At 41.2% G+C, this 144,179-nt stretch overlaps 3 protein-coding genes across 5 annotated transcripts in view; 1 reads left to right on the top strand and 2 right to left on the bottom strand.

Moving 5' to 3' along the window:
• LOC127574376 (glucagon family neuropeptides-like) overlaps positions 1-1,297 on the bottom strand; it is a 4,427-nt gene extending 3,130 nt beyond the window's left edge. Inside the window, 2 exon segments of the mRNA XM_052023348.1 lie at positions 847-954; positions 1,187-1,297. Coding sequence (XP_051879308.1) covers positions 847-947 — 101 coding nt within the window. The 5' untranslated portion in view covers positions 948-954; positions 1,187-1,297.
• Positions 1,298-32,469: 31,172 nt separating this feature from the next.
• Positions 32,470-85,237, top strand: yes1 (YES proto-oncogene 1, Src family tyrosine kinase). 2 transcript variants are annotated; one of them, XM_052023079.1, is made up of 12 exons: positions 32,470-32,793; positions 55,595-55,868; positions 63,559-63,675; positions 64,985-65,083; positions 67,315-67,418; positions 70,373-70,522; positions 71,140-71,295; positions 74,635-74,814; positions 78,104-78,180; positions 78,835-78,988; positions 80,540-80,671; positions 83,566-85,237. In XM_052023079.1, exons 2-12 carry the CDS (start codon positions 55,603-55,605, stop codon positions 83,772-83,774), a joined length of 1,644 nt encoding a protein of 547 aa, XP_051879039.1. In that variant the 5' UTR covers positions 32,470-32,793; positions 55,595-55,602; the 3' UTR covers positions 83,775-85,237. The 2 variants fall into 2 exon arrangements, with proteins under 2 accessions (XP_051879039.1, XP_051879038.1); XM_052023078.1 differs by lacking the exons at positions 32,470-32,793; positions 55,595-55,868 and adding an exon at positions 59,709-59,745 and having other exon boundaries at positions 63,576-63,675.
• Positions 85,238-96,004: 10,767 nt separating this feature from the next.
• Positions 96,005-114,697, bottom strand: tyms (thymidylate synthetase). Of its 2 annotated transcripts, XR_007956890.1 has the most exons (8): positions 114,325-114,697; positions 111,208-111,281; positions 106,656-106,830; positions 106,410-106,511; positions 105,327-105,502; positions 103,330-103,401; positions 98,563-99,645; positions 96,005-98,450 (listed from the first exon to the last, which is right to left on the bottom strand). XR_007956890.1 is itself a non-coding variant. In XM_052023080.1 (7 exons), the coding sequence occupies exons 1-7, from the start codon at positions 114,458-114,460 to the stop codon at positions 99,508-99,510; spliced, it is 873 nt and encodes a 290-aa protein (XP_051879040.1). In that variant the 5' UTR covers positions 114,461-114,697; the 3' UTR covers positions 96,005-99,507. The 2 variants fall into 2 exon arrangements, 1 of the variants encoding a protein (XP_051879040.1); XM_052023080.1 differs by having other exon boundaries at positions 96,005-99,645.
• Positions 114,698-144,179: the final 29,482 nt, after the last annotated feature.

Here is a 144,179-nt window from a genome sequence, read left to right on the forward strand (position 1 = left end):
CGACTTCCTGTGCCGCCCTGTCAACCCACAGCGATATGTACTATCTCACATACCAACTACACAATTCCCTCTCTTCCATCTGATTCATGGAAATGAAAGGTCGCCAAGCCTGTTATTGACATTCATTCCTAAACAAACAAGCCTTGACATACCACCTTCGATAGTATCCGAGAACCGATCCCTTGAAGGGGTCTATCTATGGCTCGAATTATCCTCTATCACGACACAGAGATGAATTAACACCTGGTTTAAAATTTGCTGAACGGAGAAGAACAGAAAATAAAAACTACCAGCACAAGGAGTCCTCCAGCATATTTGTTAAGGGATAATAAGAAGCAAGCTGCGGTACCTTATATGTCTCTGCCTCAGTCTGCCTTTCAACATCTTCCCTTCGGTCGTTCCAGTTCCTATTTAACTTGTTCAGGTTTCCGGCTCCAGTCTCTTTCTGTTTTAATTACACATTTACCTTCTCGCGCGTGTCCGTAACACTGCCTTAAATCTCACTGCCTTTGTAATTAAATCCCTCTCCCTCTCTCTCTCTCTCTCTCTCCCTCTCTCTGCTCTTCGCCCATATCTCATCCCTCCCTGTCTCCCACGCTGCGAATCAAGACTGGGAGATAAGAATCAAGAAGCATCGCCGGAGCGGGGCGCCCGGGATCGCTCGCTGTCAACAAGTATGAGTCTCCACATGGAAGGATGATCTACCGACTGAAAACAGTGACTTCAAAAAGAGAATAAAGACAAAGAATGGGGATAAGAGAAACTGTCAACAAGGTAAAGGTCCAAATCAGTAAAGTACGCGCAGGAAAAGTGAACTTCACTAAATAACTAAGACAGAGTTCCTACCTAAGTCCTGGGTAATCCATTCCGGTCGGTGAACAGTAGACATTGCAATGCATTATGATCCCATACACAACCATGAATGCTATCGTCGCTTTGTTGGACATTCTTAATCTGCGAAGTGAATATCAAAAGTTTAAAACCAAAAGCAAAATTCATATTTAACTGCCTCAATAGAGAAATACACTCGGTTTGATGAGCACCTTGCCTTGATATTGGAGAAAGAAGTTATAAAATTATATATTGCATTTTTTTCAAAAAAAACAAATCCTCTTTCTATTTCCTATCTTAAGAGAGAAGCGCCCAGCAGTTAGGTTGCTGGCTAACTTTGCTGGCTCTCACATACCTATTGCAGTTTGGTTGAGTGTTGTACACGATCTGGTCCAGGTTTACTTCTGAATCTGATAAAATCTTCCTCACGGCAACTCACTGAAGCGACGCTGAGATTCTGATGCCGTTCAACTTGCCACCGTTCAGCACTACTATATATATGCAATTATCAGAAATCTTCGCAAACAATGTTTGAAATACACATAGCAACAGATGTCTTTGTAAACATTTGTCTACATCTTATCTTTTTTATGAACTATTGTTTGTTGTACACTTGCACTCGGATTTTTATCATGAATCAGACTGCTTCCCTTTTCAGAGTCGGTGCAAGTCACGTTAAGACCATGTATCACGAATAGACGTCATCAGCTTGCGATATTCCTCCCGGAATATAACACTCTTTCTCATCGTTTATCTGACCAAAGTCATAACCCACTCATAAACATGGAAAATTAAAAATTCCACTGCGCTGGTTTTGGTGCCAGTACTTCAAGGCGTTTTCAGGATTATTAAGCAGAGAAAAACAACAGCTCAAATGTGCCATAATAATAAAATTAATAAGTAGTACAGGGCAATTCATTATTAGGGGGAAAAAACGTAGAATAGGTGTAAAGTGAAATTTGTTGAGAAGCATTTTGAAACTATGACTTGAGACATTGATCTATATTGATCAACTCTATTAGCGGAATGATCGCGCTGTCCACGGTGACAAAGCTGAAAACAAGGGAATCATCATGAGACAAAATCAATGGAGGAAAAAAAAGGCAAGCAACGTCAACATAGTTTGATGTTAAGTCCCAAAGTGCCTGAGAATCCAAAACACCTCACCGTTTCCCTTACAGCAAGTCTCGAGTTTATTTTAATATACCTATTTTTTTATATATTGTATGAGGTCGCATTTCGGTGCAACCCAAAAGTAAAATGTGTCACTAAGTTGTCTTTCAATGTTTAATATTATTAAAAGAACCTTTGGTTCAAATGTAACAAAACTTATATCTTTGTCCTCGATTGGTTAATGGTGTTAATCTTCAAATCCAAAACAGTTTACTTTTTAACCATTGCAATATATTCCAAAAAAGTTAATTTGTTAAGTGCCGTGTAATGGCACGGCGACTACTACTAAATATTACTAAATATTAATTGAATATTTGCATATTATTGAGTACATTAGCCAGCACTAATAACCCAAATCCTAGAACCTCACTTCCACGGGATATAAAACGGTTGAATACCAATGAAAATGAGTGAGGTACATAAAGAAAGCACCAGGACCCTCCATACCAATTGCTTCTCACCGAGGGCATATCAAGAGAAATCAGCTTGAAAGATCTTATTCTTTCATGCCGGTCTCTCACACAGAGTACGTTGCAGGAGAGTCCTCTGAAGACGGTTTCTTGCATCTATACCATTTGCTTCTCAACCATGGGTAGCATTAATTTAGGAAACCAGTAAACCAAGTTAAAATTAAAAGTGGTTTGACCTTAACATTTAAACAACATGACGCGGTGACATCTTTGCATCGGCAAAAGTCAAATGCCTCTGAACGTTAAAACTTGGCCCCAAAGGATATTTGTACAGATTTTCTCAAGTTCGCAAATCAAAGTGTAATTTAAAGTATGTTAAATTATCTAATTGTTAACAGATACACATGTATGTGTGTCCCTTGCATGAAATATAGAATGTAAAAACGTGGTGGGTGATTATAACCATCAGAATCGTTTGCATTTTAAAAATGTAAAACGTTAAGCACGTGTTCTTGTTTTCGATCCATAAAATGCGACCAGACACGATTAACCACAAAATGCACAGCTGAATTTTCATAAATCCTTTCGCACATTTACTGTACGCTGTCAGCGTCCTGAGGGGCCACGGATGATCATTTAGCATTTCCTGTCACATCCCTAAAGCAATTATGATGTGATTAGTTTTAAATTTGCTGTGGCATTCCCACCCCCACGTCTTGAGAGCCTAAAAACTCAAAAGACGGGATCAGAGCTCCCCCGTGTGTTCAAAGAAGAATTCCGTGAACTAGCTCGTGTTCTCACTGGATGCGGTCATAATTACGGTATGGATTAGTCCCTCTTCCTGAAAAAAATACACAAAGCGTAATCCTTTCCGATAAGGATTTTTTTTTTACTGACAATACAATAACGAATTAATTCCCTGTGCCCCAACACTGCAGCAGAATCACTTTTGTGATCTCATTGACCCTTTTCTGTTGGGTAATTTGAGGGATGATGGGGCAGAGGGGGTGCGGGTGTACAGACGATCTTTATTTTGCCAGTATTAAGTGTAAGGCCCATTCTCTTATATGTTGTAGCGAAGAAGTCGACAGTAACTTGGAGCTTGGCCTCCAAGTGGATCCAAATGGTGGTTGCACAGTTTCCCATAAACCCTCCACTCAGCAGGTTTCTTGGAGGTGAGATGCAATATGGTGCTTCTAGGTGGACAGCATCCACTCTGCAATTTGAGGAGTAACTCTTCAGCCACAGGTAGGAGGTAGCTGAAGAAGTTCTAGGCATATCTTTTCCTGTGACAGACAACTAAGAGAGGTAATATGGGCAGGATTTTCAACAGTGGTCATCTCCAAGGGAAAAGCAGGAAGCACACCTACATGGTCTTTTCTAGGGCTCTAAAGCCTTTAGCTCTGTCAATTGAGCATGCTGGCTTGAGGTACAGCTAGTTCTGTAGCATGTGTCTTTATCACTATAACCAGATGCTGGTGGGCCATAGCCTTTGCTAAGTCCAGTGCATACAAGCATTTCTTGTTCTCATATAGATATAATCGAATTGGCTGAAGAAATCAGGTTGGATCATACACTCAGCACTGCTTGCTGAAGATAATTACAAATACTTTGTTGTTGTATTTCGTATTCATGCCTGTTTCCACTTTTACTAGGCTCACTGGTGATACTCATTTTTGGTACACCAGGTTCTTAACATGCCCTTCTATACTTTCCATTGAGTTAAGGTTGATCAGCAGCTACAATGATGGATACACCAGGTCACAAAGGTTACAGATTATGGTAGAATACACTAATGTTGCTGCTGATGCCCCACAATACCTCAAAAATGCCTGGTTTTGAGGCACAGAGCTGTTCTGTATCCATCTCATTTAACACAGTGGAAGCGCCACAAAATGTGATGGAGGGTGTCCTCATTTCTAAGACAGGACTCAGTCCCTTCAAGAATTATGCAGTGGTAACTCCTATTTTTACTGCCTTGGACAGATGCATCTACAATTTATTGACTGGTGAGGATGAGGTCAAGTGTTGATCCTCTCCAACACTGCCAATGGTGTGATTAGCATGATCACAAATTAACACTTTAATTTTTTAATGTGACCGTTGTGGGCGCTACAGGAAATATGAATGTATACAAAGGAGAGGTGGGAGAAGATGAGGAGAGAGAGAGAGACAGGTGGGAGTGAGGAAATTGTTTTCCTCTTATTTTCCTTGCACTTTATGAAGGTGATTGTTTTCCCTATTCCATTGTTTATTCACATAACATGTCCAAAATATGACAGATTTTGCTTTAGGTGGCAGTCTCAAGGGAACAACTAGGCTTTATTTGTCCAAGAACTGAATGATTTGTTTCCTTTGCTGTCCATGGGATTTTGAACAATCTTCTCTAGCACAACTTTTCAAATGAGTCAGTCCTCTGTCTCATGCTCTTGAATTCAAATTTAATGGGAATATGACGTTCCTGAGAAAACCTGTGTCTTTACTACTCTTATTTTAAATGTCATGGTAACACCTTTAAATTTCATGGTGAAGAGACATGAATTAATGATTCAGTAACATGGACTTAAATCTGTAGGTCAGTACTTCCTCCTTAAAAGATATTAGTGAACCAGTTGGTTTATTATGACCGTCAGCTTCATGGTCACTTTTACCAATCCTTGGAGGATAAAATTAGCCTTGAATGACAGCCTAAAATGGGCAATAATGAATTAGCCATTCATTTTAAACCTGCTTTATTTTATTTTTCATTGGCTTCTTAGCATTGTGCTGGCAATTTGTTATCACCCAATTTATAATGCTAACCTAAAGCAATTAAAAGCACAATACAAAAACAAGATATTTCCCTCTTAGTGGTATTTCATTCATGATGGCTGTATTCATAATATGCCTGAAGCTGGCTATATTTCACGAAACATTTTCTGGCCCTTGTATTTCGCAGAATATAAACAGATGCTGCAGCAGAGCTCTGGACCAAAGCATCACAGTCAGTATTGAAAATAGGAAGCAAAAGCAGGAGATGCCAGAAAAAAACTGAACAGGATGGGCAGAAATTCTAAAGAGAGGTCAAAAAATGTATAATGTTCCAAATGTGATCTTGACAAAGTTATTTTATGATTATCAAGGGAAGAAGAGGCTTCTCATAAGCTTTCTAATAGATATGGCCATGGAATACAGAATAATGAAGGATGTAGGAAGGTCTTCGACTATGGTTGTAGTCAAGGTGTGACTGGATCCTTTATTGGAAGTAGGAATTACTTTTGATTTCTGGTTGATGCCATAATAAATATATTTATCATGCTGCTGTAAGTGCGGCTGGTGGACTCACTCAGATGAATCACACACTGCAGCACAATTTTGGACACTGGGGAGAAATTAAACATTACCAAGCTCATGTGTAGACAATGGTTGTCTTGTAGCGATGGGCTATGCACTGAGCTAGAAATAACGACATGCAGTCGGTAGGTTGCACTCGAGACTGGTTTATTATGAACTTCGCCGCACTGGCTTTTAAACGGTTAAGTTCCCGCCCTCTCTGGGCGGCGATGACGTCAGAGGTGTGCCACCAGGACCTCTTCCCACGTGTGGGCTTTCTCCCCTCGCTGGTGGAGAAGAAGGCCCAGCGCCATTTTGTGGCTGGCCTCTCTGCCGACACACGCGCCGTTTTCGGAGCCAGTTCGCCTGCGTGGAAGGTGGGTCGCCACATAACCCCCACCCAGAACTGGCGATACACCCCCCAAAGTCCACAGACTGGATCAGTCACTGTTTGGGTGGTCTGCCTCTGTGCCACAGGGCCTGAACCTCAACCGGCTGCGCCAAGTCCACATGGGCCGGTTTGAGCTGGTCCACCTTGAAAACCTCCTCTTTCCCCCCAGTGTTTAGAACGTACATGGACCTGTTGTTCCTGAGCACCTTGAACGGCCCCTCGTACGGCCGCTGTAGTGGTGTCCGGTGTGCGTCCCTCCGTACAAATACAGGCCGGCCATGAGAGCCAACTTCAAGTGACGGTGGAAACGTTCCACTAGTCCATTCGACTGTGGGTGGTAGGCAGTTGTGTGGTGTAACCGTGCTCCCAGCAGGCTGGCCACAGCCGACCACAGGCTGGAGGTGAACTGGGTGCCTCTGTCGGAGGTAATGTGGGCCGGTACCCCGAAACGTGCTACCCAGGTTGCCATCAGCGCTCGGGCGCGGGAATCGGCGGTGGTGTCAGTGAGCGGGGCCGCCTCCGGCCATCTCATGAACCAGTCCACCATAGTTAGGGGGTACCGCGCTTCCCTCAACATGGCAGGGGCCCCACGATATCCACATGAATGTGGTTGAACCTCCAGTGGGTGGGTTCGAACTGCTTCAGCGGGGCTTTGGTGTGCCACTGCACCTTGGCCGCTTGACACTGCGTGCACATTTTGGTCCATTCACTGACCTGTTTGCAAAGGCCGTGCCACACGAACCTGCTGGAGACCATCCAGACAGTTGTCCTGATAGATGGGTGCGCCAAGCCGTGTATGGAGTCGAAAACTCGCCGCCGCCAGGCTGCCGGGACTACGGGACAAGGTTGGCCAGTAGTCATGTCGCACAGGAGGGTCGTCCCACCTGGGCCTACCAGGAAGTCTTGCAACTGCAAACCCGAGACTGCAGTCCTGTAGCTGGGCAACTCGTCGTCTGCCTGCTGTGCCTCCGCCAGTGCTACATAGTCCACCCACTGGGACAGGGCCTGGATAGCTGGCCTGGAGAGTGCGTCTGCCACGACGTTGTCCTTTCCCGAGGCATGCTGGATGTCCGTCGTGTACTCGGAGATGTAGGACAGATGTCGCTGCTGGTGAGCCGACCAGGGTTCGGGCACCTTCATGAACGTGAAGGTCAACGGTTTGTGGTCCGTGAACGCGGTGAAAGGCCTGCCCTCTAAGAAGAACCTGAAATGTCGGATTGCTAGATATAGCACCAACAGGTCCCAGTCAAAAATGCTGTACTTGAGTTCGGGTTGCCGCAGGTGCCTGCTGAAGAACGCCAGTGGTTGCCAGCGCCCCTCGATGAGTTGCTCCAGCACCCCGTCGACTGCCGTGTTGGATGCGTCCACTGTGAGGGCGGTTGGAACGTCCGTTCTGGGGTGCACCAGCAACGCGGCATCTGCCAAGACTTCCTTGGCTTGAACGAAAGCGGCCGCGGCCTCTTCGTCCCAAGTAATGTCCTTGCCTTTACCCGACATCAGGGTGAACAAAGGGCGCATGACACGGGCTGCCGAGGGGAGGAAACGGCGGTAGAAGTTGACCATACCCACGAACTCCTGCAAGCCTTTGACTGTGTTGGGCCGGGCAAAGTGGCAGATCGCGTCTACCTTGGCAGGCAGGGGTGTTGCCCCGTCTTTGGTAATCCTGTGGCCCAGGAGTCCGAACTGGCATTTGGCTGGGTTGATTGTGAGGCCAAATCACTCAGGCGGGAGCAGAGCTGACAGAGGTGGGACAGATGCTCCTGACGATTTCTGCTGGCTATGAGGATGTCGTCCAAATAGATGAACGTGAAGTCCAGGTCGCGTCCCACCGCATCCATTAGCCGCTGGAACGTCTGTGTGGCATTCGTCAGGCCGAACGACATTCGGAGGAACTTGAACAGGCCGAACGGGGTAATGAGTGCTGTCTTGAGGATGTCTTCAGGGTGTACCGGGATTTGATGGTATCCCCGGACGAGGTCCACTTTGGAAAAGACGCTTGCCCCGTGCAGGTTTGCTGCAAAGTCATATATGTGCGGCACGGGGTAACAGTCTGGGGTTGTAGCCTCATTCAGTCGACAGTAGTCGCCGCATGGTCTCCAGCCCCCAGCTGCTTTGGGCACCATGTGCAGGGGGAAGGCCCATGGACTGTCCAACCTCCGTACGATCCCCAATTCCTCCATCCTCTTGAACTCCTCCTTTGCCAGGTGGAGCTTGTCCGGGGGAAGCCGTTGTGTGCAGGCGTGGAGTGGTGGTCCCTTGGTCGGAATGTGGTGCTGTATTCCGTGTCTGGGGATGGCTGCCGTGAACTGCGGTGCCAGAACCGATAGGAAGTCCGCCAGGATTCTGGTGAATTCATTGTCCAACAGTGTGATGGAGTCCAGGTGTAGGGCCGGCAACTTGGCTTCGCCCAAGGAGAACATCTGGAAAGTCTTGGCATGGACCAGCCTTTTCCCGTGCAAGTCGACCAGTAGGCTGCGAGCTCGCAAGAAGTCCGCCCCCAGGAGTATTGGGCCACGGCGGCCAGTGTGAAGTCCCACGTGAACTGGCTGATGCCAAGCTGCAACTGTACTGTGCGGATGCCGTAGGTTTGTATCATGCTACCGTTTGCGGCCCTCAGGGTGGGTCCCAGCTCCCTTTTGCGGGTGTCATACCCCATTGGGGGTAAGACGCTGATTTCTGCACCGATGTCAACCAAGAAGCGGCGTCCTGACTGTTTGTCCCAGACATACAAGAGGCTGTCCTGGTGACCAGCCGCTGTAGCCATTTGCGGTGGCTGGCCTTGGCATTTCTCGGGAACTCGCAGGGCGGGCGACACCAGCGGGCTTCTGTGCCCCACTGCTGGTGGTAGAAACACCACTGTGCATTGGCCTCCTCTCTCCTGCCTCTGGGTTGTGTGTGCTCCATTACCAGGCCTGGTCTGTCCTGCTGTTGGGCACATGGCTTGGTAATCTGTCTGACGGACGCCCTGCTTTTCTTCTTGGCTTTCCACAGCACATCTGCCCGGGCCACCACCTTCCGGGGGTCACTGAAATTTGCGTCGGCCAGTAGCAGGTGTATGTCCTCGGGAAGTTGCTCTAGGAATGCCTGCTCGAACATGAGGCAGGGCTTGTGTCCGTCAGCCAGGGCCAGCGTCTCGTTCATTAATGTTGACGGTAGCCTGTCTCCCAAACCGTCGAGGTGCAGCAAGCGGGAACCTTGCTCCTGCCGTGAGAGGCCAAAGGTCCTTATGAGCAGCGCTTTGAATGCTGCATATTTGCCTTCCTCCAGGGGCGACTGTATGAAATCCTCAACCTGGGCGGCTGTATCCTGGTCAAGGGAGCTCACCACGTAATAGTAACGCGTGGAATCAGAAGATATCTGCCGAATCTGGAACTGGGCCTCTGCTTGGTCAAACCACAAGTATGGTCGCAGCGTCCAGAAGGGTGGCAGTTTTAGCAAAACTGTGTGAACGGACGAAGAGTCGATCATCTTCGGTCCAAATCCTGTTTGGACCGTCGGGGTCACCAATGTAGCAATGGGCTACGCACTGAGCTAGAAATAATGACACGCAGTCGGTAGGTTGCACTCGAGACTGGTTTATTACGAACCTCGCCACGCTGGCTTTTAAACAGTTAAGTTTCTGCCTTCTCCGGGCAGCGATGACGTCAGAAGTGTGCCACCAGAACCTCTTCCCGCGTGCGGGCTTTCTCCCCTCGCTGGTGGAGAAGAAGGCCCAGCGCCATTTTGTGGCTGGCCCCTCTGCCGACGCACGCGCCATTTTCGGAGCCTGTTCGCCTGCGCGGAAGGTGGATCGCCACAGTCTCCTCCTGTCCGCCTTTGTACATTTCACTCAGACTTGTAATTTCTTCAAGTGGGTGCTTCAGAACTGGTACTTGGAGGAGAGAAAGTGGGTAGACGTGTGGAGAACTTAGAAAACTCTGAGGCAGAAGAGATTTGTCCCATTGTTACTGTGGTCTTCCTGGCCCAGCTTAAACAATAGAGTTTAGCAAGGGTACACTTGGAGCATAATGATTGCCGTACTTTCACTACAACCTAAAGCATTCTTAGAATGCTGATTGAAATCAAGTGATAGAGTTTGTACATAAACTTAGCAGTTTCTGCAAAACCCAATGGGACCTTTGGAAGCCATTCTTCTCAGAGTGCAACAAGTCACTGAGAATGAACAGGGTGCAGGCAGATCGTGCTAGAAGTGGGTAAAGGAGGAATTGGAGAATGGTCCCCAGCAGGAGGCCATATCATCTAAGGAACAATTACAGGAACAATTCTATTAAGTTCCCCTCAGCGAGGAACAATTCATGAAGTGCCAGTGATTCATTTATAAAGTATAATTTTAAAGAAAAGTTTTGTACGTTTCCTGATGCAGGGTCTCAACCCAAAACATTGACAATTCCTTCCCTCCCCACAGATGCTGCTTGACCTGTTGAGTTTCCCTTGATGTTTTGGACTACTTGATATCACTTTACTTCTAAGTAACATTCACAATACATGTAGCATTTCACTTCCTTTTCTTACTGGACCCATAGGATCTTCTTCTATGTAAAGCTAAGTCACCATGGTGTTGCAACTGCTGGTATTGCTGGTGATCCCCTCATTTAATAAGGTTGTTAATGACATACATTTGAGTTCAAAAGTTGCTCCAAATAGAGAACTGCATACAAAATTCTGGTTTTATTGTAATGTAAGGAAGGAAATGGTTTGCAATATTCTAGTTGTGGCATAAATACTGTTTCTCACATTTCAAGTACAATCATCTTGCTCTTACACTCTATGCCCCTGCCAGTAAAGGCAAATGTTGCATATGTCTTCTTTACCACCTCATCTATTTGCTATGCACTCCATAAATACCTGCAGATATGTACTTCTATTCCCTTCCACTTCTCAGTATCGTACTACATATTGTGCATTCCCTTTTCTTAAATGACCTCTCCTAATGCATCATCTGACACCAAGACTGAATTCTATTTGCCATGCTCTGCCCACCTAAGTAGTCCATTTATGTCTTCCTGCAGAATTCAGCTATCTTCTCAAGAGAATAGCAGTGAGTTCTGTGAAAGCTGCAAAACTACAAGCAGGCTTTCAATCACTAAAACATCCATTAACCAATATATTTTGCATCCTACCACTGAGCCAATTCAGATCCAATTTATCACATTGTCTTAGATCCTGTGTGAATTTACTTTTCTGACCAATATGCCATGTGATACCTCGTCAAAAGTCTTGCTAAAATTCTCATGGGCTCCATTAAACATACTGTTCTTATTGACCCACTTGCTATTTTATCAAAATTCAATTAACCTTCCTTTAACAAATCCATCCTAACTGTTATTGATTAATCCATATCCTTCTAAAAGACAGTTCATATTGTCCCTCACAGTTGTTTCCATTAATTTGCCCATCACCAAAGTTAGGCTAGTCTTTGACTACTCATTCTATTCCATCTTAAATACGAGTATCATCTTTGCAGTCTTTCATCTTCTGGTAGTCAGAGAAGATTGCTTCTTTTAAGATGCTGGAATCCATGCAGAGTGATTCAATTTCCTCTCCTTTTATGTTTATTTCACCAAATATTTTACACTACTCCTACTCAACTGCAATGTCCATATTGTCTCCTTTTCTTGTGAATACAGGGACAGAATATTTCTTGAGAACCATATCCACGTCATCGCTCTCCACCCACAGAAAACTGTTTTGCTCTCCAATAGGTTCTGTTCATTCCATTTTTTTAACTATTTATACTTCTATAAAACATTTTTAGCTCTTCCATTTTACTCGCCACAGCTGATGTCGTCAGTGGCTTTTGAAGGCAGTTTCTCTTGAGTCAGCTAATCACAAAGATTTGAGAGAGCAAAATGCTCAAGAGGCTAGAGTTATGAAATAGTTCCCTTGTATTTTTATGAAAGGTGTCTTGATGACCTTATTTGCCTCTCCTTAGATGCTTTTCAATCTGCTATGCTTTGACAGCATTTTCAGCTTTTAAGTGATGAGAATTACCATATTGTCAAAGTCAACTCATTAGTGCATCACCAAGTGGCAGACTAACCGGGATGCCATCTTTCAGATGAGACATTAAACTGCCCCATCTGCCCTATCAAGCAGCAGTAGGGTAGTGTCTGATTATAAAGAAGGATTACTAATCTAGATATGAGGATAATTCTACCCCTAACTAAGGAGTCCAGAACCAAGGATCCAGAACCAAGAATCAAGGGCAGGCATGGTAGTGTAGTGGTTAGCGTAATGCTATTACAGCCCAGCAACCTGGGTTCAATTCCGCTGCTGCCTGTAAGGAGTTTGTACATTCTCCCTGTGTCTGCGTGGGTTTCCTCCAGGTGCTCTGGTTTCCTCCCACATTCCAAAGACATATAGGTTAGGAAGTTGTGGGCATGCTATATTGGCGCCAGAAGCATGGCGAGACTTGCAGGCTGCCCCCAGAACACTCTACGCAAAAGATGCATTTCACTGTGTGTCTGAATGTACATGTGACTAATAAAGAATTCTTATCTTATTACCAAACTAAGAATAGACCTGAAATGAGAAGATATTTCTTCATACAGAGAGTCATAAGTCTTTGGAATTTTCTACCCTGGAAGGTTGTGGAAGCTGAGTTGCTGATTAATTTCAAGACAAAGATCAATAGCTTTCTGGATATTAAAGGAATCAAGAAATCATGAAGATCAGGCAGGAAAATGGTGTTTGAGGTATAAGATGAGTCATTATCTTACTGAATGGTGGTGCAGGTTCAAGGGCCAAATGACCCACCTTTGCTTCTATTTCTTTTCATGTTCTTTCTAATATCTGCACCAACAACCCTAACCATTGCTGATATTGCTGATGACAATGCTAATATAGCTTGTATGACTTCTACTTTTCTTCTGAAATATTTACTAACTCCAATAGTGGAAATAAAAACATGATGAGGTTGTGTCATATGAATGAATGGATGCTGCATTGGAAAATGCCCTGCAGAAATAGATCAAGGTTTCTTTACAAACTGCAAGTTATTGTTTTTGTTAAGAACAGTTTACTGGAAAATTGCCAAGTACTGCAGATGCTGGAAATCAGAAATAAAACAAAGTAATAGTATAAAAAATGTCACGTATTTTGATAAGGAGATAAAAATGAGGGAGGCACATGTGTTCACAAATGCAGAGGGAGCATCAGTGCAATGAACATAAAACATAGAACATTACAGCACAGTATAGGCCCTTCAGCCCACAATGTTGTGCCAACATTTTATCCTGCTCTCAGATCTATCTAACCCTTCCCTCCCACATGGCCCCCCATTTCTCTATCATTCATGTGTCTGGATGATGTAGCAGTGATGTTGCAGATCAACTAAATGACGTAATACACAAACAAAAGATGTGCAAATCATTAAGCAAGTGTGGGACCTTTGAGAGAAGATGGTAACGCTAAAAGTAATAAAGCTAATGTTAATAAAGTGCTAAAAGCATGCTTGTATTTAAATAACATCTGCCTGGTAGCTCATTGGTTTATCCACAGAATAGGCTGATCATACAGAGCAGCAAGGTCCTCATATCTGATGTAATGTTAGCTGAGCATAGCTAAGGGGAAGAATAATATCTTGCTGCAACCAATTATGCAGGGGAGTGAAGGTAGCTAAGGTTTTGCTAACCAACACCACTTTGGAATTCTGCACATGTGGAGATGAAGTGAAACAGAAATTGACTGGGCTTGAAATTCTACTATAGTCATAGATTTCAGTGATGCAGACTGCTAGGACATACCTGTAGACAATATGCACTCAGAAATGTACCATTTTATCATCCTCTTTTGCTTTGCATCTTTGTCATTTAACCTGGCCTCTGGCCCATTACAGAGCTCCTGTTATTCTTCTGCTTTCCCTTCTCCCTATGCATTTCAAGGTCTGTTTATCTCTTGCTTTTCCCAATTTTATTGCAAGGACATTGACTTAAAGTATTCCTTTTCTCTTTTCAGACCCTGACTGGCCTGCTGAATATTTACAATATCTTCCATTTTTATTTCAGACTTACGGCATATGCAATATTTTGTTTTCATCTCAATAGCATGCACCATGTAAACTGGCACTGTCCCACCAGCTCAGAACAGATTGGTCAATCTAAACCTGGATGAAAACTTTCCTCAAACTACCATGGTGCTCATTTATCTATTTAATATTAGGTGTTGAGTAAGCTCATAACATAAATTCCACAATTCACTTGGTGGCCTTTTGGAGTTTCAGTATCAAAATGGTGGGTATGATGGACAGATTTGGTTATTTGCTTTTTCCATATCTGAATATATTTCCTGGAAAGTAAAACAAGCTATGTTACCAGATATTACATTATGCTAGATCCCTTATGGTTTATTCAGAGCTTACCCACTATGTTATTGGAGAAAAGTGAGTTAGTTCCTAATATTGGAGCTTAGATTTTAGATTCCACTGGCAATGCTCTTCAGAGCTAATAATCTTATTGCATTCATGCTTGGGAAATGTATGCTGGTCTGTGTGCTCTCTGTTGTCAGGGGTCTTTACACCTTATATTTGCTCCATCAACTGTGAATATTTATAAATGATTGTGAGACAGCTCACAAAAATGCATTAGTTTTAACCAGGAACTATCTTAGTCGTTACTTCCTCATTCTTAATGCCAGACGTATATAAGAATTACCCAAAATTACAAAGCCTTCTTTGACTTAAATACATATAAACAGGTACATTGTTGTTTCTCCTCAGATGCTGCCTCACCTGTTGATTATTTCCAGAACTTTCGTTTGCCTCTAATGCCTGCTACTTTCTGTTTTGATTTCAGATTTCTGGCATCCAGTGTTGTGCTTTTAAAATGCATAGCAGGCTTTGCATTCATGTGAACACAGATGATTGACACAGGCTGGATCTGATTCGAAATTTATAGTAAGCTGCTGAACTAAATTACAATACACAATGCAGAGTGGAATATAGCACAATAGCTCTTAAAGAGCCACAGCTGCCTATAAATTGATACTAAGCATTTGAAGAAGTATGGGCGTACAATTATTTTTTCAATGGGCCAAAATTTGCTGCCAAAACTAACAGGAAATCCAAACCTGGTCAACTTTATTTATACACAATTGCTACAGCAAGATCAAACTGGAGCAAATGTGCAATCAAAAACAGAAATCCAAATGCTGCTGTGGTCTAGGATATGCTGCTTCTTCATTAATTTTCCAGAAGTAGAAGCTGTCTACCTCACTATTAACTGGTAAGAAATAGCTATATTTGTGCAGTAGATACAAAATAAACTCAAAACAGCAGATTAACCCTTGTCCATTTCAGTCTGACTGACAGTTGACCACATCGGCACTGAAAAATCACAAGTGCAAGTGCTGAGCTTCATTCCCCTCCCAGCTGCATAATATCACGACTTGGAAGCAGCACCATTTCCTCGTCAGTGCTGGGTCGAAATCCTTCAATTCCTTCTCAGTAGCACTGTGGGGGTACCTTCACCGGAACAACAGCAACAGTTCAAGAAGGTTGCTCACTACCACCTTCTCAAGGCCAGTCACCAATGGGGCAATGAATGTTGACCTTGCTTGCAATGCCCAAATGTTAAAAATGCCTAAATTATAGAGAAAGTCCCAAATGCAGTGGAGCAGAAGACTGTGCAAGGAGGAGCAAAGAAAAATAAAAATGGAGTAGGTGTAAGGGATTAATTATAAAGGGGATAAGTGGTATCTTGTACGGCCATTATTGAGGGTCCCAAAGAGTATTTTGCCTGTCTGGTGCAAGGATAAGAAATATATTGATGCTGCTGGGAATAAATTGGAAATGGAGAGGGAAGCTAACTGTTATAATCCATATCCAGACATGGGGGTGTCCTGCTGAGTAAGTGTCAGGAATTAGGTGCTAAATTAATAAAAACAGGACCTCAAAAATGATAATCCTGAGATTATGAACCAAACCAAAAGCCAATTAAAATAATAGATTAGGAAAATGAGTGCATGACTGTTGTGGTGAGACATTTTATGTCAGTGATATAAGGATACTACTGGTGAAAGGAATCTGAAAATAATTAGAGTGGTGACAGCAAACACAACAAAATAAGAAATATATTCATTGATTCCAGAAAGACAGCACCACAATAAAAAGGAAGCAATGGACCTCTTATTCAAATAAATATTTCACATACTAAATCAAAGAGTGGAAGACACAAGTTGAGAATTAGAGGATCAAACAGAGTTTAGAAAGAATGGCATAGTGTCAGTCACTGATACTTGCCTTCAATCTGCTCATGATTGGATATTAAGTATTCTAGGTCTTTAGAGAGAATTGTCAAACTGCAATTGAGGAAGAGTGACATCTACTGTTTAAGGACATCACTACAACACTAGTAAGAGAGGATCTAGATGAAAGAATGAAATTATTTACTCACCATGGTTACAATTGTAGTAAGGTGTACCTGCAGACCTCACGTTAGCAAAGTAGTGGTAGAATGTAGTAAAACTAAGATTAATAGTCCAGAAGGGGGCCATTTGGCCCATCATGTCCCTGCCAGGTGATTAAAAAAAGATTTATTGAAGTTACACCCACATCCTAGCTCCCAGCCCATAGCCTTATTGGTTACATCATTTAAAGTGCTCATCATGTCTCTTTTTAAATGCTTTGAGGTTATCTGTTTTCAACACCCTTTTAGGCAGCGAATTCCAGGCTCCCACTATATACTGAGTGAAAAAAAAATCCTTCCTCAATTCACCTATAATTCTTCTGTCAATTATCTTAAATCTATTCCCTTGTTATTGACCTCTCTGCTAAAGGAGCCATAGCAAAAGCAAAGCTGTTCTAAAGGAAGATTTTATTTTTATCACGTCTTTGGAAGAGCAGAATAGCACAAGTCATAAAATTAGAAAATTTCTTTGGTGCACTCAAGAAAGTTTTCTGAAGCAATATGTTCCAAACAAGCAAGACATATTAGATACTAGGTTTAGATATCAGTATTCAGCTGGATTCAATTTATAACATAATATTCAGGAACCATTTATCCAACAGTGTATTCACGATTTCTTGAAAAGGGGATGTAGGACTGGAAATCGCATTACTGCATATTAATGGTGTTAAACAATATTAGGTCACCCTAATGCTGTTCAAGAGAGTCACAGAAAGAGCAAGGGCTTCATCAGCAGGTTCTCAGAAAGCATTGTTGGGTTCCCCAGTGTAATGCTGTGCCAAAACTGTCTTTGTTTCAGTTTGGCATTCCCTATTAATGTTGCAAATTCTCACACATACACTGTATAAGCATTTAACCCAGCACGTGCTATCTTTGCAGTCAACTCTTGATGGGGCAAGCTACAATACAAGCAACACTCCTCCAGCTTCAGGGAAGCATTCCTATGGATGCTGCATTGATGGGTACAGTTTGGGACAGTGCCCCAGAGAGACAGAGGGGCCTGGATGTTGGAGAACTGTGCTCACAAAAGAGATGTTCTTTATGAAAGGAAGCTACGGAGATCTTGCAGGGATATAAACAGGTGCTCTTAGAAGGAGTTGAGTGCAGTCTTTAGATGCCAGACATAGGGGAAGCCTGCAAGACAAGCGAATGCCTTTCTCCATTCTCCCTGTTAATTAAGTACAGAGTGTGTTTGACATTTCAGCAAACTGTGAAATCTAACAGAGAGCAGCCTGCAATGATCCTTTATTAAGGAAACTGAGAATGACTGTGACATTTACTTCCAAGAAGAAAGCAGTCAGACAGTTGAAGGTATTTGGGGGGTTCATACTGGGGAAAATATACCGAGGCAAATGAAAATCCTGCCAAGACATCAATGGATGAATTTCCTGACTAGCACAAGGACACCTAGAAATGCAAGAAAACTTGATCATTTCTGGATTAGATTGATTCTTAACTGTGCAACACTTTTTGTTTGAGGTTGGGCAAATGAACTTTTAGGCCATAAAAGATCGTGCCGCAACTATATTTAATGGAATGAGACAAAGACTGATTACAGCAAATTGTTCAAAACTGGGAAACAAAAACATAGTTTAAGACATAACCAGTATATAGCCCTAAGTGAGAAAGACATTTATTTGGTAAAATAGAGCTACAAAAGAGGAAGCAATGTTCCACTAAAAGATTAATATTTTGAAGATTAATATAGATCCAGAGGACTGCAAAAGAAAACAAAAAAAGATGATAAGGATTTCAAAAAGAAATACGAATTAATAGTTTTATCAAGATAATTTGTTTTTTTAAGTCATAGTAGGGAAAAAAGAATGGGGAAGGACATGCGGGCCTGTGAAACAAATGTGGAAACTATTGTAAATGAAAGGAAATTGCAGACTTGTTGCATTATTATCCTGTGTCAGTCTTCACAGTAGTGGGACTAGCATTCTGTGGAAATAAATAATGAATCATAGTTAGGATTTCACCTAAGTTAATCGAAACAAGAAAACAATATTAGTAAAGTTGCAGCACTAGAGACTGATAAATCTGCACAGCCTAATGGTTTTCACCTAAGGCTTTTAAAGCAAGGAAGTAAGGAAACTGCAGGTGATTGAATCACAATTTTTCTCTTTCAATTTGAGAACTGTCTCTTCAGATTAGAAAATAACAATCGACCAAGTTCAACATTCCATTGTTTATTAACGGTAAGATCGAGGGGGAAAATAAGGAAATTATAAATCTGTTGGTGTTACATCTGTTATGGAAAGCTATTAGAATCTGTAATTAAGAACAGAATGACTAAGCACTTGGGGAAGTTTGAGCTGATTAGAGAGGCCAAGATAGATTTGTCATAGGTAGTTCAAGTTTAATGAACTAATTGAATTTCTGAAGAAGTAATTGAAGGCAAGGTATTGACTTGGTTAAAAGATTGATCAGGTGGTAGAAAACAGAAAAGGCGTGATGAGTATGTGCTCAAATAGGAAAGAAATGACTCGTGGTGTTTCACGTGCTCCTTTGCAGGGATTGAGATCACAAATGACCAAATTCCTGGAATTCGGTTTCACAATTTTCCATGGTGAAATTTATTCATGCTGAGCAAGAAAAATCACGCCAGGCTAAGACACAGATGATGAGTTGAATTACTCATAATAAAAGCTGGTTAAATTTTCCCTGTTCTTTCCTTTCTCTGTCCATGCTTTCAACATCCATCAACAGTTCAGCCTTAACCAGCTTCCAAACCGGTAAGCTACCTGCCCTCGTTAATAATTTCTGACCTTTATGCTAAATATCATGCGTTCTCCCATTTCTGAGAGATTGCACTGTGATCAAATTTGATTTCCATTATTTTTCTCAATATTCCTTCTGAGGTTATCAGAATATTCATTCTGCTGCAAAGTTTATGTTCCTGCAATTTATATTCTTACCCTACTTTACATTTTCAATGTCTATGATTAAAACAAGTAATTTCTCCCTGAGGAATAGTTCTGACTTCTAATATGCATCCCTTATTTATCCACTGAGTCATTCTAAAGTACATCTTTGCATTTCCCTGATGAATTAAGTTACTTCTGATCATGGAGGATGAATTACAACAACTACGTCATTGCACAGGATCGATCACCCAGTGGCTGAATTTAAGTGTGTGATGATGATTCACTGGGAAATTCAATATTCTGTATCTGGACACATTGCATCTCCTATCATAGCACCTCTAACGAAACCAGAAAATTAATAGAGAAATACAGAAGATAGTAGTAAAGAGGAACATTCTCCCCTCTAAGCCCTTCCGCTTCTGTGACTCATTATTTTCCCTCTGGATTTTGGTGTATGGGAAGCATACACTCAGTTCCAACAACAGCAGCAGCAGCAGACTTCAAATAAGCCTTTTTCCTTGAACTCCTTCTCCCTATACAGACTCCAAGTCGTCCCGATTCCACACCCTGCATTGTGTTCTGCTGAAGAACTTTCATGCTAATGAATAGCATTTCCAGAGTCACATAGAAACAGGCCTTTCGGCCTGTTATGTCTAAGCTGACAATCATGCTCACCTTCGCCAATCACACTTGCCTGTTTTAATTCCATATCCCTCTATTCCTTGCTCATTCAAGTTCTGTCAAGATCCCTCTTAAATGTTGTTACTGTTCCTGCCTCCAGCACCTCCTCTGGCAGCTCATTCCAGATAGTAACTACTCTTTGTGTGAAAAATTTACCCTTTAAATCTACTTTAAACCTCCCCCCTCTCACCTTAAAACTATGTCCTCTATTCCCTAGCATGGGAAACAGACACTGGTTATCTACCCTATCTACGCATCTCATCTGTTAGTACTTATTTGCCTGCTCTACTCTCAGAATAACACACATCCCCAAACCACCACTCTTCCCCTACCAGTGCTCCTCCACTGCTAATATTACTAGACATCTTTCCAGAAATTCAACATAAGACTTGCTGTCCCACTTCAACTACTTCTCTGGTCTAACTGCAGTTGAAACTGTTATTATGTAGTTATAATAAAGAACTACAGTTCCCAGTAAGCAATGCAAGGAGTCACATGGGAACAGGAAGTGGCTGGAAAGAGCGGGAAAAGCCAGCCAGCCTGGTGTTGTAAGTCTGTGAAGTCTGTTGTTTTGTTGTTTTTTTTTAAATAAGTGTTCCGATGTTAAACCCACGCCAAGTTTGTCTCGTGATGAAGAACAAACATAACATGGTGTCAGAAGTTGGTGTGAGGTCTGAACAAGGAAAGTAAGTGAATACTGTGTGCAATTGAGAAAGAGGCTCAGTGAGTACAGAAGAAAAGCTGTAAAAAGACAGAGAAAAAGCTGGCCAGCGTGGCGAAGGAGCACATTGCTCCTGAAGTTCAGCAGTCACTGGATTTGCCAAGAGAGATTCAGGTGAGATGCCCAGAGTTCCCGTTATGGATAAGCTAAGTCCTCCCAAGCCTATGCAATTTACTGGCAATCTAGCCAATAATTGGAAATACTTCAAACAGCGATTCAACATATATTTAGATGCTAGTGGAGTGGGAAGGAACAGTGAAAAATTGAAGGTGTCTATTTTTCTGCACATGATTGGCGAAGGTGATTTGGACATCTATAACAGCTTTCAAATTGATGAGACAGCTTTTGAGTTGGGCACCTTGATGGAAAAATTTGAGGAGTATTTTATCCCAAGTAAAAACATTGCACTTGAGAGATATAAATTCTTTTCCTGTGATCAGAAACAAGGTGTTAGCTTCGACCAATACTTAGCTGAGCTTCATACACTGAGTAAGTCTTGTGAATTTGGAGATTTGAGAAACTCACTAGTTAAAGACAGAATAGTTTGTGGAATTCCAGATAATGGACTCAGAGAAAGACTGTTGCGTGAAAAAGATTAGACCCTGGAAAAGGCGGTGAACATGCGTAGGTCAGCAGAAACCACACGAGCACAAGCTAAGGAGCTGTACAGAGCAGACACAACAGTACATGCTGTGAAAACAGAGAAGCAGCTCCCAAGGCATTTCCGAAAGCAACAGCAAATCAAAGAGGAAGGCTCAAACAGCAAATGCAGCAGATGTGGAGGTAAAAACATTACAAAGATGTGCCCTGCTTATGGGAAGTCCTGCAATAGCTGCGGGAAGAAGAATCACTTTGCAAGATGCTGTAAAGCTGGGGTTAACAAGAGAAAGGTGCACACAGTTGATGAGAAAATGGAGGAATTCTTTGTGGATTCTGTACAGACTGTGGCTGCTGGTAAAACAGAATGGATTGTTCCAATAACTGTGAATGAGACAGTAATTCCATTCAAGCTTGACACCGGAGCTCCATGGATGATTATAAGACTTTCACAGCAAAGAGTAAGATTTACCCTGTAAAGTTAAAAGTGACAGGCTACACTGGAGAGAAAGTTCCAGTAAAAAGAGGCTGTATGGTGACCTTTAAACACAAAGGGCAGCACTTAAAATCACAGCTACTGATCGTAGAAAAGAGACTACAGCCAATATTAGGTCTGAGTGCATGTGAAAAGCTCAACCTAGTGAAAAGAGTTTTCATAGTAGCTTCACATACCAAAGATGACCACACAACACTCATGGAAGAGTATGCAGATGTCTTTGAGGGGCTCAGATGCTTACCTGGTGTACACAAAATTCACATAGATGAGGCAGTGGCTCCTGTTGTCCATGCATGCAGGAAGGTTCCATTTCAACTTAGAGATAAACTTAAACAAAAACTAGCATGCATGGAACAGATGAATGTCATACAGAAAATTGAAGATCCAACAGATTGGGTGAGTTCACTGGTCATTGTGCAAAAGAAAAATGGAGCATTGCAGATATGTCTAGACCCAAGAGATCTCAATAAAGCCATCAAGAGAGAGCATTTTAAATTGCCAACACGGGAGGAGATCATGTCCCAGTTTTCAGGTGCCAAATGGTTTAGCAAGCTCGACGCATCGTCTGGATTTTGGCAGATGAAGCTTGATGAGGCAAGTTCGAGACTGTGTACTTTTAACACACCACAGGGAAGATATCGCTATCTTTGGCTGCCATATGGGATCCTGTCTGCACCATCCACATGATTTTCGAGGGCATACCTGGTGTCAAGACCATGATGGATGACATCATCTTCTGGGGGTCCACCAAGGAGGAACACGATACTTGACTGAGACAAGTGCTTGACATGACAAGGAATGTCAATTTGAAATTAAATAAAGTGAAATGTGAGTTCGGTGTGAAGACACTGACTTTCATAGGAGATGTCATATCTGAAGAGGGAGTGAAGCCTGACCCAAGAAAGACATCAGCCATTAAAAACATGGAGAGGCCTCAAAACAAAGAGGAGGTGAGACGTTTCTTAGGGATGGTGACTTACCTGGCTAAGTTCATCCCTCGACTGTCAACAATGTCAGCACCACTTAGGTCACTCCTTGAGCAACAAAATGAATGGATTTGGTCTCATGAGCAAGAAGAGTGTTTCCAGACATTGAAAAGGGTCCTAACTGAAGTGCCTGTGATGAAGTTTTATTATCCGGAAAGGAGTATAAGGATATCAGCTGATGCGTCCCAGCACAGCCTTGGATCAGTACTACTGCAGCAGCATAATGGCAAATGGCAACCTGCGGCCTATGCATCAAGGGCTTTAACAAGTGCGGAAGCCAACTATGCACAAATAGAGAAAGAGCTTCTCGCCACTACGTATGCATGTGAAAGGTTCCATCAGTACATCTACGGGCAAACTATTGAAGTGGAGACAAACCACTTGGTCTCAATTATGTCCAAACCACTGAATGACTGTCCCATGAGGATACAACGCATGCTGATAAGGCTGCAGAACTATGATGTGAAGATGATCTACACACCGGGAAAATATATGTTTGCTGCTGATGCTCTGTCTCGAGCAGTCGACAAGACAGAAAAAAGTGACCAACAGGTTAATGCAGATATACAGGCCTATGTTGACATGATAGTCACCTCTCTTCCAGTATCTCCGGATAGAACAGAGCAGATTAGGAAAGCAGCAGAGGCAGAAGAAACAATGAAAGTACTCAATGATACAATACGGGAAGGATGGACAGCAGCAAAGTGTGTTTTCGAGGTCCAAAGTGTATTTGGGATTATTGGGCATGCAGAGCTGAACTGTTAGTAGTGAAAGATATGGTCTTCAAAGGGAACAGGTTTGTGATTCCAGTGTCACTACGCAAGGAGATGCTCCAGAAGATACACGAAGGGCATCTTGGGGAGGAAAAATGTAAACGTAGAGCACGTGAAGTGATGTACTGGCCAAGAATGAACCAAGACATCAGCCAGACTACTGCTTCACGTGAAATATGCCTTACAGACCAAAGCAGCAAGCAGAACCACTTAAACCACACCCTGTACCAGACAGGCCGTATTTCAAAGTTGGAGTGAATTTGTTTGACTGTAATGGGAAGAGCCATATTGTTGCAACAGACCACTTTTCCAATTACCCAGAGGTTGCGACACTGCAATCAACGTCCAGCAAAGCAGTTATCATGTTCCTGAAAGCTGTGTTTGCGAGGCATGGAGTTCCACGTGAAGTAGTATCAGACAATGGTCCACAATTTTCGAGCAGTGAATTTGAATCCTTTGCCAATGTTTGGGGTTTCAACATATAACCTCAAGCCCACATAACCCAAAATCTAATGGCCTAGCAGTGAGTTCAGTTAAGGTGGTGAAGGGCCTCATGCAGAAAGCACAAGATGGATGAGAGGATTTCCATAGAAGTCTAATGATTTACAGAAGTGCACCACTACAGAACGGCCTTTCCCCAGCCCAAATGCTGATGGGTCGACGCATATGCACTAACCTTCCAATACATGAAAACCTGTTGACACCTGAAGGAGCACACAAGGTCAAACAGGCTAAAGAGGAAGAGGAAGAAAAAGAAAAACAGAAACGGAATCACAACAAGACAGCGAAAAGCCTACCAGTCTTGAAGCCTGGGGTTCAAGTGCGAATCCGAGATCATGATTCTGGCACATGGTCCATGCAAGGAGTTGTGCAAGAGGAAGTAAATCCACATTCATACCAGATCCAGACGGAGCATGAGACACCTCTGAGGAGGAACCATGTGGATCTATGACCACAAGCTCCAGCCCATGCCTGTGATCCATCTCCTGTCAGTACACCAAAGGGGCCAGCATATGGAGAAAATGAACATGTGGACCAGAGTTCCCAGGAAAACACCAATGCAACAAATGAGCAACACACCTGCGGAAACAAGTACCAGACCAAAAAGGACCATAAAACCACCTCAGAGACTGATTGAAAGCTGCTGAGTGGACAAGGGTTCTTGACAGGTTTATAAGGACAAAGTATTGTGTTTGTTTTTTTCTTTACAGTGGGAAGATGTGTTATTATGTGTTATTATGTAGTTATAATAAAGAACTATAGTTCCCAGTAGGCAATGCAAGGGGTCACATGGGGGAACAGGAAGTGGTTGGAAAGAGCAGGAAAAGCCAGCCGGCTAGCCCGGTGTTGTAAGTCTGTGCAGTCTGTTGTTTTGTTGTTTTTTTTAATAAATGTTCCGATGTTAAACCCACACCAAGTGATGAAGAACAATCATAACAGAAACCACTCTCATAGTATCAGATGCAAATCTAAAATGGCTCTTAAATGTTTGCCAAGATTTTTGGATAACTTTACAAACATTATTGGCAATTTCAGATTTTGTTATGCTACTCTTTACGCTACTAAAATATTTTAAAACATGTTGCAGCATATGTGTTTCTAATATCACCGTCTTAAGTTCTCATTTCCTAATGATAGGAACTTGACAACATTATGCTGACTTAACTGACAACGGAAAACTTGGGGATGGAGTAGAGGAGAGAAGGAAAGCAGCCCCGTAATTGTAGCAAAGTCCTGTTTCTACACGAGTGGCCTGCAATGTCCACAGGCATAATTGAGTTTGTCAAACATACATTTCATTGGAAGTTACTATGCATATCTTGGTACCTATGTACATTTGCAGATGAAGAACAACAACTAATTTTGAGAATGTCATTAAAAATGGAGTAAGTGCCCAATCATGTTCTGTCCTTGAACACAAAAACAGAAAATGCTGAAAACACTTAGTAACTTGGGCAGCATATGTGGAAAGAGAAACAGAGGTAATGTTTCAGGCTGAAGACACTTCATCAGTGGTTAGCTGAAGTTTATGAATAGTGGAAGGTTAAAGATGACTGGAATTGTTGAGCTTGTAAACAAAAACTATGTGATTGAAGGTTTGGAATGAAGACAACCAGAGATAGACAAATAGCTTTAAGCTCTCTGGCAGAAATTTGCTTTAAGGAATAGAAGTTCTGACTTATTAACTTAAAATTCAATCCTAATGTAATTTTTCAGTGCTACTTATTGGTTTTCATATGTTAAGCATGCAGTAATGATTTACTAATTAACAGGGTCAAACCAACAATAATTCACCATGTCACAGGATTCCAGCTTGATGTTTTGGAAAAATGAAATTTTCTTAAATTCTCAAGAACCTATCCTAATGCCATCTTATATATAATGTTTTCCTTTAGAGCATGTGTATGGCATACTTGCCTTCATTGGTCGGGGCATTGAGTATAAAAGTTGGCAAGTCATGTTGCAGCTGTATAAAATGTTGGTTTGGCCACATTTGGAATATGGTGTGCAATTCTGATCACCACATTACAGGAAGGATATGGAGGCTTTGGAGAGGGTGCAGAAGAGGTTCGCCGAGATGCTGCCTGGATTAGAGAGTATTAGCTATGAGGAGAGGTTGGAGAGACTTGTTTTCTCTGGCATGTTGGAGGCTGAGGAGCGACGTAATAGAAGTATATAAAATTATGAGAGGTATAGATAGGGTAAGTAGTCAAAGTCCTTCTCCTAGGATGGAAATGTCAAATACTAGAGGGCACTGGTTTAAGGTGAGAGGGGGGAAAGTTTAAAGGAGATTTACAAGAGAACTATTCCCACAGTAGGAATGCTGAAGTTTAAACATTATATTTTACCACAAGTTCTTTTTACACAGAGAGTGGCAGGTGCCTGGAATGCGCTGCCAGTGGAGGTGGTGGAAGCAGACATGATAGCAACATTTAAGAAGCATTTAGACAGGTACATGAACAGGCACGGAGTGGAGAGATATATATCACATGCAGGCAGATGGGATTAGTTTAATTTGACATCATGGTTGGCACAGACTTTGTGGGCCGAAGGGCCTGTTCCTGTGCCATATTGTTCTATGTTCTATGTTCAGATTCATGTCATCAAAGAAAAACTTCATCCAAAGGTTCATTTAAGCTTTAACAAGGAAATCTCCCACGTACTTTATTAAGGTTTTACCTTGGACTGAATTGTCAAATGGGGAGAATTCCAAGGGCCCAGTGCTTTAGTCCTCACTTGACCGACTCTTCAGCAATGTTCTGGGAGGAGTTGGCCATCCCAGCTCTAAGGCGGATGGTACCATTAAACAACTCCTCAGCTTAAGTTGATACACCCTCTCACCTGATGAAGCGAGCCTTTATTTACCTCTGCTGAATGCTGATTGACTGAAACGTCATTTTTATTTCTTATTTCCAATAAAATTTCATTGATATCATCTACCATCTCATTGTAACCCATTTAATAGGCAAAAGTCAGAACTAACTATCAAATGATGTTCCTGGAGATTGGAAATCACCCACTTTTGGTACACTGATGGTTTTGCCTTAAGGTCAAATTGGGTGTCACCAAATAAAAATCAGTAAGTGGTGATATTTTTTTCTTAAAGAAATTGTTATTGTGTTTTCTCTCACTTAGAAACATTGGAAGCCAACATGTACGTTCAGACATGGCAGCTTCCCCCTGCCCTTGGAGCTGCCGCCTCCTTCATGTGGTGCCTACGAGAAAGCTGATTGTTGTTGTTAAGGATTTTTCTCTGTGGCAGCCAGGCAGTGGAATTTGGGGGATGGAAAGTGAAGTGAAAGGGAAAAGGAGATGGAAGGGGAATGGAGAGAGGGGGGACATCAGGGGAGGGGAAATTAATGCAGGGGAAAGATTAAGTGGTGCAATGTTGGTAATGCCCCTCCATGCCGGCTGTGAAGCATCTAATGCGGGTCCTATGCCAATTGGGCTATTCCAGCATCTGGTGCGCAATGTTGCTTGCTTTAGTTTAGACCGTCAAAACCTTTCTCCCTAGGAAGAAATGTCAAACAATAGAGGACATTGGCTTAAGGTGAGAAGGAGAAAGTTTAAAGGAGATGTGCGGGACAAGTTTTTTTACGGAGTGATAGTTGCCTGGAACAGGCTGCCAGGGGTGGTGGTGGAAGCAGATATGATCGTGGCATTTAAGAGGCTTTTAGATAGACACATGAATATGCAAGGATTGGAGGGATATGGATCATGTGCAGGCAGATGGGATTAGTTTAATTTGGCATCATGGTCAGTGCAGACATCATGGGCTGAAGGGCCTGTTCCTGAGCTGTACTGTTCTATGTTCTATGTTCACCAAGGAGCAACAGATCTAAATCAATGTCTGGATATCAATGAAAATTGAAAACAATTTCTCAAGTAGGATGCTTTAATTCATTTATGGTTCCTGACTCCGTGTGAGTTGCTCCTTGTTTTACTCTGAGTGAAGAATGTAGGTCACGCACTGGGAATTTTTGATCCAATTTCTGACAGTTCAGAAACACACACAATGCACATTAATGATGTCATCCAGAGTGTGGAGTGGACTTACCGTTATTGAGTGTAAACTATTCCAATCCCCTCTAGTGGGAGAGCAGATCACCTTACGTTTGCATGTTTGTGGCAAGGAATCACCGTGTGGCAGCATCGCTGAGGTGCAGTGTTCAGCATTCACCTGCCAAGGTTACTTTCACATCTCCTCCCAAATCCTTGACCTCTACTGTCAAGGACAGGGGTAGCAGGCACGTGGATTTCACATGTATTTTCCCCTTCCGTGGCACACACTCTGTATACTGTTCAGTGTTCACACACTGTTCTGGTATGGGCCTGGGCCTGCAGAAGGGCCTGTTGTTTTTATTCACTTTTGAAATGTGAGCATTTTGACAACGCTGACATTTATTTCCTATACCCTGTTGCATTTGCCAGCTGGAAACACTGGTGTCCTTGTTGTGAAAATACTCCCGCCGTGCTGGGTAGAAAATCCCAAAGTTTAAGTGCAACAGTGATAAAGGAACCATATACAGTGTGTGTGCCATGCAAGAGAAAGGCATGTGAGATTCATGTCCCTGCTGCCTTTGTGCTTGTTAGCGGAGGTTGAGGATTTGAGAGGAGATGTGAAGATAGCCTAGGCAGGTGACTGCATGGAATTTGGCAGATATACTTACTGTAGCCACAGTGTACTGGCAGTGGATGGAATGAATGTTTAGTGAGGTGGGTGGGATGCCAATCAAGCAGGCTACTTTGATCTGAATTGCATGTTTTTGGAGCTGAACTCATTCAGGCAAATGAAGAGTGTTCCATCACACTCCTGATTGTGCCTTATAGATGGTGGAAAGAGTCTGTGGAATCAAGAGGTGGTCAGTTGCCACAGGATACCAGTCTCTAACCTGTGGGGGCAGGGGGACAGTGTGGTGCACGCTGTCACTGTAAGTTCAGAACTGCAAGGGATGGTGCAGTGCACTACGTTATCGTGAAATGGGTGCACAGGAGGCAATGTCGCTGTTATCCTGGACCTGTGGTGGTTATGTGGTGCACAGTGAGAGTGTGAACTGCAGGGGTTGGTGTTGGGAACCCAGTCACAGTGAGACTCAATCTGCCAGAGATGGTCACCTCTGCCCTGTCACTGAGCCTAATCCTGCAGATGACAGTGATGTATTCCACCTTATAATAGTGGAAGAAAATAGGAAATAGGAGCAGGAGTCAGCTGTCTGGCACTTTGAGCCTCTTCTACCATTCATTAAGAATGTGGCTGTTCTTCCACCTCCGTGCCATTTTCCAGCACCATCTTCATTTCCATTGACTCCCTTAAAAGTCCAGAAAAATATCAATCTGTGTTATGAATGAACACAACAACTGAGTCTCCACAGCCCTCCAGGCAGAGAATTCCAAACATTCACCACTGTTGAAATTTCTCTTCATCTCAGCCCTAACCAGCCCAGATCTTATTCTGAAACTGTGCCCTCTGGTACTGGACCCCTAGCCAGGGGAAACATGTTCCCTGCACCCAGCTTGTCTAGTCCTTTAAGAATTTTGTATGCTTTAGAATCAGAATCAGGTTTATTATCACTGACATACACCATGAAATGTGTTGTTTCGCGGCAGCAGTACAGTGCAAAGACATAAAGACATAAAAAGTTACAAAAATAAATACATAGTGCAGAAGTTTCAGTTTACTCAATCCGCCATCATTTGACAAACTGTTATCCCTGCAACCAATCTTGTGAATTTTCCCCGCACTCCCTGCATGGCAAGTACATCCTTTCTTCAGTAAGGAGAGCAAAACTATGCATAATACTCCAGGTGTGGTCTTGCCAAGGTCCTATGCAATTGCAAATAGATTTCCTTTCTTCTGTATCCTGCAATAAAGGCTAACATAGCATTTGCCCTCTTAGACACTTGCTGCATCTGCACATCAATAATATCCAATTATCATCAATTAACAAATACTTTGCTTTTCTGTTCTACTTTTCCACATTGTATTCCATCTCCATATTCTCAACCGCTCACTCAACTTGTCTACATCTCACTGAAGCCTCTTTACATCCTCCTCCATACTTAGAATCCCACCCATTCTGGTATCATCAGCAAACTCGGAAAGGTGACACTTAGTCCCGTCAGCCAACATATTGATATAGAGTGTGAAAAACTGGGGCCCAACTATTAATTCATGTGGTATTCCACGAGTCACAGTCTGCCAACCTGAGAATGATCCATTTATTGCCACTCTTTGCTTCCTCTCCAATAGTCATTTCTCAAACCAAGTTGCTACATTACCTCCAATTCCATGTTTCTTATTCACCAGCCTCCTATGTGCGACCTTTTCAAAACTTTCCAAAAATCTAAATACATCGTATCTACTGGTTCTCACTTACCTATTCAAATAGTCACATCCTTAAAGAACTACAGGAGATCAACCAAACACAATTTTCCTTTTATAAATCTATTTGGACTCTGTTCAATTCTATTATTCTTTGATGTTCTGTCATTGCATCTTTCTTTATAGATTCCAGCATTTTCCCAAGTGCTGACATTAGCCTACCAGGCTGGCTGTTTTCTCTGTCTTTTCCTAAATAGTGGGTCCAGCCACATAGACATCATGGCCAAGAAAGCACACCAGCGCCTCTACTTCCTCAGAAGGCTAAGGAAATTTGGCATGTCCTCAAAGACCCTCACCACTTTTTACAGATACACCATATTATCTTATCTTTTTATAGATACACCACATCTTATCCAGATGCATCACAGCTTGGCGTGGAAACTGCTCTGCCTTGGACCACAAGAAATTGCAGAGAGTTGTGAACGCAGCCTAGTCCATCACGAAAACGAGCTTCCCCTCCATTGACTCTGGCTATACTTACCACTGTCTCAGGAAAGCAGCCAACATAATCAAGACCCCTCCCAACCCGGTCATTCTCACTTTCCTCTCCTTCCATCAGGCAGAAGATGAGAACACGTATCACCAGGCTCAAGGACATCTTCTATCTCACTGTTATAAGACTCTTGAACAGACCTTATATGCAACAAAGATGAACTCTTGATCTCTCAATTGCCTTATCATGGCCCCTGCACCTTATTTGTCTACCTGCATGCACTTTCTCTGTAACTTTAACACCACATTCTGCATTCTGTAATTGTTGCCTTCTGTACCACTTCGATATACTTAAGCACAGAATGACCTGTATGGATGACATGAAAACAAAAGGTTTTCGCTGTATCTCGGTATATGTGACAACTAGATCCCAGGTTCCCTTGAGTTGAGTTGTGTGTCTTCTTCCATGAAGACAGACCCAAAATTATTGTTTAATTTCTCTGCCATTTCCTTACTCCTGTATCTGTCATTTTCCCGTATCTATCTGCAACAGCCCACGCTTGCCCTCGCTAATCTTTTGCTTTATACATATCTATTAAAACTCTTGCAGTCTGCAGTAGGTGGTGTAGGAGGCAGTATCACTGTGGGTATGAGCCAGGAGGGGTAGTGTGGGGCACAACACATGATATACTGGAGGAATTTAGCAGGTCAGGCAACATCTATGGAGGAAAATGGACAGGTGACATTTCAGTTTGAGACCTTTCATCTGGACATGTGCCCTGCACTAGTGTCTGAGCCTGTAGGCGAGCAATGTAGGGTGCAGTGTCAGCTTGGGTCTAGGTCTGCTGGGTTTGGTGTGGAATGCAGTGTCAGTGTGGCCTGACAGCTTCTATCCCCCTGTTATAAGACACTTGAATGGTCCCCTAGTATGATAAAATGGACTCTTGACCTCACAATCTACCTCGTTATGGACTTGCACCTTATTGTCTGCCCGCACTGCATTTTCTCTGTAACTGTAACCCTTTATTGTACATTCTGTTATTGTTTTCCCTTGTACTATCTCAATGCACTGATGTAATGAAACAATATGTATGCATGGCATGCAAAACAGGTTTTTCACTGTACATCAGTACATGTGACAATAATAAACCAATTTACCAATTTACCAGTGGTAGTCATGGTGTCCATGTGGGCCTTGGTGTGCAGGTGGTAGTGTGGGATGCAATGTCAGTCTGGGATACAATGTCAATGTGGGTTTGGCACAGTGTCAGCGCATGCCAGACCAGCAGGGAGTATGGTGGGGCACAAGGACAGTGTGAGCGTGGACATGCAGAGGGTGGTGTGGTTCCAGGCCGGGAGGGGGCGATGTGGAGCGCTGCGGAGCGCTGCGTCACTGCAGTGCTGATCCTGCAGGGGGCAGCGTGGAGCGCTGCGTCACTGCGGCCCCGGGCCGGCAGGGGGCGGCGTGGAGCGCTGCGTCACTGCGGCCCCGGGCCGGCAGGGGGCGGTGTTCTCGCCCTTTCGCTGCCATCGCAGCTGACGCCATCTTGGGGTTGATCGGAGGCGGCGGCGCGGTGTCCCCGGTCGGTGCCGGCCCGACGATGATGTAGTTTCGAGACCTGGAGCGGGGTTTAATTTAGGTTCTGGGCCTCCGCTCGGTGACGGTGACCTCGCTGCGTGGGGCTGGCGGGGGGCAGAGCAATGCCCGCCGCGGCGCACTGAGTCCCGGCCCGGCCGGGTGCCGATCCCCGGCGAGTCCCCGCTCGGCGCTCCGGCGGCCGCCACGGTTGAAGCGATGCGGCTGTGAGGACAGGTCGGAACCCCGAGTGGAGCGAAGGTGAGCGGGGACAGAGCTCGGGCCCTGGGCCCGTCCGGCAAGTTCCGGGAGGCGGTGAGTGTGGCGAGTAGACGGGGCTCAGCCCCTCCCCGGGCCGAGAGGATCCTGTGAACTTCCTCCCTCCACCTCCCCTCGCACCTACTACCCACCTCACCCCCCCCCCCACCTCCTCCTCCTCACCCCACCTCCTCCTCCTCACCCCCCCCACCTCCTCCTCCTCACCCCCCCCACCTCCTCCTCCTCAACCCCCCCACCTCCTCCTCCTCAACCCCCCCACCTCCTCCTCCTCAACCCCCCCACCTCCTCCTCCTCAACCCCACCTCCTCCTCCTCCTCCTCAACCCCACCTCCTCCTCCTCCTCCTCAACCCCCCCTCCTCCTCCTCACCCCCCCACCACCTCCTCCTCCTCACCCCCCCACCACCTCCTCCTCCTCACCCCCCCACCTCCTCCTCCTCACCCCCCCACCTCCTCCTCCTCCTCCTCCTCCTCACCCCCCCACCTCCTCCTCCTCCTCACCCCCCCACCTCCTCCTCCCCTCGCACCTACTACCCATCTCACCACCTCCTCCCCCCACACCTCCCCCCCCCACACCTCCCCCCCACCTCCTCCCCCCCCCCTCCCCCACCACCTCCCCCACCACCTCCCCCACCACCTCCTCCCCCCCCACCTCCTCCCCCCCCCTCCCCCACCACCTCCCCCACCCCTTTCCTCCCCCACCCCTTTCCTCCCCCACCCCTTTCCTCCCCCACCCCTTTCCTCCCCCACCCCTTTCCTCCCCCACCCCTTTCCTCCCCCACCTCCCCCACCCCTTTCCTCCCCCACCTCCCCCCACCCCTTTCCTCCCCCTACCTCCCCCCACCCCCTTCCTCCCCCCACCCCCCCACCCCCTTCCTCCCCCCACCCCCCCACCCCCTTCCTCCCCCCACCCCCCCACCCCCTTCCTCCCCCCACCCCCCCCACCCCCTTCCTCCCCCCACCTCCCCCCACCCCCTTCCTCCCCCCACCTCCCCCCACCCCCTTCCTCCCCCCACCTCCCCCCACCCCCTTCCTCCCCCCACCTCCCCCCACACCCCACCTCCCCCCGCCACCCTCCCATTCCACGCCATGACCCCATGCTTCCTTCTCCCTGATCCCAACTAGTCCTGATTGCCCCTTTTCCAGTTGTTGAGCCTTTTAGACCCTATTTCCACACTTATTTTTCTCTTTTCTTCCAGTTCCCTCCATACAGATACACCCTGACTTCTTCCTTGTCCCGTTTCGAAAGCCTTTCTTTCTAGTTTTACCCTGATCCCCACCATGTGATTACATCTAAAATTACATGATATTGATACAAAATCAGTGGCGTTGCACACAAAACTCAAAATATCAGAATATTTTATCTTTTCAATGTAAACATTAAAAAGTTACACTAACTGTCTTTAAAAACAATTTTAAGGCTGTGTTTTGAATAGTTAACCTAATTTTGGTGCACCAACCTATTTGAATCTCGTGTAAGTTATTTGTTTAGGCAGTATCAGATTTGTTGTGGTAGAAGCTCATCCCTAATTATGTGGGTTATGTGCATTAATTGTGTGCTTTTGGTTTGTCTGCCCTAATTCCCACATATACTGTATAGAAGCATCGTTAAAGTACTGTAAGGTGACTAACAGTAAAAGTTTTCTTTGCATCCATTCTCCGAACATTTTTAGTTGGTAGCTAATGACCCTACATTGGGAATCTGCAGGTTTTAACAGGTTAAGATTCGCTGTATGCTGTCAGTTATACATTGAATTACTTGAAGCCTTAATGTTAGTTTTAATTTTTTTATCAGTTAGTATATTTCTTAAAATTTTATGCTAAAACAGTGCCGCTGTGAAGTAATGCCATTACTTTTAAAAACATATGAAATATTTTTCATTCATATTTTTATTTAAATGTTTTTTAATCCCTTATTTTTCAAATGGCCAGTAAAATCTTCATTGTCTTTCGACAAACACTCTCAATCAGTTGTGAAATGTGTTGCAAGTAGGAATGCTTCTCTCCCCCTCTTCATACCACAGTATTGCTAGGCTTACAACACAACTTACGCCCGTCCTCCCCTCTCAGGTCTCGCAAGTACTCTGATGGCAGGAGTTGGATCGCTCCACCTCTTACCCAGAGTTTTTTGCTGAATGTCAGTAGGTCAGATAAGACTGGTGTCGTCTGTGATCGCCTACCTCAGGAGTAATGTGGGGTAATGAGGTAGTCCAACATCCAAGATAAAATGGTTGCCCATGCAATGATTTATGGAATGAGAAACCATGCAACTTTATTCCGGTGTACCAAGGTTTTACAGTGAAAATTATCATTTATCACAGTGTTTTAAAAATTCACTTACCTTTGACTGCAACTATCCTTAAAAAGTTCAACAGTTTAAGCAGTATTTGTACAAAAGTGCATCACGTTCAGTCACGTCTATCCACATGTTCTGGAGCAGTACATCCTGTGAGTTGAGCATAATCCCTCTGAAGTAACTTTTGGATTGCTAAGCGTAACTGCACAAGTATGTACTCTAAATTTTTTTTGCATATTTATTATGGGCACTGATAGTGCCGGTATTATTCTCAGAGCCCTAAATAATTCTCTCAACGCAATGTAAAATTTATGTTTAGGCCAAAACAAAACACTGCAAATTATCTGAAATAAAAGATGTTAGAAATAGTCTCAATGACAAGTCATCCAAATGAAATGTTAACTTTTTCTCTCTCACAGTTGCTACCAAATCTGTTAAATATTTCCAGCATTTTCTGTTTGATTGGAAAAGTGAACTGCACATTGTGTTTTTCCTAATGGATAATTAGCAAAAGGCTACTTTGCAGGTACGATGGTTAATTAGTGAAGCAAACAGAATGTTAGCATTTATTACTATGAAATTGAATATGACAGGGAGGCTGTGCTTCTGTCATTCAGGACTTTGGTGCGCCCTTATCTGAAGTATTGTGTAGTTAAGGATGCAAGGTCTCCTTAAGAAAACAAATTTGTTGAAAGCAGTTCTTAAAAGGTGTCCTTGTCTGATAACAGGAATGGGCAGGTTGTCTTGGGAGAAAGTTTGAACAGGTAACTGCTTGAGTTTTGAGGAGTGACAGTTGATGTGAGCAAACCATACAAGATCCTGGGAGATCTAGACAGTGTGATGTGGAAAAGATGTTTTCTTTATGGGAGAACGTAGAGCTAGCAGTCACCATTTATGACAGATGGAGTGATCTTTTTCTGTCTGAGAGTCTTTAGAGCTACCTTCCTCAAAGAGCAGAATCTATGAATGTTTTTTAAGCAGAGATAGATTGAGTCTTGGTAAGAGGATGAACAGTTACCAGGTATAGGTGGGAATGTAGAGATGAGATTACAATTAGATCAGCCATAACCTTGATGAATGGGGGAAGCAAGCTGGAGGAGCCGAGTGGCCTACTCCTGCTTGTAATTTGTGTGTTTGCATGTGCAATTATGATTCAGGATTTGCCTCCAGACAATAAGACAAAGTCCATTTCCCAACCAAAAAATAACAAGGCCTAGGGAGCTGACAGCATCTCAGCTGAAGTTTTAAAACTCAGTAGTTGAAGAGCATCAATCACAAATTCACAATCTCATTGTCCACGTTTGGAAACAGGAAGATATATCAGGGAATCTCAGATGCTGTAATCATACTATCTTCAAGTCCAGTTGTGGTAACCATAAGGAAAGTCATTGCCAGTGTCCTTTTCAGTTGCCTCCCAATTATTGAGGAACTGCTTCCAAGCTGCAGTGTGAATTCCATCCATCTAGAGAAACAATAGACGTGATCTTCACCATGTGACACAGAGAGAAGTGCAGGTAGCAGCACCAAATGTTATGAGACCTTTATCGACCTCACTAAAGCCTTTGACCCTGTCAATTAGGAGAGACTGTAGAACACTCTTCAAATTCAGCTGTCCATAGACATCACCATTTAATGGTTGCGTCATGATGCATGCAAGCCGTGATCTTAACAGGTAGGTCCACAACTCAGTGGAGACCAGTGTTGAACAAGGCTGCGTCATTGTGCCAACATTTTTCTCAATTTCTCGTTGCAGTATTGCATCTCACCTCCAACAAGTTTCCTGTGGGTTGCAGTTAAATTTCAGAACTCATAGGAAACTGTTCACCCTACAGCAACTACATCCCAGAAACAAGGGCACCCAAACCTCGATAGTCAGACTGCAGTATCCTAATGGATGCTCTCGTTTGCGTGCATTCATAGTCCAAGTTTCAAGCTATTGTTAACTCGTCTACTGACGCATATGACAAGTGAGCTGTGCATTCGATATCCGTAAGGCGAATGTGCTGTAGCGACCTGGCCCACTTCACAACTAGCCTCCAACAATAAAAGTTCACAGTAAACCTCTAGAAAACATGGACTACTTCCCATAGCTCAGGAGGTGCCATTGATGATGAAAATTACGATCACCTTCAATGCCTGTGATCAATGGAGCAAAGGGATATTAGAAGATGAAAACCTTGGACCCGGCACAAAACTTGTGGTTTACTGTGCAGAAAGATTCCCTGCTTTTGCACCTGTTTCAGATCTAGGCTACCTACAAAAGGTACTTAAGGACATTTGTAGGGTAGTACCAACACTATCTCTACAGAATCCTTCAACCAATGTCAGGGTTTTATCCCAGCCAACAATCCCAGTTTTTGAGGCCTTAATTACCCTCGTATGGCTCTGTTGTATGTTGTTCGCATGGCTGATACCAGACTCCTGAAACCAATACCCTATTTTAGGTTCTGTTATGCAAAGAAATTGCCAGGTGAACATAAATTTTAAAAAAGTGTGCTCAGAGCCTACTTGGAAAAATTGCAGCATCCCCACTGACTCTTAAGAATCCTTAGCCCATGGAGAAGAAGCTTTCATGATGGTACTAAGTACTATATACTGGGAGCACACAGAAGCCCTGTATAGGTGACAAAAGGAACACAACATCTCCTAGACTATTCACCCACCAGCTGCCCCTTCAGGAATCTTCTGTCCCTTCTGTGAAAGATTGTGCACTTCTCATTGGCTTCATGAGCCGCCTCAACACACAAAACCAGAGGAGTTTTTTTTTGCAATACAATATGATGCATTATTTCTTTAGGAATTGGTCCTTTTATCAAAACAGCAACTTTCTGTGCAGGGGCATATTATTGAATCTAACAAAGAGTTTTTTCCATTGCATGTTCTACAGAACACATGTTCACTTAGAAAATGTTTGCTTGGCACAGTATCTGTGAAATCAGGCTTTTCATTCGTATCTGTTTTTGTGGCCCATGTTTTCTTAGTTCAGGTGTATATGTATTTGTGGAAGACTTGAATATTTAGCTCTGGTTTCATTGATATTGTTAAATTTCTTCACTACGTTATTATATAGTTATTACAGAGGATGGGAAGGGGATCATGCCAATGTAGTTCAAAATGTCAGGCACTCAAACCGCTTAGAAATGACAGCCATTGCTGGCTGTAAGATATCAACAAGCCCCAAAGCTTGTAACAGATAGCATGGAGTATTGCTTACATGCACTTTTATAGAATGGTAGTTATTTGAAATTAACATGTAAACAAATTGCTGTTTTGCATTGAAATGGATTATGTCACCTTTTCGTGAAGAATATTTATTGAATGAAGCCCGACAGCTTATTAAAATGAATAATTCCATTTTTGTGTGCATTGTATATTTTAGAACAGGGATGTATTTTTTCTTTAAACTATGTTGTAATATTTTAAGCCAAAAGAGTATCTTTATTAGGAAAAATTTTAAATGTTTACCATTTCATTTCAACAAAGTTTGATGTTCCTTGATTCTCCATATCTTTGCTTCACTGTTTAATACATACCTGTTATACTGATGAAGATTCTTGATAATCATTTCCCATATCTTAAGAGCCATATCACAGTGAAGGCAGAATCAGTGATGAAATTTAGCATTGCTTTTGGCACACTTGCACAGCCTTTGGCTATCTCAGAAAAAGGGTATTTGAAGATCAAGATCTCAAAGCTGAAGTGATGCCTCTCCTGTGTCATACTTATAACAAGTACTTCATGGAATAGATGAACCAATGTCAGCATCCTTCTCGCACGAACAGTCCCAGCATTGAAGCTCGATTAGACTCGGTTGGTACAATTGGATAGGTCACATACCTGACAACAGACTTCTGAAACAGTCTTTCTGTTGTGAGCTTTGTCATTGAAGAGATTACCAAGTGGAAAAGAGAAAGATTCAAGGATATTCTTAGAACCTCATTGGAAAAAAAATTAACATCTCCACTGACTCTTGGGAATCCTGGACCCATGACCACTCAGAACAGAGAAGGAGCATTCAAGATAACATTTAGAGCTTCAAGTCCATTCAGCAAGAACACAAGTTCAGTATTAATGGTGGACAGAATGCGCCCAAGCAACCAATCGTCCACCCCTGCCAAGCACCTTCTGTTCCATCTATGGCAAAATTTGCAGGTACACATTGGTCTCAGAGCCCACCGAACTGGTGTGGAAGCAGGTGGTCTTTGACCCTATAGAATGAGATATTTCCAAATCAGGACAGGATGAGTCTTGGAAGGGATCATGTAAAAGATAGCAGTTGCTTGCAATGTACCCAATGTTCCTCCTGGAATCAAGTGATGGGTTTGGCATTTGTCATTCTTCGACAATTTGCTGGTATCTATTTTGTTCACGATACAAATCGAAGCCACTGGGTGCAATTGACGGATGGAATGGGCATTTGGGGGAAGTTTGTGTGCAAATCAAGCCAAATTATTTATATGGCTCGTCCAGTTAAATTAATCGTTGTGACCAAAGAGTAGTTTTGCAATTTATTTGAATTAAATAATTCAATCAAAGGATAAATGCAAATATAACTATATCTAGCATGAATCATTTGTAATCCCAAGGAATGTACTATGAACGTCAGAGTTTGAAGTTTCTACATGCAGCCTTGTAGAAACTACTGGGCACCTCAGCTAGTAAAGTAAGAATTTTAGTTGTGTGGAATTTGATGGTGTGCGTGCCTGTGTAAGTATGTGTTCAAACATGCTGAATTATGTTGGCATCTAATATTACATAGCAAAGTGTTGTCTACTTGTCTGAACATTGGGGAAAAAAAACTTCCATAGAATCAGAGATGTTTGTCACAAAGAGACTGTTTAGCCCAGTTTACCCTGGCCATAGGTGGACTTTATGTTAATCTAATTTGTAGTTTATTAAAGTGTTCATCTGATATGTTTTAAGTGAGGTGAGGGTTTCTGCATCCTCTGTTATTTCAAATGGTGAGTTCCAGGCCCCAGCTACTTGTTAAGTGAAGAGAAATTTTCCTCAACTTCTCTCTAATTTTCCTACCTTAAATCCATGGGCTGTAGTTATTGTTCCCTCTGCTAAGCAAAATAGGTTGTTCTATATTTGTCTAGGCTCCTCATATTAATCAATTTAATAAATCTTCCTTTTATTTCAAAGAAGTTGCACTACCTAACCAGCTCTTCCACATAACTCTAATTTGCAGCCCTCACAATGATCTCTATTATCTTCCCTATTCCCATCATGTTTTGTCATACTTCCTGTTGTGTGGTGATCAGAACAGTACACAGTACTCTAGCTTTGGGCTAACTCACGTTTTATGTAATTCTAGCTTGACTACTCTTGCATTCTATACCTCAGCGAATAAAGGCAAGTGTCTCATTTGCTTCCTTAATTATTTTGTGCAACTGATGTGCTACCTTCGGAGATCTGTGTGGATGCACTCCTGGATCCCACTGTTCCTCTAGATTTTTTTCTTATTCTCCATTTATTGCGTATTCTCTTACATTGTTTGCCCTCCCAAATATATTGCTGGATTGAATTCCAATTGCTGCTTATGTGACCATCTGACCAGTCTGTTGGTATTCTCTTGTACCCTAGTATTTCTTTCTTTATCAACCACAGTGGTAATCTTGGTATAATTGGCAAACTTATTAATTGCAGTCCATACATTTAACTCAACTCATTTCTGTATACTAGAAAAAGCAAGTGATATTGTACTGAGCCCTGCTGGACCCCATTGCATATAGCTCTCTACCAAAACTCCTATCAACCATTATCTTTGTCTTCCATTGAGCCTTTTTTCATGAAACTTGTTGCTTCTCCTTCGAACATGTAGTATTTTAAATTCTTAAGCCATCTGCCAAATGGGATTTTGATGAAATTCACATGTACTATATTAAATGTTCCACCTTCTTCAATGGGCCTTGTTACTATCTCTCATTTCATTCAAGTTGGTTATACACAATCTTTCCCTGGCATATCCCTGCTGATTTGTCCTTGATTAACCTCTGACTATTAAGAGTGCTGATCCATTGCCATTTCTCAATTTGTTTTCCATCAATTTGCTCACCAGCATTTTTGGCCAACTAGCATGTAGTTACTCATTCTTTCCTTTTTAAGCAAAGATACAATGTTAAGAATATTCCATTTTTCATCAAAGCAACAAAATAGCCTATACCAGCTAGACATTTTACTGTTGTAAAAATACAAATCTCAGGAGTCATCACTCAAGAATACACAGATGTTGCAATTCACCATCAGCTTCTGTATGCTAGCAGAGTCTTCGGTAATCTGAGGAAAAGTCGACAGATCCAGCATAAAGAACTTGCGGTCAAACAAGCAGCAGTGATCTCTGCCCTCTTGCATGCATCTGAAATGTGATCTAAAATCTGAAATGCTCACAACAGGCACCTCAAAGCACTGGCGATACCACCAAAACTATCTCCACAAAATCCATCAAATTAATTGCAGGGTAATATCAATACTAGCGTCCTATTCCCAGGCTCTCATCCCCAGCACTGAGGCTTAAATTGCACTCATTGAGCTCTGGTAGGTAGGCTGCCACATTCATATGCCAAACACCAAACATCTATTTTAAACAAAAACAGGTTTTTCCAAGCTCTGTCATGACAAGAAGTTATTGGATGGATGGAAAGATTCAAGGTTATTCTCAAGCCTCGTTGGGGGGAAAAGAATCCCTTTTTGACTCATGGAAATGCCTGTCCATGCTCCTCAAAAGGGAGAAGGAGCTTTTGCGATGATATTGAGAATCTAGAGTCCATGCATAAATGGTGGTGGAAGGAGCACGCCAAGTTGCAAAGTGACCAACTTTGTCAGAGACTGCGGGTACCACATTGGTCTCATTGACCAGCTCAGAATCCAAGAAATTGAAGTGGAAGGAAGTCGTGCTCAGCCTTGAAGGACTGGTAAGGAAGAAAGTGGTCATACTCGGGGAATTTAAAACTACGCAATTGGGGAAGTGCTAAATTGTTACCTCGGACAGGGATTAAACAGCAACATGGTAAGGAGGGATAGTGGGAGTGGGATCAATTTTAATGCAGCTGCATGAACACGTAATAATCCATTCAGGCTTTGTAGTTTCTTTCGAAAGATAAATATTGGTGTTTTGTCTATTAAGAAGTGAAGAAATTATCTCGGGGAGAGGTCACTTTGAGATTTATTAAGAGTTTTTTTAAATTGCAAACTGATGACTTTGAGTAATCGCAGTAAAGTGCTAGGCTATATCAATCCATGAAGTGATGTTTCACCATTATACTTTAATTCCAGTTCATAATTGCTAGTTTTGAATCTGTTTGATGTCAACTATATTCTTGCACATTAGAAGCCACAGTGTTGCTATTTCCATTTGTATTCACAGTTCTTGGAACTATGTTGGTATTGAATTGCATGTGAACTACTAAACAGTGAAGAATTTAAACATCTTGTATCAAAGCAGAAGCACATCTACCTATTTTGCTCATCTCTGATACTATAATTGGGTGTTGTGTGAAATTGTTACTGTAGCTTGTGATTTATTGGTGCCTGATTTCAATAATTGGATTTAATTCTTTAATCCATTCTGAATTTTGGTGATGTGTAAGCGATCTTATTAGCTGCTAGTATTAAGAACACTCGAAGCAAAGAAATTTCTTTCAAAAATCTCTAAGATTGACACAAGCATTTGGTACCTGTTATTTTGATTTCTTTTTCCCTTGTGCTATATTACAGGAGATTACAATTATTACATTTAGTTTTGTTTATATATATCCAGTAAAATCAGATTCTTGTTGAAAACTGAATATGAGTCTCTTTCATTTTCAAATCTGCTAATCAGCAGAGGATAATGTAAACTGCATAAAGAATTCCAATGTTTGGGAGATTAAGAATCAGTGATGAGAAATAAAACACTTTCATTTTAAGACCCTGTTCATCTACTGATTGGATATACAATGAGTTGCATACAGTGAGGAGCTCAAACTAAATCTTTACCTTCATTCTTAGAACTCTATTCAGACTTTTCTCTTTGATGATAAAAGGGAAGTCTTTATCCTAATGCTATTATGACATACTGTAACTATTAAAAGTGCCTATGTTCTTCGTGATCAAATTTAATTTTCTAAGTGCAGTTAAGTGCAAATGTAATCAGGGTCAGCTTGTATAAATTTTATATTTTATGCACTTCTGTAATCTTACAGATTGTAATTGTTCCCTACTGCCAGTGCTAATGTTGAGATAATGTAGGGTACATAATGTAATCATACAGCATGGAAACAGGCCATTTGGTCTATCATGTCCATGCTGACCAGTGGGCACCTATCCATATTGATCCCATCTTCTAGCACTTAGCCCATAGTCTTCGATGCCAAGCTGATTCCAGTGCTATCTAAGCACTTAATTGCTGCCAGCCATGTGCGTCTGGCAAATTTCTTGGGTATCTGTTTTTATAAATTTGGGCATTAGAATTTCCATTGGAACAATCGACAGATGGGTGTAACAGATGAAAAGTTTATGGATGTAAGATATGAAAATGCATGTGCAATTTTGGAGAGGAAAGTACAGCAATAATAGTGCTGAAGAGTTGGAGTTGCCATTCTTCGATGGAGATCTTAAAACAAGGCCCCCACAGATGGAGAGACTATTCAAAGAAGATAGGTGCATTTGTCCCAGTGATCTGGCTAATTATTTTCTCAATTAACATCACAATAGTCATTATCACCTTGGGAAGTTGGCTGATGCATTTCTTATATTAAAAAATACAGTGCTTTAATCTTGTATTTATAAAAACACAGTAGGCACTTTGGCCCGTTGAGTCCCCGTGGGTTCCCAGAATAGCAGTCACATTACGCCCATTCTTCCTCATTTCCATTGCAAATTATTCTGTCTCGCATGCCCAACAACTCACCCTTGATTCTTTTTTTTACCATTAACCTACACTGGGGTAGTTTAGCTGTAGTCAGTTAACCTACTGGAGGAATTTGGAGGAATTTAAGATAGAAGGATATGTGGGAGGAAGGGGTTAGATAGGTTTAGGAGTGGTTTGAAGGTCGGCACAACATGGTGGGCCAAAGGGCCTGTATTGTGCTGTATTGTTCTATGGTACTGTCATGTCTATGGGATAAGGAAGGGAACTGGAGCACCTGGAAAGTGGAGGGAACCCATGCAGTCTTAGAATACTTACGAACTTCGCACAGAGCACCCAAGGACAGGATGGAATCAGGGTCCTTGGAGCTGAGAGGCAGTAGTGCTAACTGCTGCACCATCATGTCAAAGTGGTTGTAAAGTGTTTTGGAAAGTTATGGTTGCAAAAGAAGTAATGAAAATACAAGTTTCTTTTTTCTAATTTGAAAGGGATAGCCCCAATTTCTTCTGTTGCATCATCATATCTGGCCAAATAGTTACCTCTGCTATTTAAGTCAGAGTTATGATACATCTCAGCCCACACCTGAAAACCCACACTAACAATCTGTTAGTTCTGGGCCTTATTGTCCTGTTTGTGAACAACTGAAGTGGCAAGTGATTTACACCATCTTTTTAATTACTCTACATTGCCACAATATAAGGAAGTCAGCATGTACAAGCATATAACATAGCTGCAACCTTGGATTTTCAATCCAATAATTTGGTAATACAGATGTTTGATTTTCATCCTTGTGACACTTGGAGCCACATGAAATCATTATAGTTGTTAAGTTCAAAAGAGAATCGCTAAGTTGTAGGATATCTACAGTTCATTCTAAGATTTGCACTTAGTCAAGGTCATGCTTTTTGATTTAAAAAAAACTATTAGGTACAAACATCAGTTGTATTTTTCTGATAAATTCAAAATGTTTTAAATGCTTTCGATAACATTTGTTTTTTGTTGTTGTATCCCACTACCAACAAAGCAAGGCAATGAAGGAAGCATTAATCAGGCCCATTGGCACCATTTCCAAGTTGAAATTATATATGTACAGTTTAACAGATGTTTTGGTGGTATGTAATATGTCTCCATTTTTGTAGCAAAAGGAAAACTGGTATAACTACTCTATTAGAATTAGTTGGATGCAATGTAGGAATTTGTATCTTTTATTAGCTTTGTAAAATTCAATAAATAACTGCTAAAATATTTCAATCGTTTTTAAATGTTATTAGGTTCTGTAAGTATATAAACTTCTGGAAGGAGCTAGTTGACCTTGCAAGTAACTTGGTATGTAGTTGCTTTATGTTTACTATGTAGCCACAGTATTGGTATGTAGTTGCTTTATGTTTACTATGTAGCCACAGTATTGTTATGTAGTTGTGGGACAGTACAAAATGTTCATTGGTAATTGTTACTGTATTTTTCCAGTACGAAATGAAATATTCAAAAGATGGTTTAAAGTAAAATGTTAAACATTAAATGTTTCTGGGTCAGCATCTTTGTTTTCTTCTGGACTTAGCTGCTTTTGGCAATTATCTTTTATTTTCTCTTTGATCAAAATGTCCTTAGCTTAATATATATCATTGTGGGTAATCCACAAGTAACCAGAAAAAATTTTTGGAAAAGTTATAATGTCATAATGGAAAAAATATACAAGTACACATACAAACACGTGCACATTTGCACATATATACACACCAGCTAGCTAAATTAGTGATGGGTGGAGGTTGATGCTTAATAGCCAGCAATGGATTCTGGAGGAAGTTATTTCAATGCCAGTTCATTTAGAGAATATATAACAAAACACTGAACTTAATATGGATTATACATCTGAGAACCTTGAAAATGCTGACATTTCTTGAAGTATGATTATTAGAAGCTTTCTTCATAACTGAAAGTGGAATTGGAAATGATAGTGCAAAGAATTTTACAACTATTAGCATGATACTTGTCATGAAAGATAAACTAATTGTTTTTCCTTATATGCTTATCATGGCAAATAATCACATCAATTAATGACCTCAAACAGAGCCATAAATTTTATATTTTTTTACAGTCTGACTTCTTGCAGCAAAGAATGAAGTTGAACTACAACCCTTTTCTACAATCAAGTGATGCCAAACCGATGTTAAATTTAAGGTGTTTAAGCATTTTATTCCATTTAGACCTGGATTCAGACCATTGCTAGGGTTGACCTTTCTGTCAGCTGTTGTGGTTTGTAAATGAAAGGGACCTATTTTGAACTTCAAACAGCTGACAGAAAAATGAGATGTACATTACAGCTGTCTGAGGTTTGTCAAATGCATTGCGCTATCTCACATTGCTTAAGAGGGAAAACATTATTTATAATTGTAGAAGTATCTGACACAGAAGGAAGACATTCAGCTTCATCCTGTGAGTGTTGGCCAAAAGCCATTAACCAATCTAATCCCATTTTCTTGCTATTGAATAATAGCTTTATCCATTGCAGCACTTTTTAAATGTATGTTCACTGCACTTCAGGCTATGCATTCCAAGCTCCATGATTATTTGGTTGAAAATCCTTCAACTATTTATATCTATTCCTTTGTTAATGGTTTCTCAGGTAAAGGGAAATAGAACTTTCCATTCATTGTCAACACATGGCAAGTCGATATCTAGTTTAGAGGAAGTAAACGTGGCAGTCTTCATCATGGACTCCAGACCCCATGATTCTTATGGCATCACATCAAATATGAGCATGGAAACCTGAGTACCATTATCTACTCTCCCACAGCTCAAAAGTTCACACTCAATGTTGAATAGAAGCACCAAGGGTAGCAAGGTTACAGAATGTAATCTGGGCAGAAGTCCAGTTTTCACTTATTCATTCATGGAATCTGGATGTTGCTAGTCAGAAGAGATACTCTGGTATGTCCACAGCAACAGAATGGTATTCATCATAATCTGTGGCCTCCTGGTGTATTGTATTTGATATACTATCGAGTCAGGGAACCAACCCTTGTTACCTGAAGAGCATTTGGGGAACATTAATAAATATATCAGAAATGAGGCATCAAACTGTTAAATTTGTTGCAATTAGCAAATTGTTTGGCAGCTAAGCAATCCCGTAACAAATGGGTCAAACAAAGGCTCTTCCATCCTGTACAGTTGGGAATTATCAGAGAATCATTGCATAACACAGTACAGAAATGGGATCTTTGGCACACCAAATCCATGCCAACCACCAACACCCATTTGCACTAATCTTTTTTTTCTCCACTTGTTCCCATCAACTTTCTTCAGTACCTTAGGCTTTTAATTTATGTACCATCCTCTTATGTGGCACCTTGTCAAATCCTTTTGGAAATCTAAGTACCCTCCATCTATAGGTTCTTCTCGATCAACTCTCCCTGTCACATCCTTGAAGGTTTCAAGCAAATTTGTCAAACATGAATTGCCTTTCATAAAACCACACTGACTAGTTTCATTATATTTACCTTTCCTAAATGATTAGTTATTTCCTCTTTGACAATTGCCTCTTATCATCTTGCCAACAATAGCATGTTTTGGGATGAGGGAAGAAGCTGGAACACACAAAAGAAACCCATGGGCTCACAGAGGAAACGTACAAACTCCACACAACACTGGAGGATAGCAATGAACTCTTGTCACTGAAGCTGTGAAGCAGCAGCTCTGCTAGCTCTGCCACTATGTTATGCTTGTGGAGAATAATTAAACAGGGGGAAGCAGTTGGCTCCATGAGCATTCCCATCCTCAGTGATGGAGTCCATAAGGAGAGGGTGAAGCAATTACAACTCTCTTCAGCCATACTACAGAATGGATAAAGCTGGCTGAAGATTGGCTCCTGTGATTGGGAATTTTAGATGAAAGCCAAAACATACTATCCACTAGCCGGATGTGCCTAGTGGATAGTATGTTTTGGCTTTCATCTAAAATTCCCAATCACAGGAGCCAATCTTCAGCCAGCTTTATCCATTCTGTAGTATCAAGAAATGGCCAATTATACCAAATACAGCAAAAACTACGTCTTGACAACATCCTAATTGTAAAGCTGAATTGCTAGAGAACTATGAAAACTGTTCCATACAGTTACAAATTGGCATTGGAAATTTGTCCCATTATGACCTGCTAACAGAAAGGAAGATGCATGCAATTGTCACCCATTGGTCTGCTCTCAATCATCAGCAGTGTAAGGGCTGGTGATCTTGGCCTGCTGTCAAGTGACATTTATTTATAAATTGTTCAGTAATGGTTCCATCAAGGTGAATTACTTCTCAGCGTCATTAGTCTTTGTCCAAACATACAAAAATTTAAGAGGAGCCAAGATATAGTGGAGTGGCCATTTTGGAACAGCCATTGTGTTGAGATTGAGTTGCTGTTTTTGAGGGGTAAGTGCTGAACCTCTGTCTTGAGGCTTTGGCAAGGAAGCTGAATAGTGGTGAGGTAAGCTTTTCTACTTTCCTCTGTAGTCTTGGTGGTCTTGAGATGGCAGTTAGGACAGTCAAATGCTGCTCCTGCAGTATGTGGGAGATCAGGGAAATGTCCAGTGTCCCTGCTGACTACACCTGTAGGAAGTGTATCCAGCTGCAGCTCTTGACTGAATTCATCACACAGCTGGAGCTGTAGATGGACTTGTTCGAGACCATCCATGATGCTCAGAGCATCATAGACAGAAGCTTTAGCAAAGTGGTCACACCTAATGTACAGGTAGCATAGCTGGGTGACCAGCTGGAAAGGTATAGGGGATAGGCAGAGTGCAGGATTCCCCTGTGGCCATTCCCTTCACTAACAAGTGTATCATTTTGGATACTCTTGGGGTGGCCTTTCAGAGAACAGCAGACAGGTCTGTTGCATGTCTGGCTCTGATGCACAACACGTGGTGGAGGCGAGGAGAGCTGCAGTAATAAGAGACTTGGTGGTTAGGGGGACAAATAGATTCTGTGGCTGTGAATGAGACTCCAGGAAGGTATGTTATATCCCGGGTTCCAAGGTCAAGGATGTCTCAGAGCAGAGTACTCGGGAGGGTTTAAATTAGTCTGGCATGGAGATGGGACCCAAAACAGTAGTGTGGCAGATGAGAAAGTTGAGGTAGACTAAACTGCATTTATTTTAATGTAAGAAGTCTGACAGGTAAGGTAGATGAACTTGTGACATAGATGAGTACATGGGACTGGGATGTTATAACTATTAGAGTGGTTGAGGAATGGGTAGGACTGGCAGCTCAGTGTCCCAGGGTACAGATGCTACAGGCATGATAGAGGTGGAAGTAAGTGAGGAGGGGGAGTTGTGTTTTTGATTTCCTGGGGAATAGAAATAAGAAGGTGATCACTTTGATGGGATTATACTGTAAGCACACCAATAGTCAGCAGCAGGAATCAGAGGTGCAGATATATAAGGAGATTATAGCTAGCTGTAAGAATAATAGGGTTGTAATAGCAAGTGATTTTAACCTGTCTAATATTGACTGGGACTGCCATAGTGCAAAGGGCTTGGATGGGGCAGAATTTGCTTAGTGTGTACAAGAAAGTTTTCTCGAGCAGTTTGTATATAGCCCTACCAGAGATGAGCAACATTTGACCTCCTATTGAGAAATGAGGCAAGGCAAGTGTCAGCACAGTAGTACTTTGTGGCCAGTGGTCATGATTCTATTAGTTTTAAAATGGTTATGGAAAAAGAACTGGTCCACAAGTTCAAGTCCAAAATTGGGGCAAGTCTAATGCCATCAAAATTAGCCAGGAACTTGCAAAAGTTGATTGGCAGAGGCTGTTTGCTGGTAATGGGATGTCTGGCAAGTGGGAGGCTTTTAAAAGTGAGATAAGGAGAGTTTGGGGCCAGCACATTTCTGTTAGAGTGAAAGGCAAGGGTGGCAGTATTAGGGAACCCATGTTGACAAAGCTGTGGTTAGGAAAATGAAGTGACCATATGTCAGCTATAGATGACTTGGATCAAGTAAATCTCTTGAGTATAAGGGATGTAGGAGTACACTTGAGGGAAATCAGGAGGCCAAAAAGAGGACATGATTTAGCTTTGGCAGAAAAGGTAAAGGAGAATCTCAAGAGATTATTTAAGTATATTAACAGCAATAGGGTAACTAGGGAGCAATTGCCATCAGGGCCATTAAATGTAAGAATGCCTTTGATAATCACACTTTCATTTCACCTGTTCCTGTAAAAAAAAAGTTTAAAACTTCTTATATACAGTTAACACACTAAAAATCAATTAAGACACTAGAACTGACATAAGTTATAAAATAACTATTTATTTGCAGCAACCAATGTCTCAAAAACGCTCTCCACTGAAATTGTGCTTGCATCAGGGGACAGATTTCCCAGCTTGGTAGTGGTAAAGTCTGCAGAAGTTTCCACTACCTCATTGGACTATAAGAGGAGTTAGAGTCCCAATGGCAGGTTGAAAAATGCTGCTACTTGCTGAGGCCCATGCCGGTGCTGGAAGCTAGGACTTTCACTGGAAAATGCAGGTAAACACACAGCATTAGCTGTAGCATTGAATTGGAAGATCCAATGCATTATCAAGGCTGGGGGTGCAGTGCACTTACAATTGCATGAAAAAGTTTAGGCACACCTGATCAAAATTTCTGTTACTGTGAATAGCTAAGCGAGTAAAAGATGACCTGATTTCCAAAAGGCATAAAGTTAAAGATGACACATTTCTTCAATATTTTAAGCAAGATTACTTTTTTATTTCCATCTTTTACAGTTTCAAAATAACAAAAAAGGAAAAGGGCCCGAAGCAAAAGTTTGGGCACCCTGCATGGTCAGTACTTAGTAACACCCCCTTTGGCAAGTATCACAGCTTGGAAACGCTTTCTGTAGCCAGCTAAGAGTCTTTCAATTCTTGTTTGGGGGATTTTCGCCTATTCTTCCTTGCAAGAGGCCTCTAGTTCTGTGAGATTCTTGGGCCGTCTTGCATGCACTGCTCTTTTGAGGTCTATCCACAGATTTTCGATGATGTTTAGGTTGGGGGACTGTCGGGGCCATGGCAAAACCTTCAGCTTGTGCCTCTTGAGGTAGTCCATTGTGGATTTTGAGGTGTGTTTAGGATTGTTATCCTGTTGTAGAAGCCATCCTCTTTTCATCTTCAGCTTTTTTTTAACAGGCAATGTGATGTTTGCTTCCAGAATTTGCTGGTATTTAATTGAATTCATTCTTCCCTCTACTAGTGAAATGTTCCCCGTGCCACTGGCTCCAAAACATGATCGATCCACCCCCGTGCTGAACAGTTGGAGAGGTGTTCTTTTCATGAAATTCTGCACCCTTTTTTCTCCAAACATACCTTTGCTCATTGCAGCCAAAAAGTTCTATTTTAACTCCATCAGTCCACAGGACTTGTTTCCAAAACGCATCAGGCTTGTTTAGATGTTCCTTTGCAAACTTCTGACGCTGAATTTTGTAGTGAGGACACAGGAAAGGTTATTTTCTGATTACTTTTCCCTGAAGGTCATATTTGTGCAGGCGTCGCTGCACGGTGGAACAGTGCACCGCCACTCCAGAGTCTGCTAAATCTTCCTAAAGGTCTTTTGCAGTCAGACAGGAGTTTTGATTTGCCTTTCTAGAATGCTATGAGCAGTTTTCTCGTAAAGTTTTCTTGGTCTTCCAGACCTCAAATTGACCTCCACCGTTCCTGTTAACTGCCATTTCTTAATTACATTACGAACTGAGGAAACGGCTACCTGAAAACGCTTTGCTATCTTCTTATAGCCTTCTCCTGCTTTGTGGGCATCATTTATTTTAATTTTCAGAGTGCTAGGCAGCTGCTTAGAGGAGCCCATGGCTGCTGATTGTTGGGACAAGGTTTGAGGAGTCAGGGTATTTATAAAGCTTTGAAACTTGCATCACCTGGCCTTTCCTAATGATGACTGTGAACAAGCCATAGCCCTAACAAGCTAATGAAGGACTGAGACCATGGTAAAAGTCATCTGAGGGCTCAAATCTCTTGGGGTGCCCAAACTTTTGCATGATGCTCCTTTCCTTTTTTCACTCTAAAATTGTACAAAAATTGACAAGGTTTCACATGGTTGGCTTCTTCAGAAGGTCAGAGGGCGTGGGATCCAGGGAGGCTTGGCCATGTGGATTCAGAATTGGCTTGCCTGTAGAAAGCAGAGGGTTGTGGTGGAGGGAGTGCATTCAGATTGGAGGGCTGTGACTAGCGGTGTTCCACAAGGATCAGTTCTGGGACCTCTGCTTTTCATGATTTTTATTTATGACTTGGATGAGGGGGTAGGAGGGTGGATTGGCAAGTTTGCAGATGACACAAAGGTTGGTGGAGGACTGTCGAAGATTTCAGAGGGACATTGATAGGATGCAGAGCTGGGCTGAGAAGTGGCAGATGAAGTTAAATCCAGAGAAGTTTGAGGTGGTACACTTTGGAAGGACAAACTCCAAGGCAGAGTACAATGTTAATGGCAAGATTCTGGGTAGTGTGGAGGAGCAGAGGGATCTGGGGGTTCATATCCACAGATCCCTGAAAGTTGCCTCACAAGTGGATGGGTAGTTAAGAAAGCTTATGGGATGTTAGCATTCATAAGTCGTGGGATCAAGTTTAAGAACCGTGAGGTAATGATGCAGCTCTATAAAACTCTGGTTAGACCACACAGAGTACTGTGTCCGGTTCTGGTTGCCTCATTATAGGAAGGATGTGGAAGCGTTGGAAAGGGTGCAGAGGAGATTTACCAGGCTACTGCCTGGTTTAGAGAGTATGCATCATGAGGAGAGAATAAGGGAGCTAAGGCTTTACTCTTTGGAGAGAAGGAGGATGAGAGGAGACATGATAGAGGTATACAAAATATTAAGAGGAATAGATAGACAGCCAGTGCCTCTTTTCCAGGGCACCAATGCTCAATTCAAGAGGACATGGCTTTAAGGTAATGGGTGGGAAGTTCAAGGGAGATATCAGAGGAAGGTTTTTGACCTAGAGTGGTTGGGGCATAGAATGCACTCTCTGGGGAGGTGGTAGAGGCAGGTACATTGGTCAAATTCAAGAGATTGTTAGATAAGCATATGGAGGAATTTCAAATAGAGGGATATGTGGGAGGAAGGCTTAGATAGTTTTAGGCGAGGTTTAAAGGTCAGCACAACATTGTGGGCCAAAGGGCCTGTAGTGTGCTGTACTATTCTATGATTCTATAAAAATAATACACTAATCTTGCTTAAAATGTTGAAAAGAATGTTTCATCTTTAGCTTTATGACTTTTGGAGATCAGTTTATCATCTACTCACTTAACTATTCACAGTAACAGAAATTTTGACCAGGGGGTGCCCAATTTTGCATGCCACTGTATGATGCTCAGAATGCTGCCTGGAATGAAGAGCAGTAGTTATAAGGAGATATTCAATAGGTTGGATTTGTTCTCACTGAACATAGACTGAGGGATGATGTAGAGGTTTACAAAATTATGAGGGTATAGATAGGGTAGATAATCAGAATCTTTTGTCCAGGGTGGTGAAGTTGAGAACTTAGAGGGCACAGGTTTAAGATGAAAGTTGAGAAATTTAAAGGAGATGTGAGGGGTAAGTTTTTCACACAGATGGTTGTGAGTATTTAGAACAAACTGCCAGAGGAAGTAGTGGAAGCAGATACCATCACCGTGTGTAAAAGGCATTTGGACAAGTACTTGGATAGGAAAGGAGTAGAGAAATACAAGCCTAACGTGGGCAAATGGGATTAGCCTAAATGGGCATCACTGTCGACATGGACAAAGAGAGCCGTATGGGCCCGCTTCTGTACTGTGGGTTTCTGTGATTCTATGAAGTAATACCATAGTGGTGCTATTCTCTGAGCATCAAAAAAATTCTATAAAACTATTGAAAAAAATACAGAAGAATGTCAGGTAGCATCTATGGAGACAGAAAAAGAAGTTAACTTTTCCAGCTGATTACTTTTAACGAAAGATCATCAACATTAACTTTGTTTTTCTCACTGCAAGTGCTGTCTGAACTGTTGTAAAATTTCCAGAATTTTCTATAATAATTTCAGATTTCCAGCAATTGCCATATTGTGCTGGGAGCAACAGACTATTCTACTGATATCCTGAATTGCTTCCACCAGAATCAGCAACATCAAAACAATCACTTGCTTGTGCTCTTGCTACTTGTGAAATGATTGTTATATTTGCCTATATGATGCATCATTTGATTTACATTTCAAAATTATTTATGCAAGAAGTGCTTCAGAATGTTTCAAGATAAGATCTCTTGTTGCCCAAACGAAATACAAGACTGCAGATGCTGGACTCCGGAGCAACAAACAATCTGCTGAGGAACTCAGCAAGTAAAGCACTTGCTTTACATCTTGGTGGGATGGGGGGTGGGGGGGGGGGGGGGGGTGGAGTTGAAGGAATTGCATCCTGGTATGTTTTGACCCGAAACGTTGACAATTACTCCTTCCCCCCCGCAGTTCCAGTTCCTCCAGCACATTGTTTGTTGCTTCTGTAACCCCAAGTCTTTTTGCAGTGTTGCTATAAAAATTTATATCCTTAAATGCATCTGGAGCTGTGATCATTGCATATTAACGTGCAGTTTTGGTCTGTTGGGTTTCTGTAGATGAATCGTATGTTTCCAGAAAATGGTGGGGAAAATATTGAAATCTATTGCAATAGATTTCTTTAGTTTTAATTTCTTTTCAATTCTTCATTTCTTGCAAAGGATTGAGTTTGGGGCTTGATGCACAGTTTTATGATGAATTCTTTGCTGATGAGATAATCTGATCCAATGTTGTCCAATAGCACCATTTGATTTTCTAATGTAACTTCTCGTAAAGTGAAATACTTCTACGTTAAGGTTTTACATGCAGATTCTCCAGTATCATGCATCGTGCAAAAGCATTACAGCGTAAAAAACATATTCCTTTCTTCTCAGAAAAACAGAATATCACAAAAAAAATTTTCCTGCAAAATTTGCCCAGTTGATAATGCTCCACTGAGCTCTTTGTGCATTATTTCGTTGCAGCACTTGTTGACCTAATCTACTCCACAGTCATCCAGCTGTGTTGTGTTCTCAACATTGTTCCCTCTTGCTATGATGCTCATCACTGTTGCTTTTTTGAAGATTGCTTGTGTTTGTTCTTGATACCTGCAGTTTGAAAGTTGGTTCTCAGCTTTTCAAACTTCAGGGGTGGGGGGTGGGAAGAGGGAGATGTGAGAGGAAAAGCATGGTAAATCCTTTTGTTGTCTGACATGCAACCATGAAACCATAAATGTTCTTTAGCCCAAATCCAATTAATCTAATTTTAAGGTAGCATTCTGTTTTTGTAACTATATATGACAGACAGATGTATTGTTTATACTCTCTGGAAGATTTTTCCGTAGTAGAACCATAGAACAATACAGCACAATACAGGCCCTTTGGTCCGCCATGTTGTGCCGACCTTCAAACCACTCCTAAGGCTATCTAACCCCCTTCCACCCACATATCTCTCTATCTTAAGTTCCTCCATATGCTTATCTAACAATCTCTTGAACTTGACCAATGTATCAGCCTCCGCCACCAACCCAGGCAGCACATTCCAGTTTGTTGCTGTTATGTGCTTTGGTTTGATCATATATTTCATGTTTAAAAGCAATTTAATTTTTATGGGATACACTTATGCTTTCTCTTGTTTGCAGCTTCAGTCATGGGTTGCATTAAGAGCAAGGAGGACAAAGAGCCAGCCATGAAGTATAAACCAGGTGATGCTACTGGAACTGTTGCTGCAAATATTACTCAGTATGGTCCTGATCCCACCCAAATGACACAATCACCAGCATCAAAGGGACAATCTGGTAACTTCAACAAACATTCCATAACACCGTTTGGTGGATCAGCTGGTATGGCACCATTTGGAGGTGCTTCTTCGACATTTACTGTTGTTCCCACCCAGTACGCAAGTGGTGTTTACAGGTGAGTAGCAGCACCAGCCGTAGAATATGTGATCATCTTTTCTGCATTGATTCTAAATGTCCAGCTATTGAGGCTCTTTACATTGCAGGAATAATCTAACAGCTAACTTTTTTTAATCTTCTGTCTTCTAAAATTCCATATGTATTACCTTGAGATATATCACTTAGAATCAGACGATAAAAGCATGCATTGTTGGAAAAGTGACCATTCCATCATTGGCTACTGATACTTAAAACAATAGTGACAATAAAACAAAATGTGATGCATTAGAATGGAATAAAAGAAAATTATCCTGGGATAATCACTCCCGTCTTTTGGGCAGAATGAAAACAGGTCTTCAGTTGCTAAAATTTCTCGGTAAGTATTTCATCTTTTGAAGTGTTAGAATCCAGAATTGTCTTGAAACCATCACCTTTCCTGTTTAAAGTTGCACATTACTCTAGCCGTGCAATATTTGGCTGACTCTAAATCACCTCTAAAGTGACTCCACAACTCAGTGGAAATAGGGGTCATCCTTAGAGGCATTTAGAATCTGTCACTTTAGGAGAATATGTATCTCAACATAGGTGAGATTGACACTTGCCCTTTTTGGCAATACATTGGTGATACTCTTTTTAGTTTTTTAATGATAGTAACAACAAAATAAATTGAATTCATTTTCTTAGTTTTAATGGTGGTTTACACATATGACTTTCTGAGTTATTTGTCTGTACTATAATGGCTGTGCTGGTATATCCAGTTCTTGCAGCAGTTCGCGAAGACAGTTCACCACCATCTCCTCAAGGGCAACTGTGGATGGGCAATTAAATGGTGGCTTAGTCTGTGAAATGAATGAATCTGTAAAACAATGTCTTGAGTGAATCTGTAAAACAATGTCTTGAGTGAATCTGTAAAACAACTAAGAGCACTTTTGTGGAGGCTTGTGCAGATTCCAATGGTACATTTATCATTATCTCCAGTTCAAATGTAGTGTAAGTAGAAGTTGGATTACCCAAAGAGTGATGTGAATGTGGAACTTGTTTCCACAGGAAGTGATTGAAGTGAGTAGTATAGTTACATTTAAGGATAAACTGGGCAAACATATGAGGAAGAGGAGAGTTGATGGTTACACTGATAGATTTCAATGAGGAAAGGAGAAAGATGTGACCTGAGTGGAAATGTATGCCAGCATGGATTTGTTGGCCATTCTCTGAATATGTAATCCTATTATTCATTGTGATATTTTACATAACTGGGTTTTATCTTACAGTCAAACAATGCACTAACCAAACCACAATTTTTTTCTGCAATGTGCATACATGATAAATTGGTGCAATTTATTTGGATTGCTTTCATTCTGCACAACTTGTTTGATGAATTTAGGTTGTACCTCATTCAGTGAACTTCCATAGAAACAATAAAATCAAAAAGTTAACTATTTCCCTCTGAGTTACAGCCAGCTCAGTTTTGATAAAAATGAATTAATAGTTAAGTTGGGAGATCTAGAATGGTTGTTAACAACAATTCAGTTGCATCATGTTGACTCTCGTGGTGGATTTGGAGTATTATTTGTATTCAGCTCCATTTTACAAATTTTGTAGGTTGTAGCAGTTGTTTGCATTTGTTCCATACTGGGAAGCTGAAACAATCTTGAGCATCTCTGGAACTATTAGTCCCATATTTTTGCTGATTAGAGTTCCTACACAAGCCAACAGTTGTCTATGCACCTTATGATAAGTCATTCAAAATCAAACAATTGCAGGTTTTGAAAAGTGGAAATAAAAATGTGGAAACACTCAGCAAATCAGTCAGGCATCAACGTAGAAAGAAACAGAATTAGTGTTTTGAGTGGAAGACCCTTTATTGGGACCCTTCATTGATAAGCATGTACATGATGTTGAGGAATAAAATTGAAGTATAAAAGCTATACAAGAAAAGAAAAAAATAATGATGTTGGTTGAGCAATTCATATAATGCTGAAAATTGATTATTCTTTTCCCCATGTGAAAACACAAGTGACAATGGTTCCATACTGTTTTGTGTCACTCCAGGTATTCAGGGCCCATGGCATTGCTCCTTTTGGAACATTGCAGGGGAACACAGAATAGGCTTTTCTGGACAACCAGTGACTTCCTGTACTGGATCCCCTAACAGAGATGTCCTTACTTGCAAACTACCTGCCTACCCCCTACTCCACCCTCCAATTCATTCTATTCCCCAAGCCTTTCTGATCTAGCAGACCCAAGAAGCCCTTTCCCCAGTCATTGGCTTTGATCCTGGGCCTCAGGACTGGCTGTGATTCGAGGTACCCCCTCCCATCTTTGGCTGTGATTCTCCTTCACCTCCCCACCAACCAAGGCACAAATCCTCAGACCCCTGCCCTTCCTTCCAGGGCACAACCTGATCCTCTTCCCTCCCCCAGTTGCTGCACAGGTCCAGTCTTTTTTTTGCCTTCAGTGCAACTGAAAATAACTGACTTGCTTCAGGAGGCCCTCACTGAAAGTCAAGTTTAGTGACACTAATTTGGGTGCCATAGAATTTCTAGGCCATCATCCTTTCAGGAAGCTTCTCCTATCCTCTTCCTGTTTCTTTCAGTATTGCTCCCTTTACGCTGGCATATGTCCAAATCAAAAACACCTTTGCCTAACTTAAAAAGCATATTTTAAAATGGTGAACAGTGGAGTCATAAATTGAAGCAGAAGTGCAGAATGCCCTTAGTGAAAATATACTTCCATGACTGTCTTTAATGACTAATAATTTTGTGATAACATTTGCAGTAATGCAATCCGAACTGCAGGTAAAGTGTTTATTTATGTGTTCTATTTCAAATGTTCATTGTGCAGAATTCCAAATATGACTCAGTCAAGGCTTGATATAATAGTTTGCTTCACTTTAATCTTTGATCACGTGGAAAATATAGTAAAAGATACACTACATGCCAACAAGATTGTTTTGATTTTTTTTGTGCAACTGCTTATTGCAAAAACTTTTTATTTTTAGCTTACAACTCTGGGCAGAGAACTGCATTTTGCATTCTCCCCTTTTAACCTCATTGTCTATCCATTTTTGTCTTTTCTTCTCCTATATTCTTGAGTATTCACAGGAAGTGGAAGGGTGGGACTTCCAACTCCTTTCCTGTTCAAGATATTCACCGATAGGCTTGTCAACCAAACAGACTACCTGCACTTTCAAGAGTATATTCTCAGCAGTCCTCAAGGGGTTCACAGAATGGAGCTATTCCTACTGTACAGGTGTGTCTTGTTAGGCAATCGGAAGCATTTAGTTGCTTAATTGTCTATCACTGTGGACACTAATGAAGGTACATGTAATTCCTGCTGTTTCTGTTGCAAATTTTGTCCATAAGCCTCTTCGCATGTTAGGAATATGTCTCATTCCCAAATCCACTAAGGGGAAACAAAATTATTGAGAATTGCAAAATATGCAAAGCCACTGAACACTGAATGCCCAGTTTTACTTTTGGAGACATCATGGTTCCTCCCTCAGACTGCCATCCTACTTTCTCTGCTAGATGTATATGTGAGGTTGTTGGATGAAAGTCTTCATTATTTTTCCATAAAATCTGTGAGGCCATACCCTGCTTTCAAATAAAGGGAAGAATGATGAAAGTGGAAAAGAAAACATTGATAAAGCAGTTATCTTGAATAAGGCAATGTTTTATTCAGAATTATCTCGATCTAAAAACTCAATGCAAAAGCTCTTCAGCCCTTCATTTCAGCAAATGCTGGAATTGTAAGGATTTGATATTTTTACTGTTATTCTGCTTTGTTTTACTTCTAGTTGGTACAAAAAGGTTCAAGAAAAGAAGGAAAATTGTTGGACATTACTACTTTCATTTCTTTAAGAGTTAGCCTCTACATGCCTTCATTCTTCTCCCTTGGTTAGTCCTATCTTTTATGTCACTTCCAAATTTAAGTTAACCTGGAATTAAAATCTCTTGTGGTATAGTGGAGTGAAAAAATCACCTGACTAAAATTCCACCACAATGATGTAAATTTTTAAAAGGGCAGTGTTTGTGTAATTATCACCCATATCATTTTGGGCATATTTGTTTTTTCTAAAGGTTGCTACCTTTGCAAAGGAATGAGGAAGTGTTGTTATAGCATGTGATGAATACTCTGACAGTGTTGTTCCTTTTCTTAAAACATTATTCTGCTAATAAGTTTTTTTATGTAACTATTTAATAATTAAAATTATAACCAGTGTTTTAACTTCAAAGCAATTATAATATTTGCTAAAGATGTGACTTTTTTTATCTAATAAGATTTAATAGAACATGGACCAAGAAGACATTTTGCATCTAGATTCTTAATTAGTTCTTAAAAAGTAATGTTTTCCCACGCTCCCTGCCAATTTTAACCTCAATAATCTCAGTAGGAGGAAAAAAAGCACCTCATCATTGCTTCATTTTATTTTTACTGTTAACCACTTGATCCCCATCCACTGCTGCCTCTCATCACCCTCATCTTGTGGTGAGCAAAGGACGAATGTGCTAAGGTCTCAGTCGCCTTTGCAGCAAAGGCCACAATCAAAATTGTCATTGGTAGACCTACAATAACAACTGTAAGGTGCCTCTCGAGTGCCACATCAATTTCAAGGTCACATGGAAGGCCAACACCAAGTTAGGGTGTATTCTAATGGGTTACAAGTTAGTGGAGTCATTTATTTTTTAGTTATTTGCATAGCAGATGATTGAGGATCAATCAGTGAATGTGGCAATCCAGATTTCATTAAGGTTTTTTTTGATCTATCATAAATAAAATAGTTAACTTTTAGATTGTATTCACATGCAAGAATGGCAAAAAGTTTAGGCTAGAATCATATGTGGGAAGTGTCAGATCAGAAGTGGGTCACCGTTACGAGGTTATGTTAGGGCTATTCCTATTATTGTTGATTGTGAATATATACAGACTAACCCAATGAGCTAGACAATAGCAGACAGATCACAACAAATATACTGTCAGACGCAGAAAGCACAGGCCCTTCAAAAGTAATGCTGATGTGTGCTTGAGATAATGGCAAGGAAGGTACAGTGGCATGCAAAAGTTTTGGGCACCCCTGGTCAAAATTTCTGTTACTGTGAATAGTTACGTGAGTAGAAGATGAAACTGATCTCCAAAAGTCATAAAGTTAAATATGAAACAGCCTTTTCAACATTTTAAGCAAGATTAGTGTATTATTTTTGTTGTGTACAATTTTAGAGTGAAAAAAAGGAAAGGAGCACCATGCAAAAGTTTGGGCACCCCAAGAGATTTCAGCTCTCAGATAACTTTTAACAAGGTCTCAGACCTTCATTAGCTTGTTAGGGTTATGGCTTGTTCACAGTCATTGTTAGGAAAGGCTATGTGATGCAAATTTCAAAGCTTTATAAATACCCTGACTCCTCAAACCTTGTCCCAACAATCAGCAGCCATGGGCTCCTCTAAGCAGCTGCCTAGCACTCTGAAAATTAAAATAAATGATGCCCACAAAGCAGGAGAAGGCTATAAGAAGATAGTGAAGCGTTTTCAGGTAGCCGTTTCCTCAGTTTGTAATGTAATTAAGAAATGGCAGTTAACAGGAACGGTGGAGGTCAATTTGAGGTATGGAAGACCAAGAAAACTTTCTGAGAGAACTGTTCGTAGGATTGCTAGAAAGGCAAATCAAAACCCCAGTTTGACTGTGAAAGACCTTCAGGAAGATTTAGAGTGGTGGTGCACTGTTCTACTGTGCAGTGACACCTGCACAAATATGAATTCAGTTAAATACCAGTAAATGCTGGAAGCAAACATCACATCGTCTGTAAAAACAAAAGCCGAAGATGAAAAGAGGATGGCTTCTACAACAGGATAACAATCCTAAACACACCTCAAAATCCACAATGGACTACCTCAAGAGGCACAAGCTGAAGGTTTTGCCATGGCCCCGACAGTCCCCCAACCTAAACATCATCGAAAATCTGTGGATAGACCTCAAAAGAGCAGTGCATGCAAGATGGCCCAAGAATCTCACAGAACTAGAAGCCTTTTGCAAGGAAGAATGGGTGAAAATCCCCCAAACAAGAATTGAAAGACTCTTAGCTGGCTACAGAAAGCTTTTACAAGCTGTGATACTTGCCAAAGGGGGTGTTACTAAGTACTGACCATGCAGGGTGCCCAAACTTTTGCTTCGGGCCCTTTTCCTTTTTTGTTATTTTGAAACTGTAAAAGATGGAAATAAAAAAGTAATCTTGCTTAAAATATTGAAGAAATGTGTCATCTTTAACTTTATACCTTTTGGAAATCAGGTCATCTTTTACTCACTTAGCTATTCACAGTAACGGAAATTTTGACTAGGGGTGCCCAAACTTTTGCATGCCGCTGTATCTAGAACTTTAAAATTTAAACCAGCAGTCAATACTCACAAGTGGTGAAGAAAGCAAGCAAAATACTTGGATTCATTTCTAAGATTGTCACTTTCAAGTTACAAATCAAATTTGAAAATGCATCTGTCCTTAGCTGCTTCTGGATATGTATTCAGTTTTGGTTTCAAAATTGCAAGAGATTCATAATGATGAAAAGCAATCCAGCACAAGTCTTTGAGGCTAATTTTCGAACTTCAAAGCAGTGTTTTACAGAAAGATTGTCAACTGCCGTGCGATTTTCCTCTGAGAAGAAGGAAGCTCATGCTCCTTGACTACGGCACTAGGAAGGTTTTGTTTGATGGGGTTTGAGAAGTATGGAACACGGTTAAATATAAACAATGTTGAGGTAGATTATTGGACAACAATTAAACCGTTCATAGGAGGGGGATAGAATTGTAAAATATTCTGTCAACAAATTGATGGAGCTGAAATTGGTAGCATTTTAAAGGATTAAATGAATTAATATGAGGAAAAGAGATGCAGAAAATAGCTGGGCCGGTGCTCTTTCGAGGTTGCCTCTTCAAATGTGACTTTTGTTTTACTCTGTTCTCTGCTGGAGAACCATTTGTACCCGCATGGGCAGAATCTATTAAGGAAATGAATTAACATGTTATTTTTTGTCAACCAATGTACAGGCCTTCCCCGGGCTACAGACACCCGTACATGGGAACGGGCTCCCATAAAATTAAATTCAAACAAGAACCAATCTTGAGGGGGGGGTGCGGGGTGGAGAATCCTGTAATCAGACACTATTTCTCTTAGAAACCCAGGCTGCCAGTTTCACCACAGGAGGCCACTTAAGTTGCTTTGGAATTTGACAAGCAATCGCTTCTATTGGTACCTTCGCAACAATACTATATTAAACAATGTAGCATGCACTGGTACTTGAAGTCTGAGGAAACCAGTCATTGAGAGTGGGGCATCCTGACTCTGTACAATTCTAACTAGGTAGGGAAAGACAAATAAATGTTCATGTTAATTGATCCTCATCAACACCATTCATCACAATGCTGTGGAGGTATGGTTACAGTGTTGCATGATTTTATGTACTTTCTGACTTATGGACAAAAGCAACTCGTAAGCATCTGTAAAAACAGATTCTGTACATAACCCAAGGATATCCTGTATTTGCTTTCGCAAGTCATTATACAAAGAAGTAATTCGTGGTTCTTCCTCTTGAGAGTTTTTCCATTAATTGGGATATTCCCCAAATCTAATTCATTTAATCCAAAAAGCTACCAAGAATTTCAGCTCCATCAATAATTGTTAAAAATGGGGAAATTAGAAACTTAGGAAAGGTAATAATTCTAGTATATATTTCATTGAAGGTGGTGTAACAATTTTTGTGGCCTTGTATGATTATGAAGCAAGAACAACAGAAGATCTGTCTTTCAAAAAGGGTGAAAGATTTCAGATCATAAATAATACGTGAGTACTTTGGACTTTTGAACAATAATGATATTTTAAAACCTTTCTGTAGTTTATTATTACATCTTTTTCTGTGCAAGTTTGAAGGTTTTCTTTTTACAAGCTTAGGATAGTCAAACTATAACAATTTTTCTGAGAATGCTCCTGTATACAGAAACCGATAAGCACCCCCATGATTGGTTTCCATTGTATGGTTTGAGAAACTGATGAAATTGGTGCAATGAAAGGCTCTAAACCATGTGAAGATTTTTCATAGTTGCACCCTGCCGTGGCCTCTTATGTCCTACTAGTTATGTTACTTAATACTGTTAGCTTTGGGTGCAGGTTCATTATCTTTGTATAGAAAATATGGTAAATGAGTGGAGGAGAATGAATCAACAAGAAGTTTGAAATAATAATCTGCTAGAGGAACTCGGCAGCATCTGTGGGAGGAAGAAATTGTTCGCGTTGCAGGTTGAAACCTTGCGTCAGGACTGCATGAGATTTAAATATGTTTAGCTGTTTTTCAAATGTAAAGAGTTATTCAATAAATCTCTTGAATGCTAGCAATTAGGACTTGGTGATCATTCTGAACTACCTAAAAATTCTAACACATCCTGCTGGGTGTTATTGATCATTATAATGACATGCTAGAGACCATCCCAATAGTATGCCTACAGCTGCAAACATGAATTGTGCCTGTCGTTCAAGACCTTGGGCACTAAAACTGTGTTGCACTTTTTAAAGAGGAAAATGTAATGCCCATGATCAAGGCCAAGTCTGGCTTGGAAAATGAACCGATGGCTGTAGGTCATGTATTGGCATGCAAGGTAAGTGATTGGGGATAGAGGTTTTCTGACAGATGGGGCTGAACATGGGAGAATAGATTTGCACGGCTGCTGAAGAATGAGGCCATGTTCGGTGGCGTGGGGGATTTAGCAAAAAGTTCTGTTTGGGGTCTGGGCCTATGTGGTCCGGGAGTGGGATGGGAGGCTGGAATGGGCTATGGCCAGGGACTTTAAGTTGACTCACAAAATTATTTTAAGGAAGAAACTGTTCCCTGTGGGTGTTAGTTGAGTAAAGGCTGACAAGTACAAATTGGTGCCATATTTCTTTGAAATAAACAGTTGCTAGGCATAGACATATTGAGATTACTGGTTGGAATGAAAAGTACTATTTAAATCCATGTTGCTTTGCTTGTCAATTTTTTTTTACATGACTTAAAAATTTGGTTTTAATATTTCAGTTTGGTTTAATGTAAAATGTTTCCCTGGATGTGCATCTATAGGCCAGTTTGATAATTATTGCTTATTGCTTTTGTGATCTACAGAGAAGGCGACTGGTGGGAAGCCCGATCTATCACTACAGGAAAGAAAGGTTACATTCCTAGCAATTATGTGGCTCCTGCTGACTCCATCCAAGCAGAAGAGTAAGTCCTTTGATGTTTCAAGTCTTACAGGAAGTTGATCACCTTTGGATATTTGCTACTAGCTCTGATTTCCTTTCAAAATTTCTTCTCCACATATTTATTTGGAGTAAAGTTGGCAAATACCTCTATCTCCCAGAATTTTCACTAAACAATAACACATCCTCCTTGCTGATGCAATACATGTTTTGAACATGATTTGAATACTATTATTTATTAATTTGGTTTTGCCTGCCTTGTTCTAAAGTGCTTGTAGGGCCTTCTGATATTCCACTTGGAGCATACCAGGATGATAACTGAAATTATCTTGTAATTTTGTTTAGATTCCTGCAGTTAGCAGCAGTAAAGTCTGAGTCATAGTCCAAAGTTATTTCTTAGTGTCTCTTGTACAAGAAGTAACTAAATTATACACTGCCAAATAGATTTGGACTGGGGAATGGAAACAAATCTCCATCCAATTTGAATGTTTCGCCACTCGTAATAGAAAGAAAGATCCTCAAATTATCCTGTAAATTCTGTCAATTCCTGTCTTTCCTTTTCAGTGCTGTCGCTACTCCAGATGCAATTCAGAATAATTCTTCCTGATGCAACATAATTGCTCATGGTCTGAGCATCGAAATAGCACATCACTGATTAATTGTAACCTTATCTCCATTGTGATATCTCAGAACTGTTTTAAGTTGATGCAAAGCAAGAGTTTTGTATAGCCTCTGGTTTGTTAAATGATTTTTTTTGTTAAGGATGCATTTTCAATCCACCACTTATCATCAACTCATTCCCCTTTTTTTTTGCATTTTTGTGCATGATGCCTCGTCATCCTACAAACCATATATTCCAAGGATTTTTTATATGTAATCTTCTAGTTTCTGCCTTTTATCAGTCTCTAAGGATACTAAGCATTGATGGACAATTATTTTAGCTGCACACTAGCAGAAGTTAGGGTCCAACCTGACTCCAGAGCAAAGCAAAGTAAGCTTCCTGCCCCATGTTTGACTTTGATTCTAGATTCAGGTGGCATTTATGTTATAGCCCAACTTAGCAAAAGTGTGTGTTTATGTGCAACATGGATTCATGCTGTGTGTTCACCTCTTAATTTAGGCTAAAGATCCAGGAAAAATTTGTCTGGAGAATTTGCACTGTGGCATACTTAATTCACAGGGAATTGAAAATACCAAGAGTACAATTGTTAAAGGACTATTGTTTGGCATAAAAGGATAGATTTGGTGGTAGAAAAAATAAATAGCTGGAAGAACTTAGCAGGTCAAGCAGCATCTGTGGAGGCAAAGGGGATGCATCAACATTTTAGGTTGAGGCCCTGCATCAGGACTGGGGGGGTAAAAGGGTAGTTAGCCAGTATATAGAAGTGTGGGGGAGGAGTGGGACAGAAACTAGGTGAAGGGTGGAACTAGATGAGGTTGGGGAATGATGGGCAGATGCAGCCGAGGAAAAGGAAAACATGGTGCTAGTTACTTGAAATTGGAGAATTCAATGTTTATACCATTTGAGTTATAAACTGCCCAAGCAGAATATGAGATGTTGTTCTAGTCTGCGTTTGGCCTCACCATGGAAGTGGAGAAGGCCAAGGACAGACATTTTATTGTGGGACTGGGAAGGGGAGACAAAATGGCATGCAACCGGAAGCTCAAGGTGGCTATTGCGGATGGATCACAGGTGCTCTGCCAAACAATCACCTAGTCCACATTTGGTCTCACCAATATAGAAGAGGCTTCTACATCAGCAAGGCCATCTTGATGTTAGAAAAACTATGCTGGTTTATAGCCAGACTTGTTATGGTTCCTGCTGCAGTAGGTGTCCAGTTTAACAGCTTTATTGGTTTCAAGTGGATGCGAGGTCTTGTGGAGTTTACCTTTATAAGTGCAATATTGGTGCGTATGAATCAGGGTTGTACTTGTGCTGGTGTAAATACACATTGTCTCTGACTTTTTCTGTTACATTTGTCATTCTTCAATTTTTTTCACTCACCCAAAAGTGGTTTCTTAAATTTTATTACCAGTGCTCCCTAGCCTTCTGATGGCCAATTCATTAATTCAAGCTGCTCTGCAAAGTTTTTTTCCGTACAAATCTTAACAATGGCATAGTTTCTTTGTGTCATTCCTTTTAGGTCTGTATCATTCATTTCCTGTTTGTTGGATTCCTGTTTGGTTAAAGGATGTATACAGTCCATGTCAGTACTGTTAAATCAGCAATGCTGTTTATTCCTGATGTGCTTGTAGGTGGTATTTTGGTAAAATGGGTCGTAAGGATGCTGAGCGATTGCTATTACATGCTGGAAATCCACGTGGCACATTTTTGGTTCGTGAGAGTGAAACCACAAAAGGTAGGAACAAGTTTAAGTGCTTAAGGCAGTAAATAATCCAGGGGCCCAATAATTATGCAGGAGCATCGGCAAAACAAGTAGTCAATAAATTGGGTCAAGAGAGATGGCAGTCATAAGGGGAATGCTATAATTCTGTGGGGAAACAAAATTGGCAAATGTAGCTTGGAGGGCAAGTTCATGAAATGTAGCCAAATCATCTAGAGTTGATACAGTGGAAAACCAATTTGGGAATACTGCAGAAGTTTATATTAATGGACACGATTCTCTATGGAGAGTATTAATATTGAAAGAATGTCACATTGAACTTGAAAGGAAGGGGATAGGTCAGACATTGGGTGTCAAATAGGGAGGTGTGGTGTGTATCCAAGGTAGATTAGAAAATTAGATTAAAAGATGTATACCAAAGTAACCAATGGCATACATTTAGATAATTCATCATTTTCAATGATAAACATATCAGCAGAAGAAATACTTCTCTGTGATCCTGCCATAGGTAGCTAACTACAAAAGTTAAGGATGTTACTACATTTATAAGAACTCTACACTGTTTACAAAAAGGAAGGAAGCCCTACGATTGTGAGCTTTAAAAATTAACAAAGGGTAACCAAAAAATTGATGGAAAGAAAATGTAGGGTATGTGAGAAAATAAGAAAGATAAAATATAATTAGGAGCTTTTATAAATATGAAAAGAGAGAATAGCAAAGATAAATTTTGGTCCCTTTGAAGCAGAGACAGAAGAAATTATAATTAAAGAAATAGGAGAAATGTTGCATGATTTGCATCTGTCCTCAGTGGAAGACACAAGGGTCTAATGGGATTTGTGAACTTAATGAAAGTAAGATCTTAAACCAAATGTTAGGACGTAGTAGAAATAAATGAGCCATTTTGGTGGATGGCAGAGTTTAGCTAGTGAAGTACCACAAAGCTCTATGCATGAACCTTAGCTATTTACAATCCATGTCAATGGTTTAGCTGGCAGGACAAGGTGTTCTTTTGTTGACAATACCTAGCTAATTGAAAAGTAAAAAGTGAATCCAAAGAGGGTGCATGAGGATCTGTAGATTAGCAGAAATTGGGAAGAAGATGGCATACAGATTATATTGGGGAGTATGATATAATCTGCTTTTTGACGAGAATGTAAAAAGACAAGTTTTTGAAAGATAGTAAATGTATGCAGAGTACAACTAGTGCTGAGTATTTGTACTTAGACCTCAACTTCTTGTACTCCATCAGTGAATTTGATTTGGAGATCATAGCAAATTCTGGTGAACTTGAAAAGGTAAATGCCATCTGTAAATAGTAGAAGCAACAGTGGTCCAAAGAAATTTAGCAGTCTATATAAATAGATCAATAAAATGTCATTGAATGGCAGGGCAGAATTAATGGACCTTGTGCCCAATTAATCCTCTATCTTCTTGTATGTTCAAAGAGATGGTCAGATAAAAATAAGAATTGTGTGATTATGAATTGAGGTACAAAAGTGTTTTCTGTGTACAGTCAAATTATAATCTGGCACCCTCAGGACTTTGGTGCTGGACTGATGGATTTTCCTCACTACTATATATTATTCCAGTTAATATACAAACACCCTGTGAAGGTCAACCCACACTGTAATAAATCAGACAACAGCAGAACCAAAGAATATACGATTAATGCTTCATTAGTTTAATGCTAGCAGGAGTGAGGGATACAGAGAAAGAGTAAACAGCGTAACCCGAGCTCTGTACTAATCCCACTCGGAGATCCCTTCCAATTCGTCTTTTTTAGATGTTACACAGTAGTTTAATAAATTTTTCACTAAGCCAGGCTAGTTTTAAGAGTGTAGGAATGGGACCTCGGTGTATCGAAAGTGAGTGTGGGAAGGGATGTATCCAAAGTAGGTGTGAGAAAGGGATCCTGGTGAGTCAGAATGCCAAACCATCAGGATTTCCAAACAATGGGATAGCAGATTATCAGACTTTTGCTGTGAATGCAACTGACTGCTGTGATCTGAGTTTGAAGCATTTTAAAACAGTTGATAAATACAAACTGGAGAAAATTGTCACTTGAATCCTTCTAAATCTACTTTTGAAAATGGATTTAAACACTTTTTAAAGTTACTTTAGCAGCGTGTTTTTATATTTTACTAGCAGTCTTTTCAGTTGATCTATCACTGCAGTCCACATTTGAATCTGTTTCTGTTATCTTTCTCCATATTTGAGATGTCTCTGACAGAAATGGGGATTTTTTGTGCATGTAGGCTTATGGGCGGTCATGTGATATTTTATCAAAGATGGCAGGCATCATTTCATTCTGGCTTCACAAAAATCCCAAAGTAACAACTTTATTATTCCAGCATATAATTTTTCAACCTAGCCAACACTCTTTGCAAAAACATGAGTGGGAGGCAACAACAAATATAATAATTTTTAAATATTTAAAATTATAAACAAGTACAGAAGATTTCCAGTTTGGTTTATGTCCATGTAATATTTTGGCATTTTTATTGAACTGAGCAATGTTATCGCAGAATTTAAATCTGTACTGCATAAGCGCTCTTAACAACATGGAATATGTTTTTGATTATGGTTTATGAGCGAGTGCATTAGAGTGAGCAGGGAGGCTTATACAATCAACTGATGAGAACAAAGATTGACTAGAGAAGACTTGGGGTGCAAGTAAGAGCATGCCTGGAAAATGAATGTCCAATTGTTCAAAGCAATGTTGGTGGCAAGATAGGAAAGTAAAGAGTTGCAAAAAGAAATTTTGTTCTGCTGCATTAAGTTTAGATCTGTCTATGTTTTTGTGTGCTTTTGAGCTGGTGTTGACATTAAAAGGGAGCTGTTATATTGTTTTAAGATGAGCTTAAAATATTTGTCAAGTTGATTATCATAATAGAAAACTTGAGCTGTTCATGGGAATGAACAAAATTTATGAAGAAATATAATTTTCAAATGCTTTAAATTACTTTCAGGTGCATATTCCCTTTCAATAAGAGATTGGGATGAAGTAAAAGGTGATAATGTCAAACACTACAAAATCAGAAAACTCGACAATGGTGGCTATTATATTACGACAAGAGCACAATTTGAGTCACTACAGAAGCTGGTGAAACACTACACAGGTACTTTCTGAAAGAATCAGATAATTGGAATTTCAGAAATACATACCTTATTTGAAAAGTGATGGATGAATGGAACTCATGCAGAGTTAAAAGTCCAGATAACCACAATTTATTTTAATATGTAAGCATATACTTCATGAATAGAGGGCACTTTGTGCTTCAAGTGGAATAGTAGGTGTCATTGCTTGAGTTAATGTATATAGAACCCTCTTTCTATTACTAATGGTTGATGAGCATGTTATGGTTCCAAAATGTACGGAATATGTTATTATTCCCATGGACTCGAGCACATCTTTCGGATATATCGAAGAACAGCTTGGTTATAATAGCTGTTTCATTGAATCAGAAAAGATGTCATTGGTGATTGTTTAAATGGGGAACTTCATAATTCTGGTTACCTAGGAAGAGAGAAACTATTTTAATCTAGTTTCCCATTGTAGCCACGTAATGTTGCATTATAAAAGATTGACAAACAGCAATTAAAGTTCCATCAAATTCAGAATTGTAAGAGATTTATGGATTATAACATTGTGAAGTATTTGTTTCATTGCATGTTTTTAATGCCTTTCACACTTTATGTTAACTTTTTAGTAAAATTATATCATCAATTTCTTTAGATCATGCAGATGGTTTATGCCATAGATTAACTACTGTGTGTCCTACTGTGAAACCACAAACCCAGGGACTAGCTAAAGATGCATGGGAAATTCCTCGGGATTCCTTGCGTCTGGAAATTAAACTTGGACAAGGTTGTTTTGGTGAAGTGTGGATGGGTAAGTTTATATGGCGAAGGGGAAGAATAACATTGTTTAAATTAATGAAACCTTTAAATTACAGGTTCTGTCAGGATAGGCATCAGTTATCTTTTGTTTTTAAAGGTGACCTATTTTCAAAACAGTCATAGTTTAAAAAGAATCTCACCAAAGTTTAATAGCCAGCTGAGCTTATCAGTTCCTAATCAAATGCAAAATTCCTGGAATCCCTCTCCTGAATAACAGTATTCAGTTCTGTTTACCTTAGTTTTGCTGTCCAAATTTGCACTTAATTTCAAATTGTTTGCATCATAGTGTAATTCAGTAGTGTACTGTCAGTCTCAGGTAATAAGTATTCATATTCAAGAGCAGAAGAAATAGGTGCATTAGTAGTTCACAATGGTCTAGTGCCTGTTCCACTATTCAATAAGATCAACACACTTCCTCACTATACCCATATCTCTTGATTCCTTTGGTGTACAAAAATCTGTTAACATTATTCTTCACTATATTCAATGACTCAGCATCCGTAACCCTTCAGGGTAAAAAAAAATTCCAAAGAACCCTCTTGATTGAATAAATCTCTCATCAGTCTTAAGTGACAAAACCATTATCCTGAGACTCGCCAATAGTTCTGGATCCTTCAATAATTGAAAGCATCCACAATATCTACTTTGTCAATGACAGACTATGTTGGTATTTTTAAGACATTCAAAGGCAACTCTTCAAAGATTGAGAACATCTGGGAGAGAAGAACCTTTCTGTTCACATTGTATAAACCACAGACTCTGGTTGTGTGGTGGGTTTGCAGTAAGACACATTAACAGGTGGAGCTCATGGTTTTATCCACCAGAATAGTGAAATCCAGGCCATCTTCATTCAATAAGCTCCTCAAAAAACTATTCCACCCACAAAGCAAAAGAAAGATGATGATAGCAGGGTCAGGGAAAAGGATATGCCACCACAGGAAAGAGCAACCTCACTTGCTGTTCATACATGCTTCCCTTGATTTCAGTAGATGAATAAGGTCAGTGCATGAAAATCAGTGTGAGAGGTAACAGCAGGTCTTAAGGAAGAAAAGTCTTTAGTTGAATCAGAAGTTCTTCACCCAGCCCATAAGTTGACTGGAGGAGAGCAAACATTTCCCCTTTTTTTTTCCAAGAAAGGCAGCAGGGAAAAGCCTGGTAACTATCAACCTGTGAGCCTAACATCAATGGTAGGGATGATACTGGAAAAAAATTTTGTTGGAGAGAATTAATGATTACTTGGAAAGGCAGGGGCTAATTGGAGACAGCCAACATGGCTTTGCCAAGGGCAGATCCTGTCTGACTGATTTGATTGAATTCTTTGAAGAGGTAACAAAGTGTATTGATAAGGGCAGGAGAATAGATTCACATGGGAGACTAATTCAAAAAGTTAGGGCCCATGGGATCCGGGCCATTTTGGCAAACTGAATCCAAAATTGGCTTGGCAATATTAGACAGAGGGTGATTTTTTTTTTTGCAATCGGATACCTGTAACTACTGGTGTCCTACACTGATTGGTGCTGGGACCCTTTTTGTAATATATGTGAATGACTTGGATGTGGGAGCCATAATCAGTAAGTTTGCAGATGACACAAAGATTGGCAGAGTTGTTGATAGTGAGAAAGGTAATCTTAAACTGCAGAGAGATATCGATGTGTTGGTGAAATGAGCTGAAAATGGCAGATGGGACTTAATCTAGACAAATGTGAGGTGATGCATTTTGGGAATACTAATGAGGCTAGGACATACACCATGAATGGTAGGGTCTTGAGCAGTATTGTGGAACAGAGGGACTATAGAGTATAAGTACATAGAACATTGAAGGTGGAAATACAGGTAGATCATGTGGTTTGGAAGGCATATGATGTACTGGGCTGTATTGGTTGAGCATTGAATTCAGAAGTAGGAAGGTTGTGCTCTACTTTTATAAAATCCTGGTCAGAACTCAGCTGGAGTATTGTGTAAAGTTCTGGTCACCATGCTCTAGGAAGGATGTGATAGTGCAGAGGAGATTCACTGGGATATGCCTGGGATGGAGCAGTTCAGTTATGAGAGGAGACTGGAGAAGCTAGGTCCATTCTGGATAAGATCTTTATTAGTCACATGTACATCGAAACACACAGTGAAATGCATCTTTTGCGTAGAGTGTTCTGGGGGCAGCCCACAAGTGTCGCCACTCTTCCGGCGCCAACATAGCATGCCCACAACTTCCTAACCTGTACGTCTTTGGAATGTGGGAGGAAACCGGAGCACCAGAAGGAAACCCACGCAGACACGGGGAGAACGTACAAACTCCTTACAGTGGCCGGAATTGAACCCGGGTCTCTGGCGCTGTAAAACGTTACGCTAACTGCTGCACTACCATGCCTGCCCAGAGCAGAGGTGATTAAGAGGGCACATGATTGAGATATCTGAAATTATGAGGAGTCTTGATAGGGCAGACTACAGAAAACGTCCCCACATCAGATCAAGATAAAAGTAGAGGGCATAGATTAGGGGAGGGCGAAGAAATCTAGAGGGGATATGAGGGGGACCACCTTCACCCAGAGAGTGTTAAGTATGTGGAAAGCAGAGAGTGATTGAAGCTGGGTCCCTTATAGTATTTAAGATGTGTCTAGATGAGCACTTGAATCGCTTTGGCATAGAAGTCTATAAACCAAGTGCTGGGAGATGGGATTAGTAAGGAAGAGTGTTGATCATTCGGTGTGGATGAGTTGAGCCAAATGGCCCATTTCCATGCTGTACAATCCTATACGACTCTTTGATCTTAAAGATACCATAGTAAAGCCAAGCAATTGTTTAAAGCGACAGGTCCAAGAGAAACTGATCAGGATTCAGTAAAACTTCAAATGCAATCATTTTACAACTGACTGTGCACTGTTACAAGTTATAAAAGGATATGATATATTGTAGACAGTTCATACCTTGCTAATGTCTGTTGTTTTAGAGTGCCTCTTCTATATTTTATCAGGTGTGGATCTCCCAGTAAATAATTTTTTTGCAAAAACACCATGAAACATTTTGTTTATAGTGATTTCACTAATTTTTATTCAAAGAAATGTTCAATAGAAACTTTATCTTAGTTCAAGCATGTTTTGGAAAACTGGTTAAACTTGTATGCAGCATTGCTAAATTTACAACAGAAATATTAGTTTATGGTTACCAATTAAAGATATGGTTGAAATATCAGGGTTACAGTTTTGTTCATGCCAAGGGGTCTATTTGGCTACATCAGGTAACACAAGCATGTCTAAAGGTGGGAGAAGTAAAAAAAAAATTATTGCAACAGAATTGTGAATATGCTTCCAGCATGTTATCCTTTTATTCTTTTCAGGAACTTGGAATGGAACCACAAAAGTGGCAATTAAAACACTAAAACCTGGTACCATGTCTCCAGAAGCTTTTTTGCAAGAAGCTCAAATCATGAAGAAATTGCGTCATGATAAACTTGTACCGTTGTATGCTGTTGTTTCAGAAGAGCCAATTTACATTGTAACAGAATACATGGCAAAAGGTTAGATTATATGTAAATAATGTTCTTGTAAAACTGCTATGACAAGTATATATGCCCTTTTGTACTTGGATTTTAGAGAAAACATTATCATCAATTTTATTGATTTAATCATTCCTGAAATATTGGTGTAGAAGTGCTACAATCGTATATCCACACGTGTATGTGTGTAATGGTGTGGTGCGTTAGTGTGATCACTTTTAATTTTAAATACAAGATTAATAGAAAATCAAGAAACTGCAAAAGCTAGAAATCTGAAATAAAAACAGAAAATGCTGGAAACACTCAGCAGGTGAGGCATCTTCAGTGGAAAGAGCAGAGTTAATGTTTCAAGTTGAGGACTCCTCATCTTAACTGGCATAAGCACGATTCCTGGATTTCAGACTATATATAAAAGATGGAAGGATTCCTCCAATCAGTTTATGTGCTGGTTGCTTTTTTGCCGGTTATCTTTTTTGATGATTGTTAAATGGATACCATCCTACTGATTTAATTCATCCCTAGACAGGGTAGTCAGTAGAGAATGAGCATTTTCTGTATGGCCATGAATTCCATTTGCTTTATAATGTACCTGTTAATACTCAGTTTCAATATTCTTTTGAAAAACACGATGCTGGAGGAACTCAGCAAGTCAGACAGCATCTGTGGAGAAAAGCAGGTGGTCAATGTTTCGGGTCAGGGCCCTTCTTCAGAACTGAAGATAGAAAAGGAGGAAGCCCAATATATAGGAGGGAAAAGCAGAGCAGTGATAGGTGGACTAAAGAAGGGAGGCGGGGTGGGCACAGGGTGGTGATAGGGAGGTGCAGTTAAGAGATAGTGATAGGCAGTTGCAGGGGAGGAGGGGAGAGCAGATCCACCAGAGGATGGGTCAAAGGTAAGGGGAGAGAGGAAAGAGGGGGGATAAAAAGGTAGAAAAAAAGAGGCTAGGAAAGGGAAGAAGAGAAGAAGCATGGTGGGTGTGGGAGTTTTGGGGAAGGTGGGGTGGGGATTACCTAAAGTGGGAGAATTTGATGTTCATGCCATTAGGCAGCAAGGTTCCAAGATGGAAAATGAAATGCTGTTCCTCCAATTTGCACTTGAAATTTTCCTGGCAATGGAGGAGGCCGAGGACTGTCATGTCAGTGATAGTGTGGGAGGGGGAGTTGAAGTGACCGGCAACGGGGAGATGCAGGTTGTGGTTATGGACAGAAATGGTAACCTAGTCTGCGTTTGGTTTCGCCAATGTAGAGAAGGCCACACTTGAAGCACCAAATGCAGTAGACGATATTAAGGGAGGTGCAGGTGAATCTCTGCCTTACCTGAAAGGACTGTTTGGGTCCCTGGATGGAGGTGATGTAGGGGCAGGTGTTGCACCTGTGGTGGGGGTAGTGGAAAGTTCCCAGGGGAGCGGGATGGGGTGGGGTTGAGGAGTGAACTAGGGAGTCGCGGAGAGCGCGGTCCCTGCTAAAGGCAGAAAGGGGTGGGGTGGGGAAGATATACTTGGTGGTAGGGTCCTGTTGGAGATGGCAGAAGTGGCGGAGAATGATGTGTTGGATACATAGGCTGGTGGGATGAAATGTGAGGACAAGGGGGACCCTTGGGACAGGGATAGAGTCCCCCTTGTCAAATCTCCCCTCAACATTTTGTGCTGCCAAGAACAACAACTTCACTTCTCCAGTTTAACATTAGCTGAAATGCCTCCTCCCTGGACTCACTGTTGTAAGTCTTTCCTGCGTTCTCTCTTGGATTTGCATCTCTCTCCTAAAGTCAGGTGACCAGAAGTGAATATATACCCTAGTTGTGATCAAACCTGTGTTCTGAACATGTTCAACATCCTTGTTCTTGTTTGTGAGTTATTATGCTTTGCTAACTGATAAGGATTTGTATGTACTAGTCCCCCTCTGTTCTTGCACATCCTTTAGAAATGTGCCTACTAGACTATTGTCTCCTACTTGTTCTCCTAACGTATATCACTTCACACTTCTGTGTATTAAATTTTCATCTGCCACTTGCTTGGCCATTCAATCAGCCTGTCTTTTGATAGACTATTACTTGCTGTTTACTATGTGAGGTTTGTGCCACTTAAAGATTTGGAAATTTTACCCTGCATACCCATGACCCAAATTATTAAAATAATTTAAGAAAAGACAGTGGTCTTGCACTGACACTAGGGGGTCACCACTATATTTTATCCTCCAATCTGAAAAGCAAATGTTTGCCAACATGCTGTGTTTTCTGCTTTAATGCGGATTTCTTTTCACTGTTGCTTCTGACCCTTACGTCCTCAATTTTGTTAATGACCTTTTATGTAGGATTTTATCAAACCTCTTCTGAAAATCCACTGCATTCCCTTTGTCAACCTTCTGTGTTACCTCAACAAAACATCAATTAGAATGTGATTCTATGTGATCAATGTGATTTGCCTTTAACAGATTCATACTGGCTTTCCTTTATCAAATAAAACTTCTCTAAGCACCTACTTATATGTTCCCTGTTTATTTCCCAAAGCTTTGCCACAGCCAGGGATAAACTGGCCAGCAGTTGACTGGCATGCCCTTGACCTTTTTTAATGAACAATAATATAGATTTAATGAACAATAATAATGCTGCACAACCATTTTCCAATCCTCCCCTCTGAAGAGGATTGGAAGATTGAAAATTCCTTCTGCAACCTCCAAGCTCATCTTACTTCACACTCTGGTTACAGCCCTTCCAAACTTGTTGACTTGTTTACTTTAAGCATTGCTAGCCTTTCTATTCTGTTGTCCAGTGATATCTAACACTATAGGAGGTGGGTTCTGTTAATAACTAAAGTAATAGATTCCAAACTTATTTATATTTGATCATCTATATGTGAATGTAGCTTCTAAAATGTGTCTGGTTGTGTATGTTTTCTGCAATTCCAGCAAAGCTCTTGTTAGTCATCCGGCTGACTGCTCAACTATCAACTTCATTGTGTCAAATGTACTGTTTCATTTCACCCAGTTATATCCAGTCATCCTTGCAAAAAGAAATCATGTTCATTAGGCTACAAATATTGTCCCTTTGTTACCAACAGCTTGCATATAGCACCTTTAATATAGTAAAACCTTTCAGGGCACTTGACAGGAGTGTTAATAAGTGAAATTCATTAAGCCTTGTATGAAGATGCAAGGGCTGACCAAAAGTGAGTTTATTGTCCTCCTTAAAGGGGGAAAGGGGATTTTTAGGAGGGAATTCCAAAGATAAGGGCTGAAGATTAAAGATTCATTCCTGCTCCAATTATTAAAAAATAATATAATGGTACAAGTATTAATTTTGTTTCCTGCTACAGGGAGTTTACTGGATTTTGTAAAGGAAGGCGATGGGAAATCCCTGAAACTTCCTCAACTTGTTGATATGGCTGCACAGGTAAGTAAAATAAAATCATTTAAATATGGAATTGGGCACAGAATTGAGATTACAAAGGACTGTTGGAGGTAATGATAGTTCTCCGTTAGATGTATTCATGAAAAGGATTAGAAACCTCCATACAGTATGGTTGCAAGTCATCTGAAAATATTTTAAGTCTACAAGTTAAATTCATTATTGTGTAAATTGAACTTGTTTGAGTAAGTAAGATATTGATTTTGATGTGCATCATGCAGTTACAATGATATAATTTGGTATTTCTGAACCACAGTACTGTTAATTTTGCTTTGTGCTACAGATGTTATCGGTACAGTTTTAGATTTTGCAATTCTGACACCCACTAAAGCTCTGTTTTGAATATCAGCAAAAACTGGGATACTAACAAGGGCATCCATAGTTTCATAAGATGCCCATTATTGTTTGTAACATGCTTATTCTAAAAATGGAAAATTAATAGGTTGAATTCCAAGCACCATAGCTCTTTTTCAAGCTGCCATGTGATTAACTTTTATGCTTATGGTACTTTGCATAGTGTATAAGTAGCAAACATTCAGTCATGCCACTTTGAATTTGTGAAGCACATTGATTTTCTTAGTTGATTAAGATCATTAAAAATATGTGGTTAAATGTGTTTGAACTTTTATGTTTAATAAGATTGCTGATGGCATGGCGTATATTGAACGAATGAACTACATCCACAGAGACCTAAGAGCAGCCAACATCCTTGTGGGTGACAATCTTGTATGTAAAATAGCAGACTTTGGCTTAGCACGGTTGATTGAAGACAATGAATACACAGCAAGACAAGGTAAATGTTGATAATTCTATATACAAACATTTGTGCATACGAATTAGGAACGGAAGAATGTCACTCCGCTCTTGAGTTTACTCTGCCATTCAATAAGATCATGGCTGATCTGATTCTAGCTTCAACATCGTATTCCTGTCTATCCGTTTACCTCCTTGCTTATCAACCACCTATCTAGTTCAGCCTTAAAAAAATTCAAAGACACAAATATTCAAATTTCACAGGATACAAGCCTAACTTGTCCAACTTTTCCTCCTAAGTCAACCTGTCCATTTTTAGTAAACAGTCTCTGAACTGCTTCCAACATACTTACATTGTTCCTTATGTAAAATGACTAGCACTGTATACAGTACTCCAGATGTGGTCTTGCTAATGCCTTGGGTAACTGAAGCACAGCCTCTCTATGAATACTCTTGCATCCAATTCCCCTAGCAATAAACAATAACATTCTGTTAGTTTCCCTAATCACTTGCTATACCTGGACGCTAGTCTTTTATGAATCATGTATTTGGACACCTGGATTCCTCTGCATTCAGAATTCTGCAGTCTCTCACCACTTAGATAATGTTTTATTATTTTTCCTACCAAAATTAACAATTTCACATTTTCCAACATTATACCACATTTGCCAGATCTTCGCCTGCTCATTTAACCCGTCCTCCTTTTGTCCTCCTCACAACTTACTTTATTATCCATCTTTTTCACAGATGCTACCTGACCTGCTGAGTATTTCCAGCTTTTTGTTTTTATTTCAGATTTAAAGCATACGCTGATTTTTTTTATTTTCAGAGGCAGCAATTTTGATTGAAGGCCCTTCAACAGAACATGATCAAACATAATTTCCCTTTTATAAAACAGTATTGACGCTGCCTAATTATTTTAAATTTTTTTCTAAATTCCCTGCTTTAACAATAATAGTTTCTAACATTTTTCCAATGATATGTTAATCCAGCTGGTCTCTTAATTTCCTACAATCTGTCTCCCTCTCTTTGGAAATAATAACTCATTTAAAATCTAATTGAAACTTTGAATTTTTAGAATTTTGTAAAGTTAAAACCAATGCATCAACTGTCTCACTGGCATTTCTTTTAAGACCCTTGGATAAAATTCATCCGCATCTGGAAATATGTCAGCCCACAGTACCAATTCCCTGTTGTAATTTTTCCGAGTTCCTTCCTCCCCTTCTAGTTCCCAATTTACAGTTAATTCTGGAATGTTACTTGTATCCTTGAAAGTGAAGTCAATGCAAAATACCCGTTTAATTCATCTGCCAACTTCTTTCCATTTTATTAAAAACTCACTTCACAGGACCAACATTCATTTTGTTAGCTCTTTTCTTTAAAAAGAAATTTCTTGCTAGATTTGTTTCAACCTGTAATTTTTTTCCTTATTAATCTTTTAATCATTCTTTGATGCTTTTATATTCCAACCACTCTTCCTTTTACTTTGGTTTTGAGATTAACTTTTTTTTTAGTCAACTGGTTATGTTAGAATTAAGTACAATTTTGTATGGTCACACTGTTCCAATAAAAACTAATGTCTCTTGCATAGGAGCTAAATTTCCCATCAAATGGACGGCTCCAGAGGCTGCTTTATATGGACGGTTTACAATCAAATCTGATGTGTGGTCGTTTGGAATTCTGCTGATAGAGCTGGTTACTAAGGGAAGAGTACCATATCCAGGTAAATAAAGGCAAAATTCTTAATCACTAGTTCTTGCAAACAAAAGTGCTGAGTAGACAATTGGCTGAATATTTCATTTAATAAAGGAAGGTTGGTTTTGAGAGAATCCATTATGCTCACAACATGTAGCACAGACTCGAGTCCACACCTCTTTCTTTCTAGACTTCATTTAAGGACCAGAAATGCTTGCCACTTCATACCTTAGACTTCTTACAGCCCTAAAGATGCCACCAGAAAGCCACAGATGAGAGTGAATGAATATTAAAAGCAGTTTCCAAACTGAAGTAATTGCAAACACTTTTACTAATAATATAGGTGTCACAGAGGCAGGAGCCACAGTACCAACTCCTGCATCAGCAAAAACAACTGCCTCAGATTAACTTATTCTAACAGATTAATTCATTTTTAAATTCTAGGAACTGTCTAATCTGTCAGAATTAGTTAAATATTGAGGAGTATTTTGTCCATTTCTGGCCACTATGAAGAATGATGCCAAGATCCCAGAAAGGGTGCAGTAAAGGTTTACCAGTTCCAGGGATGAGGGATTTCAGGTACAAGATGAGATGGGGGGAAAAGATGGTGATGTTCTCCTTGGAGCAAAGAAGGTTGAGAGGAGAATTTGTCGAGATGTGGAAGATCATGGTGGGTTTAGATAGAATAAATACAAGTTGTTGCCATCAGTGAATAATTGAAGGACTAGGGGGCATGAATTTAAAATGCAATGGTGGAGTTTTTAGAAAACCTGCTGGAAGTGGTAATGCTCTACAATTCACTGCCTGTAAGGGTGGTGGAGGAAGTCAGTAAGGACTTTCAAAAGGAGATTGATAAACACTTCAGCTAAAATAATTTGCAGGTCTTCAGAGAAAGAACAAGGGGATAGAATAGTTGGGATTACTCCACAGAAAACTAGTATAGACTCAATAGTCCAAATTACGATTTCCTGTGCCATAATGACTCTATAAAAGTACCATTAAAGGCACAAGTGGTTTTCCATTTGATAATTGAGGATGATCTGATTCGCAGATTAGTTTATGGGTGTGATTGTGACTGATCTTCCACTATCCATTGCCACTACCTCAGCAGACTAGATCTGTGAATAAAATTTAAATGGTAGGAAAAATTGCATTCATATACCACCTTTCCAAGTTTTAGACATCACCAAGTTCTTCACAAATAAAGTATTTTGGTTTGGTCACTGTTACAACTTAAAAAAATATTTATTGAAGTCAGTGGACTGGGTAAACTCACCTAGCTTGTATCATAACTAGCATAAAGATGGTTATGGTTGTTGGAGGAAAATCCAAGATATTATTGCATGAGTTCATCAGTGGAATTTCTTAGGCACAACTACTTTCAGCTGCTTCATCACTGAACTTCTTGCTATCACAAAGTTCAAAGTGTGGCATTGGAGTATTTATTTAAATTGGCAGCTCCTCAGATAATTAAGCAGTCAGTGCCCCTGTGCAGCAAAACCCGGGCAACATTTAGTCTTGGAGTCATAAGTAGAAATCAACATATGCAGGCAACAGAAACTCTAAGGGAGTTTGATCACCTCCCCTTGACATTCAATGGTATCAACATAATTAAATCTCTCACCACCAAAATCCTGTGATTGCCATTTAATTGGGCAAGCTGTATAAAATACTGTAGCTTTAAGAACTGGTCAGGTAGCAAGTGGTTTGCAGCAAGTAACCCATCTCCTGGCTCCACTAAGCATTCTGGCAACTGCAAAGCAGGGGTGGAGTGTGATGGAAAACGCTCCACTTGTCTGCATGAATGCAGCTTCAGCAACAATTGAGCCTTGGGGTCACCCAAGACAAAGCAGCCTGCTTAATTGGCACATCTTCCATACCTTAAGTGTTTTCTGTTTGTCTCAGCAGTGCATCATGTCTCCAATGCGTTTGCATACTCTATAAGTGGCACTGCAACAACTCACTAAGGCTATTTTGACAGCATCACCAAGCACACAAACTTGACATGTCATCACATGGACAGCAGGCATGGGGTTAGTTAGCATTGGAGTTTTTTTTTTAACCAAGTCCTTCTTCATCCTAACTTGGAAATATATTGTCATTCCTTCCTTGGGCCACAATCCAGGAAATCCCATTGTAACCACAGTGTCTTGTGATTACCTTTGCCACAAAAGCTGCAGAGGTTATATAGGCAATTTGCGATAATCTCCTTAAGGCTAGTTAGGAATAAATAGTTGCCCTGATAACTACACCCACGTCACACAATTCAATAAAAAGTGAAAACTATTATACAAAACAAAATCCTACAGACAGCTATTAGACCATTATGTATTCAATTTTGTTATTTCCATCTGGAGCCTCAGAGAAACATTTTATCTCGAAAGTTACACTTATAATAGTGTGGCACTCCTTCAGAACTACATAGGAAATTCATAAGTCACAGCAGAATTGTGTAGTGAAATGTAAATAGGTTTCACAAACTAAGAGCTGAGTCTTTTGTGTTCACTGTTGTGGAAATGGCCGTTGGATGTTTTCAGAAACTAATCAGGGCAATTTGCTAAAATCAGTGCTTTCTATCATGGCACCAAAATGTAGACTGGAAATGTGAGGAAAAATAGTTCAGTCGCACTGGTTGAAATTATGATTACTGTCGTGTTGCATAAAAACTCTTGATAACAATGAACAGTTTACAGAATTAAGTACAATCTATATATTCAAAATGGATTTCTGAAAACTTTTGGAAGTCCTCCATAAAATCTCTACAGCCTGAACTCAGTTTCTACTCAGATTCAATGTACAGGTTTGTCATGATTACTGGGCACTTAAAACTGCTTGCCTATTTCTAATCTGGGTAAAAGATGGTAAATGCTTTTAATTTAATAAATAGATCTCAGTCAATTATCACTCAAATCTTGCTTTCAGGTATGGTGAACAGGGAAGTTTTGGAGCAAGTGGAACGGGGCTACAGAATGCCTTGTCCTCAGGGATGTCCAGAGTCTCTGCATGAGCTCATGAAACAGTGTTGGAAGAAGGATCCTGATGAAAGACCAACTTTTGAATACATACAATCCTTCTTAGAAGACTACTTTACTGCTACAGAGCCCCAGTATCAACCTGGAGATAATCTATAAACAAAGTCAACTGCAGTAGGCTGTTGTTCTGCCAAGATTGTAGATGTCTTGCTTCTCGACGCTGAATCAACACTAATAGCCAATTCGGAATGCCACTATGCGGTTGCACAGAACCACTTTTTTTCTTGAACATGTATCATCATTTGCCATTTCACTTCAGGGTACTAAGGAAATTTTTATGAACTCCAATTGTTTTTAGGTTAAAAGGGGTGTAGGAACAACAGAGCCCATGTTTTTAAATGTGAAGAGATACAATCATGTAAAACACTAATCTAAATATTAACTAAAATCCACTATTTTTGAAGAGGAGTAAGTCTTTAACTTTTTAGACAATTAATACAGCAGACTGATAGACCTCTTGGGATTAAATTTACCCAGGTCCGTTTATAGTGAGTGCAAGAGTTGATCTAGTTTGGCAGACCTCAGTAATCAGATGACTGTAAGCGTGAGTATTGCACTGTGTTCAATACTTCTACTGATGTAACTGGAAATGCAGCATAAGATTTTAAATTTTATACATAGTTTTGAGTTTAATTCAGAAATCAGGAAAATAATGAACACGTTTTGTAACTTTATGAACTAAACTACAATCTTTTAAACTTGAAATCATGTAATATTAGCTTGGAAATAGGTATGGGGTGCTTTTTGGTTTTTGGGAAAAGTTGATTTCAGAAGAACAATTTCCAGTAGTGACTGTAAAGGGCTTGATATTTAAGGATGTAGCTTATTTCTACTAAAGAAAATTAGAAATCATAAGCAAATTAACCATAACTTGCAGATTCAGACATATCAAGCAATAATTGACGCAGTGTTATTGCTGCAATGTGATAGTGACCAAGGTAGAAATGCCTATCATGTGAACAGCAACGCTAAGTTTATTAAGGATAAATAAAAACAGAATGCTGGAACTACTCAGCAGTTCAGTAAATTTATTATATACTGTGGGAGTAATGTTGAAATTTAGTCATGACCTTATCAGCACTGAAGCACAATTCCCTGAAGGTGGGCAACAGCATTTTCAGATAAGTCTAACTTCCAAATGTTTACAGAACTTGTTCTATCCATGGAAATTTTTCTAAAGAGCATATCTTCTTAATCAGTGCCATCAATTGTACATTTTTTCCTTCAGTATATTTTGTGATAGTTTTAAATCTGTATGAAATCATAGAATCTCTAATTTTTGTTCATAACCTTTTTGAAAATAACCAAGCCTGAGTGTTTGTTTTCTGTACTAATTTCAGATCTCCTTTGCCAGAAAGCTTTCTGATGATTATTTTCATTAATGGACTGAATCATTCCTGTAACAACATTTGTACAGTAAATAAACACTAATTTGTGTTATTGCTTTACCAAGAGAGGGAAAAAATGGCTCTTTTTTAGTTATTTCCCATTTCTCTTAATTTCCTGTATCCTCAAGCAAAATACCGTAATGCAATATTAAATTTTCTATTTTGTTTCATTTATAGCGTGCACTTGCAAAATCTACTTCATTAATTTTCCATCTCTAAGACTATTTCAGTCATTTCCAAAATATGTGGGGAGAAAGTGCTGAAAGGATTTCTCTGAAACCGGCATGTCTATGATTTTCTGTGCATGAATACATAATACCAGGCTTTGAAGTATTGCCATCCAAAGATATGGGAGGGGGGAGGAAAGGTAAGAATATGGAATCACAAAAAACATTCCATTGCCACTCTGGTGTAATGTTAAAAGTGCATTTTTTTTAACTAAATTTGTGTAAATCCACATTTTTACAATATTTGGGAAAACAAAATGTTTTGTCTTTAAATTTGTCTTTACAAATTAATCAGTGCTGTTTTTAACAGGGTCAACTTGATGAATTGAAGCTTTTGTAAAATGTGATCCTTGGCTAACACTCTGCAGGATTGTGTGTTGATGTATTTGAGTATTAGCTTCTCACCCAGGGACTTGAATTTAAACCCATCTCCACAAATTCTGCTCAGGTGAAAGATACCTTGGTAAGGGTGGCACTATGGCACAGTTATCCCTAATTTGCCACAAATGAAAATGATGGTTTGTGAAATAAAGTATGTCACACAGATGTTTTACAGAGATTTGGAAGATTAAGCACATTAAAAACATTGAAACTTAATCTGACTGCAATAACTGATCTTAAAGTAATTGTTGATGTTTTCATTGCCTAGCATTAATGTTCATCAATTTAAAGAATATACAGTGAAAAAGATGACTTATAGGATCACAATAACCAATTTTACTGCCGGGTTGAACTGTACGTTACTCAATCCCAGTAGCTGGTTTCAAGATATGAATGCTTCAAATGCATGAATTATACAGAAGTTTGTACTTTGCACAAATTCTTAATTTTGTTTTTATTCATCTATTGCAAGATCAACTATTATTGCCCATGAGGTGATGATGGTGGCAAGCCAATGCCTTGGACTGTTGCAGACCTTCTGTTGAAGGTGCACCCACACGTAAAGAGTTCCAGGATTTAGGTCCAGTAATGAAAGGAGCAACAATGTAATTCAGTGTCAGAATGATGTGGCTTGGAGGATATTGCAGATGATAGTGCCAATATTTATTTTAGGATGTATCTTAAATTCCTGCAATCTAATACTGGGGTTTCCCACCACAGTTACAATACCATTGCATTGACATTATCTCCCTTCTTAGCTTCTGTCTCAAGCTGAATTATACCATTTGTGGTTTTGCTTTCAATTCAATCCTAAAGCCAAAAAAGTCTCTGTCCCAGCAAACTCTGACTTTCACTGCCATAAAACCACCATTACTTTCCTTATTGGCATGCATTACACTATCAGAATATTCTCATTGCAGACAAGGCCCCCCCCCCACCCTCTTCATTGCATTATGACAGTTTGGGTAATGGAAATTCGCCCTTACAGAATTCATAAATCACTTAAATATTTGAGATGGAATAAAAATTCACAGTTGCAGAATTTGTTGATTAAAAAAATAAACAATGTATACTTGTAACTTCCCAGCAGTAATCAAACAGACCCTGTTGTCTGTAAATATCATAGTTGCCAGTTCACCCCAGAGGGCCACTTAAGAGACTTGATTCGGAAACTGACAAAGCAATCTCTTGTATTGATACTTTCTAGTTAATTAAAATATAAACCCTTTTTCTTCTTACATTCAATTTGGATTCCCTGTGAATTGTTCAAACTGCTTACCTTGAACATTCGATATGGTGCATCTTCTCAGCTTCATGAAAACATAGATTGAGGTTTTTGACGATTAAAAGGAATATTAATTTCAATTGTGGAGGAAATTTTCAAGGGCCTTTGGTAATCTGCTAGTAAGTGATGTAAACTTTAGTTGTGTGTTTTAATCCAGTATTGGTCAATTGTCTGCAATTTTTGTCTGTACAAATCTGATTTTAGGAACTGTTGTGCTTTGGTTTGCCAATCTAGATAAGTTTTGTGTTTCAATAACATCATTTCAATTAGCTTGTTTATAAACATTCTGATCAGGAATTTGGATTTTTCTCATACTCTTGGTTCTAATTATCTATTTCCTACATTTTTCCCATGGATCTTGCTAAGGGAGTGGGATGCATTTTGCAGAATAAAATTTCAATATATTAAATTGAAACCATAGAACAATACAGCACAATACAGGCCCTTCGGCCCACCATGTTGTGCCACCCTTCAAACCACACCTAAGACTATGTAACCCCTTCCACATATCCCTCTATCTTAAATTCCTCCATATGCTTATCTAACAATCTCTTGAACATGCACCAACCACTCTCTGGGTGAAAAACCTCCCTCTGACGTCTCCCTTGAACTTCCCACCCATTAACTTAAAGCCAAGTCCTGTTGTTTTGAGCATTGGTGCCCTGGGAAAGAGGTGCTGGCTGTCCACTCTATCTATTCCTCTTAATATCCTGTATCCGTCTATCATGTCTCCCCTCATCGTCTTCCTCTCCAATGAGAACAGCCCTAACTCCTTTAGTCTCTCCTCATAATCCATACTCTCTAATCCAGGCAGCATCCTGGTAAATCGCCTCTGCACCCTTTCCAACACCTCCACATCCTTCCCATAATGAAGCGACCAGAACTGGACACAGTACTCTTAAGTGTGGTCTAACCAGAGTTTTGTAAAGCTGCATCATTACTTTGCAGCTCTTAAACTCGATCCCACGACTTATGAAAGCTAACATCCCATAAGCTTTCTTAACTACCCTGTCTACCTGTGAGGCAACTTTCAGTGATCTGTGAATATGAACCCCCAGATCCCTCTGCTCCTCCACACTGCCCAGAATCCTGCCATTTACCTTGTACTCCGCCTTGGAGTTGTCCTTCCAAAGTGTACTACCTCACACTTCTCTGGATTGAACTCCATCTGCCACTTGTCAACCCAGCTCTGCATCCTATCAATATCCCTCTGTAAGCTTCGACAGCCCTCCACACTATCCACAACACCACCAATCTTTGTGTCATCTGCAAACTTGCTAACCCACCCTTCCACCCCCTCATCTAAGTCATTAATATCACAAAAAGCAGAGGTCCCAGAACCGATCCCTGTGGGACATCACTAGTCACAGCCCTCCAATCCGAATGCACTCCCTCCATCACAACCCTCTGCTTTCTACAGGCAAGCCAATTCTGAATCCACACTGCCAAGCCTCCCTGGATCCCTTGGCCTCTGACCTTCTGAAGAAGCCTACCATGCAGAACCTTATCAAATGCCTTACTAAAATCCATGTAGACCACATCCACTGCACTACCCTCATCAATCTTCCTGGTCACCTCCTCAACCCTGTAAGGCTTGTGAGGCAAGATCTTCCCTTCACGAAGCCATGCTGGCTGTCCCTAATCAGTCCATGATTCTCTAAATGCTCATAGATCCTATCTCTTAGAATCCTTTCTAACAGCTTACCCACCACAGATGTAAGGCTCACTGGTCTGGACTATCCCTACTACCTTTTTTGAATAAGGGGACAACATTTGCCACCCTCCAATCCTCCGGTATCATCCCCGTGGACAACGAGGACTCAGATCCTAACCAACGGTTCAGCAATCTCCTCATGAAGCAGCCTGGGGAATATTGTCAGGCCCCAGGGACTTATCTGTCCTAATATTTTCTAACAACTCCAACACATCCTCTCTCTTGATATCTATATACGCTAGAACATTACCCCTACCAACACTGTCCTCAGCGTCATCAAGACCCCTCTCCTTGGTGAATACTGAAGAGAAGTATTCATTGAGAACCTCACCCACTTCCACAGCTTCCAGGCACATCCTCCCACCTTTGTCTTTAATCAGACCTACCTTTACTCTAGCCATCTTTCTGCTCTTCACATATGAGAAAAAAGCCTTGGGATTCTCCTTAACCCTACTTGCCAAAGTCTTTTCATGTCCCCTTCTCGCTCTCCTCAGCCCTTTCTTAAGTTCCTTCCTTGCTACTCTATATTCCTCACAAGCCCTGTCTGATCCTTGCTGCTTACACCTTATGTATGCTACCTCCTTCTTCCTAACTAGTTTTTCCACTTCTCTCGTCACCCACGGTTCCTTCACCCTGCCATTCCTTCTCTGCCTCACCGGGACAAATTTATCCCCAACATCCTGCAAAAGATCCCTGAACATCAACCACATCTCCATAGTACATTTCCCTTCAAAAATGTCATCCCAATTTACACTCCCAAGTTCTCGCCTTATAGCCTCATAATTCGCCTTTCCCCAATTAAATATCTTCCCGTCCTCTTTGCTCCTATTCCTGTCCATGACAATTCTAAAGGTTATAGAGCAATGGTCACTGTCCCCCAAATGCTCACCCACCGATAGATCTGTCGCCTGTCCCGGTTCATTACCTAAAACTAGATCTAATATGACATTCCCTCTAGTCGGCCTGTCAACATACTGTGTCAGGAATCAGTCCTGGACACACTTAACAAACTCCGCCCCGTCTAAACCTTTGGCACTAAGTAGGTGCCAATCAATATTTGGAAAGTTGAAGTCTCCCATTATAATAACCCTGTTATTTTCACATCTTTCCAAAAATTGTGTCCCAATCTGCTCCTCAGTATCCCTACTGCTACCGGGGGGGTCCTTTCGAATACCCCCAGGAGGGTAACTGCTCCTTTCTTGTTCCTAACTTCCACCCACATTGACACTAGAGAGGATCCGTCTACATTACCCTTTCTGCAGCTGTAACAGTGTCCCTGACCGGTATCGCCACCCCTCCTCCTCTTCTGCCCACCTCCCTATCCCTTTTAAAACACCGAAAACCGGGAATATTCAATATCCATTCCTGCCCTGATGTCAGCCATGTCTCTGTAATAGCCATAATATCGTAGTCCCATGTACTTATCCAAGCTCTCAGTTCATTTCCCTTATTCTTGATGCTTCTTGCATTTAAGTAAATGCACTTTAGCCCATCCACCTTACTACTTTTATAGCCTGTACTCTGCTTCTCCTTCCTCAAAGCCTCTCTACCTGTCAGATCTGACTTTTCCCCATCCCCTTCTTCCTCTGACCTACTCCTCCGGTTCCCTTCCCCCTCGCAATCTAGTTTAAACCCTCCTAAACCACCCTAGCAAACCTGGCTGCAAGGATATTGGCCCCTCTCAGGTTCAGGCGTAACCCATCCTCTCTGTACAGGTCCCACCTTCCCCAGAATCATTGGGATCTAAAATCTAAAACCCTCCCTCCTGCACCAACTTCTCAGCCACGCATTTATTTGCCATCTCCTCCTATTTCCTACCTTCACTATCGCGTGGCACTGGCAGCAATCCTGAGATTGCTACCCTTGAGGTCCTGTTGTTCAGCCTTCTGCCTAGCTCGCTAAACTCACTTTTCAGGCCCTCATCCCTCTTCCTACCCATGTCATTGGTACCAACATGAACCACAACTTCTGGCTGTTCTCCCTCCCGCTCTAGAATCCTCTGGACCCGATCAGTGACATCCCGGACCCTGGCACCTGGGAGGCAACATACCATCTGGGATTCGTGCTCACTGCCACAGAACCTCCTATCTGTTTCCCTGACTATCAAGTCCCCTATCACTACTGCCTTCCTCTTCTCCTCCCTCCCCTTCTGAGCAGCAAGACCATAGACCAGTGCCATAGACCTGGCTACTGCTGCTAGGCCCCGGCAGGTCATCTCCCTCAACAGCCTCCAAAGTGGAAAACCTGTTACTGAGGGGAACAGCCTCTGGGGTCCTCTGCTCTATCTGCCTGTTCGTTTTCTTTTTCCTTTTCCCTCCCCTGACAGTCGCCCTTCTATCTACTTCCTGGACTCCAGAAGTACCTGCTCTAAGGGGGGTGACTGTCTCCTGATGTACATTATCTACATAACTCTCTCCCTCCCTGATGCTCTGCAGTGTTTGAAGCTGCAACTCCAGCTCATCAAGTTTGAGCCGAAGTTCGTCCAGCCTCAAGCACTTACTGCAGATGTGGCCAGCGTGGACCACAGCAAGGTCCACGGGCTCCCACATCAAGCAGCTGCAGCACACTGCCATGTCCTCCATCTGAACTAATTTTTTCCCCCTAGTTTTTCCTACTTAAAAAATTATTAACAGGTAAAACCTTACCTTTACCTACTTACCAGCTACTCACCCGCCTTGCCCCTTTACGCCTAAGCCCCTTAAGCCAAAGCCCAACCACTCTGCTCCCTCTCACTCCGCCAAAACAATCCAATTAATTCCCTGGCTGCAAATTACTGCACAAGTGGGTTGCCATGTGTGGCATTCTTCAACCAGAGGAACAGCTGCTTTGTTCAAAATGTGTATTGAGTCCCTTTCATTTGGTTGAACTTGCCTCTGAGCTAGTTGCAAATTTCCAGCTGCAGAATTCCCTTGCCCGTAGACTGTGCATCCTTGGGGTCATTACTGTTGAAGGAATAACATCCCGTAGGAACGCATCTCCACTTATAACATGGGATTCAATATGAAATAGGGGTTCACATTATGGAAAATTGTGATACTGGCAGATTTCTAGCAAAACAATCCCCCACTCCCCATAACATGGGGGTCACCTGTATCTTTAAAAGTCTGCATGCCTCATTAATCTTCATTTCTGTAATTCTAGGCTAACTCTTGACAGCCCATGACCTAAATTTCCTGTGATACCAAATAGTAATAGTCTTTACTCTTTTCAGCCCATCTATCTAAAACCCCCTTCCTACTTCATTTCCTTTAAGAAAATAGAGAAACGGTTTTGCCATTTTGCTTACACACGCAAACTCACTGTTTCCATCATTTCTGATTTCTTCTCTGATTTGGTGAAAATTTTGCTCAAAAAATGCATCATGGGAATTTTGACAGTAGGTAGCACTGCTGCATCACAGCTGCAGGGACTTTGGTTTGACCCTGAGCTCAGGTGCTGTCTGGGATTTACATGTTCTTACTGTGACTGTGCTCTTTTTTTCCCCACATCCCAAAGATGTGCTTGCATGTTAATTGACCACTGTCAGTTGTCCCTTAGTGAGTGGCAAAAATAAAGGGGAATTGATGGGTATGTCGGAGAGAATAAGTTGCTGCATTGTAGGGAAATAAGGAAGGTGTAAAGGGACTGATAAGATTGCTCTGATAGGAGCTGGTGTGGACCTGATGGGTCAAGTAACCCCTTGTGTCATTTTTAATAAGTGCATGTTTTTACATTGATGTGGCTAAAGTAATGTAAGTTGTTTTTTCATATTGGTACCCAAATGATTGGATCTAGACCATACTCCAGGACCACGATGGATCACATTATGACTTCTGAGGATACCCACTAAACAGGAATGGTTGTTAAGGATAAATCCCAAAGATATTCAAGTTCTAAGACAGCGAGTTACTGAAAGGTATTCTGTGGGTTATTAGTAAGTTAACAGTGTGAATGTTGCCGACCACTAAAACAAAACTGCTCATGTAAATTAAGTACCTCATACAAAAATCCCTATTTTCCTGCAAAACTGGGTGGTTGTGTGAGCTGGGAGGAGAATACGAAGGGATTTCAGGAGATATAAATAAGCTAATTGAATTGCCGAGGATGGCAGATGGAATATGCAGAAAAATGTGAACCTCGGGTCACAGTAAGAAAACTGGGATCAGCCATTTCAGACAGATGAGAAGGAATTTCTTCTCCAAGAGGGCAGGAATTCTTTGGAATTCTCTACCCATAGGGGCTGTGGAGGCTTAGTCATGTAGTATGTTATAATAGATACCAAGAAAGTCGGTGCATGCTCCATCCACTTTAAACAATTTTGTTGATTGCTTAAAGGTTATGAAGTTGGGAGCAGGGCCCTTATTTGCATACGCAAGGTGCTGAATGTTAAGCTGGGAGCCCTAAATGCCTGGAAATCCCAAGTTACTAATATGTTGACCATCACACTTCCAGAGAAATCAGTCATGCACTGTGCTTGGATGTTAATTCAGCCATCATTATTTTCAAAGAAATCAAGCACGAGTGATCACAACCTGGAATTAGTCTGCGCTGCCTCAGCTTTTGCCCAGAAATGGGAACAGATTACCCACTTTAACTTAAAGCAATGAATGCCTAGCTGAAACTTAGACAAAGGGTTTCATTCTTGTCATACTTCAAAAGCTAAGGAGAATTATGCTTCCAATGTTCTTCTTGCTTTGGAAAGATTTGAGTTGGTTTTCCATTACTGTTAACCAGTTTGGTGATAGCTTTCATGAAGAGCATACTCGTGTTTCCTGGTTCTATACCCTTGTAGGCCATGATTTCATACTGATCTAGATGACTCGCCAAAGCCACCTGATCCATCCGCTGAGAAAACAGATTTTCTAGTCAGTGAAGTATTTCTGAAATCAGATAGACACATGAGGCCAAGTGAACGACAGTGCTATCATCTCTTAGCAAAGAGTGGATCACCTTGGATTACTGAGGGAAATATGGCTTGGGTATTTCTGATGGATGCCTGTGGTTTTGCAGGGTGCTGCAAGCAATTCCGCATATAAATATCAGGAAGTATGGGACTCCCTCTGAGCACGAACAAATGCAGAAGTCCCACTGTCCTTCCATCTGTGTCATGAAGTTGGAATGTTTGTGAAACTGAGCAGGGGATCACTGATTTCTTGTGTTTGCTTAGGAAGCCTGATTCCTGAGGGTGGTGGTGTTTACGTTACTGGCAAACCCAATAGCCATTTTATGGTAAGCACAGCTCCACAAACAACAGTGTGGTGATGGAGGCTTGTTTATCTGGCAATTCACTGAGGCAGGTTTTACCCAAGATACCTACAGTAATTGATCCTCAGATCGCAGGGAATATGTAATGTTAAATTATTAAAACTATTGGAACAGAAATCATTTAATGTGTCATCAACAGGTTGGAACCTCTGACAATGAATTGACAGCAGAAAAGCCATGGGATACTGAAAATACCCAAGGTATAAATGTTTTTGGAACTGTAAGAATGAAGTATGATGAGCGGAAATAAATCTGTTCTTAATGGTTTATTCCAGATTAACACTGTCATATGAAGATGAAGAATGATTGTTAATGTTTCAATGTAGTAATAATAGACTAAGCATAAAAGGTGAGACTCCAAAACATGGGCCTGAATGTTGCTGTCCACCTCTGTTAAAAATGCGTTTACTTCAAATTCCTCCAGCTTAATTCCATCAATGGTGTAAACTTTGGATTTATCTGAAAGGTGAAATCCCAGAGGTGAAAGTGATAGATATTGTCTGGAAATTGTGGCAAAGGCCCACTATTGAATTGGATCCAGGATAAGCAGCGTGATAATACCAGCACATCCATCACTCTGTGATGAGATTCACCAAGCCCATTCGTGGTGGGAATCAGCAACTAGAGCTGGCACAGAAATAAAGACAGAAAAAGGTAAGTTATTTAATATTTACTTATTTTAATGTTTTCTGCTCTAACTCCATCTACAAGTTTGCAGATGATACCACCGTTGTAGGCTGTATCTCAAACAGTGATTAGTCGGAGTACAGGAAGGAGATAGAGAGCTTAGTGGAATGGTGTCATGACAACAACCTTGCCCTCAATGTCAATAAAAGAGCTGGTCATTGACTTCAGGAAAGGGGGCGGTGTACATGCACCTGTCTACATCAATTGTGCTGAGGTCGAGAGGGTTGAGAGCTTCAAGTTCCTGGGAGTGAACATCACCAACAGCCTGTCCTGGTCAAATCAGGTAGATGCCACAGCCAAGAAAGCTCACCACCACCTCTACTTCCTAAAGAAATTTGGTTTGTCCCCTTTGACTCTCACCAACTTTTACTGATGCACCATAGAAAGCTTCCTATCTGGATGTATCACGGCTTGGTACGGCAACTGCTCTGCCCAGAATCACAAGAAACTGCAGAGATTTGTGGACACAGCCCAGTGCATCACGGACACCAGCCTCCCCTCCTTGGACTCTGTCTTTACCTCTCGTTGTCCTGGTGTAGCAGCCAGCATAATCAAAGACCCCACCCACCCGGGACATTCTCTCTTCTCTCCTCTTCCATCGGGTAGAAGATACAGGAGCCTGAGGGCACGTACCACCAGACTTAAGGACAGCTTCTACCCCACTGTGATAAGGCTATTGAACGGTTCCCTTACTGAGATGGACTCTGACCTCACGGTATACCTTGTTGTGGCCTTGCACCTTATTGCACTGCACTTTCTCTGTAGCTGTGACACTTTACTCTGTACTGTTATTGTTTTTACCTGTACTACATTAATGAACTCTGTACTAATTCAATGTAACTGCACTGTGTAATGAATTGACCTGTACGATCAGTATGCAAGACAAGTTTTTCACTGTACCTCGGTACAAGTGACAATAATAAACCAATACCAATTATTCTTTAGTGTTTTAATTGATTTTTTCAATAACTTAATTATTTTAAGCAATCTTAAACCTTAAACTTTTAAAAGCTTTGATATTCCAAAGCATTTTCAGCCAGTGAAGTACTTTTTAAAATATGATCAGTGCAGTGAGTGACACAATAAACTGTTTTGGGATTACTGAGTGAAAGATAAATGTTGGTTCACCTCTTGTCTATGAGTCAAAAGGCTCTGAGATCAAATCCCACCCACTCCAGAGATTTGAACACACAGTCTAGGCTGACGCTGCAGTGCAATACAGAGGTGCTTCGGTGAAAGAGGTGTTATTAATGAAAATAAGATATTGAACCCACGGCCTTGTCTGCTGCCTTAGGTGGGACTTGTAGAAGAAATCATGGCACTATTTTGAAGAACAACAAAGAAGTTGTCCTCATTACCCCGGTCAATGTTTATCCCTCAATCAATATCACAAAAACAGACTACTTGATTATCATTTTACTCTTTCTTGGACCTTGCTGTGTATGTACATATTATGACAGCGACATTATGGCAGTGGCTGTAAAATGCATTGTGACAATCCAAGGTTATGAAGAAGCTCTATGGAAATACAACTCTCTATTACATTTATCAAGTGGTAAACCATGATTATACTACTATACTATCTGTAGGTGCATTTCAAAATAAATACTATGGGAGCCCCATCTTCTAGCCATCTATTTCTCTGACATTAATGATAAAACTGAAATCACCAGTAACTAAAAGTTTTACCTGTTTTCTCCCTAATGCTCCATGCCATATTTGCAATTCTTTGGAAATTCAGTCTCCAAATTGTTCAGATCTCTTTTCAAAAACAGAATTGCACACAATCACATCTGTAACTGCTTTCATATGCATTAGACAATCTGTAATCAGATTACAGTTAATATCCCTTACAGCTATTAGCATTGCACTTGAGGATTATACAGACATTTAATCTGACAGCTGTAGTTTACAGTCACAGGCCACCATTGCAGAAAGCTTTCTCTTAGGTTTTTCCATTGGTTTACTTTTAATTTTTTTCACTCATGCTGTTTCTCCCCACCCCAGCACCTTGAATTCTGGTCACTTTTTTGAATGTTTTGCTGTCATCCAGACTTTTTAATCCACCTTTCCTTCAAAAATCTAATATCCTACTTTCATGCCTGGTTGTATTTTAGAAAGAAATTAAGTCCACCAAAATCTTGGTCCTTGCAACAAAAAACTCTTAGGGCCATATTTTGTGGGTAACAGTTGGCAGTTCCTTGTGCATGTACACTGGCACTTTCAGTACTGGCAAATTCTCATAGATCTTGTGCAAAGGTTTCACCATCATTGATTTCAATGGAGTAGAAACGAGCAAGGAAATGAAACTGATGGGTTTGGCTTGAGAGCTGGTGCAGACTTGCTGAGCCGAAGACCCTCCTATGACAAAAGAAAGTATGAAAATAAAAACAGCAACAAGGGCTCAAGTGTTGGTATTAGTGGGTATTCTTTAGTTCAATGAACTTGTATGCTTTAATTTAAGTGGAGTTTTGTAAAATTGTTTTAATTGGTTAATTTTTGAGAATCCTGTCTACCATCCAGCACCCTGCCCACATCAGACAGTAAAAGTAATCATAATCTACTAATTCAAAGCAGCTGATGGCTACACATCACTCAAAAAAATAAAAAAAAGCAGCACAAATGAAAAGCAGTTTTACTGTCACTTATTTTTCATCAGCAATTTTCATTGAACTGGCCCATTCCCAGTCAAAAGGTATGCTTGAAAAAAGGACCAGTCAGAGGAATGGTCCTTGCTTGCTCTTGGATCACCCTACCACTGACTGGTCATAAGTCACTAAATGCAATAGTATGCAAGGTAATAAGCTGAGGATCAGGAAATTGTAGATAAACACCATGGGCTGAATGAGTTGTAAATTTTGTGAGCTGGAAAGGGAGTAACACAATACACTGGTCTTTGTATGCTTTTGGTGGAGAGCCAGAACTACCCAGAATGCCAACTGGAAATTTGGAATTGAAAAGCATTACCAAGCATCCAATGTATTCTTAATTGCTGAAGTTGCCCATTGTACATGTTAAGTCAGAAAATGACCCAAAAATTTTCCTCCTCGTACTTCAAATCATTCGCAAATTGATGGAATTGAACCTTGACCACTGTTAGCACTTACCATACACTGAAAAAAATGGCATTGTGGGGGCACCACAGATTCACCCCATCTAGTAGATGGTTCTGAACTTCAGGTATGCAGTGGGAAACAATTGACAACACTTCATGCCAATCATATTCAGATTACATTACTTTATCAAACATTACGTGATTCTTCCCAGATTTAAACAATTTTGGAAAATCTTCAAAAGAAGTGGAAGCATGCAGCTGTAAAGCATGCTTTTTAAACTGGAATGCTCCATTTGGTGTATGTTTTTTCATAGAGGATAAAAATCACTGAATTATTTTAAAAATTAAATGATGTTTGCATAATTATTCAGGTGCAGCAACTGTGACTAATTTCTGCTGCACTGATTCCCTGAAACTACCTCAAATGATGTTTGGAATATATTTGATCCTAATCATTTGCTGTGGTCTCCGTGTCTAACTGTGATTGAGACACAAAATTATACTTTGAACATCAGCATTTCTAGAAGTAACTATGTCCAAGATGCATGTCTAAGTAACAGCAATTACTGTATGTGTTAGTATTAACAAAATCTGATACTCTTAATTGAAGTTCAACAAGCCAAACAAGTTAGAAATTTAAACTCCATGACACTGCATGCTCTCTGGATGTCTAGACACAAGCTATCCTTCCCCTTCAAGGTGGTTGGTTTCTGTTTCCCATTGTGAAGGGATAATAATGAGACAAGCAACAGTGCACCTTAACCAAAGTTAATGACTGTGCAGCAACTTCCAACCTGCCCTGTAGCTACTTACTATATTCCTATAGTGTGCTCTGGATAGCACAACTGGGATGAATGGAATGCTATAAAAATGTGGTTCTCTGAGAAAGGTTAACAACTTCTAAACCAGAAAATATGATCCAAGTTCATATCCTAATACTCAACAACACTGTATACCAAATGACTGAGGGACACTAGCAAATCTTGAGAACAAACTTATGTTCCCCCAGAATAGGTGCTGAGAATATTGATTTTTGAATATGGATTTCCAAAAATCTGAAAACAGAATACTTTGAAGCAGTGAAAAATAATAATAGACTTCCACTCAACCATATTAGGCTTTAGTAGGAGGCAATATACAATTCCAAAAGGATAATGAACAAATCCAGGTGTATATGTGCATAAATATTTGAAAAGGGCAAGTTAGGAAAGCACACATTTCAATAAATAGATGTTCAAATACAAAACACACCCTAAGCCACGACCAGTCCATTACATCCATTTCTACTTGCAGCTTTTTTTGGAAAAATGTGAATGCCTAAGATGCAGACAATATTTATTTAAACATTTCCATGGCTAAAAGGCTTTGAACAACCCCAGCTTTTCACTAAAGGCAAAGAGCAGAGAAATCTGAGATATATAATAGGGAGATTCAAAATAATGAATGGTCAAGATAGAGCAGATGAAAAGAGTGTTCCTGCTGGTGCAATGATCAAGAATGATATATTTAAAAGTTGACTGGCAAAAGAACCAAAGGCAACACTGGGGAAAAAAAAGCTTTATACAGACCTGATTAGCATGGGAAATGCTTTGGTTGAAGCAAATGGATTTTCCAATGGGAATTTAGATCAAATTGTGTGTGTGAAATGGGGGTTGTTAGTGAGAGATGAAAGAGGAATGGAATTGGCAGAGAACTGGTGAAGACAGGACAGGCTAAATGCCATCATCATTCTACAAAGTTGCAGCTCCCCTTGCAAGATTGAAGGAACAAGCTCTTTCATTATAATTTATTAGTAAGAAATACAAGGAACATTTCATGTTTTCTTTTCCCCTCCACCATCACCCTTTAGTATTACAGAGACATCTCCATCTTGATAGCAGGATGTGGGTTGTAATCCTCTAATTTGAAGTCTTCTGCACAGAAATCATCAATATTTTCCACCTTGCGCAAGATCTTCAATTTTGGAAAAGGTCTGGGTTCACGAGAGAGCTGCGGCAAAATGAAACAAATAGAGGTTTTACAACTTGTTTCAAAATTATTCATACTATATACTTGGCATCAACCTCAAATTCCACTGTGGAAAATAGGAAGTTTCCATTAAAAAATAATTGGGGGTGGGGTGTGGAATATAGTCTCTCACACACATTCAGTTAAGGCCAAGGCTGGCTTTTGCATTAATAATTATAGTTTGATATGAATATCATTATCAAAAGGAAATATTATCCTGTTTTCCCTAAGCAGCTCTGGGCACATAGTACATCTCAGTTGGCACCTTGATTAATATTTTAGGGGGATACATATTACATAAGTAATTATTAAATGTTACTCTTTCAATACAAACCATTTACCATAGATTTTAACTAAAGTTACAGATAGGGAGCTACAAGGAGCCTTAAAAAAAGTTGCACGGCATTGAAAATGAGCTCTTTTGCCCACTGAGTACATGCCAACCATCAAGCACCCACTGATACTGATCAAATTTTATCCTCCCCAGTTTTCCATCAACTTCCCCCAAAATGGATGAATGGAAAAAGATATGGATGTCTTAGAAAAGGTTCACTGAATGTCCATTCACTCCTGCTAGCTGTGAGGACACCCCTACTCACACCCATCCATCCCATGATTGAATATTAATTTGGCACTCTGTCAAAGCACTGATGAGCAATAGCCTATTAGAGGAATTTTGGTACTCAGTCCACAAATCTCAAAACACAGTTAAGCAGCCAAATATTCCAGAGGAGATCTGAAGGGGAGTAAAAGTAATTAGTACTCTTATATGCCCTACATAACTTGAGAATTTAAAACAAAACACCCAGATAATGAAACACCTGCAACTGTAAAATGAAACAAGTGCACACACATTTTGTTCAACTGAAAGCAAATCTTCTTTATTTGGTCAGGAGTATATCTTGACCAGATTAAGTCATGGCTGGTATTGCCAAAGTTCACACTGATTTAATTTCCTAATGCAGCCATACAAATTACAAAATGCAGCTTTCAAATACATGGCAAAACTGCAAGAACCAAGAGTAATAAGAATATTTCACTATCATCTACAGGGATTGTGTGGTATTGGCAAAGTGCCTGCGATCTGTAAAGTGTGCATATTGGAAGAGGAAATTATGTACAGATTTTCCTAATCATTACTTCAAACAATTAGAACTCAATTCCTTTGTTCTTTTGGCATCAAAATCCAAAATTGTCCTTATTATTCATCAGATACATTTGTAATTAAATACTGTCAAGTGCACAAATATAGACTAGTCCTTTTAGTCTGAAATTAGGCAATTGAAACACAGTGGAGTATTACATTGCTTAATTCAAATCCCTTCTAATTTACTAAAAATGTAATCTCTTTCCTTCCAGCATAAGCTTTGTTAAATCATTGGGGTTTTGCAGATGATTCTGATGAATTGAAATCTTGCCATTTCAGAAGAAATTCAATACTAAATTACTAAAACTGCTGACAGTAATTTACATCTGAGAGTTGAAATCCATTTTAAATAAATTGGAGCTGGATACCTGCAGTGACCCTGGATATTGAAGTGGCTGTTGGATACACTTGAAACCAGTTCATGATAATCAACAAACTATAATTAGGAAGTATGTCTTGTTTCTAGTCTGGAAGCACCCGATGCAAAGCAGATGCAGACTTGGTTACAGAAACAACTGCAGAAGCTAGAAAACTGAAATAAAAACAGAAAATGCTTGGAGTGCTCAAGTGGGTCAGGCTGCATCCAGAGAGAGAGAAAAATAGGGCTAATGTTTCAAGCCTTCACCAGAAGTGGGAAAGATAGAAAACGTTAATTTTAAGTTAAATTTCTCTGAAATTACAATGTTTACACAGATACCTAGTTAATAGATTAATGAGGGCGATTAGAGAGATAACAAAAGTACATGTAATTTTATGAAATGCAGGTCAGAGCCATCATGAAACCTGAAGACAAAAGAAGAATGTTGGAAATGCCCTGCATATCAGGCTGTCTGTGGAGAGAGGAAAAATAAAAGCTAACATTACAGATGGATAAACTTGCACTAGAACTGCAAGTAGTGCATTTTTTTGTTTCAGGTTCAGCAACAGCTCTGACCTGCATTTCATAGCTTTACATATCCCTTTGTCTTTTTTCTCTAACTTCCCTAATTAATCTATCAATCCTTGCACATCCAAATCACCTCAGCTACCCTAGCTTCAGGTCAGAGATGTATCCCATCCCAACCCTCTAATTTAAAAAAAACTTCTCATTTGCCCAGTTCTGATTAAAAGTCTGCAACACATGTTAACTGTTCATCTTTCTACAGATACTACCTGACCCTGAGCGTTTCCAGCATGTTTGTTCTCATTTAAGGTTTTATCTAGAAAGGTGGTGGGCGACACCAGGCTGTTTTACCAGAATATACTGCAGCATCAAAGATACCCCAACATTCACAGCAACCTTGGGACTGACTGACATCAATATACCTTAATCAAGAGTGGATACTTGAGAATATCTCCTCTGAACAGAGAGCCAAAAACTACATCATAGGGCTTTAACCCAGATGGTTATGAATGCTTAGAGTATATTTGAGACAGATTGATTTATTTTGAGTACCAAAATGAAATGGGGATAAGATGGGCAAGGGGGAACTTGCATGGAAGTTTAACCACTACTTTGTAAATGGTAGGCCAGGCAAGGGGCTGCATTGCCTATTCATGGCTCTTATTTCAGTGTGGCCAATCAACAAGCGCAAATTATCAAGGGCTTTTAAACACAAGTAACATTTTTTAAAAATCTTATGTTAGGGCTTTGTGCAATCCTGCATCCTGGTTCAATTTTCCCTCACAAATCAAGCATATTCCCACCACTCATTTCTCTTTCTACCACCATCCCCATCAAAATTGCAAAGTTCTGGTGTGACTGCTTTGCATAGAAAAGGCTCTTCAAATTGCCTATGTTTTATTAAATGCACAAAATTATAAATATTTAAAGAACTGACCAGCATGTACAAACAAACCATTAAATGGTTTAGCATAGTTTCTAAATACCTATTTTCAATGATTTTAAAAATCAGGTTCCTTACAGGTAGAAGACAAGAACTCTTACTAAAAATACTTATTTTTTTTGATAAGCCCATTTTTAGCCAAATTAATAAAAATAAATACAAGGAGATACTTTTTACTGGAAAGTTAAAGAAGTTATACTCTGAATAGTTGCTTGGTTGCACTGATTCAGACATTTTATATTTGATTAATTTAATTCTTTTCTGGAATAGTGAACTGAAACAGCACATCTCATCTGCCTGGGAGGGTAAACAAATTCCCTTATTTTGTTAATCAGAAGTACACTGACTGCAAGAGAACAAACACTGACAAGTTTCTAAAGCTCCAAGGATCCAATCCACCAACTAATCAGGAAAGTTAGAGGTTAAATAAATTGCAACTTAACAGTAAATTTTTAACATTAAACATACATTATCCAATCCAAGTTGATAAAAATTTGCAATTGCAAGAGTAATTATTTTGCTTGTTAGATTGCATGTTAAAAATGGATGCAAAATTGAAATGTTACTTTCTATCACATTTTGTACTTGTACATACCTTTGGGAGTTACAGATAAAACATTTCCTCCTCTCTATATGCATCTTTGCAATAATTAACAAAAAGGTTTATCTTATGATTGAACATTCAATATTTACCTGAATCTTTAATGCCTCAATGTGGTTCTTGTAAACATGAGCATCGCCCAATGTATGTACAAAATCACCAGGCTGAAGAGATAACAAAAATACATATTAAGAGAATATCCAGCATTTGTCACCGCAAGTTATCTAGACATAGGATTGTGTTGCATTTGTCATATCCAATGGAAAATACAGATCAGATTGACAACGACTAGAAATTTACTTCATCCTTTCCTCAGTTGTCAGAAAGTATGAGCCTGCTCCATAATTCTTCTATCTCAGAGCCATTTTCCTGTATTATCCCCATATCACTCAATACCCAGAAATGTACTAACCTCTAGATAACGATGGAAGCTCAGTCATATTCAATCAGATGAGACTAGAGAATTCCAACAGCACCATGATCCACGTTAGGAATGAGGGGACAAAATTCTTAAGTATCCCTTATCAAGCTATATCCCTGGTCCTAGACTCCTCAATCCAGCCTGCTAAGCCCTTAAGAATTTAAGTTTCCATGACATCCCTTCTCATCCTTTCAAACTCCGAATAATCTATCAGTCTACTCAGATCCACATCCCTGGAACCAGTCTACTAAATCTTTGCTTCACTCCCTCCATGGCAAGTACATTGCTTCTCAGGTAAACAGACCAAAACTATACACAATACTGCAGGTGTGGATTCAGCAAAGCCCTACAGAATTGCAAAGAGTCCTCCTTATTCCTGTAATTAAACATTCACCTTCCATCACTTGCTGATCTTCAGTGACGTGTACCAGCACACCTAGGGTCCTTTTGAACATCAACACTACCCAATCACTCACCATTTTAAAAACACTCTGCTTTTCTGTTAATTGCAAAGTGAAGGACCTCATTTTTCCACTCCCGTTCCACCTTGCATGTCCTCATCCACTCAGCTTGTCCACATCCCCTCAAGGTTCTTTATATTGTCCTGTGTACTCATAATTACACCAAGTTTAGTATCATCAGCAGACTTGGAAATATGATGTTTCATCTCCTCAGTCAAATCATTGATATACTGTAGATGGTGAATAGCTAGGACTCAAGTACCCATTCCTGCTTTACCCCACTAGTCATAGCTTGCCAACCCAAGGAGGATCCATTTCCATTCATTCCCATTCTTTGCTTTCTGTTCAATAACCATTTCTCAATTCATATCAGTACTTGCCACCAATTCCATGCATTCTACCCTTCTTAACCAACCTGTGTGGCACCTTATCGAAAGCCTTCCAGAAAGCCAAGTACACCGCATCCATGGGTCCCTCTTTTCTATTAAACACATAGTCAAAGAGCTCTGGCAGATTAGTTAAATACAATTTTCATTTAATAATTCCATGCTGACTCTGCGTAATCCTATTATTCTTTTCAAGGTGTTCTGTTATTAAATCCTTCATTATAGTTAACAGTATTTTCTCTACCACTGACATAGGATTAACAGAAGAATACCCTGATCATAGCTGCCACTGATCCTACATGTTGAAGAAAAATGCTGCTTGGACCAAAATCTGCTAACAAGGCCGTGGGCAGGTGAATCACAAGCATTGTTAGTTAGCTGCTGAAAGCCAAACCCAGCCAGCATAGCAACATATCCATTGTGGCATCACAGAAAGAATTACTTCAACTTTGATACCATCAATATTTTTACTCAAAAGGTCTGCTGTCTCCTAATATCACTTTCATGAAAGTCAGAAGGAATGGATAATGTAACTGGGACTTGAGCATGTAATCATTAAAAGTGCTCCATTGTCCATTTGCTACATTTTGGATGAGATATCAAACAGAAATTCAGTTAGGCCATAAAATGACTATGCAGCATCCAAAGAGGGCATTCTCCCAAGACCCTACCATCCAGAAATGTCACAAAAGTGATCAACAGTCACATCTCATTTGCTGTTTACAGTATTTTGATACGTATCTGTCTATGCAACTGATGACACTTCAAAAGCAACATGCAGCATGAAGATCTTTAGTATAGAAGATATTATTTTCAAGTACCTTTAATCCAGTGATATGTGCGATCATATATGTAAGTAATGCATAGCTGGCAATATTGAATGGGACACCAAGACCCATATCCCCTGATCTCTGATATAGCTGACTGGATAGCTCTCCATTGGCCACGTAGAACTGGCAAAGAGCATGGCAAGGAGGTAGAACCATTTGTGGAAGATCTGTATTTAAGAAAAAAAAAATCAACATCAGGAAAAATGCAAAACCCATTTACTTCAAAAACTTACCTGAAATGTAATAATTGCTTTGAAACTAAAGTAGAAAGCTTATATTCTCTGAAATTCCTATCAGGATCTTGTTTTCAGTGCTCATTTCCAATAAGGCTCATAGCTTAGATGCCATGTTTCAATTCTGCACCACCTTACCATTGCCTTGATTGCATTTGGCAGCTACACAGATTAAGTTATTTAAGTGCAAAAGAAGCCAGTAAACAGGATTACACTTCTATGGGCTCTCCAGAGGTACATCCATGAACACTTGCAGATGTTTCTTCAAGAATTTGCCAGTATCCCTTTAAATTCTGCAGTTGCTTTTGCTTCAAAGATCTCTTATGTACATATCCAAGTTAGCATACACAGTTGTGAAAGTTGCAAGTTACCATTTAAATAGTTAAAAGAATTCTTTTAAAATTCTTCACATCTAATCAAAGCTAGTTTGCTTTTTGTCATCTCCCCAAGAAACATGGAAGAACCTCCAATCACATTGCTACTAAAACAGACATATTTTACCATTTCCATTTATTGTTCCAGCCTTAATGGATTCAAACCAACTTCCCATGTTTTCCAATTTTTCCTCAACTAAAGGGATTGCCTGAATGCTGATGGTATCCTTGGGTAAACTAATCAGAGTGCTCATTCTTCAGGCATGACCATGAACAAGTGAAAGCAAGAAAGATGGTCGAGAGCATGAGTGAGAGGAGTAATGAAAGAACACCACACTGATAAAGGCTGTCTAATAAGACCAGATAAGTGCAGCAAAAATAATTTGATTGCAGCAAAGAACAAAAATCTTGAAATACACAATTAATTGATCCCTTGGAAGCTCCACTTCAACATCATTTTCTTTTACCTTTGGGGTTCCATGCACAGATTATAATCCTACGATCCTCTGGATTGTTTTTGATAGTATCAATTACATTTTGAAGCTGATCAACTCCTTGTCCAGTGTAATCTGCAGTTATCAAGTTGACAAGAGAACAAAAAGAAAACCAAGAATATTAAGCTGATCAATTAAGACGAATTTCAAAATTTGTCACTCTACAAAAACACCAATATCAGTTCTTTAAGATGTGGTACAAGGAATACATTTCCTAACCTGTATACATATCCTTATATTCAGCCCCAAAGTGCCTCCACTGGAAGCCATAAACTGGACCCAAATCACATTCTTCTCGTGATGTGAATCCTTGTTTGTCCAAAAATTCTCGAGATCCATTGGCATCCCAAATTTTAACTCCTTTTGCAGACAACTCTCTGGAATTGGTAGATCCCTGAAAAAGACAACAAAATGGCAGAGGTAAAACAAGGGATTAGAGGATCCCATATGACAGCTTTCCAGTATCTTTCCCAACCGGCCCTTCCACAGACTTAACCCTCTACAGTTAACCCAAACATTACCCAATATTTAAAAAGTTAGAGCTATTAAGCCACGCTAGATCATGTTTTTATTTGACCACAAAATACTGACATTTTCTAAAGGGGATCACTGGCAGGTGATCAGCAAGATCCTAGTCACTGTATTTCCCAGCCAATCATGGCACCCCAGTTGTCATCCTACCTTATAATACTGCTACAGTTACTTGAATAGTTTAGTTGGCAATGCACTAGACAGCTAGCAAGATCCCAGGTTTGACTCTCAATTTAAAATTCTGGCTGAATGAGAACATGACTACCCTTAATGTACTTGATGGTCAGATACCAAAGCCTTGGCTCACATATGAACAATGATCATTTGAGGAACCAAGGATAAACAAACACACAGAAGAGCACTACAAGATTTTGTTTTAAAATGAGAGGTCACATTATCTTCTGGGTTTATCTGCCCCCTTCACACTCGGTTAGCAATTCATCATACTTTGGGACTTTGCTAAATGATAACCTTACCAACCACTTGCCTTCTAGACTTTGCTAGTGGATGGGGCACCTTACATCTCCCTTTGCATATAAACAAGGCCCTTGTCACCCACAAGGTTATTGAGCATTATTTCACTGGCGTCACAACTAACAAAACCTGGTCGAGGATCAACATCTTCCCCCTCATAAAGGCTCTGCTCTAGGCTACATTTTCCACAACTTGACTGACCAAATCACATTCCTTTGTCAGTTCCTTGACTTCTTTAGCTATTCCTTTCCATCCAAGCTTCTCACCTTGCGAAGAGTGTGATATTTACCAAAATGTCTCATTCTCCACAATCCACCCAATTTGCCTTCATTGCATTTCTCCCTCTGTAATGTGACTTTTCAGTGATGAATTTAATTCTATTTCAACTTATTTTCTTTTTTTTTAAAAAAGGATATGAACTTCCAAACTGATATTGTGAATCACCCCATTAGCCAAACCATCTGACACATGGGCTTGTTATTTTTATTGCACAATTCACAAGTCCATTTTTGATCATTTTCTTGTGTTGCTCCCAAACCCAGTTCAAACATTTCTACTGTTAGAATAAAAACTCTTCCACAAGTAATTTTCTATTATATTTTCAAACTCCCAACTGTCTTGCCATTACACAATAGGTAACACTTCTTTCAAGTGTCCTCCTTGCTATAGCTCTGAACTCTACCAGATCCTGTCATACATTTCTGGCATTAGATCTTGTCCATGAAATTACTTCCCATTTTCTTGGCCCTATTCCTATCAGATTACCAATGATACAAGTGCCCTTCCATGTCCTAGTGTTAATAATAGTTATCTATTCTCCCAATTTAGGTCCTGTGCACCTATTCATCAAAACTGTTATCCCAGCCTTCTTCAAAAACACCAGCATCCTTTATCTAACATCCAAAGTCCTTGAACCTGCTACTTTACTAATCTGTGCTCCTCTTTCTCGCAAATCCACATAGAATTCCTCCAATCTGGTTTCTGCCTCAGTACTGAAATGGCCCATGTAAACTCACAAATTAGATCCTAAATGACAATCGCCACCTCTCATCATTCTCATCCTCTCGACTCCCTTTGGCCTGGTTGATCACGATCACCTCCTTCAAAACCATCCAGATGTTTTATTCCAACTTCTTCTATGCACTTTAACCAGAGAACTCTTCTAGCAGCTTTATTGCCTCTGGAGTTTCCCCCAAAGATCTATGCTTTGTTTTCTCCCATTTCTCACCAATGCTCCTCCACAACATCAGAAAACAAAATGCATACACATACACTGAGGGCACCCCTTCGACCTCAGCACCATCTCCCTCAATACCTCCTGGTGCTACTGATTTATCCACTTTCTAGTCTGATATTCAGGAATGGTTGAACAGAAACATCCTCCAATTAAAAAGGACTGAAGTTATTACCTTACATCTTACCACAAACTCCACTCCATAATCATTGTTTCAATCCCTCTCTGGAAACTATGGCAAGAGCAAATCAGATTTTTTGCTTAACAGTTGAGATGAAATATTGACCACACATCTACTTCCTTACCAAGACTCCAACAACAATGCTCAACTCTGCCCCTGCCTCTACACATCGGTTGTAATATCCTCATTAATCCCTTTGTTATTTGTAGTCTTGACAGTTCCAGTGCTCCCTTAGCTAGTCTTGTCTCCTCCATTTTACATAAACCTGAAGTCAAACTGCATTTCAATATTTCTGCTCCCCATATTCTAATTTACATCAAGTTCTATTCATCTGTCATCCATGCTTTCTGGCTTGTACTGGCTTCAGGACCAAAGCCTAGATTTTAAAATTCATAGTGGCGCAGTTAGTAGACCACCAGATGGAATGTGATTAACATAGGGGTTAGTGTAAAATGGGTGATTGATGGTCAGCATGAACTTTGTGGGCCAAAGGGCTTGTTTTCATGCTGTCTCTCCCTATGACTACGTATCTTGTCAGGATTTATGAACATTTGGAGAGGTATAATATGATTAGGAATAGTCAGCATGGCTTTGTCAAGGGCAGGTCCTGCCTTACGAGCCTGATTGAATTTTTTTTGAGGATGTGACTAAACACACCGATGAAGGGAGAGCAGTAGATGTAGTATATATGGATTTCAGCAAGGCATTTGATAAGGTACCCCATTCAAGGCTTACTGAGAAAGTAAGAGGCATGGGACCCAAGGGGACATTGCAATGTGGATCCAGAACTGGCTGGCCCACAGAAGGCAAAGAGTAGTTGTTGAAGTTGTCTGCATGGAGGTCAGTGACCAATGGTGTACCTCAGGGATCTGTTCTGGGACCCTTACTCTTTGTGATTTTTATAAACGACCTCGATGAGGAAGTGGAGAGATGGGTTACTAAGTTTGTGGATGACACAAAGGTTGGAGGTGTTGTGGATAGAGGGCTGTCAGAGGTTACAGCCGGACATAGATAGGATGCAAATTTGGGCTGAGAAGTTGCAGATGCAGTTCAACCCAGATAAGTGTGAAGTGGTTCATTTTGGTAGGTCAAATATGATGGCAGAATATAGTATTTATGGTAGGACTCTTGACAGTGTGGAGGATCAGAGGGATGTTGGGGTCAGAGTCCATAGGACGCTCAAAGCAGCTGCACAGGTTGACTCTGTGGTTAAGAAGGCATATGGTGTATTGTCCTTCATCAATCGGGGAATTGAATTTAGGAGCCGAGAAGTATTATTGCAGCTATGTAGGACCCTGATCAGACCCCACTTGGAGTACTGTGCTCAGTTCTGGTCACCTCACTACAGGAAGGATGTGGAAGCCATAGAAAGGGTGCAGAAGAGATTCACAAGGATGCTGCCTGGAATGCAGAGCATGCCTTATGAAAGCAGGTTGAGGGAACTCAGCCTTTTCTCCTTGGAGCGACAGAGCATGAGGGGGGACCTGACAGAGGTATATAAGATGATGAGAGGCATTGACCGGGTAGATAGTCAGAGGCTTTTCCCCAGGGCTGAAATGGTTGCCACGAAAGGACATAGGTTTAAGGTGCTGGGGAGTAGATATAGAGGGGATGTCAGGGCAAGTTATTGTTACTCAGAGAGTGGTGAGTGCGTGGAATGGCTGCTGGCAACAGTGGTGGAAGCAGATACGATGGGGTCTTTTAAGAGACTTTTGGATAGGTAAATGGAGCTGAGAAAAATAGAGGGCTATGGGTAAGGCTAGTAATAAAGGTAGGGACATGTTCGGCACAACTGTGGGCTTAAGGGCCTGAATTGTGCTGTAGGTTTTCTATGTTTCTATGTCTTCACTCTCCCCACTTCTGCAACTTCTTCCAACCCTCAGTTTCCAAGATCCCCATATTCCTCCGTCAGCAACATCATTACCAGTCTTCGCTCCTTAGCTTTGACATTCTCTCCCTGACCTTCTCCTTCAAACCTAACTCACTATCCACACTTAACCATTGTCCCAATACCCTCTTGTGACTTGGCATCAATTTTTATTTGATAATGTGCCTTGTACAAAAATATACAAGGCACATTATCAAATAATACAAAAATATACATGTTTTGTTCTAATTCATCTTTAAGTATTGGTTTTGCAAATAATTTCTACTTACAATTCTGTAACAATGAAATTTAACCCATTATTTTTCATTGCATATAAAATATTCAGAAATACAAATAAATTTCATAAATGTAAATATACATTGTTTTGATAAACCTAACCAATTAAGGACTGTTACAAGATAATGATACCTACTAAAATTATTGCAAAGCTTATAATATCTTTGGACCGAACTACAACATTTACCTTGATGAACCACAACAGCTCTTGTAGAATTCCTTTCCAGAATACTCGTTTAGTAGTGAGGAGGGGAAATGAATCTGAAAGACAATTCAATAGCTTCATTAAGAGCACTGAGAATAATGTGCAAGTAAACTTCCTTGACTTGGATTACAACAGCAAATACACTTCCCATATCACCAAATCAGTAAAAGCCTAGAAAAAAAAAGGTTCTATTCTACAAAAAGTGAGGAAAGAAAAACTAACTCTACAGGCATGGCAGACCAGACCACATTTCTACTGCAAACATTTAAGGCTCAAGAAAATATACTTAAATCTGCTTGTGCTTAGATGTACATGATTCATTTCATCAACTACTTCTAGCAAAAAGTATGTGATAAAGGGTTAATTACTCAGAGCATTCATACCAGATCAGCAGATTTGCAAGCAACACAATTTTGCACATACATAAGCAACATAAAAAAATTGAGTCTTGGATGTTTAACAAGTGTCAGTCAGTACAATAAAAATTCATTTTTAATAAGCTTTTGGAAAACAGGTCTGGCAATGCTGGGTTGGTGGGGGAAAGAAGCAAGAGGGGGAAAATAATAGTTGCAAAGTTAGCTCAAGAAAATTCAATTTGGATACCTTGAACATCAGAAACACTGTACAAGAGCAGCTTAGTACAACCGAAACATGAAAATGTCCCAAAATTATAGTTAGTAGCTTCCCTAAAGGTTTGACTGATTCAAAGCACAATGGACAGTAGGCTTATTGAAACACAAGATTCTGAGAGGGCTTGAGAGGATATCTTCCCTTACGTGTGAATCTAGGACAGAGGAAATGGAGAGTATAGGTTTAGAATAAGAGGATGCACGTTTAAAGCAGTTGCAGAGGAATTTTTTTTTTTGGAATTCTCCACCCTAGATTGCTGCAGAGGTCAAATCATGAGATGTTTTTTTTTATATAATATATGGATCAAGGATTAAGAGAAAAGTGGAGCTGGAGCCAAGCTCTGATCAGCCATGAACAGAGGAGGTTTGGAGCCGACTCCTGCTCTTTTCTTTTAAAATATTCTTAAAATTTGATCTCCAATTAGCAGCAAAATAGATTTCTTCTTTTACACTGGGTCTTTTGGCCCAGAAGCAAGGAAATAACAAAACAAAAAGGGATTTTACCCCCAAACTCTTAACTTGTTACCCACACATTAACATGAAAGAAGAACAGGACAAGGGTTCACCAAATTCTGCTATCAGAACAGCCTAGAAGCACACCACACAAACTCAGTCACAAGAAAAAAAAGCTCACTTGTATACAGTAATGGAGAACTGTTGATTCTGTGGAACCACAGTCCAATACAACTCAGTGGCTGGAGAAAAAGGAAAGATGTTATTTGAACTTCTCAAAAAACACCATTCTTGAATATACAGTAGTTTAGTTATCATTTATTATAATTAAAAAATGATTATGTTTCTTATTCAGTGTAAAAGCTCCATCTCTACAGAATCATAAACTTGTAAGCCTTGTGAACTAATAAATGACTAACCCTAAACCTGTATAGAATGGTAAGGCATAGGGTGCACAATCAATTCCAATACTACAAATGTTGGAACCTGAAACAGAAAACATTGGAAGTACGCAGCAGGTTGGGAAGCACCCACAGAAAGAAACAGTTAACATTTCTGGTTGTTGATCTTCCTTCAGAACAATTAATCTTTTTACTCATAAACAACATGTTGAAAATTAAACAGATTATTAACTGTTTCACTGGAACTGCTGCAATCTCTCAAACTGTGGTCCAAGCCAGAGTCATACAGCAAGGAAACAGGCCCTTCAGCCCAACTCATCTATGCCAGCCAAGATGCCTACCCACACAAGTCCCATTTGCCAGCATTTGGCCCATATTCCTCTAGGCTTTTTCTATCCGTATACCTGTCCACGTTTATATTAAAAAATTCAAACTGCTGCAAAAGCAAATTTCTTAACTTCACTTTAATAATTTTATATCTCAAAATAAGAGAAAGATCTGCATGGCACTTTTTGTGATAGGACACCCAAAGCCCATTCCAGTCAGTGGCGTCTTTTTGAAGTGCAGAAATTGTTGCAACACAGGAAACACTGCTGTCAACTTGCATGCAGCAAGACCTTACAAACATCAACGTGATGTCCAGACAAACTGATTCAGTGAGGGATTAATATTTGCCACCAAAACAAGCACTACTGCGCCTATCTTCTTCAAAGTTGACATTAGACATACTCTCTCAGTCATGCATTATGTGACACAAACTTTGACTCCAAGGTAAGTGTGCTAACAACTGAGTCACAGCTGACAATGTGTGGAATTTTTGTTGGGTCTCCTCACCATGCTTTTATCTCACACCACAATGCACGAAGTGTTAATATATGGGACTGAACATTTTCTAGATCCCACTATGCTATAGTTCGTAGGTCTGCATGCTACCTTGAGAGACACGGAACCCTATTATCGGGCAACGTGCTAGAGCTTACCTTCACCTACTCCAACTTGCTCTTAAGTTTAAATTGAACCCGGAAGATATAAAGTTTCTTTAAAAAAAAACTTTAAACACTCAATCAGTCAAAAAAGGTCCCCTTGCCTTATTGGTAGTAACTGCCGATGTCAAAAACTCAAGAGTTTAAACCCCACCTCAACCTACAACGTATTGCGATACAGAGGCTGTGACAAATTTCATCTTTCGAATTTATATAAATCCGTCCTCACTTTCCCTCTCAGGTCCCATGAAACTATTCGAGAAGCACGGGAAAACATCACTGTTTATTCATTTCCTCATTGCGGAAGTTTGGAAACCGTGCATTTGGCGCGTTTTTCTACATTATAACGATACCCACACCTTAAAAGTGTTTTTATTACAGATCCGGAGACGGTGAATCTGCTATATGATTAAAGCCATTTCTCTTATATTCATTTTATAAATTTACAATTAGCGCAACAGCTTCACATTAGCTTTCTAAGTATCTCGTCTTCAACGTGAAGAATATATTCGTCAATTAAATAACTTCCAGGGGGACTCGTTACCCAGGCTGGTGTGCTTCTTTATAGTCGTTTTTCACTTTTAAACATTACACGGCACGAATAACGAAGCTAAAACATGCCAGGCTACTTACCCCTCAGACTGTACGTCGCCTGCAGCCCGAAGACTGAGATAGTGCCAGTGCCCGTCCGGTCCCCTTTGTGGACACCTTTTTCCAGAATATATCTGACATGCTGCAAATACTGGTCCTCACCATTCGACTGCTGCATTTCTGTTCCACTGTTGTCTTACACCGAGCACTTGATGCCACAACCTATTCTCCCTCCCGCTCTCTGCAGAAATGAAAAGCGCGCTTCTTCTCCCAGCTTCTGGCGGGGTCCAATCCGCTGCCGCTGCCCGCCCTCCGGCCGGGGAACCTCTCCAATCCGCCGTCGCTGCCCGCCCTCCGGCCGGGGAACCTCTCCAATCCGCCGCCGCTGTCCGCCCTCCGGCCGGGGAACCTCTCCAATCCGCCGCCGCTGTCCGCCCTCCGGCCAGGTTAATTCTCCAATCCGGCAGCGAGTTCTGCTTCGCAAGCGCGTACTCCGGGTCCGATTCCAGTTGCGGGACTGAGTGTTGCCGTGGTGTAGTGTTGCCCGAGGATGGTGCCAGGTTTTGCACGTTCCCTAAGACTGCATCCGTATAACATGCCGGCATTTGTGAGAGCATAGGCAGGTTAAGTCTTGCTGCTAATTTTGCCTTCTGATCAGTTAGATTTGCGATTGAAATCCCAAAATAACATCAGAGTAAGGAAATATGCGGAAAGCCAAGCTTAAAGGCACTATATCTAATTGCAAGCTGCGTATGCTAACAAGATGAATGAATTAACGATACAAATAGTTGTAAATGAGTATGATGTAATTGCTTTACTGGTTGCAGGATGACTAAAGCTAGGATTTAAATATTCAAAAGTTAAAAAGTCGAGTTTATTGTTATATACACAAATATGCACAGGTGCAATGAAAAGCTTACTTGCAGCAGCATCACAGGGACATAGCCTTATTTAAGCAGCATTCACAAGAAAAATATAAATTAAGCATAAATTTACACCATTTTTTATAAGAAAGAACATGATTAGAACAAGATTTTAAAAATCCATCTTAGTGCAAAGTGGTCATAGTGTTGCTAAACTGTAGTAATTTAAGGTTGTGTCAGTTGATTCAAGAACCGAAGGGTTTAAGGGAAGTAGCTGTTCCAGAGTAGGAAGGGCAGGCAAAAAGAAAATCAAAAAACTTAAGATGCTGCACATCTTAAATAGAAGTAGAAAATGCTGGAAACGCTCAGCAGGTCAGGTGGCGTCTGTGGAAAGAGAAACAGATTAACGTTGCTTGGATTAAATTGAGTCAACGTCTGTTTTAACAAAGGATTAAAACTGAGACTGTTGAAATGGGTTGAGAAAGGAAAATGAGGTAGGTAGTGCTGTTACATTCAAACACATGAAGTGAGATTGAGCAGGCCGGGCCTCTGGACGAATGAGAGATGATCTCATTAAAATGTGAAAAATTCTTACAGTGTTTCACTTAAGATGATGTGAATCCTGGCCAAGGAGTCTAGATCTAGGAGGTCAAAATCTTAAAATTAAACATTAGGCCATTTTGGACTAAAATGAGAAATTCTTCACTCTGAGAATGGTGAATCTTTGGAATTCTGTGCTCCAGAGGGCTATAGAGTTAATTATGTTCAAAACATTGATAGATTTCTGGTTGTTAAAGGAATCAAGGTATACGGAGATAGGGCAGGAAGATCAAAATCAAGAAATATGGTGATTGGGCAGTGAAATGGTGTTTGAGGCAAGGACCAGTCTTAACCTCTTTGAAAGGTGGAGCAGACTCAAGGGACAAAATGGCCTGCTCCTACCTCTGTTTCTTATGTATTTATTTTCTTACGTAAAGCCACTATTTCAAAACACCACTGAAGCACAAGCAATGATTAAAAACAAAATCTCCCCAACCCCAAATTGCAATTTCCTGGACTTGCCTTCCAAACCTACTCTGTTAGATGGACATATTGACAATAAGTTAAAATTTTAGCTTTAGATGAAAAACAGTCCCCCAGGAGTAAAAATAGTTTGCTTCCACTCAGGTTCTGTGAGTTATTAGGCGCTTGATGAAATCAATGGGGGACCTGAAGATTCTGCCACAACTGGGGCAGCAGAAGATGCTTGATGGGATGGGACTGGTGAGTAGTTTGGGAAATGGGGTTCTCTGCGCTCCACACAAATGGTCAATGCCATCTCGAATGCTAATTTTGAGCAGTCAAGGACTAGGATTCCCACACGTGGGAGGGGATGTTACACTTTTTCAAGGAGGCTTAAAGAAGATAGTTGAATCTTTTCCTCTTTCCACCTGGTAATCTCTTGCTGTACTGGAGCATAGAACAGGGTGTCTATTTGGGAAGGCTGTTGTCAGGTAATGATGTGGCCTGGCCACCAGGGCTGACTGAAAGTAATTAGTGCCTCAGGGATATTGGCCTGAGAGAGGGTGCTGACAATAGTGCAGTTGTCCTACCAGTGGATTTGGAAGTTTTTGCAGAGACAGGGCTTTATAATGTAATGCATGTCTCAGAAGCATACAAGAGGGGAGGGATCACTGCTTCTCGGTAGTCCATGAGTTTAGTGCTCGGTGTGTAATCTTGATTTTCAAACACTCTTTACCTCAGGGTTCCAAAGATTGTGCTGGTGAACTGAAGACACTGGTAGAATTTATTCATTGATGTCTACCTTCATTCAGAGGTAACTTCCAGAATGTGGGAGGAGGTCACATTTTACAGGTTCTTGACATAGATCTTTATTGGCTGAGGCAGATTGGTAGAGGATATTTGTTTTGCAGATGTTAAAGGTAAGGTCTTTTCACTCCTATACTCAGTGAACGAGTGAATAATAACTTGGTTCTGAACATGTATATGTGCAAGCGTTGTTTGTATCCTGTAGCTTGATGGTTGAAATTGGGGTGACCTTGGTTTTGGAGTGGAGGTACCATAGGTTGAACAGTTTTACATTTGTCCTGTACATTAGCTCCACTCAAGCAAGATGCTTTTTGGAGACGAGGCGCAACATGTCAATGATAATGATTACAAAAAGTCTTGGGCAATGATGCTTGCTTGAATTTGTCGTGGTTACCTGCAATAAATAGATGACCAGGAGAAGCAGAAGATTCCTCAAGAAGTTAAACTTTTATTTGCAAACAGAAGTTGTGACAGTCAGACAGCCAGTTGCCAATCACCCTCTGATTACCGCTCTCTCTGACTGCCCCCCGAGCAAAGCTCGCGGGCCTTTTTTTATACCTTTTTCATAGCTCAATTACATTGTTACAATCCATCATGTTCTCTCTTATCTTTACAGTTTCATCCTTCACCATTTGCCTCCTTTCACAGTTGTCTCCTGGCTCACAACCATTTGTCTTTCGCCACAGTCATTTCCTGACTCAATCACAGGGTGCCCCAATTATTTATGGACGTTGGGAGTACTGGTACTAGGCTACAGAACTATCAGTTATAAAACAATACTAGACATTAACTACAAGGCTAACAGTTATAAAACATCACAATATGCCCCTATAACCTATGAGTTCTGAGACTTGCTGGCACCTGGCTTATCAGTTATAGAAACTATCAGCTACAGAACTGCTACAAAATCATTAGTCGCACTAGCTATAATGACCATTAGCTACACAATAGATCAGCAGTGTTTTCCTAGGAATGGGCTAACCATCTGTTTAGTGAGCTACACTAAATCAAAAGTGTCTCCCTAGGAATGGGCTAACTACTTCTTTAATGATCTATATGTTTCCCGCACTGAGAGTTTCCCGCGCTCGGGCTGGAGAAGGAGACCCAGCGGCCATCTTAAGGAGATCAGCAGCCATCTTAAACACAGAGCAGACTATGAATAAAAAAAGTATAGCCTCTACTTTCTATATATTCTATATATTCCCCCCTTTGAGACCTAACAATCTCACATAGAGAGAGAATTCAAAAGGGCACGGCATTTAGATGCTAAAGCCAATCATCCCAAAAACAGGTATAATGTACTTTTCGTGCACGGGCCCCATGGACTCACTCTCTATTTCCTGGGCCCAGAGGGCCAAAAACCCATCCCTCCGTAATGGAGACGGGGAAAAAGACCCTGAGGCCCTCACAGACTATTCCCAACATAAACATAACTGTCGTCCGCAGTGTTATCGTCATCATTCGGCACATCTTCCCGAGTCAGATCATAGAAGTATGTTGTTGCAACTTCCTTTTCTGGGGGGTTCGACTCAGCCATTGCCAGAAGTATCAGAAACTGTTTCGGTGTGGCGCGCACTAGAAGGGACGCGGGCTCAACACCAGGCTGTACCTGTGGAACAGCCTTGGTGCAGTGGTTGAGATGATACCAGGTGGATCGTCCTTCCACTTGAACTGCGGTGGGCGATGCCTTGGTTACCGTAAAGGGCCCTTCCCTTCTTGGCTCGTTCCACTTTCTTTGGCATATCCACACATAAACCTGATCTCCGGGTTTAACAGGTCCTTCCTCCAGCTCTGTCTTTGTCTCCTTTTGTTTTTCCTGTGTATAGATAGACTTGTGTATCATAGTTAGTTGTTGCTTGTACTGTTTTAGTTCCAGTTCTAACTGTTCCAAACTAGGTCCTTTATATGGGCCTCTCCATTTGTGCACTGGCATGGGTCTGCCAGTGAGCATCTCATGTGGTGTCAGGCATGTTATACGATTAGTCTGCATGCGATAGCTCATCAGTGCTAAAGGCAGGGCATCAACCCAATTGAGCTTAGTGTTTGCACAGATCTTATTCAGTTTAGTTTTCAAAGTCCCATTGATTCTTTCTACCATACCCTGTGACTGGGGATGATATACGCATCCAAATCTCTGTTTTATCCTTAAAGCTTACAATACCAATTTAACCACTTTTTGGATAAAGGCTGACCCATTGTCGGAACTGATCTCTGAGGGTATTCCAAATCTTGGAATTACTTCGTTTGTCAAAAATTTTACTACAATTCCTGCTCCTAAGTCTTTAGAGGGCACTGCCTCTACCCATCTGCTAAATCTATCAATCACCACCAGCGTGTATCCCTTTCCTCTTACTGCCTTCATCATATCCACATAGTCAATCACTAAATGTTTGAATAGTCCTTCGGGGATGGGTACATGACCTGTAGCGGTCGTAATTCCTTTCCTAACATTGTTTTGTGCACACGCCTCACATTGCGACAAGATATGATCTACCAAAGCCTGTAAATAAGGTGACCAGAAACCATCCTTTTTTATCTTTCTCATCTCTTCCTCCCTTACACAATGGTCCAACCCATGTGCCTCTTAACAAAGGGGTGGGTGCTACCAACAAACCGTCATCTGTGCTCCATGAGCCTTCCTGGTTTCGCTTGGCTCCTCTTTGTCTCCACATTGTTTGTTCTCCTAGAGTTGCCTTACCTTGTATTTCAATTATGTCCTCCATTACGGGTTCTGGGTCCAGGCTTACCTGAGGTGCAATAACAGCCAAACAACATCCAGAGGTTTTCCTGGCTGCTTCATCCACAGCCTGATCTCCCTTTGTCACTATGTCATTTCCCCTTTTATGTGCCTGACACTTTATAATAGCCAACACTCTAGGTTTCATGATCGCTGTTATTAAATCTAAAATGTGCTGACAATGCTGTATAGGGTCTCCATTGCTTTTCTTGAAACCTCTTTGTTTCCATACTGCTCCAAACAAATGACATACTCCATGAGCATATGCTGAATCCATATAAATATCAACTTCCTCACCCTCCATCATCTCACGTGCTGCTGTCAGAGCCTTAATCTCCGCTAATTGGGCTGAACAGGGTTGCGGACAAGCTTCCAGCCTAATTGTTTTAAACTGAGACTGATCCTGTTGCACCACTGAAAACCCTGCGTGATTTCCATTGTGGTCTCTATAGCAAGAGCCATCCACAAACAAAATCTTTTTATCTACGTTATCCAATGGTTCTGACTGTAAGTCCGCTCTTAATTTGGCAAATATCATCGTATCCCTCACACACTCATGGGGCTGTCCTTCATAGCCCAGTGGAACATAATCAGCTATGTTACTTGTGGTACACCTTTGTATAGTTATATCTGGAAATGTCAACAACATCTGAAATGCAACTATCCTGGCTGGTGTCAGTACAAGCTTTCCCTTTTCCAATAATTCTGCTACCTTATGATGTGTGTACAGAATCACAGGATAACCCATGGTCACAGATGATGCTTTCTCATAAGCATAGTGCAATGCTGCCAGTCCCTGATAACAAGGTGGATATCCCTGTGCCACCTCATCCAGTCTCGCACTATAATATGCTATTGGCTGTTCTGTTCTCCCTATTCCTGTCTCCTATGTCAGTATTGCTGCAACATAACCTTCCTGTCTGTTCAACACACAAAGGTGAAAGACCTTTTCATAATCAGGCAAGGCTAGCGCTGGGGCTGATTGCAATTCCTGCTTAAGAGTGTTAAAGGCTATTTCTGCCTCCTCATTCCACTGCAGAACACCCTTCAAGTCTGTATGTCAAGCTTCCCTCATCATTTTCCTCAATGGCGTCACAATTTCAGCATATTCTCCAATCCAGTCTTAACTGTATCCTGCCATTCCCAAAAATGTCATCATCTGTCCTACTGTCTGAGGTTTAGGAGCCTTAGTTATTGCTGCAATTTGATCCGGCGCTATCGACTTTGCTCCCTTAGATATTAATCTACCCAAATATTCTACCTGCTGTTTACAAAACTGCAGCTTCTTTCTGGATACTTTATGACCTCCACATGCCAATCTTTCTAACAAGGCCAGAGTATCCCGCTCGCACTGTTCCTCGCTCTCAGAGCAAACCAACAAATCATCCACATACTGTATCAGTGTACTTTCCAATGTTATACCCTCTAGGTCTGCCTTCAATGCCTGATTAAAAATATGTGGTGAATGCTTAAATCCCTGCGGCATCCTAGTGTAAGTATACTGGTTACCTCTGTAAGTGAAAGCAAACAAATACTGGCATTGCTTCGCCAAAGGAATGCTGAAAAAAGCCGAACACAAATCAATTACCGAGAAACAAACTGCCTCCAGTGGAACATTAGTCAGCAGCGTATATGGGTGTGGGACTACAGCTGGCCAATCTTCCACTACCTCATTTCACTGCTCACAGATCATGTACCAGTCTCCACTTGGACTTGTCTGCTTTCAAGACAGGTAACAGTGGAGTATTACAGGGGCTACTCGTGCTCTCAAGCACTCCTACCTCAAGCAATCCCTGTATTGTTAGCGCTATTTCTGCTTCTGGTTTCAGAGGATATTGTGGTCTTTTAGGTGGAATCACTCCCTGTTTTAGTTTTATTTCTACTGGGCTTGCTGATATTACTCTTCCTGCATCTGTATCGTGTTGTGACCATAAAATGGCTGGCAGTGCCTCCAGCCTTTTATCCTTCTGCTGGCCCTCTTCTTCTACTAGCAATGTCATATGCTGTTGAGGGGTTACTTCGACCTCCTTAGGGTTTCCTACCATCTCTATATCTACTACTACTCTGACATAATTATCGTCCTCAGACTGGTGTCACTGTCTGCCAATCAATAATTGTTCCTGCTTGCTTCACCATGGGCCCCAAATCTTTGGACTTGTATCCCTCATTTACTAACAACGTTACATGGGGTGCAGCTCCTGGCACCCTGTACCATTTCTCCAGAAATGCATTTTGTTTCACTTGCAAGGCAGTTCCCTGTTTCCCTATTATTATTGCCTCACCTTTTAAATGCTGCTGAGTATTTTCTTCATTGTGCCATTGTCTCTCTATTTCTTTACACTGAGTCTCATTAAAAATCACTGTGCAATGCAACTCAGTTTTAGGCAGCTTGGCCTTAGGTAATATTGCCAGAGCGCCCTCTTTCCATTTTCTCCAAATTTTCCAGACTTGATCTTCTATGTCCTCTATCCAATATACATTCGCTCTTTCAGCTGCCTGCACCACTAGCTGAGTGCTTATTTTTCCCATGCTTAACCCCTTCGGGGTGCATTCTAATTTCAATCCCAGTTTTAGCAGTGCATCTCTGCCAAACAAATTGATTGGGGTTCCTTTGAACACTAAAATCGGTAAAACTATTTCATTATTTCCCATCTTTAAACTCATTGGAGATGTAAATCGTGTTAACTGTGCTTTTCTCGAGAACGCTACAGTTTTAACAAACCTTTCCTAACATGGGAGGGTGGGAGGCGTATTGTGGCTGTACACAAGTGTACTTGGCTCCAGTATCTATCAACATTGGTGTTATATACCCTTCTAGAATGTCTGAACAATGGGCTCTTCTTCTGCCTCCCGTGTTATCACTGGGTACTGTCCCTTCCAACCCGGGTTCCCTGGACACCTTCCATAGGGGTACACAGGTCCAGTCGGATCTGCTGGGTCTGGGTTTTCATTAAACTGCTGCTCTCTACTCATTTCCTGCTGAAATGTGGCAGGCCAAGGTTTGTAAGGACAGTCTCTCCTGATGTGCCCTGGCTGATTACATCCTCAGCATAATCCTCCTGTCCCACTTTCTATCTGTCTGTTCACTTGTCCTTTTGGCCTATTACCTCTCTGCCCTCTTCCTTGGAAGTTCCAGTCCTGTCTGGGCTGTTGTCTACATTTAGTTTGTCCCTGATATGACGTTTGAGGAAACGCTCCCCGAAGACATTTATCACTGGAATGGGGCTTTCTGGCCCTTGTCTGGCAGTATAACAGGTTCCTCCAAAAGCTGGCGCTTCGTACATTTCGGGAGGCACAATCAGATCAGTTGTTGCTGCCAACATCTTGTTGCCTTTTTCTTTTTCTTTCTTTTTCAGCTCCTCAAGCTGCATCTGTGTCAGTTTTCTTTGCACCTCCTCCTGCTGCTCAATCAGCTTTTATCTATCTTATCGGTATTTCTTGACTTTGTGGACTATGTGGTCCCTAAATTTTTGCTGGGACATTGACGTCAGCCCTACGAGTCTTCCAGTCTGGACATGACTTGGGCGGGGGGCGCGGCTGGTGGGCATTGCATTTACAATATCAGTTCGAAACCAATGTGGTCATCAACTGGTTGCCCTCCACCTCTTGCTCTGTTTCCGGTCTCGTCTTTTTCAGCTGGTTTTCTAGGTCCGCTGCCGGGTTTTCAGTCTCTCCCAGTGGATCCCCTTTTAAAGCTTTGGGGTCCACTTTCGGTGGATAGCAGTCACTGAAGGCCCTCCATACCCTCTGCCTCACTCGGACAAAGCCGCTTCCATCAACATTTGGGCTATCCACCACTTTCGTTGAGCCAGCTGAACTCATCAGTTCTCTTAGTTTTGAGGTTCCCACTACCTTCACCAGTAGTGCCTTCAAGTCACCTATTGCCGGTAAACCTCCTGTGGTCCTGAACTCAAAGGCTCTAATCCATTTACACTGTCCTTCGTATATACTGGGTAATGCATTTATCAGCCTTTCCAGGTCCTGGGTCCCCCTAAAAATGCACTGTTTCTGTCCTGCTCCTTTCACTAACAGTGGATACACTCACCTTTCCCCTTGCGAGCACTGGCTTGCAGGTTCACTGTCCGATTCCTCATCAGCCTCTGATCCTGCGTCTGCTTCTATTTTCTGCCACACAGATTTTACTGGGGTTTCTTTTCTCCCTCCTCTCTCTGAAATCCCTTATATGCCGCTCATCGTCATAGACTTCTACTTCCCCTTGTACCCCCAATATTCCTTCCATTATTGGGCACTGTTTTGAATTCCCTTGGTCTGGATAGAGAGGGATTTATTCTACCTCTTTTAAGTCCGCTTATAAAGTGGACTTTTCCTCCTCCCTGTTATGGTAAGCTGTTTCTCTGGTTTCTTAGCGTCCCCTAGTGACGCCTGATCTGGTTTTCTCAATTTTTCTCCTTCCGTCCTGGAAAAAAATTAGTATCTCTGCCTCCTGCTCCCTCTTCTGGTTTCTTTTTTTCAGATGTCTTTTGGTTTGTAGTTTTCGATTAACCCCTCCATTTCCTCACACAGGCTTAAGTCAAAAGTTCCCTCTTTTGGCAATTTTGTAACTAGATCTTTGGTTCTCTTTTCCCATTTTTCCGAATTTTTTGTGGTATCACTTTCAGACACTTGAAACCTTTTGCTTAATATTTCAACTGCGGTTCCTTTTCCCATCATGTTGTTTTACAGGGTGTTTCTCAGAATCTCACACCTCACTTGTTAGCGCTATATTGTTTCCTATACTGCTTCTACACCTAACTCTATAATTTGTACTGCCCAATTTGCCGGATTTTGTATTATTTAATCTTATTCAATTTATCAAAATATTCTTACGTCGTTTCTTCTGCCCGTGCAGACCCCTTCCTCGGACGGTATCCGCAGAACTTCCTTTAAACCCGTCGTTCAGACACTGCGTCTCCTTTCACGAGGACTTTTTCTGCCCTGCCCGTTCAGTCCCTCATCTCCTATGAGGCAGTAGCCACAGGGACTTCTCTTACCCTGTCCGTGCAGACCCTTGCTCCCTGCAAGGCGGTATCCACAGGGGCCCTGCCCATTCAGACCCTCACTCCATGTGAGGCGGTATCCACGGGGACTTACCAACACCACGTGGAATTTTTACTTTAATCAATTTCTATCGTCTTATCTCGACTCACCCCACTGTGCAGTTTCCTTGATCAATCCTCTGAGTCTCCTTTAATTTCAATTTATGCCAGATTCTTTGGAGCGGAGAGACCCTTTGACAATTGTTTAACACTTATGCGTCCAGAGACCTCCCACACACAACAGAGTTTTGGTCCGAATTAACAGCGAAAACACTTATCTTTTTTCTGGGTCGTCACCCTTTACTCTGCTGGTCTCGTGGGGATTCCCAAGGGACTGGGAAGTGTCCTTGATTTGTCATTCTTCTCTTATGGGTCTCTTTCCAACCCTGCTCGCAGCGCCAAATTTGTCATGGTTACCCGCAATAAATAGATGACCAGGAGAAGCAGAAGGTTCCTCAAGAAGTTAAACTTTTATTTGCAAACAGAAGTTGTGACAGTCAGATAGCCAGTTGCCAATCACCCTCTGATTACCGCTCTCTCTGACTGCCCCCGAGCAAAGCTCGCGGGCCTTTTTTTATACCTTTTTCATAGCTCAATTACATTGTTACAATCCATCATGTTCTCTCTTATCTTTACAGTTTCATCCTTCACCATTTGCCTCCTTTCACAGTTGTCTTCTGGCTCACAACCATTTGTCTTTCGCCACAGTCATTTCCTGACTCAATCACAGGGTGCCCCAATTATTTATGGGCGTTGGGAGTACTGGTACTAGGCTACAGAACTATCAGTTATAAGACAATACTAGGCTTATTAACTACAAGACTAACAGTTATAAAACATCACAATATGCCCCTATAACCTTTGAGTTCTGAGACTTGCTGGCACCTGGCTTATCAGTTATAGAAACTATCAGCTACAGAACTGCTACAACATCATTAGTCGCACTAGCTATAATGACCATTAGCTACACAATAGATCAACAGTGTCTTCCTCGGAATGGGCTAACCATCTGTTTAGTGAGCTACACTAAATCAAAAGTGTCTCCCTAGGAATGGGCTAACTACTTCTTTAATGAGCTATGTGTTTCCTGCACTAAGAGTTTCCTGCACTCGGGCTGGAGAAGGAGACCCAGCGGCCATCTTAAGGAGATCAGCAGCCATCTTAAACACAGAGCAGACTATGAATAAAAAAAGTATAGCCTCTACTTTCTATATATTCTATAATATCAGTGTGCACTGAGATTGGGTCTGCTGTGGACTCTTCAGTTAAGATCATAGCTAACGTAAAGTAGATATACAAGTAAGCTGGAGATGATTTTCTGCATGATGCTCCTGGGCCTCCTCAGTTGACAGGTTTTTGTGAGATCAAAGAAGGCCATGTATCATGGAAGATGCTGCTTTCTGCATTAATCTTGGAATTGACATTTGTTGAAAATCATGTCCATTGTGCCTTTAGTGATTCAGGGAGCAGCTCTCTATCACCGGAAGAAAAGAAGGCAGTTGAGAAGGACCCTGATGATAACTTTCCTTAAGGCAGGCAGCAGAGGCACTCCTCTGGAGTGGTTGTCCTATCACGAGCACCTAAAGAAGTTGGACCTTAAAAAAAATGCCAGGATAGATGTTGAGGTGTTTTCACTGGTGGGAGTATGTAGAATGAGGGGACATAGATACAAGATTAGGGAACTGTCATTTGTAACTGAGGTGTGTAGAATTTGTCCTCACAGAGGTTGGTTAATTTCTGGAATTGTCTATTCTGTTGAGTTGTGAAGGCTAGATCACTGGAAGGAGGAGGTAGATTTCATTTTAAAAATCGAGGAATTCAGGGCTGTGGAGAAGTGGTACAGGAGAGGAGTTGAGGCTTGGGGCAGATCAGCCATGATTATATTGAATGGTGAGGTAGGCTTGAGGAGCCTGGTGGTCTACTCCTGCTCCTGTTTTCTGGTATTCTTGTGTCCAGTTGGATTTGTCTCTTTTCTTAAAGATGATTAGTGTTACAGCTTTTCTTGGGTCCAACAGGACGTCACCTTCACAGATGTGGAAATGAATCAGAATCAGATTTATTATCGCTGACATATGATGTGAAATTTGTTGTTTTGCGGCAGCAGTACAGTGAACAAAGAACATAGAAAACCTACAGCATAATTCAGGCCCTTCGGCCCACAAAGTTGTGCCAAACATGTCCCTACCTTAGAAATTACTAGGCTTACCCATAGCCCTCTATTTTTCTAAGCTCCATGTACCTAGCCAAAAGTCTCTTAAAAGACCCTATCATATCAATGTAAGACATAAAATATATAAGTTACAAAAATAAATAGTGTAAAAAAAAGAATAATGAGGTAGAGTTCATGGATTCATGGATCATTCAGAAATCTGATGGTGGAGGGGTAGAAGCTGTTCCTGAATCGTTGAGTTTGGGTCTTCAGGCTCCTATTACCTCCTCCCTGATGAGACTGTAAATTTGTGACTGAATTTCTTTTCTGTCAGGTTTTAGCACTCACTCCAGCAGGGATAATATCTGCTCCTGAAGCCCTGTTGTTTTTCAGTTGGTGTAAATACAGTATTTGTGTAAAATATGGTGGTGTAGCATCTACTGTTGGGCCCTATGGGTCCCAATCTCTGTCTCATTTGGCATGTGTGTTGGTCTACATTTCTAGAATGAGCCACACTGGCTGCAATGTTGTAAATGATCCTTTAACATGCAACATTTTTGAACGCTGAGAGTGTATGGAATGGGCAGGTTGTGGGGTAGGTTCACATGTCTTCCTGATTTGATGTCAAAACTACCAAATTGCATCTCAATGATATAACAAAGCTTTGTGTTCAAATTGAAAGGAGATTCTCAAGTTTAGGAACAAAAAGGGAACTCCTCCTCTGCTATTTAAACGGATTATTAATATCTTGATGGAAGTTGCTGATTGATGTTTATGGAGTTGATTGGAATGTTGTTCAATGTTTCTGTATAACTTCTGTGATCTCAATACAAGTTGTGAAGTCTGTTGGGAGTGGTGTAGCAGAAGCACAAATTTTGCTATCACTTCTTTAGCTAAATTCACTTCCAACCAGACATGGACACTTTACTCGCTATTTCTCTAAGAGTGTGCATGTCAGTTGGAAATAATAAAAGGACCTGTAAAGTACAATAACTTGCTAGAAAAAGAATGAGTACAAAAAGGGCCCTTAGCAGGTTTTGTAAGAATATTTTAGAACATAGAACATTACAGCACAGTACAGGCCCTTCGGCCCACAATGTTGTGCCGACATTTTATCCTGCTCTAAGATCAATCTAACCCTTCCCTCCCACATAGCGCCCCATTTCTCTATCATTCATGTGTCCATCTAAGACTCTCTTAAATGTATCTGCCCCCACAACCTCTGCTGGCAGTGCGTTCCACGCACCCACCACTCTCTGTGTAAAAAAAAAACTTACCCCTGACATCTCCCTTATACCTTCCTCCAATCACCTTAAAATTATGTCCCCTCGTGTTAGCCATTGTTGCTCTGGGAAAAAGTCGCTGACTGTTTCTGCTATGTTTACTTCAATAAGGAATGAATGAGATGAGGGCAAATAAACAAACTGCTGGAGGAACTCAGTGGGTTAAGCAGCATCTGTGGAGGCAAAGGCATGGTCGTGATAGTCTGTCCTGATGCAGGATCCTGACCCAAAATGTCAACCATACAACTTTAATGCTCCCTGTTCTCTGACCTCAGCAAAGACGTTGACAAGTCTCAATATGTTGACGTTATAGATCAGCCCGTAGATATTGCCACTGTAAAGCTGCTTTGTATAGTACTGCATTACTTCACCTCCTCAAAAAAGTTTTGTAAGCATTTGTGGGATTGGTCAGTTTTGAACCATAGCAACACGAGTCAATGCCCCAGAACTCATTCAGTTTCTTGACAATGGTGTTCTAGATTACAACAGTGATATTCGGTTTCGGAACTTTTTCTATGGTACAGTCAGGAAACAAAATTCTGCCAACAAATATTCCTATCGAAGAAACGAGAATCTCAATCCAATCAATTACATCCGTCACTCAATTCACCTGTGTGCCAGTAAAGCTGTTAAAACACTGCCACATAGTCTTCAGTTTTTAAGCTCACATTCTTTCGTCTGATTTTGCCACATTACTCTGAAATGTCATGGGTATGCACTGATTTACTTTACTAACAATTTAATAGCAGAAACACATTCAGCTACCAGCCACTGGATGGCTCTCCATTCACAAACAATAATCTTGGGTAGTTCCCTCAGGTTTGAGATTGACACACAAACACACTTAGTTGCTGAGTTCTGAGGTGGCTAATGGAGCCAAGTAAGAACCACAGATACTTCCACAACTGGGACAGGAGGTGGCTGGTGGGGTAGATAGATGGGTCGTCTGTGAGGTTGGGAACTCCTTTTGCTGCTTATGCCCCTGATGCACGGAATTGGAATTGCTTTATTATTGTCACTTGTACTGGGGTACAGTGAAAAACTTGCCTTGCATACTGTTCATACAGATCAATTTATTACACAGTGCATTGAGGTAGTACAAGGTAAAACAATACAGAATACAGAGTAAAGTGTCACAGGTACAGAGAAAGTGCAGTGCAGGTAGACAATAAGGTGTAAGGTCATAACAAGGTAGATTGAGAGGTCAAGAGTCTACCTTATCATACTAGGAAATCATTCAATAGTCTCATAACAGTAGGATAGAAGCCGTCCCTGAGCCTGGTGGTACGTGCTTTCAGGCTTTTGTATCTTCTGCCCGATGGGAGAGGGGAGAAGAGAGAATGTCCAGGGTGAGTGGAGTCTTTGATTATGCTGGCTGCTTTACCGAGGCAGCGAGAAGTGTAGACAGTTACTTGCAGCAGCATCACAGGCACATAGCATCAGATACACAACATTCACAAGAAAAATATAAATTAAACACAACATACACAATTTTTACAAAAAAGAACACAAATGGAACAAAAGAAATGTCCATTGTAGTGCAAAGTAGTCAAAGTAGTCTTAGTGAGGTAGTAATTAGGGTTGTGCAAGTTGGTTCAAGAACCGCATGGTTGAAGGGAAGTAGCTGTTCTCGAACCGGGTAGTGTGGGACTTCAGGCTTCTGTACCTCCTGCACAATGGTAGCTGTGAGAAGATGGAATTGGTATTGGTTTATTATTGTCACTTGTACCGAGGTACAGTGAAAAACTTGTCTTGCATACCGTTCATACAGACCACAGATTGAAGCAGGGAGATGTTAAATATGTCTGCAAATACCCCCGCCAGCTGATCAGCACAATATATGAGGACACAGCCAGGGACACCATCTGGGCCAGATGTTTTCCTCAGGTTCACTCTCCAGAAGACTGATCTTATGTCCTCAACGGTGACCATGGGTTCAGTTGCATTGGAGGCTGTCAGGGTGGGTGGTGACAAACCAATCCCCTTCTGTTCAAAACGTGCATAGAATGCATTAAGCTCATCAGGAAGGGATGCACTGTTGTTGGCTATGCTGCCTGTCTTCGTAGCCCGTTATAGCAATGTAAGCCCTGCCACAACAGACGGCTGGTCTGGGACTCTATTTTGAACTGTTATTGTCTCTTGGCATCTCTGATGGCTTTACGGAGGTCATGTCTCGATTTCTTGTCAAGGTCAGGGTCACCAGATTGGAATGCAGCAGTCCTCAGCTTCAGTAGCGAGTGGATCTCCCAGTTTATCCATAGTTTCTCATTTGGGAACACCTGTATTTTCCTCTTTGGTACACAGTCCTCAACACACTTGCTGATAAAGTCTATGATGGTGGTGATGTACTCATCTAGGCTGGCTGCTGAGTCTTTGAACATGGACCAGTCCACTGACTCAAAGCAGTTGCGTAGAAGCTCATCTGTTTCCTCAGACCAGCACTGCACAACTCTCTGTACTGGATCCTCCCGTTTCAGTTTCTCTTTGTATGCGGAGAGGAGGAGCACAGCCTGGTGGTCCAATTTACCAAAGTGAGGGCGAGTAGTGGCTCAGAAGGCATCTTTGATGGCTGTATAGCAATGGTCAAGGATGTTAGGGCCCCTGGTGGGACAGGAGACGTGCTGGTAGTACTTTGGTAACACACTCTTGAGGTTGGCCTGGTTGAAGTCACCTGCAATAACGGAGAGGGCCTCAGGGTATCCTGTCTCAAGGCTGTTGACCACGGAGTATAGCTTATTGAGTGCAGGCTTCGTGTTCGCCTGTGGTAGGATGTAGACTGCCATCAGGAGAGCTGAAGTGAACTCCCATGGCAGGTAGTATGGTCGACACTTCACTGTTAGATATTCCAGGCTGGGTGAGCAGGAGCTCACCAGGACCATCACGTCCAAGCACCAGAAGTCATTGATTAAGAAGCAGATCCCTCCACCTCTAACTTTGCCCAAGGACGCTGTACAGTCCATTTGGTGGATTGAGAAGCCTTCAGGCTGAATGGCATAGTCAGGTGAAGCAGGTGTAAGCCACATTTCACTGAGACATAGCACACAGCAGTCCCTCAATTCTCTTTGGTAGGTCAGTCTTGCCCTTAGTTCATGACCCAGATGGTCGCGATCTTTGATGACATATGATGCCTTCTTGAGACAGTGCCTCATGTAGATACTACCGATGGTGGGGAAGGAAGTGCCCGTGATGTATTGGGCTGAGTCCACTACTCTCTGCAGCTTCTTTATGTTCCTGTGTATTCGAACTGAAGATCATGTCTAAGTTGCCTCTAGATGAACAGAATCAATGCTTTTGTTTGGGGAGTAGCTCTTAATCCACCGAGAGGAGAAGGTTAAGGGACGCTGCAATAACATTCCCTCTGGCAAACAGCAGGGAGACCCTTCTCCTGCATATATTTCTTGCATGACTTCCCAGAGTCACAATATAGGTTCCATCCATTTAATAGACAAAACAGACAAATTCCAGCAAATGGCAACTTGTTGGGATTGAGCTTCACAGAAACTGGGTACTCCTTACTGTCACATCAGGTGCCCTTTCTTCAGCCAAAAGGCTAGGCAATACACATAGACAGGTTTGTCAGTAGCAAAAAACACCATAACTATGCTTGACCCTGTACTCCACAAAGACAAGCTTCCAATGAGGTTTACTGGATAGCAATCAGGAGTGGGAATCTTGGACAACATTTTTCTCGTCCCAGCTCAAGGGTACCAGTGCCTCTTTTTGCCTTTCCACAGGAAATATACTAATTCAACACAGATTCTTAATTAGCTGAGATACCAAAGGAACAGCAGCATTCTTTCAGCTGTGGAAACCCCCTTTTAAACTTTTGCAGCTTGTTATGTATTATTTTCATTCTGTTGACTTCCAGCATTTCAATGCATACATATGATTTATGAATCATTTCCCAAACAAAGCAGTAATTTTGTTATAAAAATATTGTATTCCAGTTTAAATGTCCTGCAATTTTGCAATAGTTATTGAATTCTAAGAACAATTAGCCTGGAGGAAATATCTTAGTTACATTTTATGATTTACCATTCCCTAAGCAGAGCTTTGCACGACCAGAACACATAGCAGGAATTTGAACCTGGAATCCATCATGACTAATTCACAGCTTGCATGATTTTCTGCTCATTCATTTTAATGGTTAGAAATTCTATGTGCCCAAAGTTCAGTTATGCTGACTTTCATGGTTGAATTCCCAATATACACATTTGTCATACAAAATCCTACACCAGGAGTGTTACAGCATAAAATTTATAATTCATGTGTCAAAACTCTCTTCAGCCATTGCTGTTAAACTGTGTGGATTGAGGGAAACACTCATGTGTTTTAAAATAGATTTTGAGCCATCATTAAATTAATTCTAAAGTTATGAAATAACACCTTTAAACTCTTTTCAGAAAATCCTTTTTTTTGGTCTTAAAGCTACATTTCCTTTTATTTCAGGGGTCGTTTCAGTCTTACAGAGGTTTTGATGGGTCACAAACATTTAATTTATTCTACTTGAAATAAAATAAATTCTAGAATTAAGCAAAAGTATAAGTTTGTGTAAAGTACAAGTGCCAGAGTTTAGTGAGAAATATTTGAGCTTATTTAGGGGATTTGCTATGGATCTGCTCAAAATATATCAAACTCAAATTTGGTATTGGTTTATTATTGTCACTTGTACTGAGGTACAGTGAAAACGCTATTGAAATGAGACCATTGGTAGATATTTTCACTGAACTCATAAACATGTTAATGAAATTGCAGTTAATTCAGCAGCATTGATGTCTTTCAAGTAAAAAAATGTAAAATGACACTCTGATAGTTCACTGCTTTCTTGTTTGAATTATGATGTAGGTGCCACAAAAATAGCTTTTAATATTCTAAATACTAAAGATCGTGTATTATATCTGCCCAAGTACATTTGACAGGAAATCTTTAATTGTATAAAATTGGATTATCTTAAAATCCAAATCTTTAAAGATTAAAAGACAGTGGTAATTTACATTGTAAATTCATAATTCTATATCTTTTTTTTGTTTTCTTAACTGATAAATTACAATTGATTTTTCAGTAATTGTTTTAATTTAATTAACTAGCTGTAAATTAAGTCCTCGATCCCTTTAAATCAGTGTGCCAACAGATCACCTGCAAAATTTATGATGGGATTTGAAAGGATTTGTGAAAGATTCAATAAATAGTCTTGGTGGAAAGAATATTGAGTATGCAAGGACATCAAAACCAGCAAGGTCCAGAGTTTGTCAAGAAAGTAGAATTGCTGAGCAGCTGTTCACAATCTCTTGTGATAATAGATTCTAGAACAATAACTGAAAGTACTTGAGATTGAAATAATATATAAAATTTAGAAGTTTCTCAATGGAATACTTGGTTCACTTGAGAGAAGTATCACCTCTGTGTTGCAAGATTGCAGATTAAGTAGGAGAGTTATTGAACACAAAAGAAGTCTCACCTGATACTTCAATCTGGTAATGAATGGATGTTGCACTGTCAGAGGTGCAACCTTTTAGGTGAGATATTAAATCAAGGCTCTCTTTGCTGTCAGGTGGATGCAGAATATTCCATGGTATTAGTTCACAGAAGAGCAGGTGTATGCCTGGTGTAAAGATCCAACATAATAAACAGAAGCAAGAGTACCTAGTTGGCTCCTCAGTCCTCCTCCTCTTTGGTAAGGTCATGGCTGATCCGTTCTTGACCTAAAAACTATTTTCCTGCTCTCTTCATACCTCTTGGCTCCATGTAGTTTAAATGCCTGTCAATCTTCGCCTTGAATATATTCATTGACTTTATCTCCACAGCTCCCTGGATAGAGAATATCAAAGATCATTGTGTGGCGACTCACCGTCTAGTCGGGCGAACCGGCTCGGCAGTCGGGTCGCGCGGCGTCGGAGCGACGAGGCCCAAGATGGCAGCGGGCCTCGTCTTTCCGAGCGACGGGGAGAACCCGCGCGCGGGAAAGTCCTGATGACGTAGGACTTACATCATTACCGGTTGTTTTGGGCGGGAACATTCTCCCTTAAAGGGCCCGCGCAAGGCGGGAAAATAAACCAGTTCTGTTTGGCAATCCTCTGAGTAGAGTCTTGTTTTATTCCGCGGTAGCAACCGCTACATTGGTGACCCCGATGGTCCAAACGGCTTTTGGACCCGCGAAATGAACGACAGAGCAGCAGCCAACGCAGTGGCCCTCAAGCTGCCCACCTTTTGGACACTTCGGCCCAGCGTCTGGTTTGACCAGGCCGAAGCGCAATTCCACCTTCGGCAGATCACCTCCGACTCCACGAAGTACTACCATGTGGTTAGCTCTCTGGACCAGGAGACAGCCGCCCAGGTTGGAGACTTCATCCAGTCGCCTCCGGAGGAAGATAAGTACCCGGCTTTCAAAGACCTTTTGATTCGGACCTTCGGCCTCTCTCGTCGTGAGTGCGCTGCACGCCTGCTTCATCTGGACGGCCTGGGGGACAGATCCCCATCCGCCCTAATGAATGAGATGCTGGCATTGGCCGAGGGACACAAGCCATGCCTGATGTTCGAACAGGCCTTCCTCGAACAGCTCCCCGATGACATCTGCTTGTTGTGAGCTGACGCCGACTTCAGCAACCCCCGTGAGGTGGCTGCCCGGGCAGATGTCCTGTGGAGGGCCAAGCGCGAGAGCGGCTCGTTCGTCAGTCAAATCACCAGGCCGCGAGCCCAACGCCCGCCTCGCCCGGCCCCAGCAACCGAGCAGCCACACCCCAGGAACGCAGACGACGACACGGGTGACCAGCTGTGCTTCTACCATCAGAGGTGGGGTGCGGAGACCCGTCGATGCCGCCCACCCTGCAAGTTTCAGGGAAATGCCAGGGCCAGCCGCCGCTGATGGCTACGGCGGCTGGCCGCCGACAGAGCCTCCTATTCGTTCAGGACAAGAAATCTGGATGGCGTTTCCTCGTTGATACTGGAGCGGAGGTCAGTATTTTGCCCCCGACAGGCCGCGACACTTGTGACAGGCCACCAGGTCCTCTACTCAATGCCACCAACGGTACAACGATACGGTCTTTCGGCACCCGTACGCTTCAATTACACTTTGGCGGCAGCCGTTTCACCTGGACCTTTACCCTTGCCACCGTCGCCCGACCACTCCTAGGAGCTGATTTCCTTCGGGCCCACAACCTGTTAGTCGACCTGCGAAGGAAGCGGTTAGTCCACTCTAGCACTCTCCGGACCTATCCCCTGGGAGAAATCAGCCCACCAGCCCCGCGCCTGGACTCCATTTCCCTTTCTGGCGACGATTTCGCCAAGCTCCTAGCCGAATTCCCATCGATTTTGGCACCTTCGTTTACAAACTCTAGGCCCACACACGGGGTACGACACCACATCATTACCACAGGGCCACCCCTTCATGCCCGAGCACGACGATTACCTCCAGACAAGCTCCGCCTGGCAAAGGAAGAGTTCCGTCACATGGAGGAGCTGGGGATTGTTCGCAGGTCAGACAGCCCCTGGGCCTCCCCCCTGCACGTGGTCCCCAAAGCCACCGGAGGGTGGAGGCCCTGCGGCGACTACCGCAGGCTGAATGACGCCACCACCCCAGACCGCTATCCCATCCCTCACATCCAGGACTTCGCAGCGAAGTTACACGGGGCCCGCATCTTTTCCAAAGTGGACCTCGTTAGGGAATACCACCAAATCCCGGTCCATCCAGATGACGTCCCCAAAACTGCGATTATCACCCCATTCGGCCTGTTCGAATTCCTTCGGATGCCATTCGGCCTTAAGAACGCCGCGCAGACCTTCCAGCGGCTGATGGACGCGGTAGGCCGAGACCTGGACTTCGTGTTCATTTACTTGGACAACATACTGATCGCCAGCCGTAACCGCCAGGAACACCTTTCCCACCTCCGCCAGCTGTATTCCTGCCTCCGCGATTTCGGCCTCACGATCAACCCGTCCAAGTGCCAATTCGGACTTGACTATCAATTTCCTCGGCCACAAAATCACCAGCGACGGGGCAACACCCCTACCCGCCAAGGTGGATGCTATCCACCATTTTGCCCGCCCTGACACAGTCAAAGGCCTACAGGAATTCCTTGGGATAGTCAACTTTTACCATCGTTTCATCCCTGCAGCAGCCCGTATCATGCGCCCTCTGTTCTCGCTGCTGGCTGGTAAGGGCAAGGACATCACCTGGACTGACGAGGCTGTGGCTGCTTTCGTTAGGGCCAAAGACGCCCTGGCAGACGCCACGATGCTGGTACACCCCAGGACTGACGTCCCGACTGCCCTCACGGTAGACGCGTCCAACACCGTGGTGGGTGGGGTACTGGAACAGCTACTCGAAGGCCGCTGGCAACCCTTGGCATTTTTCAGTAAGCACCTTAGACCGCCCGAACTGAAGTACAGCGCTTTTGATCGGGAACTTCTAGCGCTGTATCTGGCGGTCCGGCATTTCCGATACTTTCTAGAAGGCAGGCCTTTCACCGCTTTCACCGATCATAAGCCTCTGTCCTTTGCCTTCTCCAAAGTCTCCGATCCCTGGTCAGCTCATCAGCAGAGACATTTATCCTACATTTCCGAGTTCACAACTGACATCCAACATGTCTCCGGAAAGGATAATGTCGTTGCTGATGCACTTTCCAGACCAACCATCCACAACCTATCCTTGGGTGTCGACTACACGGCCCTAGCTGACGCACAGCAAGCCGACGACGAACTGCCCAGCCACAGAACCGCAGTCTCGGGTCTGCAGCTCCGAGATTTCTTGGTTGGTCCAGGTCAGCGGACCCTACCTTGCGACATTGCGACTGGTCAGCCCCGCCCTATAGTCCCTGCAGCCTGGCGGAGACGCGTTTTTGACTCGGTACATGGGTTGGCACACCCGTCCATCAGATCTACTGTCCGACTGGTCGCCAGCAAGTTTGTCTGGCATGGCCTGCGCAAACAGGTCAGTGAGTGGGCCAGGACTTGTCCGCACTGCCAGACATCAAAAATCCAGCGACACACCAAGGTCCCACCACAGCAGTTCGAGCCTACCCATAGGAGGTTCGACCACATACACGTCAACCTCGTGGGCCCTCTGCCGGTTTCAAGAGGAGCCCAGTACCTCCTTACCATCGTGGACCGGTTCACGAGGTGGCCTGAGGCAACCCCCCTGACTGACATCACCACTGATTCCTGCGCCCGGGCGCTGCTCACAACTTGGGTCTCACATTTTGGCGTTCCGGCCCACATCACTTCAGACAGAGGCACCCAATTCACTTCCAGTCTCTGGGCTGCATTAGCGAACCTGCTAGGGACGCAGCTGCACACCACCACGGCCTACCATCCTCAATCAAACGGGTTGGTGGAACGTTTTCACCGCCATCTGAAATCGGCCTTGATGGCCCGCCTGAAGGGTCCTAACTGGGTTGACGAGCTGCCTTGGGTCCTGCTCGGCATACGCACTGCCCCCAAAGAAGACCTCCGCACTTAGTCAGCTGAGCTTGTATACGGGGCGCCACTAGTTGTCCCCGGGGATTTCATACCTGCCCTTCGGGACCAAGGGGAACAACCCCCAGCAGTCCTACAAAGACTGCGCGAGAAGCTTGGCGACTTGGCCCCGATTCCCACCTCACGGCATGGTCAAGCCCCATCCTGCCAGCCCAAGGAACTACGGGACTGTAAGTTTGTTTTCGTTCGCAGGGGCACACCTCGGGCGCCATTGCAACGACCATATGAGGGACCGTTCCGAGTCATACGGAATAACGGATCCACTTTTATTTTGGACATTGGAGGCAGGGAACAGGTTTTCACGGCGGACCGCCTCAAACCGGCCCATTTGGATCTGCAACAGCCTGTCAAGGTTGCCACGCCGCGACGCAGAGGCCGCCCCCCTAAGCAGCAGCTGGCACAGCCCACGGACCTTGGGGACTGTATCGCCGGTTCTGGGGGGGGTTGTGTGGCGACTCACCGTCTAGTCGGGCGAACCGGCTTGGCAGTCGGGTCGCGCGGCGTCGGAGCGACGAGGCCCAAGATGGCGGCGGGCCTCGTCTTTCCGAGCGACGGGGAGAACCCGCGCGCGGGAAAGTCCTGATGACGTAGGACTTACGTCATTACCGGTTGTTTTGGGCGGGAACATTCTCCCTTAAAGGGCCCACGCAAGGCGGGAAAATAAACCAGTTCTGTTTGGCAATCCTCCGAGTAGAGTCTTGTTTTATTCCGCGGTAGCAACCGCTACAATTGATACTTTAAGAGAAGAAGTTTCTCCTCATCTCTGAATGAAATGGACATCTCTTATTCTGGAGCCATGCCTCCTAGTTCCAGACAACCCATTAGGGGAAACATTTTTGAGTATCCATCTTATCAATACCCCTCACAATCATATATATGTCAATATAATCAGCTCTCATTCTTCTATACAGATTTAAGTATAGGCCTAGCCTGCACAACCTTTTTACATATGTCACTTTCCTTCATTCCAGAATTCAACCTAGTAGGTCTTCTCTGCACTCTGTCCAATGCAAGCACAAGCTTCCTTAAATATGGGGACCAAATGTGTAAGAGTTTCATCAGCACCTTCAAACATTCCTATTTTTGTACACAATAACCTTTGCAATAACATTCCATTAGTCTTCACAATTATTTGCTGTATCTACATATGAACAATTGTATTTCAGGTACTAGGATTGAAGATCCCTTTGTAGCACAATATTTTGTAGTTTCACTCGGTTTAAATGATAATCTGCTTTTCTGTTCTTTTTCCCCGTGGTGGATAATCTCATACTTCCCCTTCTCCCATCCATACCTTGTGCCCTTCTTATCTTGTGCAGTAATCGTTAATGAGACATCCTACAGAGTGCTTTCTGGAAATCCAAATACACTATATCTACTGGTTCCCCTTTATCCATCCTGGTTTGTCACATCCTCAAGGAACATCTTTCAAACAGAACTCACATTTGTAAAGCCACATTGATCCTGCTTTTCTATTGATTTTCTAAATGTCCTGTTATTACCTCATTATTAATGGATTCCAGCTTTTTCCCAATGACAGATATTAAGCTAACTGGCCTATAAGTTTCCTGTGTTCTATATCCCTCCCGTTTTGAATACAGTAAGACTCTGATAACCTGCTTTCTGATTGTTTGGAAATCCCGGTGGTTCAGCATCTGGCTTATTCCATGATCCCTTAAACAAAGGGGGATCCTAACTCCTGTGCCCCCCTTAACACAATGGGGCTTGGTTGACCCCTGTCTTTAACCTCACTGGGGCCTGGTTCCTGCACGTCCTTCAAACTGATCTGGGCCCAGTTTCTTGCACTCACTTCAAACTCACCTGGTTCTGTTCCCCACGCTGTATATAAATCCATGGAATTCTGTTTCAAGCACTTCCTTTAAACTTGGAGACACAAGAGACTGCAGGTGCTGGAATCTGGAGCAACACACAAAGCGCAGGGGGAGCTCAGCAGGTCAGGCAGCATCTACGGAGGGAAATGGGCAGTCGACGTTTCTGGTGCACCTTTGTTGTGGCCAGCCATTTTATTTCTACTTCCCATTCCCACAACGACGTGTCTGTCCTCAGCTAAACTAAAGTCAAAGGCTAAATGCAAATTAGAGGAACAGCACCTCATATTCTGTCTGGGCAGTCTCCAACCTGGCAGCATGAACATTGAATTCTCAAATTTCCAGTAACCATTCCTGCTCTGCCTGTTTTCTGTCTCCTCCTGATCCACCTGTCCCCCATCATCCTGTGTCTTTCCCCTTTCCCACCCTCTCCGTCTGCCCATCACCTACACACTCTTCCGACAGGTTCTCACAGGGAGAATAAAGGTCCCTCCCTTTGTTCCATGCACCATCTTCCACTCCTTTCAGATTCCATCATCTTCAGCCCTTTGTCACTTCCACCTATCATCTCCCAGCTTCTATCATTCCCACTCTACCCTCTCCTTCCTCTACCTGTCACCTCCCTGGATCCATCTATCACCTACCAGCTCTTGCTCCATCCTTTCCCTCCACATCTTTATATGGGCTATTTCCCCTTCTTCTTTCAGTCCAGATGAAGGGTCTTGACCCAAAATGTCGACTATCCATTTCCCTCCATAGATGCTGCCTGACCTGCTGAGTTCCTCCAGTGCTTTGTGTGTTACTCCCTTTAATCTTAGTGAGTTCATTAGAAAATGTATTATACTACTGTGTAACATTGAAGAAAAAATGAATTATAAAGTTGTTGGTGCATTAGTAGGTATAACAATTGTCCAGAAAATCTGCCAGTCTGGCACCATCATCTCAGCATGCCGGGTTAATGGAGGTTTACTCCAACAGTATTACATTTGTGGTTTTCCACTCTTCTGAGACTGCACAAGAATCTAGAGAATTTTGGTAAATTTTAATCTACTCAACCAACATCACTGTAGTCACTTACCTTAAAACCATAGGATGCAGATCATCAGTTTGAGAGGAGTTGTTAGCCATTAGTTTGCCTAGTGCTTCTTGTCAAGTGAACAAGATTACTTTAAGTTCATGTCTATTCATAGTCTCTTAATTTTCTATTGTTGTTTGGATCCTTTTAGTGCCTTCTACCACGAAGACTGATCCAAAATAATTATCTAGAATCACTGCCATCAACTTGCAGCAGCACAGAGAAGGGATTATCTGATCATTCTCACATTTCTTGTTGTGTGTAATTTAGTTGCTATGTCTTCTACATTACTGCAGCAAATACTCTTCAAAGGGACTTCATTGGTTATCAGCTGCTTTGAGATGTCCTGAAAATGACATGAAGGTGCTGGATGCAGGTTTTTCTTTTCCCCCCTTTTTACATGTGATCATGTAGAATTGGCTGGCAACATCAGCCTTACATTCATGATGCCAAGATTGTGTGCACCCTATTTCCTAACAAGGCATACCATCCCCAATACCCACCATCCCCAACACGGTCCAGCCATGTGATCTCCTTGGTTAAAAAAAACAGAAAAAGGAGTCCAGGAGCACAATGCATTTGACCAATGGTTTCTGAGAAAATCAGTTACAAGTAGCCAAGGTGGATAACTAACCAGAACAAAGCAGGAGGAGAGTAAGAATAAGTACCACTACACTGAGTTTACTTTTACTTCCAAGAAGGATTATTTGTTTTCAATTTTGCTCCATTCTTAATCTTTTTTTAAATTCCCCTGAAGGTTAATGTACAAGTTGAGTTTATTTGGTAGCACTCATGCTTCTCACCCACAAGGTTATGAGGTCAAGCTCCTCTATAGGGATTTAGGCAACTAATCTAAACTGACACTTCAATCCAGTGCTGAAGGAATGGTGCACGATCAAAGGTGCTGACCTTCAGATGACATGTCAGATCAGATGCGTTTTCAGCTGTATGTAATAGATCTTACGCCACTGAGGATGAGCTCTCTCAACACCATCAATTATCATTCATCTTAAAGTGACTAAAGAGTTAAATTTTGGGAGAAATGAATGAGAATAAAAACCCTGGATTTCATGATCTTTGCCCTAGCTTTCTAGAAGAGGTGACTGTAGACATAGTGTGTATGTTGGCAGTGACCTACCAGATTTGGGACTGGTGATTGGAAGCTAGTAAGTGTATCAGACGTCTTCCAAAAAAGGAGTATTAGAGATAAAGGGAACTACTGGCTAGTTAAATTTACATAAATTGTTGGGAAAATGCTATAATAATAAAATACTCTTCAAAATTCATAATATAATTAGCAGTTTTGGTCTAAGGAAGGTTTTTCTTGCCGATACAGACACTAAACCAAAGGTTGGCTAGTTTAAATCCTGGGATTAAATCTTCAAACTTGAAGCATGTCAAGACACAGTGAAGCCATTGTAAGAATGCTTCATATGAGTGCTTGAAATGATAAGGTTGCACTATGGTCACATAGTCAGTGTCAATCAATAAAATGATAAAACTTGCTGAAATCTTTAGGTGTGGTGTTCCTGAAGTAGCTTATAAAATGTTCATTGGTCTTCAGATGGCTGCAGTTTGTTTATGGATAGAAGCATGGAGAGAGATGTTGAATATTGTTAATGTAGGTCAGAGATTGTTCAAATGAAGCACTCGTTAATGTTTGGCTCTGGTTTGAAATGCTCTGGTTATGTGTATATGCCAGAGCTTTTCTTTTTCTTGCCATCCTTTAAGATATCTTCCTTCCTTTTCTGGGTCTGTAATACTGACTTTATTTATAGTTCCGTTTACAATGCAAAATAATTGCAGGATATAGCAAACCATAATTACATTCAAACAGTCTTTCAGAACTGTACTAGCTAATCATCATATGAAATTATTGAGCTGTTGGGGAAGCCAATAATCTTAAATAACAAACTACCAATTTAGCCAAGGCAAAACCAGTTATATCCATTTCCGAATTTCAACATCACAAAGGATTAATGACTTATTAAAACACAATCCTCAATCTGAAAACTGCAAAACAGAACAATCCTGAAACTGCAATACCATTCTTTTACATTACAAAGTTTAGCAATTTTGTGTGTTTTCATTGGAGTGAATTTCTGTGTAAGCTCTCCAGGGCAATGACCATTGAGTTCTCCATGGATCTTCAACACCCAGTCATGGAAGCAGCATAGAAATGCACATCTCATTCCAATCTTCTTATCCCACGCCCACCAACACATATTGGGCAATAGATCCCTTAAAACATTTTTAGGATTATGCAGACCATTTAGTCCATAATTCACCTAAACACCTCCCTGTTCCTGATGGTTCACTTCTCTATGAAAAACAAATATGTACTTTATTTTATTAACAGTTAACCTTGAAGTAATAATTGCCTCATATTATAAACTACAAATAGACTAAATCTTCTTTCATGTATATTTAGCAATGTAGGAATCTGCAGGGTAAAAATTGAAAATTAGGGGGCTGATTTTAACCCAGCCCACCTGCAGGAAACCGCCACTGGGCCATTAAAAAAAATTTACACTTGATTTTTAACTATTTTAAACCTACAGAATTTCATTGTAATGGAAGGTCATTGGCTTGAAACATTAACTCTGTTTTTCTTTCTTCAGCATTTTCTGTACTTATTTCAGATTACAGCTTTTTAGCAGTGTTTTGCTTTTCGATTGCAAGAACTCACTGTAACATGGTTGGACTACATTATAAGCCACCAAGCAGTGGAAATGGAATAAAGAAAGAAAAAGACATATAAACCAGAGAAGTGTGGAGGAACAATGACGTCCTAATAATTGGGTTTAAATATCCAGAAATGATGTAGGGTAAACGTGATGTCCAATAGAGGAAGTTTTTTGGTAATCTTTATCATTGCTTTTCAAGATCCATCTACTTCAATAAGTGCAAGCTTTTATTAATGGTCAGCAATCTTACCTCTGAAACCAAAGATGGTGTGGTTTGAAGCCCCGTTCCAGGACCCACAAAACATAATAAATATTTAGAAAGAAAACATTTAAAAGTGCATGGCAAATGAAACTATATGTATCATTCTTTCAGAAAACTGGCTGCACTGCATTGAGCAGGGTGATTTGTTCTGTGATTCAGCTTCCATGTTCTGAAAACAGATTGGAAGGGTATCCTTGGCACCAAATGGCAGAGGTTTGAGTTCAGTATGACCATGAAGATAAATACGTTTTTTTAAGTATAACTGATAATTGTAGTGTTTCGTACCACAAAGTTGGTTTGGCTTGTATTTTATGTATTCTGCAGTAATAGACTATAATACTCATGGTATGGCAAGCAGTTCAGAAGTCAAGTTTCAGATCCCATCCTTTCAACATGTCCAATTGAATTCAATAAACTAGTAACTTGGTTTTTACCACAAGACACAAATGACCTTTATAGCTAGCAGATTATTGTAAAACCCAATCTCTTTAATACTGAACTTGTATATTACATGGCAACAACATACATTATATATGTCTAACTTCAAAGAACTGATAGTTTTGTCCTTTTCTCTTTGAAATAACCAACTTCCTCAGTGCAAATCCTCGAATGTAGCTGATACAGATGACTGCCACAGAGTGTAGTCATCTTGGCTGCACTATGGTACCAAATATTGTATACTTCACTGCCAATAGT

This window comes from Pristis pectinata, chromosome 9 (genome assembly GCF_009764475.1).
Source record: "Pristis pectinata isolate sPriPec2 chromosome 9, sPriPec2.1.pri, whole genome shotgun sequence".
Lineage (NCBI taxonomy): Eukaryota > Metazoa > Chordata > Chondrichthyes > Rhinopristiformes > Pristidae > Pristis > Pristis pectinata.

What these genes read in the sequence shown, in the direction of transcription:
- yes1 (XM_052023079.1), top strand. Translation starts at nt 55,603, where the DNA reads ATGGGTTGCATTAAGAGCAAGGAGGACAAAGAGCCAGCCATGAAGTAT. An exon ending in TGAATACACAGCAAGACAAG is followed by an intron (nt 78,989 to 80,539) that starts GTAAATGTTGAT and finishes TCTCTTGCATAG; the next exon opens with GAGCTAAATTTCCCATCAAA. An exon ending in GGGAAGAGTACCATATCCAG is followed by an intron (nt 80,672 to 83,565) that starts GTAAATAAAGGC and finishes TCTTGCTTTCAG; the next exon opens with GTATGGTGAACAGGGAAGTT.
- tyms (XM_052023080.1), bottom strand. Translation starts at nt 114,460, where the DNA reads ATGCAGCAGTCGAATGGTGAGGACCAGTATTTGCAGCATGTCAGATAT. An exon ending in ATATAAGGATATGTATACAG is followed by an intron (nt 106,512 to 106,655) that starts GTTAGGAAATGT and finishes TGATAACTGCAG; the next exon opens with ATTACACTGGACAAGGAGTT. An exon ending in CTGTGCATGGAACCCCAAAG is followed by an intron (nt 105,503 to 106,409) that starts GTAAAAGAAAAT and finishes TCTTAAATACAG; the next exon opens with ATCTTCCACAAATGGTTCTA.